The 117,608-nt window shown below is 49.1% G+C and overlaps 1 protein-coding gene across 5 annotated transcripts; it reads right to left on the bottom strand.

Moving 5' to 3' along the window:
* Positions 1 to 3,201: 3,201 nt before the first annotated feature.
* Positions 3,202 to 95,582, bottom strand: WHRN (whirlin). 5 transcript variants are annotated; one of them, XM_082470414.1, is made up of 13 exons: positions 91,208 to 95,582; positions 67,026 to 67,244; positions 57,241 to 57,366; positions 25,726 to 25,928; positions 24,589 to 24,625; positions 23,203 to 23,415; positions 22,173 to 22,382; positions 19,255 to 19,287; positions 8,844 to 8,915; positions 7,074 to 7,611; positions 5,012 to 5,193; positions 4,374 to 4,496; positions 3,202 to 4,085 (listed from the first exon to the last, which is right to left on the bottom strand). In XM_082470414.1, exons 1-13 carry the CDS (start codon positions 91,826 to 91,828, stop codon positions 3,903 to 3,905), a joined length of 2,760 nt encoding a protein of 919 aa, XP_082326540.1. In that variant the 5' UTR covers positions 91,829 to 95,582; the 3' UTR covers positions 3,202 to 3,902. The 5 variants fall into 5 exon arrangements, with proteins under 5 accessions (XP_082326540.1, XP_082326541.1, XP_082326542.1 ...); XM_082470415.1 differs by having other exon boundaries at positions 5,012 to 5,190; XM_082470416.1 differs by lacking the exon at positions 19,255 to 19,287.
* Between the last annotated feature and the right edge of the window lie 22,026 nt (positions 95,583 to 117,608).

Here is a 117,608-nt window from a genome sequence, read left to right as displayed (position 1 = left end):
CATTGTACAGCAGAAACTAACACAACATTGTAAAACAATTTTACTCCAATTAAAAAAAAATCATAGAAATGAACTTATTTACAAAACAGAAATAGATTCATAGACATTGAAAACAAACTTATGGTTACCAAAGAGGAAAGGGGGGGAGGGATAAATTAGGAGTTTGGGAGTAACAGATACACACCACTATCTATAAAATGAACAACAAGGACCTACTGTATAGCACAGGGAACTATATTCAATCTTGTAATAAGAAAGAATCTGAAAAAGAGTATGTGTATATATATATATATATATGTTTACATAACTGAACCACTTTGCTGTACACCTGAAACTAACACAACATTGTAAATCAACTATACTTCAATTAAAAAAAAATAAAAATAGATAAATAAATACGGTGATGAAAAAAAAAAAGATGAGAAATCTGAGGCTCAGAGAAGTTAAGTGACTTGCCCGAGATCACACAGCCAGGAAGTGGTGGATGTAGAATTTGAGTCCAAATGTCAGACTCTGAGGTGTGGACTCTTTGAGGTGTGCCTTGTTCTCTGTCCTTGCGATCCTCACAGTGGTCTACTCCATCCCTCACCCTGCTTTCTTCCAAGCAGAGAGGGTGCCAAGTGATTTGAAGGCCAACTCAGCACTTGCTTGGGCAGGCCCTATTGCAAACCAAAAACTTGCCCTCTTCCGCCTTCTCCTTCATCTAGCAGCAGATCCTGAAACTGTCTAGTCGTACCTTCCGCCTGCCCCCAGCTCCGGCATTATGTGTAAAGATGTTGTGGCCAGGTGGACCTCTGGCCCCTCCCTCTCCCAATATCCAAGCTGCCTTAGCCCATTGTTTTAGATCCCTTCAAAGGCAACAGGACAGGACACATGCTTATCTTGGGGCTTCACGTTGTGAACCTCAGGTAGCCGTGGGTCCAAATTTGTCCACTACCACTCATAAGGTATGCAACTTGGGACAAGTAACTTGGCCTTTCTAAGCCCACTTGCAAAGGAATTTTTTTAAGCTTAAAGTTCTACTGGGAGGGGAACCCTCATACCCAATGGCCTACAGCCCCGGAGTCAGACCCAGGAATTTCAGAACCAACAGTTCTAGAAACTCATTCTTGTCCTTTTTTCAGAGGACAAACTTGGAACGGTGGGCAGCAGCTGCCGGGAGCTCCCTGACCCCTGGGGTTGGATGGAGTGGAGAGATGGCTGGTACAAGACACGGAAGTCACGACCTGTCCCGGAGTTCATAGGGCAGGCCAGTAACTGGCCTGAAATTCACACAGCAGGTCAGTAATAGATGAAAACCTCTTGATTCAGAACAGATGCACAAGGACTTGGGCCTGGAAAAGATGTGGTGTTTATAAGGTCAGACGGCTCCTTTGTTCACCAGCATCCCAACTGCAATCGTCTCCCTGGGGCTGACTCCGAGCCTGGAGTCTGAGCCCACACACAGCATCCCAGCCTCCATCAGAAGCAAGTAGCAGTGTCCCCATTGTATTTATTTCCTGTGGCTACTGTAACGAATTACCACCAGTTCATGGTTTAAAACAACACTAATTTGTTCTTACAAAGAGAGGTCCGAAGCCCAAAATCAGTTCCACCTTGCTAAAGTCCAGGTGTTGGCAGGGCAGGTTCCATCTGCAGGCTCTCAGGGAGAATCCACTTCCTTGCCTTGTTCAGCTTCTAAATGGCCACCTGTATTCCTGGGCTCATGGTCCCTTCCTCCATCTTTGAACTGCATCCCTCCAACCTCTGCTTCCATCATCACAACACCTTTTCCTCTGCTGTGCCAAATCTCCCTCTGCCTTCCTCTTAGAAGGACCCTTGTGATTACATCGGGCCCACCCAGATAATCCAGGATAACCTCCCCATCTAAATGCCTTAATCACATCTCCCTTTGCCATATAGGTAACACTCACACGCAAGAGGAATCTGGATATCTTTGGGAGCCATTACTCAGCCAACCACACCCATTTTCTACATTGGGAACTAGGGTTCAGAAAGGTGAGATCACCTGCCCGTGACCGCACAGGAGTTGGAGTCTGATGCCAGGAGATCTGGGGCCTGACAAAGCCCTCTTGTAGCCAGATGAGGGTTATTCCCTGCAGGGGTACTAGGGCTGGAGAGGAGCATACAGAGTCCCATTGGAGGGGCTGGGCCTTTGGGGGATACTGGCTGCTTTACAGGTCAAGTGGAATCCAGAGCTCTGGCCTCAGGTGGTCTCCCTAAGCTGAGGAGGGGACAGGAGCAGCTAAGAGCCAGATCTGGTACAAGTCTGGGGAATCAGCTGCCCCCAACCCACTTCTGGCAGACCCTTGGACACAGGGCTGGACAAAGCAGGACTTCTCAAAGTGTTCTTGCACCAGAGAAAGACTGGGGATGAAGGAAATGGGCACTAGGGCTGGCAGCAGGGCTGTGTAGCAGACCATTTTTTGGCCCCCTCCCCTCCCCGCTCCCTCCATGGGTTTTTGCTTCTAACAAACACCCACTGCCCTTGGTTCCTGGACCAGCTTGGTGTGCACAGATAGAGGGTGGGAAGTGATTGGGAATTCACTGCCTCTCCCCTCTACCCCAGACCTTGTCCAAAGACTGACAGCTTGAAAGCCCTGTCCCCTTTCCCTGAGTGGGGACAACTCTAGGCCAAGCTTACACTCCAGTGTCCCCCGTGGGGTCAGGCTGCCACTGTCCTCCCAGGACTTTGCCTGTAATCACATCCTGCTTGGCTTCCTCACCTTCCCTTCTGATTCCCCCATTGCTATACTGGACCCTCCGCCACACTTCCTTAATGAATCACCTGAACACACATCCTCATCTCAGAGTCAGTTTCTGGGACCCGCCCTGAGATAGGCCACCTCTCTGTGTTTTAAAACATTCATGCACATTGTGCATTCTGCCTCATAACATAAATGTGCACTTAAAATATCACTATGTAAGTTTCAGGGGTACAGCGTTATAGTTTAACAACTATATATGCCTGTGCATTTTGATCTAAAAATATCTGTAAATCACCTTCAAGGAAAGTGTTCCAAAGATGTGGCTGTGGCTCCAGTGCCCCTGCGTACCTGCTGTGTGACCCAGATTGAGCCAAGGGGGGGCAGGGAAAATGTGATATTCTGGGTGCCTCCATCTGTCCTACCATCCCCTCTCCACGTCAAGCAATCAAAACGCCAGCCACACAGGCAGGCCACATAGCACGCTGGGTCCTAATCTTGGTCAGATCTCTTTATTGAAAAATTAAAGTCATAAGCTCTGTATATAAATACACTGACGACGCTGGTCACCTGCAAGGCCTCTGGGATAGGCTAGGGGTGTGGTGGGAAGCTGGGGTCCTGGGGTCCCCAGGGGTGTGGGATGGAAATAAATAATAAATACCATGGAGGATGAGGAGCTAGGAGGAACGGGGGTGTGAATGGGGGGGTGCTCGATGCTTATTTGTGGCACTGAAGGTCCTGCAAGATGCCGCCCTGGCTGGGGGCTGTGTCTACGGATTCTCATGTCACTTCACTCCAGACAAAAGCTCGGGCATCTGGGGATGGGCCAGGTCCTAGCTGGCCGGAGTGCAGCAGGGCCTCCACCCAACCCAGAGTTCCAGGCCCTGGGAGGCCTCAGGTGAAGACGTAAGCACTCTGCCTTTCCCCTTAGTTTCTTCCCTTCCTGAGGTTTCATGCTTATACTGAGTGCTTACTGTGTACTGGGCATTGCACCAGACCCCGACCTGACCTTCTGTTTGCCTTGCCCAGCTCTTTCTTCCCGGTTCCGGTCCAGTGGGCCAGGAAGGAGTGGAGGGATGTCTTCCTGCTACCCTGGCCATGCAGCCCCGGCCCCTGAAGGAGCTCAATAGTGCCAGGAGGGAGGAAGGACCAGGGCCAGGGGCTGGGCAGCGGTGGGAGGCCCCCGGGCGTTGGCCTCTAGAGCATCACATTGAACTCGGTGACCAGAAAGTCGATGTAGTCACGCTCCTTGCTCTTGAAGGCCTCCGCGATGATGCGCGCGGCCTCCCGGTGCTCCTTGCCCCGCAGCGTCACCCCGTTCACTTCCAGGATCACGTGGCCCACCTTGAGCTGCCCACAGTTGTGGGCTGAGCCGCCTCGCTGCAGGAGTGAGACACAGGGCACGAGCACATGGGGTGCCTGAGGGCTAGGCCAGCCTGGCCCTGACCACCCACCAGGGTAGGCCTGCCACTGCCAGCCACGCAGCCACAATCTGGTGTCCACTGCCCTGATTAGGAAAACTGAGGCTCAGCGAGAGCAAAGGTGGTATGAGCCTGGGTCTGCCCTTGGGTGCTGGGTCATCCCTGGGCATGGCAAACCCCTGGGGATGCTGAGAGGGGGACCTTCAGGGGTAGGGAGACGCGGTCAGGCAGGTCCCTGGGGACGTACCTGAATCGTGACGATCCTAGGCAGGGGCTGGCGGGTGTTGGCGCCGCCCTCGATGGCGATGCCCAGGGTGGCTGCACTTTTCTTCACGCGGACCAGGGTGGAGGTGGGCTCCAGGAGTCCGGGCTGCAGGTGTGAGAAAGGAAACCAGTGACAGGCCTCCTGGGTGGACAGGCCGGGCCTGGGGGCTGGACCAGCCACGACAGGCCTCTGGGTCAGCAGGGCGCAGACTCCAGCCCCGGGTCGGGAGCCTGCAGTGTGCTAGCACTAAGCGCAGCACTTGGTGTTCTCGGCTCTCTAATTCTGAGGCTCGGGAGGTTAAGGGGCTGGCCCAAGGCTGCCCGGGGGGTGACACCAGGACTTGAACGCAGCCTGACTGCCTCGCCACCACGTCATGTCAGAACTGAGCTTAAAGATCCTTGAGGCCCACCTTGAGCACCTGGCTTGTCTGTGTCAGTGGCCAAGGGAGGGCCTTCAGACTGAAGACAGCGGTCTTTCCAGACACCCACACCCCTCCAGTGACGGGGGGCTCACTACCTCCCCTGTGGTGACTTGTCGAGTTGACCCCTGCTCAGGACCTCCTGTTCTTCACCTGGGGCCGGCCTCCCCCTCCCCCTTGGCACCCCCCGCTCCTCGCTCACCGGTTTGGCGGCCCCCTCGGTCGTCCTCTCGTTCCGAGGCGTCTCCTTGCTACTCCTGCCCTTGGCGGACACCACCTGTCTGCCTCGGCCTGGGGCGCTGGCTTCTGCCTCGCCGGCGTCCACGCCACTGTCCTCGCTCAGGGTCTGCCCGCTGTCCGAGAGCTGGGAGAGTGTGGAGGCTGCTGGGAGTGGGGACAGGAGGAGAGGCATGGTTTACAGCTGGGGCTGGTGAGGGCTTCCTGGAGGAGCTGAGCGGCAGGCTGGAAGGCTGGGGATTCTCTGGGCAGAGACTCCCTGCCACCCTCCCACCTCCTGAGACCTGCCCTTCCAACCGGGCCTGGCCCCAAGGCCACCACTTCCAGGACGTCTGCTTTGACTGCCCCTGGCGTAATGATTAAAACAGAGCTTAGGAGGCAAACCCAGCCCACAGATATGGACTTTGTTTTGCTTTATTTATTTATTTTTTTTAAACTCTCACAGTGTTGTCAAGTTTTAACGAAGGACCAACACATTCGAATTAGGAGATTTCACACAAAAATCAAATTCCAAGCTTCTCGGGGAAAAAAAAGGAAGGTCTGCCATACTTGGTCTGTGCCCCTGCTGACCTCACCTGGCCTGAGCTGAGTGATGGGCACATGCCCTCTGGTTTAACAGTCAAACCCAAACCCCTTCACTATGTGTGTAACGGCTTGGCCCCTGAGTTTGAGACACTCTGGAGTCTGGCAGGTGGGGTCTGAATCCTCTCCGACCAGCTGCGCAATCCTGGGCGAGTTACACAGCCTCTCTGAGCCTCCATGTTCTTGTTCTAACCCAGGAGCAATGATGCCTATCCCATGGGGTTATCATAAAGACTAACAGACACGATGTGTTGGGTGAAGCAGCCAAGAGAACAGGCTTATGCTAGATTGCCTGGCTCCACAATTACATTCCATGTCTCAGTCTCTTCATCTGTAAAATGGGGATAATAACAGTCCAGCCTCACAGAGCTGTTGGGAGGATTAGATGAGTTACTAATATCGGCAAGGTCCCTAGAACAGTGTTCCTGGCACACAGAGAGTGCTGTACACCTGTTAGCTTTATTATCATGTGTGTCCGGCTCCGTGCCAGGTCTAGAGTGATCCACCTATGATAGCTCAGGTTTCTCTCACCACATCCTGCCTGCTCTTCCCTTAGCTACCTTCCCTCAGTGAGCTACTGAATGCAGGGACCCCGCATTCTGCATCCTAGTCTGCCCGCTGCTTGCATACAGCAGGTGCTCAGTAAATGTCCCCTGACCTGGCTGGCCACCTTCCCTGGCCAAGGCTGCCCCACGCATCACCTTAGCCACAAGATGGCAGCAGAATCCAACAAAACGTACCCAACTCACTAATAGGAGGCAGGGGGTCCTGGGCCTGCGGAGGGCTCAGACTTACGGAGTGGAAAGCCAGCTCTGCCATTCCTGCCACCTCCCCAGCTGGACAACCTCTGGAAGCTCAGGGGATGCAGCCTCGGGCTGGCCTCCCAGGTGTCTGGAAGGTCGAGCCCGCACTCTGACCCTGCAGCCCCAGGTCAGGAGACCTCCAGGGGTCCAGAGACTGCAATTTCAATGCCCACCTGTCCCCCAGCACCTGCTCTGTGCCTGGCACTGGGGGACAGAGATCACAGAAGCCACCCCTGCCCTGAACAGGCTCAGTCTTCTTGGGGAGACTTGCAGGTGAGTGCAGGATGACCAGGTCTGGGGCCCCTGGAGAAGGAGCCCGACCCTCACAGCCACCTGGCAGGACTGTCACTGTTATCTCCAGTCCCCGATGGGAGAGCATGGCAGCCTGTCCACAGTCACACAGCCAGTAATGGCAGAGCGGGGACTCACATTCCCGCCTCTGCCTCCAAAGCCCCTCAGTGCGGGCTTGGGCTTGGGACCCTGTTCCCTGGCCCCCCTGACCCTGAGGGGGCCCCTCACTGGGTGAGCATCTGGTCCCACCTTGGCTGTGTTGATGGGCAGGTCAACGTAGGGGGGACAGGGAGCCCCTAAGATAACACAGCAGCACCCTGAGCCCAGCCCGCCAGGGTCTGCGGTACTCACTGCGCGTCTGGGGCAGCGCCCTCACTTCGTTCACGTCGGGCTCGCTGTCTGGGCGGTGCACCTCCACCATGACAAAGTGCTGGTTCGTGCCTGTCTGGTCTGGGTGGCCGGAGGGGGAGGGTGGTGGAAGGCTGCCCCCCGCCAGCGGGGCCTCTGCAGGGGGGCTTTTCAGGTGCGGGGGTGACTGGACCCGCGGGAAGGGGCCAATGGGGTGCTGGTTGACCAGGGCCAGATGGGCGTCCAGCGGCCTCCTGGAGCCCGGGTTGGCCGCGGAGATGGAGGCGTAGATGGGGGAGGAGGGCGAGTCCTGTGCTGAGGAGGCCTCTGGGGCGGGGGAGGTGCCCGCCGGCGGGCTGCGGTTCTGCGGAGCAGAGAAGACGATGCCCGCGTGGGAAGACGCGGAGGAAGGCAGCTGGAGGTCCTCTCTGCCCGGCTTCGTCGTCTGGGTGATCAGGTGGTCGTGGCCTTGGGCCAAAGGTGATGGGGGAGGCAGTGGCTTGTAGCTAGGCAGTCCCTTGGAGGTGGACTTGACATCATCCTGCCAAAAGACCCAACAGGAATAGGAGTCAGAGCCCATTGTGCCTGTTAGAGGGGAGACCTGAGCGCCCCAGTGCACCAGGCCCCGGCTGGAATTCCGTCCCCGCTCTAGCAGCTCTTGGCCACGCTGCTCTGAATAATGCAACACCCGAGTGGAAAACTTCTCCCTGCATCTCAGCAGCTGATAAGCATCGGGATCTTGGCAGGAATCTCTGGGGATGGCATCATTACCTTTGGGAACTGAAGTTCTTGGCATTAGCCAGGGCTTGTCACAGGGCACGGGACTTAATTAGACGCAGGATGCAGAGATGGAAAACAAAAAAGGCCTTTCTTTGGCTTTTCTTTTTAAGGGATTATCATAGCTTCTGGAGACAGGAGCTGTGACAGGACTGATGGGAGAGAGTGGGTAGAAGGTGGACAGACATGGGCTGGGGTGCTGTGTGGCCCTGGGCAAGGCACAGCACCCCTCTGAGTGCACCTCTGGGCAACGGGGAAAACTGCACCTACCCAGCAGAGTCGCGGGGAGGTGAGGAGCAGTGCGTGTAATGCATTAGCAAGGGGCCTGTGAGCCGGCAGGTGCTTGGTGAGTGGCAGATCCTGTCATCACTATGCCCCCCTCCCTATGCCAGCATCCAACACTGGCACAGCTCTGATGGCCTTGCGGGCACTGTTCCAAAGTCTTTACTTAGTTTAATTAATTTACTCCTTGCCACAAACTTATGGGGTAGTACACTATTATTACCCCCATTTTTACAGATGGGAAAACTGAGGTACAGAGAAGTTAAGAAACTTGCCCAAAGTCACACAGTCAGTGTCAGAGGGTAGGATTTGAACCCAGGCAGTCTGGCTCCAAAGCCCAGGCCATTCAAGAGTTATGTGGGTCAGATCACAAGGCAACGCTTCCCAGACTGCTGATGCGCGCGTGTGGGCATGAGGTCACGTTTAACTCCCTTTTCCAGTGCAATCACAGGGCCTCCTTGAGGAGCTCTCGCCACACACTTCATGCTTCAGTACTTGCTATGACAACATTCAGATAACATATCAAAAGTAACACCAACTCGGCAAATAGTCAAACAGCGAGACAGCCCTGCCTAAAATCCCCAGAACTAGCTGAGAGCTCACAGCTGAGGGCCTCTGTCTCCTCCCTGTGGCTCTCACCAGGGAGCCAGCCCCCAGGGTCTCAGGCAGACCTGGGAGGGCAAAACGCAATGAAAGGGCCAGAGAGGGTCTTACCAGGGAAACGTCTGAGAGGGTGTTCATATTGCCCTGGACGGCCTCCCCAGTCTCCTCCAGGTCCAGAGTGTTCTAGAACAGAGAAGAAAGCCATGTGAGCAAATACAAACTGAGAGGGAAAAACCACTTTGCTCTCTAGGACACCAAATCTACGTGCCCTGAGACACCTTTGTGCTGTGGTTTAAGTTTCTCCTGACCTGCCCCACTCCGTGGGAATTTACTTTACACATTAAAATTAATGTCGATTTTCATTTGGAAATCAATTTCAAGGATGTCAATTTCTTGGAGACTTTCCAGGCCTCTCCTGAACTACATGCCGATGCTGTGGGGTGGCTCTGGCCTTGACTGGGATTTCCTGTAGCTCAGCCCGTGCTCAACACTCTCAACGCCTCCAAAACCCAAGGGTTCCCTCTCCACTGCTCCTGCCAGGATCCCAGGGAGGTGTGAAAGTGGCAAGATGCAGACGAGAGGATGGGGAAAGTCTCTCTCTTTTAATTTTAATGGTTTTGTGCTGTGGGGGAAGGGGGAGAGGGTTACGGTTTCAATGGAGCTTATTTTGCAAAGATGCTCATTTCTTCCTTCCTTTCCTACCTCACCGGAAGCCTAACGCTCCCTCAGGTGACACTGAGCTGCCATCTCCAGCCACTCCGGGATGCCCAGCAGTGCTCCTCTCTAAGCTGGGCTCCTGAGGGCTCAGCAGAGCTACTTCTCTCCACCTCACCAGGCCCAGGATGGCAAGGAGCCTCCACGACCATCACCGGGCTCAACGCTCAACTCTCAAGTTCAGCGACTGATACTGAGCAGTCTCAGTGCTCCAGACTGAGGGCCTGGGGACACAGAGGAGGTGAGACACCACCACTGCCTTCAATAGCTTAGAGTGGGGTGGACACAAATAAGCAAGGAGGAGATTGCAGAGTGAGGAGACACAGGCATATAATGCAGCTGGAGGGGTCATCCGGGAAGGCTTCCTGAAGGAGCGAGCACGGCTTAAAGCTGGGCAAAGGAAGGAATGATGGATGTTTCAGAGGGAGGGGTGTGCATTAAGCAGGAAGGATAGAGGATGCTTGAGAATCTTCGGGTGGTTCCCCATGAGTCAAGAGTTTCTTAGACCTAAGCCTGAGGGCAGTGGGTCACCATGGAGATGTGGTCAGGTTTGCCTCCTAAGAAGATCCCCTTTGCTCACTTCCTCTCCAGCCACGCTAGAGCCATGCAGGCATGTCAGGGCCTTTACATTTTACACTGGCTGTTCCTTCTGTCTGGAACATGCTTCCCCGGGACTATCCACAAGGCGTGATCTGTTTGCTCACCTCCTTCAAGACCTTACTCAAATATCACCTCCTCAAAAAGGTCCACGCTGACAACCCCACCTAAAATCACAACCCCCACCCCTGCCCTGCTTTATTTTCCTCCTTTGCACTGATCACTATTCTTCACCCAGCAGCCAGGATGTAATCTTGAAAGGTAAATCAGACAGTGTCTCTCTCCAGCTCATAATCCCTCCAGGGTCTTTCCATTTTACGCAGAGGAAATTCCAAACTCTGCCTTCGCTGTTCCTGGTGACTGGGCCCTTTCTTGCTACTCTTCCAACAGGATGGGATGGTTCCTGCCTCAGGGCCTTTGCACTCACTGCTCTGCCTGCACTACACTCCTGGCTCACTCCCTCATTTAATTGAGTTCTGACCTTAGTGAGGCCTTCTCTGACCAGCCCTGTTTTCAAACAGCGTCCCTCTCCAACCCCCCCGTACCACCTCTGTCTACCCCTTGACCCTGCTTCGTTTTTCTGTATAAGATTTATCACCACCTGATCGGATACTATTGATTTGCTTATTGTCTCCCCACTAGGATAACTCCTCAAAGGCAGGACTTGTGACTACCTGGTCCCTACTCTATCCTCAGTGTTCAGGATAGTGGCTGCTTGGTAAATATTTACTAAGCAAATTAATTAATCTGCGAATGAATCGATGGGTGAGTGAATTAACCGGTGACTCTGGCTGTCACAGGGAGGAGGCCCGAGCAGGCAAAGAATTGAGCAAGGTGGCTACGGTAGGTCACGGAGAGCAGTAATGGTGGCTTGAATGAGGGTGAAGGCAGCAGGTGGATGGGAGGAGCCCCGTGACTCCATACCCCTAGGGCAGAGGCTGCCAAGTCACTCCACACTGACCCCCATCTCAAATGAGCCTCCTGAAGCCTTAAACATTCTGGGTGGGCACAGGGCACGTGGTCAGCCATGGGAATCCACCAACCTACAAGATGCCCCGCCCTCCCGGCCCTGAGCCTTTCTCACCAGGGCTCCTCATCTGGTCCTGTGATGCCTCTGGGGCAATGCCAGGCCAGGACAACTGCCTTGTTTCATCAACAAAGCTGAGACTTACATGCAAACCTCAGCCTCCTGACCTCTCCCGCTCTCTCCAACACTGTCTCCTGCACACCACCTCACGGGAAGACGCCCTGACAGCTTCCGTGATGCAAGGATGGGGGGGATCCTTGAGGAGGGGAGGGCTGCTCTTTCACACACTGATTAGTGGTTCTGGCTTTTCTGAGATCGCACCCAGCTCTGCCACTCACAGGTGAGTGACACTGGGCAAACCACTGAACTGCTCTGTGCCTCAGTTTCCCCATTTTTAACATGGGTAAACAGCAGTCCCTTCCTCATGGAGTTGATGCATTAACACCTGAAAAATGCTCAGAACAGAGCCTGGCACAATATAAGAGGGGAGGTTATCAGAAGCCTGGGACCTTGCAAATCTGCCCTAGGAACCAAATGGCTACACAACGTGCCCTGGCCCATGTGAGCACTTCAATGGAAAGAAACAGTAATCCTTTTATACACCCCCTCCTCCAAAACCGTAATGAGTCCAGTGTTCCTAGGAAACAGTCCAGCTGGGCAACACAGACCATCTAGGATGAAGGTGAATGGTGAGGCAGGTTACGGGCAGTGACTTCCCAAGACTCGGCAGTTACTGCCTTGGCCTCAGCAGGAGGCCCCAAGGGGGTCATAGACCTGGGAGGTGCCTACACCAAAGACAAGAGGGGCCTCCGTCACCTCCAATGTAGCTAGCCACTGCCACCTGCCCCCAAAATTCACCTTGTAGGCACCCTGGGGTCTTAGATGACAGTCCACGGTTGGATAGAAGACATGGGATTCTGTCCTGTTCTGGCACATCAGGAGCTTTGAATATTCATTTAGTTGATCAACAAGCATTTATCAGGCAGCCTTGACTTATGAGGAAAGCTCATGGGGGTAAAAGGTGAGCAGGCCACTGTGTCCCCAGCACCCAGCAGAGGGCCAGGCATGAAGGAGCTGCCCACAAACTCTCGTTCGGGATCACTGATGGGGCTGGCGTTGTACTAGGGCCCACGGGAGGGGGCAAGGAAGGATCCTGATCCTGACGACACAAGCATGTTTTGCCGAGCGCTACAGGGAGGGCGTGACTTTCTCTTAGAGAGAAGGACATCAGAGAAGTCCAAACTGTGGAGGGCCTACTGCATGCCAGACCCCTGCTGGATGTTTTCCTTACATGATCTCATTGATTCTCCCAACGACCCTGTAAGGCAGGCACTCTGTCCCCACTCACATCTTTTACACTTAAGCTCAGAGAAGGCAGTGACTTGTCCAAGGCCACAGGGCCATTCTACAGCAGATCAGGTTTCTAACCCATGTCAGGGTGACCCCAAAGCCCATGCAACCTTACCCTGACCCCAGAATTGAATAGGGTCCTGATACTATAGGAACCAAAGGGCCCCAGGAGGACCCTCTCTGAAACAAGAGAGAACGCAGCCATCGCTGGCCCCTGGCCTCAGTCATTCCCTGCTGTTAGTGGCATCCTGGAGCCAAGATGGAAGGCAGGGATGGAGAGGTGGGAGGGTGAGGGTGGATCAGGGACAGACATCCGGCCCTGGGAGGAAGGCCTGAAGTGGAGCAAGCGGCAGACGGGTTGGAGCCCAGCCCTGCCAGACTCCATCTGCTGAATCCAGACGCTCAGGAGCCCCGAGTCCCCGAGCCATGTTCCTTGTGCATCTGAAATAGCTGCAGACAGCAGGCTAAGAACCCGGGGGATGCGTCAGCAGAAACGCTTCTGGAACAGGCTTCGAGAGGAGGATCAAGGTCAGAGCTCACGAAGGAGCCCGTGCGTCCTGGCCTCCTCCCCACCCCCCTCAGCCCCAGCTGCTTGGGCTGCCCTCCTCCCGCACCCACTGAGGCCAGAGACTAGCTAAGGGTTTAAACCTGGCGGCTCAATTAATCCTGCCAGGTGGGACCCTTCATCAATTCTACAGCCGAGGTGACTGAGGCTCAGAGAGGGGAGGCCACCTGCCCAAGGTCACACAGCAAGGACGGAGCAGGAAGCTGAACCCTATTCAAGGTCTGAGTCTGTTATCCAGACTACTTCCCATGAGAGCCAGGATGCCCTCAAGACCTGCTGCGGTTGCTCCCCCATCTCCTTCCTCCTCAAATCTGCGGCGGTTCAGAAAATCCCCTTCCTTTCAGGGAGAACTCCTTTTCATCTGAGTTTGCCCAGTCAGGGCTCAGATACCCCAGGGTCTGGTTTGACGGAACTGTGGGGAGAAAATGAAATCATAAGGGGCAATCACCTGTGCTTGCCTCTGCCAGATGGACTTGTGATCCTGGAAAGGGAGGCCCGTAAGGCTGTGCGTGGCCCGGGTGCCACCTCAGCAAAATGAAGCCCTCCCCTCCCCTGCCCTCTCTCCCCTCCCCTCTCTCCAGCCCAGTTCCGGGGCTCCTCTGCCTCCACCCTCTCTTTACAATGGGAGGGCTCTTACATAAAGGTGCCATTTTCAGCTCTTTGTTCTTCTTGCTTCTTTACTCTGAGGTCTGGACTACAGGCTCCCCCCACCTCCACCCCAAAATGCACCAGAGGCCTGAGGCTGGGAGTGCCCTCCCCTTTCTGTCAATGGGCAAACTGAGGCACAGAGTCACAAAGGCTTCTGGAAGGTCGGCAGTAGCGGCTGCCGAGAGGAAGAGGACAGCGGGAGAGAGAGAGAGACTAGAGAGGGAGGAGTGAGAATAAGAGGGAAAAAGAGAAGGGAGAAGACTGGGGAGAAAAGACCAAGAAGAGGAGAGCAAGGGGAGAAGGAGGAAGGGAACTTGAGAGAACAGCAAGAGGTGGTGACCTCGCCAGAGCTGGGGAAGGGGAGCTTGTCGCAGCCGGTAGAGCCAGAAAGTCCTGGTGTTCCTGGGGGGCAGGGGGCTGCCCAGAGTGAAGGGGACGGGTCTGGGGGTCCAAAAGGATCACGTGGCCAGACCCTGGGGTGATGGCCGTGCTGGTGGAGACAGATCATGCTGTCCCAGCCTCTCTGAGCCAGGGCTTGGATGGAAGTCTGGAAGCTGGAGGGGAGGACAGAGAGGATAGGGGGAGAAACAGTCCTCAACACAGAGGGCCGGAACCTGCACTCGCTGGCGAGGCTGAGGCCATGGGAACCGGCACTGGGCCTTTTAGCAGCTTGTCCACTCCTGCTACCATGTTTGGCCACCAAACCACAGAAGCAGAAAAGCCCCCAGGAAGATGGTGCACAACGCCCTCCCGAGAGGCGGGTGTTACTGCCTCGTCCCAGCACAGCCCGTGCTTCCTTCTGTCTCCATGCATCTCCCTCCCAATGGTCTTAGGAAAAGGACGTCATTCAGTGGACAGAGAGGGTGACCCAGAATCTCCAGGTCAGGGACGGAAGAGCCCTTAGGACAGGCATTGGAAAGCAGGGCTCTGGGAAGGAGTCAGAAGCCGGTGAACCTGGCTGGGGGAAAACCCTGCATCTTTCGTTTTCATTAACCTCTAACCGAAATGTAGCATCTCCTTCCTTTATGAACGGAGGCAACACAGCCCAGCAGAATCAGCAGCGCCTGTGACACTGTCACAGATCTTTCGTATCACATTGCAGAGGCTGCAAAGTCCCATTTATGCTCATATGGCCTGACAATTACAGCTGTTACCGACCTGCTGTCAGACCTTGTTACTGGGCGTGATGATAAAGAAGCACATGTTTTACCATTTGTTTCCGTATTTGAAAAAAGCATTTCATCATCTGATTTGTTTCCTTTGTAATCCTGTGTGTTTTAAACATTTAAAACTGTTATCCTAAGAACGGGTCCCAGGGCTTTGCCAGCTTGCCAGAAGGATCCATGGCACAGAAAAGGTGAAGCCCCCCCCTCCACCCCTATGTCAGTGTTTAGTCCAGCTCTCCTAGGTTATAGCCGGGCAAACCCGGGCTCTGAGGGGAGCAGGGGCTGGTCACGTTCCAGCAGGCTCTGACCTCCACGGACGTGGTTCTTTTTGGTGGAAGCAGCTTCCAGCACTTGCAGTGCCCACACAGGGAGAATGCTCCTCAGAGCACTGGGAGGAATGGTCCTTATTTCAGACGCCGGCTGAGGCGAAGCTGCGGCCACCCTGAGGGTCACTAATGCCTCCGGTGAACCTATGGCTCTATGCTCTCGCACCACCCTCCGACCCACTTATCAAAGTGTGAATTATGGAGATGATTTGATTCGAGGCTGCCGTCCTCACTGCCCTTGCTAAGCTTCGTGAGGGTGGGCGCTGTTGTCTCTTGTTCCCGGCTACCAGAGCCCCGCTCAGAGCCTGCATGCAGGAGGTGCTCAACGAATGCTTGCCACATAAATAAGGAGCGGCAGAATGACTGAGTAAATAGATGGGCTCCTTCCTGCTCCCCCGCTAGGGAAGAACTTGCCCAGAAGAAGACTCCTAAACTCACCCAGGTTGGACCAGAGGCAGATGCAGCAGGTGGGATGTGTACCTCTCATCATTTGCTCCCTGTTTCTGGAAAGAGCTGCCTTGACAGTCAGGGGTCTCTGCAGCTGGAGGCGTCTGAGACAGGCCTGAGCGCCTCCGCCCTCCTTTGGCCCCGGATGAGGAGGAAGGCAAGGAGGCCATGGGGAGGAGGCTGACACTGCCAGGTGCTGACAGCCACGCCCTGCACCCCCTTCTCACGTTACTGCAGGCGAGATGGGCAATGGCCTTTACAGGCAGGGGCCCCACCTCTAGCACCCTCTAGCAAGCCTGGGGAGCCCCTTTCCAGGTACATGAGAGGCCTAGAGTGCAACACCTCTCAAATCCAGGAGGAAGAGGGCTGTGGGTAAGGCCAGGGCAAGTTCCACTGCCACCCCGACCTCAATAGCATCTGCTCCATGGGTACAAGGCTGGCTTTGGCCTTTCAGCCCCTTTTCCTCTGCAGTGCCCTTTGCCAGCCTTTAGAGTATCAATAGAATCGGCTCCTATATAGTCCACACCTGTAAGTCCACCCCTACTCTCCATCTCCATGACAACCTGTAGGTGGCCGGCCTTATCAGCCCACTGTACAGATGCAGAAACTGAGGTTCCAAAAGCTTAAGTTGCCTGCCCAAGGTGAAACGGCTACCAGTTGGGAGAGCCAACCCTGGTGTGTGGGATTCCAGAGCTTGTGCACTTAAGCCCCTCTGCCACAGGCCTGCTCACACTAGATGAGGAATTCAAGAAATGTCGGGCAGGCCTTTCTTCTTTCACACAGCTCTCCTGGCCGACATCTTTATGGGAGGGGAATGATACCGTTTGGAGGCAGCCAAAATTCCCAGGGCTGACTCTCTATTAGGCAAATGGAAAATAAACACAATTTGTTGAAGGGGGAAGGCTGCATCTGATTTCCTTTGATCGACTGTGTCTGTCTGAGGGAAAATGGCTGCAGAATGAGCCACGTTTAACCTGGGATTGATAACCGTGCAGCACGATCCAGGGAATCTGGGTTAAATGGAAACCGGCTCCAACTGGGGCATCCGTCTGCGGCATGTGGGTCACGAGAGCCAGCCGCCTGCCCCCTTGCCCGTCTGAACGCCAGAGCAGAGGACATTTTCCTACGATGTGGGAGGTAACTGTCCAGGAGGCTGGAACGTTAGAAGATGATCCTGGGTGGCCAGGGAATGAGGTTTCATTTCGGTTTCTGCTTCACATTTCCTTGATCTCCGCTCTGTGCCAAGCCCTGGGCTGGCAGTGGGGACACAGACAGGAGAAAGATGAGGTCCCTGCCTGACCCCACCAGCTTTCCCTGTGTACTGGGGAAGACACTCAGGCAGAGGTTAAAGCAACATGGCGGGCATTTTAACGGAGATGTGAAAAGCACGCGTGCTCCACGAGGGAAGGGATTTTGGCCATGAGCAAGAAATGTTTTTGGCTGTTGTCCATCCAGATTGTGGGGCACGTTTGTTACTCAGCATCCCTATAGCAAAAGCTCACTAATACATGGTGGTGTTGCAGACCAGTGCCTGGCACTTAGCGGCAAGTGAATTAATATTATTTTAAGCTCTCTCTCAGGAGGAATGATGCAGCCCTTGTTCAAATACACAGATAAGTGGTGGGAACACAGGGCTGCCTTCCTTGCCGTGCCTCCCCTGGAATATTTTCCAGAATCTCCTGACAAGAGGACTCTCAGAGTTGGAGGAGACTTGGGGGTCTGCCTGCATCGTACAGATGGGAAGACTGAGGCTGACGGTGAGTGAGGGGCTTTCCTGAGGGTGCACTGCGTGGTGGGGGCAGAGAGGAGGAAGGGTGTGGGCTCCTGACTCCCCGGATGGGCCTGGTGCCCTGCATTCCTGCATAGAGGGGCTTCCAGGAGGAGGTTTCTGTCCTTGGCTCCGCATGCAGGCAGCATGGGGTGTCCAGTCTGAGACCTGCTGTGGGTGTGGAGGGAGGGTGTTCCCAGGAGACACTGAGGCCAGGGCTGACCAGGCAGCAGGAAGAGCTGGCGCCTGCAGAGCCCGTCATCACGTCTCTTAGCAGCTCAGGCTGCACGACCTCCCCAGGCCCTTCCTGGGAATGAACCTGTTCTTGGTTCAAACCCATCCCTGTCTGTTCTCAACAATCAGCGGCATCCTGGTGAACTAAGTCAGATCATGTCAGCCCCTGCTCTAACCTGCCAATGGCTCCCATCTCACTCAGACGCGAAGTCAACATCCTTAGCACATAATCCGCCACACTGCCCTTCCCCTTGCTTACTGCTCCAGCCTCATGGCTTCCGGACTTTGCTCAGACACTCCAGGCATGCTCCCACCTTAGGGCCTTTACATTCGCTGTTCCCTCTGCTGGAAACACTCTTCCCCAGCTGTGGGCAGGGCCTTCTTCCTCACCTCTTTCAGATCTTATGCAGGTGTCACTTCCTGACCATGCCACCCCCTCCCCAAATCCCCTTTCCTGTTTCATTTTCTCCTTAGCGCTTTTTACCACTTAACATACTGTGCATTTCAGTTATTTATGTGGTTTAGTCTGTCATTCCTGCTCTACCCTAAATTCCGTAATGGAAAGAATTTCTTTGTTGTTCACCACTGTATTCCCAGCACCTAGAACTGGATATAGCACATAGCAATCACTCAATTGATATTTGGTAACAGAACAGAAGGAAGAGAAAGAGAGAGAGAGGATAGATAGATAGATAGATGATAGATAGATAATGCCTAGCAAGCATCTGGTGAGCTGCTTCAGGGAAGAATCACAACCAGACTGCAGTGTTAACAGCACCAGCTCAGAGGTAAGCAGGCCTGGGTTTGAATCCACATTCCACTGTTCACTAGCTGAGCAATCCTGAGCAAGTCACTTCTCTCTAAGCCTCAGTTTTCTTCTCTGTAAAATGGGGATCATAGCAGTACTTGCCACACCTAGTTACTGGGAGGGTCAAAGAAGATGCAGTTGGAAAGCATTATCATAGTCTCATGGAGATGCTTGACAAATGCCAGCTACTATTATTATTAATAAAGGCCCAAATTATTAATATGGACCAGGCTCTATGCTGAGCACTAGGGATTCGATGGTAACTCCAGACACAGTTGTTGCCCTCAAGCAGCCCACAGTCAAGGCGGGTAACCAGCCAGTCTTGTACAAATTATTGGAATATAATGACACAAGAGCTATAACAGCAAGAAGCCCAAGGGGCTGAAGGAGCCAGAGGCTCAAAGTCACCCCCCTTGAGAGGATCAGGGAAGTCTGCTTGGAAGAGGTGGCATGTGAGCTAAGGGCTGAAGCACACACAGGAGCTAGCCAGGCCATGTGAAGTGGGAAGGAGAACACTCCAGACAGACAGATTGTGTGGCGTATGCGAAGGCCGAGAGGTCTCTCAACAGCTCCACAGCACAGAAATTATCATCCTCATTTTATAAAACTGAGTTCAGAGAGGTGAAACTACTTCTTGAGGTCACACAGCAAGGAAGTGGCAGAGCTGGGATTTGAACAGAGGGCATTCTCACTCCAGAGCCTGAAAAACCTGATGAACTGGCAAACAGGAGAGACAGTGAGCACCAGGAAGAACCCCAGCTCCCCACCAGGGCCGGGTGCGGGTGTAAGGAGGTGGGGGGAAGGACCACAGCCCCCTGCCTCTGCCCCAGCTAAGGCACTCCCACAGCCCCACTCGGCAGGAAGGACGGTACCTCCATCAGGTCTATAAGCCACAGCAGCCGCTCCTGGGGAGGAAGGGTGGGCAAAAGGCAAGAAGAAAAATACATCAAATAAATATTAGGGATGGAATGGGCACAGCAAACCCCCTTCCCAAACACGCACACACACACACAACGGCAAAATAAACAAAGGGATTCTCCAAGTCCCTTTTTTCTTTACTTGGGATGCTGTGGGCAAGAATAAAGAAGGGGTGAGGAAACCCCACTGCTACAATCAGCATGGCCTCGTTCTAACTGCCTCCTTGAAGGAAACCAGGGGTTCCTCACTGCTCTGCAGAAATGACACGTGTCCTTAAAAAGGGCCTTCAGGAGATGGTCATGCCCCCGGGGGCAATCCTGGGACTCTCTAGCAGTTGAGGCTAGGGTCATTATTCCCACTTGGCAGATGGGAAAACTGAGGCTAAGCGAAGGGAAGTGACTTGTCCAAGGTCACACCTGCAACTGAAAGGCAGAGCCCGAAGGAGGACCCTGTTCAGAAGCCTCGATCAGAGAAGACCCAGATTTCAGGGAGGCCCAGGCCCCGTGGCGGCAGAGAAGCTCAGCGTCTGCAAACTGGAGCCCTGGGCTGTGCATGTGGAGAGCACCCAGCGGGGATGAAGTTTGGAGGGGGAGTGGCAGACCCTCAGCCCAGTGCTTTCCAGAAGCCACCAAGTGCCTGCAAGGCCCCGGATACAGGGTGGTTTTTCCGGCCAGGCTGGCACAGTTCAGGAAGAACAGAGGCTTCCTCTGCCCTCGGGCTGTGGGCAGCATGTCTGGGATGTTACTCATCCTTTACTCCTCCCAACAAGCTGGGGAAAGCAGCACGGCTGCCCCAATGCGAGGAGGGAAACGGAGGCACTGAGGATCGAGGCAGCCTTTCCACATCGCCTCTCTTGCCTGTACGATGTTCTCTCAGCACCCACCCCTGAGGGCTCGCCCTGGTCTTGGTTAGTCCTGATCTGACATGCCCGTGCTATCCACTGGGTCTCAGATTCATTGTTATTCCCATTTCAGAAGCTGGGAGACCCCTTCCATCTGTCCCACAAACTCCCTGCTCAAAATCATCCCGTGGCCTTTCTGAAGTCTGCCTTTCCCAGGGTGCTGCAATCCATAGAGAGGGTCTCTCCGGCAGGGCAGGGTCAACTGCCACAGCTGGAGCTCAGATGGCCAGGGTCAGCGCTCCCCAGGTGCAGGAGAGACCCCCGGGCTGGGACAGGGTCATTGGAGGCCAGTGCTGAGCTGGGGCTGAGACCCCTGCCCAGAGCCCTTCCTGGGTATAATAGTTACCCTGACTCCTCTAAGTCCTACAGCCCGGCCTGCCATCAGGGCCTCGGGCTGCCGTGGCCAGAGCCACCAAGGACCTCAGGTGATTTTACCCACAGGGAAATCAAGGCCCAGAGAGGGTGGGCTTAAACCTAAACCTCTTGCCTCCCAGGTTAGAACACACCCCATCCCACCCACTGTATTTCTCATCCCTGATTCTAAAGGGACCATCCCAGAATTATAGTCGGCAATCCTCCAAGTTTTAGAGCAGTGACTGATGGCTCCTGAAGCCCCACATGGACATTATCAAGCCCATTTCTGTGGAGTTGGACCCAAAGAGAAATAAACCCTCGGGCCAGGGCCCCCCGCAGCCTGAAAGCAGCTCACACCCGTGTGCCGCATCAGAGCCAAACACGCAGCCCCGGGCAGGAGGCAGCCTTCTCCCCGCCCCAGAGGAGATCTGCTCAAGCCGAAGCGTGACATCGCCTCCACTGCAGCTGCGTCCAGAGCCAAGAGGAACATGTGGCAGCTTCCTGGTCACCCCAGGAAGGACGAGGACTCTTGGGGGATGAAGGTGACTTGGGATGGTAGGGATAGGAGGTAGAGGAGTAGAAGTTTCCCCAGAAACTCAGATCCCCAGAGCTAAAAAAAAAAAAAAAAAAAAAGCTATATTGGGAGCTGGAGTCCCCAGGGGAAAGGCACACGTGCTCCAGGGCTGTCTCCTGGTGGCTGCAAGCTCATCTGTGCCCACTTACTACCTGTGTCTGCAGGTGGACATCACCGCACTCTCAGACCTCCTGCTCCCCCAACAGGACAACGAACACAGTCTAACAGAGATTCCACCCGTAAGAGCTCCCAGTTCAGTGTCTGGGAGTAACGGCGTTTAAGGAACTCGACTTTCCCACTCGCTTTCCACAGCAGAGAGGTGCCGAATGACCGACAGACAGGAAAGGAGAGGATGGAGCCAAGCCGGCTCTCCTGACCTCCAGCTCCGGCTCTTCCCACTGCACGGACCTTAGTAACTGGCTGTTTCCCATGACGGATAATAAGGCATTTCCTCTGCACCTTCCTTGCAAAGGCCTCCCGGGGTTAATCTGCCTCTGAGCATGCTGGGGGCAGAGTCACACCATGAGATGGACCAGATGCTTCTCTAGGGGCTGGTGCGTCTGGGAGAAAGTCAGGCTGGGCTTTGGGGCTCCAGAGAATCAGGAGGGTGTGTCTCAGGGAAGATTCCAATCACCACGACCACGACCACGACCACAAATGCCCTGTGTGGTCTCTCGTGGGATCCTCGCATGGATTGGCATTATTTTTTCTATTTGTCTCATGACCTGTGTTTTTCACCTTTCTCCCCCAGCCTGCACCCTATCCCCCAGACTGTGAGCGCCTGAGGCAGGGCCACAGCTGCCTTGTTCACCGGTTGTGTCCTAGAGCCCATGCCTGGCATGCAGCAGGCACCCAACAATTAGGAGGTTTTCACAGGTGAAAAAACCGAGGCTCAGAAAGGCAAGGCACAGAGCTGGCAAGGGGTCGAATGCCAGCACAGGCTCCCAGTGCTGGGATTCGAACCTGGATGGGTCTCACTCCAAAGCCGTTATCTTAACTCCCCTGCTGGCCATCAAGCCAGGGACGGGGAAGGGGCAGCTCACCCTGGCTGAGCTGACAGTGGTGGAGGTGCCGTGGCTGCCCGTGGACGAGCCTGTGTCGCTGCAGGAGACCATGGAGCAGGTGTCCCCGGCCACAGGGCCGTGGGGCTGCCGTGCCTTCATCGACTCGATCTCCCGCCTCAGCACCAGGTGGTCGAAGCGGTCCAGGTCTTGCGGGGAGATGGTGCCTCTCACCTCAGAGAGGAGCAGGAACTGGGGGCAGGGAAAAGCCGGGCACTCAGCAGGGAGCTCCACCAGCAGGTGGGACGGCCCCCTGCCACCCCAAATGACCTGCATGCAAACTTGGCCACCGGCCTCCCCTCCTTCACCCTCGTGGCTCCCCACTGTCCTAGGAGAAAAGTCCAAGCACCTTCGCCTGGAGGCCGGGCCCAGCATCATCTGACCCCTGCTTCCATCATCTCACCTCTTCCTCCCCGGCATCTCAGCCTGCACATAAGGCTGCAAGTCCCTGAACAGGAAGCCCCTGGCTGTCCCTTCCCCCTCCTCTCCAAATTGCGTTTCCTCTGTTAAGTCTTCCCAAATGTAACCACTCCCAGTGGATTTAATCACTTCTTCCTCGGTGCAGCTTTTGAACCTCAAACAGACTTCCACTAGAGCGGGGTTCTCAAAGGGGGCAGCATGGCACAGTCACTTGGGGGGCTCGTAAAAATTACTGGTGGCCGGCTCCCATCCACAGATGCGTGCGGTCAGCCAGCCTGGGGTGGGGCTTGAGCATCGCTTTTTAAGAGCAATCCAGACGATTCGAAATGTACACTCAGCATGGAAAGCCGCTGCGTTAGGGCCCCAATCACAGGGGACCTTAACTGACAGTTTCCCCAGGAGTCTGCGGGCTCCCCCGGGGCAGGGTCTGTCTCGGTCCCCAGCCTCCGCCTGGGGTTCAGTTTGGGCCTGACTCTTTGTGGGTTCTCAGGAAAGGAGTGGGGGACAGAGGGCGGCAGGGAAGGATGCGGAGACCCTGAGAGCTGAAGCCAGGCGCCCCCAGCCCCGCCTCGCCCGAGGAGGCGCGGGTCACCTTGGCGTGGGTGTTGAGCAGCTCACACAGGGCCATGACGAGGGCCTCCACGGACACGCTGCCGCCGCGGTACTCCTGCAGGTAGTAGGCCATGGTGGCGCGCTCCCGTTCGTTCAGCAGATGCCGCGCCTGCTCCTCCAGCAGCACCTGCGTCTGGTTCCCCAGGCTGCTCAGGGTCACCTGGGAGCCGGCCGGCCCCTTGTAAAACCCCAGCTGAAAGACAGCAAGACAGAGGCCTGGGAATTCGGAGCTGCTCTGGAGGTAAATGGCCAGGCCCAGCCAGCGACCCCCCTGCCGAGGGAGGGGGTGGGTCCCTCTGAGGTCTCGGCCCACATGGTAAAGCTGCAGATGTTACCGGTATGTTCCCAGAGCACGCGGCCTCCTGCAGTTGCAAAGCGCTTTCACGGCTCATGCAGCACTTTTACGTATGTTATCTCATCAGAGCCTCGTGACCATGCAGAGTCAAGCAGTATGATGATTATGGTTCCCATTTTACTCTCTAGGTTGAAATATCTTTCTTGGTATGGGGATAATAGTAATTTTATTTCCAAAACATAGCTCAGATCTGCACCCACACACTCCACCCTTCAGAGGCACTGCCTCTGCCACCATCAGCTGTGTCTAAGACGCCATCCGGTCTCCCTCCTTGTCTTTTCTGCCTCTCTCTGTCACCTACACGGAGCTGCTGAGAGGACCTCGTGAAAACACAGATCTCCTCACCTTGCTCCCCTGTTTAAGCCCTTCAACGGCAACCTATCATTTTAGGTTAGCAGGCAAACCTCTTACACGGCCCACTAAGTCCTGGGTGATCTGGCTCTTCCACCAACAGGCCAAGTGTGGCACCTGCCTCAGGGCTCTGGCACATGCTGTGCCCTCTGCCTACATCATCCCCCTCCTGCTCCTGCCCAGACTTTGATCTCACTAACCTCCACTTCACGTTCAGTTTATGGCCCAGACACCGTGTCACTACCTCAGAGAGCCTTTGCCCTCTCCCTCTGGCCTCTCCCCCAATCTAAACTAGGTGTCTCTGTCATTCTCTCTCATCAGACGCAGCACCTTTCCTGGATGGCACTGAAAGTCTTTTGTGATTAGATACATGTGCAGTTTTGTTTTGTTTTTATGTGTGTCTCCTTCACTGGGGATAACCTCCACCAGGGTGGGGACCTGATCTGTTCCGTTCGTGCCGTTAACCCAGGTGTCCAGGGCGGTACCCAGAACCTGGTGGCACTCACACACGTGTGTAGGATGGAGGATGGACAGTCAGCGGGCTGCCCAGATGAAATGAGATCGTGTCCGTGAGTCTCCCAGCCCACCCTGCCAGGCCCAGAGCTCCCCGCATGGGGAGCTGTGAAGAAGCTGAAGACACCCAGACAGAGAGCAGCCTACCTTGTTGGTCCCCTCTGCTGTGAGATCCCCAGGAAAGCTATGAAGAAAGACAAGCATGTTCAGCCTCATGTCTGAGCAGTTCAAACAGGCACAGGGAAGGGAACGGCTGCTTTGCTGCGGGATGAGCAAAGCTTTGGGAGAACTATGGCCTGCATTCGCCAGGGCTGCTCAAGGGAATATCAACCCCTGGACAGACGGGCAGCTTCTGTCCTCCTGACCAACCATGTGGATGGCATTTCTAAAACCATGCAAGGTGGTCTCCTGAGTTGTTTCCAACCCTACAGGGGCCAGGGAGGTAACAAGGAGAGGAGAGACTGAATGGCAACTGCCTCGTGGCCTCGGGGTCAGGCCAACATTAGGGAGGGTAGGGATGGGGTCAGCTGGAGATGCTGAAGTGCAATGCGCAGGTGCAGCTTGGCTCTGGTCTATTTTCACAAAAAAACGTGGGCTCAAGCTGCCAGGATCCCTGATTTTCAAGAAGCAGCCAGAAATCCAGTTTTTTTTCATGGGAAACCAGATGACCTTTTAAATGTTGGTAACTAAGTTTTTAAAATTATAATACTGTGCAGGTGAAAGGAAGAGAGGAAGGAGGGAATGAAGAAAGGGAGAAAGAGATGCTCTGGGCGTGTTTGGCTTGGGGGCCACCAGGCAGTCTGAGACTTCTGATGGAAATCCAAAGGTGACACTTTACATTATTAGCAGCTACGCAGCCCACCTGGCAACTGTATCTCACTTGGTGACTCCCAAGACCCTTTCACCCAAGTAACGCATGGGATCCTCATTCACACATCTGGGATGGGGGCTGGGGTTATGACTCCCCCTCCTCAGACAAAGCAACTGAGGGCCAAAAAGTAAGTTATGTGATTTGCTGGGGGGCAAATAAAGAACGGGAGAGCCGGATCCTGTGGCTCAGCTTTCCAAGGGAAACCAAGGCCAGGAGGGGAGAAGGGATGTGCCCGAGGTCCTGCCCGGCAAACGGAAGGGACGCCGGGGCTGGGACCACAGGCTCTGAAAATCAGTGCAGTCTTCACAGGTCAGGGCATGGTGCGTGGCGAAGAGGTGGGAAGGGCTGTTACTGGCTTTCAGAAATGGCCCTGGGGTCCTGGGGCTCAGAGCGAGACAGCAGGGCAGCCACACCCTGTTGAGTTCGTGGCGGTGTCCCCGATCCGGGAACTGGCAATCCACTTGGTCTCGTCCACGGTGGTTCGGGCATGGGGCAGCCTCCCGACGTCCTTCACTGTCAGGATGAGGTGCTGGGATGACTTGAGCAACCTGACCGCTTCGTCGTGCAGGATGCTGAGAAAGCTCTGCCCATTCACCTCCAGAATCTGGTCCCCAACCTGCCAAGACCACAACACAACACAGTCACCTGGGCTGTTTGCAGGACACCGACACATCAGGGCTTCAGAGCCCTGATCCCAATTCTCCTCCTGGGTAGCCTACCAAGGAGGTCACCGAGCCTCAGAGAGTCTATGCGTGTGCTTGAGGTCATACAGCAGGAGGCTCAGAGAGGTTATGTGAATTCCTGAGGGTCACACAGCAAATCAATGGTAGAACCAACTGTCCAATCCTGATCCTCAACTCATGTTCCTGTCACTAGAAAGGGCCACCTCCCCTCAACTTAGCAATGGCTTTGAGGGATGTGTCTGTGAGATTCCCAAGGGTCCCCTTATCTAGAAAACAAAAGCCATTTCAGAGGCCTGGAGGTGGGTGGAATTGGGGGTAGGATGAGGTGTGAAGGCAGAGTTCCACTATTTTCCTTTTACACTTCTACATTGTTAAAATTTTTACAAGCATGCATTCTTATATTACCTTAAAGTGTAAACATCATTTTAAGTTACTCAAGAAAAAAAGCAATAAATGAGAAAACTAGCCTTCCGTTAAAGGAATAATATATTGCTTGGATTCTTATGACAAGAAGGCGGTTTGGGGCTTCCCTGGTGGCGCGGTGGTTAAGAATCCACCTGCCAATGCAGGGGACACGGGTTCAAGCCCCTGGTCTGGGAAGATCCCACGTGCCGCGGAGCAACTAAGCCCGTGCGCCACGACTACGGAAGCCCTCGCGGCTAGAGCCCGTGCTCCGCAACAAGAGAAGCCACCGCAATGAGCAGCCCGCGCGCAGCAACGAAGACCCAACGCAGGCAAAAATAAATAAAATAAAATAAATAAATTTTAAAAAAGAAGGCAGTTTTATTTTGTAACATAAGAACATATTTTATAATGAAAGGAGTAAAAAATAGAAAAAACAAGCCTTCCAATAAATATAAGTATGTGACAAAACCAGAAGAGGTTGGTTGGGAAGCTGCTGCAGTGTGACCCGGGGCATGTCAGAAGGACGTGCAGCATGTTTAAACTCGGAGGTTCGGTGCTTTTCCTCTGTTCACCGATGGGTGACCAGAGGCGGCTGCCCAGGGTCACAGCCCACCGTGGCCTTGAAGGGCAGCCCCATAATGCCAATTATTTTTTATTTTTTAATATTTGTTTATTTATTTATTTATTTGGCTGTGCCGGGTCTTAGTTGCGGCACACGGGATCTTCATTGCCGTGTGCGGGATCTTTTAGTTGTGGCAGGCAGGCTCCTTAGTTGTGGCTCACAGGCTCCTTAGTTGCGGCTCACCAGCTCCTTAGTTGCAGCATGCATGTGGGATCTAGTTCCCTGACCAGGGATCAAACCCGGGCCCCCTGCATTGGGAGCGTGGAGTCTTAACCACTGGACCACCAGGGAAGTCCCCATAATGCCAATTATTCCTGGCCGCTTTTCCTTCTCCCCCCGTCCCAGCCTGCTGATGGCACATGGTCACCCCCAGGGGCGTTTTCCAGCATTTTTCAAAGCAGAATTTGGAAAAGGTGAGCCAACTGGGAATTTGGAAGAAAAAGAGAATAAGATGTGGTGATGAGGCTGAGAACTGAAACCCTGGTCCCCAGTTTCTCATCTTTTCTTTAACCCCTCACCTGCTGTTGGGGAGTTTCCAGAACAGAAAGTGGTTACAAATTCAGACTTTCCCACCCTCCTCTGCACCAGCGTTGATGTGCTCAGAGAAGGCCCACTGCATCTTTGCCTCCACAACCCCCATTCAACATTTCCTGCACACCTACTACGTGCCAGGCTCTGAGCTGGGACACCATGCACAGCCAGACAGACCACACCCTGCTCTCAGGCTGCTCAGTGGACTCCGTCTTGTGCTGTAATTGGGTTTTCCCACCAGCCTCTCCACACTATGTCTCCAGGGCCCAGCACACAGTAGGAATGCAATAAAAATTCATCACATGAATGAAGAGTCAGACACCAGTCCCTCCATTCCTAGCTCCAGGACCATCTCTGCTGCAGCTCAGTGGGGACCAACACATGACACCAGCCTGGGGCCCCAAATTTCAAACCACTTTTAACCAGATGCTGACTGTATGTCAAGAACCTCGTCTGTCCCTTTACATAGTTTTCCTTATTTAATATCTTTAATATCCTGCCAAGTAGGTATCATTGCTCTGCATCTCACCAGAGAGAAGACAGAGGCTCAGAGAGGTTAAGTAAATAGTTTGTGGTCACAGAGCTAGTGAAGAGGACAGCTAGGGTGTAAACCCAGGTCGGGTCCCAAGGCCCTAGTGCTTTCTACCGCTGGGCTGCTGTCGGGCTTCAGATCCAGCACATCCAAAGCCTGCCATTCCTCCCTAGCTCTGCCCGCAGCATCCAGCTCTGAAAACCCACCCCCATCATAAACTCTGCCTTTATTCCCTGCGTAGACTCTCCAGGAAGTCTCACCTTCCTCCTCTCCCATCGGTCCCCTAACCTGGGTCCCCACCTGCTCATACCTGAGCTCCTGAGCTGGCATCCTCCTCCGTGCATTAACTTCTAAACTGGCCTCAGACCTAGCACCCGATAATGTTTCTTCAACTTTTTGCTTTCATGATATCCTTCCCGGCTTAAAAAACCTCAACAACCCCTACAGTCCAGGAAGCAGCATAACGCTATGGTTAAGGGTTTCAAAGACCATCAGATTCAGGTCCAAATCCTGGCTCTGCTACTTCCATGCCACATGAGCTCAAGCAAATCCCCCAATGAGCTTTTGTCCCTTAGTTTCCTCTGGTGTAAAATGGGGAATCCTAGCCCAGGATTGCCCTCCAAATAGATCTCTATAGTCATCAGCATGTGTTTCCCAATGCCACCAGCAATACCAACAATTTTTTTCTCTCTTTCTGCATCTTGGACCTCCCTTAGTTGAGAAACTGGGGTCCCTGAGAACTTAGGCAACCCCAGCTGGTTTCCTTGTAAAGAGCTAGAGGTGAGACCCAACACCTGATTCGGGGCTTGGCACACAGCAAGTGCTCAATAAGTGCTTATGTGCGGAGGTATGGATTTCGCCACTTCCCACTGTGCCTCTCTCCCAGCTGGTGTTCCCCCATGCTGAGAAGCAGAGCTGTGTCAAAGGAGAGCTTCGCAGGCAGGCATTCGGGCCTTACTGAGAGCCAAGGGATGCTCTCAAGGCAAGGTCGGCCCCCTCGGCCCACGTCATCACAGTCTCCCCGAGTAGCGGCTCTACCTCTCCCCTCTGCCCCTGGTTGTCCCCCCACAGATCCGAGCTGGTGCCAGGCTGTACTTCTCATCTGCTGAAGTGCTCTGTTTCCTTAAGTATCCCTCTCAATAGCTTTGGCTTTTGTTAAGCTAAGGAAGTCAATTTTAGTCTTTCCCACACACTTTATTTCATCCCAGCAGTTTAATTAAAGGAAGTCACATCTGAGAGACCAGATAAGTGAGGGCATCCTTTTGTGAGCAAGCCTCTCCCTACAGGTCCAGGCCCGGGGGAAGCAACTCAATTCTACAAGCACTTACCTGGCCCTTCACAGCGAGGCTGGAGAAGCAGGGAATGCCCCAAATATTGCATGGGACGTATTTACACTAAAAAAAGTATTCGCTCTTTAGCTGGAACTCAGATTTAAATGGTGGCCTGTATTTTTATTCACTAAATCTGGCAACACTGAGGTCGGGGTGTCAGTAGCCTCTGGGGGCAATGGTTCTTGGGGGTGTGTGTACCGATTTAGTGCTATGGTTTCCAAACTTCAGTTACTCTCCCTTCCCTGAGCTGGGCACCTGTTATTTATGCAGTGCTGTGAATCACCTGCACACATTTACTGCAGCCTCCTCGTAAACATTAACATCCAAGAAATCAGTCTGCTGTGCTAATCACATTTCCCCCTAATGCCTGCTGAATGAATCCCTACCCGATCTGTGAGTCAGTGTGGGGTTCATGTGCAATCCACCTGGGAAACAGGTGTGAAGTAGGAGTCATACTCTGGAAGCCCCAACTTAATGGGGGGGGGTACGTGAGCCCGTCTTCCCCATCTCTTTCCATCCTCTCCTATCTTTCTTCTTCTTCAGAGCCTGTTTTAAAACTGAAGCTCTAGACGGGGTTGTCTCCACGCAGCCCTCTGCAGCATCTGAGTTGGTCTGAGTGACTCCCATTTCTGTGTCCAGCTCTCTCTCTCATTCCCTCTACTTGTTGCAAAGCTTCCCGAGGTCCGGGAGCCCTGTCGGAACAGGCGTCTGCATGTTCACCCTCATTCAGAATTCACAAGCCACGTTCAAATAAACCCAGCGTCTCACCTGCTGCTCACAGCAGCCCCAGGCCAGCAGGCTGTGGAGTCCCGTCCCTACGGTCCAACAGAAAGATGCCCGTGGTTCTGAAGCCAGGCAGCCATGACACAGTGGCCGTGTGGTCCTGCACAGCTCAAGTACCCTCCTCGTCTGTAAAAGGCACATGATACTGCCTGCTTTTTCCAGGTCTCTGAGAAGCAAGTGGAACCACTCAGCACAGAGCCTGACACTCGAGAGGCTTTCGAGAGATTTTCATTCACTTCCCTTCCAAATGGCGGGGACAGGTTGACATGTCAGCTTGCTCAAGGTCATGGTCACACGTGGACAGCGAGGCAGCATTTGAGCCCAGCCTCTCCCCTAATCTCCCCCAACCCTGCACCACCTTTATCCCACATAGTGTCTGGCACGCAGGAGGCATTTAGTAAACGGGAAGGGATTGCAGAGACCCCTCCTCTCTACTCTCCCAGGCTCACTTCCACTCACTTCCCCTTTTCCTTTGGTTTGTGCAATGTGAAGTCCAGGTGGAGTGTTTAAAGGTCTTCATCTGGCTTTTCCCCTAAAGCACTCCCTCCCCACCAAAAAAAAAAAATACCTAAGAGCTCTCTGTGTTTATTCATTGAAATGTTACTCTCTCCTTCCCACGGTAGCCAGCTCCGGAGTTAGATAACCCGGGAGGGGGAGGGGGAGGGCGGATTTAAGGCAAAAAGGAAAAAGGAAAACGTGGCCACTGTCAGGCCTCCCACGGTCCCCTACATATGGGGAGACAGGCAGCACAGGGACGTGTCAGGGACCACAGAGCGAGGCAACAGCAAAGCCCAGACCCTGAGGCTGATCAACCAAGGAAATACCCACCAGCCCAGAGCTGTCAGGACACGACCCCCTGGAGAAGGGAGAGACAGGAGCAGAGCGTGATCGAGTGTCTAACATTGCTCAGCTTTCAGAGAGGCGCCGATGGAGAGGACGTAGAGGGATGCATAAATAAAGGAGGCTTTATTTTATTTCTCACCACGGGCGTCCTATTCATCACCAGTGATGAAGGAGCAGAGGATGGAGCGCGGGAGTGCCCTTCATTTTAAGGCAGAGGAAAGACTCCGCCATCATCCACAGCCACCGAGAGACAGGCTCGGGGTCGGCATGCTCCGAGGAGAGCGGACAGGGACTTTAACAAGGACAGGACACTGATTTCCCCCTGAACTTGGCCAGCCAACCACCAGGAAGCAGGAGTTCACTTCCGCTGGGTCTGAGGCCCCTGGAGCAGTGGAAAGAGCTCAGCAGGCTTAGGAGTGAGCTGGCCTTGGTAATGATTCCCTCTTACTCCTTAAGAGACTTGGGGAAAATAATGTTACTGCTCTAGGCCTTTCTTTCCTCAAAACGGGAATAAGACCAGCATCCCTGAAGAGTGTTACACCAACTAAATGAGAAGCCATTCGCTGTGTGGTTACTGAGCACAGACCCAGGAGTCTTGCCCTCGGGATCTAATTCCAGGCTCTGCCACTTCCCAGCTGTGTGACCTCGGGTAATTTCCCTGCCCTCTCTGTGGCTCAGTTACCTTCTCTGGAAAATGGGGAAAGCATCAGTGCCTACCTCATAGGTCTGAGGATTAAATGAGTTAATACACTCTCCACTGTATCCCCAGCACCTAAAACAGCACCTGGCACATGGTAGGTGCTCAATGAATATTTATTGAATGAACACATACAAAGCAGGTAAAACAGTATCCAGCATACAGTAAGTCCTCAATAAATGTTAGCTGCGTTTTTTGAAAACCATATTTACCCTTAAAGTGACCCTTGGTCACTCACCAACCAAATATTGCAATTCTGCCTCCTCTGAGTCTCTCAAAGCCATACCCTCCGCCTTTCTACCTTCCGTGTCAACACTCACACATGATGGCCACACCACAAGGCACATACTGTTATCCCCATCTTACAGATGAGGAGGCTGAGGCCAGAAAGTGAAGTGACAAGAGCTGGGATTTGGCCTTCGTTCTGCCAGCCTGCCAAACCTCTGCTCGAACCAGTATCGGCTCCTCCTCGAGGAAAAACCAGCTTATCCTTCCACCTCTGACATGACCTCTCAGCCCAGGGCATTCTGCCATGCACACAGTAGGTGCTCTGTTCTTGCCTGGTGAAAGGAACAAACGAGCCCAAAGAACCCATGGAAGGATGGCAGCAGGGCTGAGCTCCCACATCAGAGGGAGGCAGGGGAGAAACCTGCCAACCACTCGACCCCTGTGCTGAGCTGGCAGGCAGGAATCCGTCCTCTCCAGATGCGCACACCAGTGGGAGCCTCGCTGGGCCAGGGCCCTGAGGAGGCTGACTTCAGGCCCTTCTTCACCACCTTCCCAAGTCTTTATTGAAATGGATTTTGCGGCTTCAAATAAGGACTCCGCTGACTGTAGCATTACCACAACGAAAATTCAAATTCTATTGAAGACTTTTATTGCAATTATGAATCTTTAATAGTCTTCCATGTCAGGTTTAAAACTTTAATGGGCTTGTTTTCTTTCTCGCTTTTTTTTTTTTTTTTGGTACAAGTGAGCAATGCAGTTTTAATGAGACAACATTAGTTTTTTCCAACAGTTCAGAAGTCAGTAAACCTTGTCTGTATATTTTTAAAAAAAGATCAAGGTAAATGCTCAGAAGGTTCCTAGAACAAGCAAGCTGTGGGTGAGGGCTGGGTGTGGGGGAGCTCATCACACAACCCTCTCTGGTAAACCTTGCTCTCACAAGGCAGAACCCACTCAGACATGCCACGGATGGAACTGGCTGACCTGGTGCATTCTGACTTCCTTCTGGTTCCTTCTTCTCACACTAACACGTCCATTGTCAGTCCTTGCTTACTCTATTCAGGACATGGGCAGCCCTCAAAGAAGGCCTGCTCTAACCCCCAGGTCATCAGTGGAAAAACTGAGGCCCAGAGAGGGGAAAGGACTTGCCCAAGGTCATACTCTGAGTCAATGTTGGAACGAGGGCAGAGAAGCCACTCCTGAGCTCTTCTCACAGGAGAGTTTGGCTTTCAAGTAAACACATCAGAGCAATTACAAAGGTCAAACCCAGGAGGAATAACAGCTATCGAACCCCTTGAGCACCTCACTCAGGCCAGTGACCTCATACAATTTGGCTCTATATTTAATAAGCACCACCTGAGGCATGGAATGGTATAGCCTGTTCTATAGATGCGGGCAGGGAGGCTCAAGAGAGGTGAAGTCACTTGCCCAAGGACACCCACCAATCAAATAGCAGAGCAAGATATGAACCCAGCCCAACTGCTATTCTGAGCCCCAGACTTGTATTCGCCTACTCAACATTTCAACTCAGATGACGCAAAGGCACTCTAAACCAGCACTGTCCGAAAGAACTTTCTGCAGTACCAGCCCCAAAGCCCTCATCATAGTTTGAGACCATGATGGGCGGTAAGCACTGAGTTCAGGGCCAGAGTACTGCACACCCCCCCCTTGCATGGCACACGGGAGGCACCCCACCAATGCCTGACAGAATCAGTAACTTGTGAATAAACAATTAGATGAATGGATGAACAAATATATGAACAAGCAAGCTAGTCCCCTTGCCCTTTCTGGTTTCTGTAGACAGGCAAGAGACATTTTCCATTTATGTAAAGGTCTAGTTTGACAAGGCCAGGGCATGTAGGGAGGCTGGGTACTTGCAGCCTGGCTCTGTGCACTGCAGCAGGGAAAGAATATCCAATTTGTCAATCACAAGTAAGGCAAAGAGGTAAAAACACAAACCACAATTTAGTTTTGGCTGGAATTTCACTCTGGGAAATGGTGCATTTATCCAGCCCTTCATTTTGGAAGAGGGAAAACTGGGGTGAGGGGTAGAGAAAATATGTCATGGGTCTGAGGCCTCCTGGTAAGTTGGGGTAAAGCTGGCCTGGAACTAGCCCTCTCACCTGCTTTGTGCTGCTCCACAGACCTGTAAAAATCAGTGAGTTCTCAAATTCAAGCCTTCATATACACAGAGTGACCAATCAGAAGAGGTAGAGTATATACTCTGTGCTCTATACTCTACATTTATAATGGTGACAGAAGAGAGAAAACAGGAATAAACTTAACAGGAAACGTGTAACACACATGCGAAGAAAACTTATAACACTCAAAATGGACTCAACAAATAGGAAAAAAAAAAAAAAGATGGCCTGTTGTTAAAGGATTCAGCATCATTAAGACGTCAATTCTCTCTCATTTGAAAATTTAACATTATCCCCCAAAACACAAGCTTTTGTTAGATAAGCTGACATAAAAAGGTCATGTGAAAAAATAAAACTGCACATGGAGGAACCCTAAATGCGTATGGCTAAGTGGAGGAAGCCAATCTGAAAAGGTTACATAGTGTATGATTCCAACCACGTGACATTCTGGAAAAGGCAAAACTATGGAGACAGTAAAAAGATCAGTGGTTTGCCAGGGGTTTGGGGAAGGAGTGGGGGGATGAACAGGCAGAACACAGGATTTTTAGGGCAGTGAAACTATTCCTATGATACTGTAATGGTGGATACATTTCAGTATACATTTGTTGAAACCCATAGAATGTACAATACCAAGAGTGAACCCTAATGTAAACTGTGGATTTTAGTTAATAATAACGTATCACAATGTGGCTCATCACTGTAATAAACGTACCACACTAATGAAAGATGTTAATAATAAGGGAAATTGTGTGTGAAAAGGGTGGATGGAGAAGGGGTATATGAGGACTCTATACTCTCTGCTTAATTTTTTTTATCAACCTAAAATTACTGTAAAAATGAATCTGTTAATTTTTAATAATAATTTTTAATTAAAAAATCAAAATACGAGAATAGCTATGAAAACCCTGATACAGAATTGCTACCTTCGGAGGAGGTACCAGATACTAAATCCTGCTCTAAAGCCTCTGCAATTAAACGGTGGGGGACTGACCCATGAGCAGATGGACAGACAGGGGAACAGGCTAGAAATAGGCCCGAGGACACACAGAAATGTAGTACATGATAAAGGTGGCATCACAAATCATTGTGGCGAAGATGGGCTTTTAATACATAGCTCTAGGATAACTATGTAGCCATTTGGAAACAGATAAAATTGGATCCATATCTTACACTGCACACAAGAATAAATCAGATCTGCATGGAGTTCAGGGCCAGTGTGCTAATCAGAGCTTTAAAAAGAAAAATGTATTTACAAGTGTTAAAAGAAAAAAATGAATAAAATGCTCTATATCTAAGAAAGGTTTTCTAAAGAGACCTCAAATTCAACAGAAGAAAGAATTGGTAACTAAACTAAATGATAATTTAAAAAACTTGCACATTGGGGAAAAAAAAAAACTCTATAAGCAAAGTTGAAAGAAAATGACAACCAAGGAGAAAACATTTGTAATACATGTCACAGATAAAGGGCTAGTAAGCCTTAATATATAAAGAATTCTTAAATTTTAGGGGAAAAAGTCCAAAATCTTGACAACAGAAGGATAATAAAAGACACAACCAAGTTACAAGAAGACATAAAAATGGTCCATACACATAGTAAAAGATGTTCAATTTCACTCATAAGAAAATTACAAATTAAGCTACATCAAGATACCCTTTCTCACCTATCAGATAGGAAACAATTAAAAACTTGACAGCACCTGTCGGGCATGCTCAGACATGGCTGGTGGGAATTCAGGATGGAACAACTCTTATGGAGTGGGACGTCGCAACATTGACCAACTATATATGTATTTACCCTTTGACACAGAAATCCCAACTCTAGAAATTTACCCTGAAGATACACTTCCCAAAGTGACAAAATACATATACATGGAGTTACCCATTGCATCATTGTTTGTAACTGTAAAATATTGAAAACAATCTAAGTGCCCAGACAGAGGACAGCAGTTGAATAAAGTACAGCAAAGCCACACAGTGGAGTACTATGCAGCTATAAAAAAGAATGACAAAGATTTCTGTGCAATGACATGCAGTGATTTCCAGGATGCTAAATTTTTAAAAATTAACTGAGAAAGAATATCTATCACATACTACCTTTTATATAAGAAAGGCAAAAGAACATATACATGTATCTGCTTATTCTTGCAAAAAGAAACAGAAATAAGCCAGAAATTAGCTTATTTAGTTGTCTTGCGAGGAGTGGTGGGGGTGGATAGAAAGGATGTGGGGGAGAAGTAATACTCTGAGTACGTTTTTTTGTACAGTTTTGATGTTTTTGTTATTCAAAAAGTAAAATTAAATCAATAAAGATGTGGGGAAACCCTACTGAATTCCAGCAGAAACAAATGAACCTATTTCAAATCAAGAACAGAACTAAGGTGAAGGGGAAAAAAGAAATAACCCAAGTAACACAGTACTTTGACTATAAACACTCAGTTTACAGACAAAATGTACTGCAAACAAATCAGGAACACAACTTAGTGGGTTCGTTTTCCAGTGGTATGTGTGTGGCAACTGCAAAACTACTTTTGTGTCTTGTAAGACTGGGCAAATGATAAATATAATGACCCATCTAGACAAGAACCAAGAACCTCCCTCAGGGCCAGCACTATGCTAGGTGTTGGGGATACAGTATGTACTGTACTGTATTAGTTCCCTATAGCTGTTGTGACAAATTATCACAACCTTAGTGGCTTAAAAGGACATAAATTTATTATCTTACAGCTCTCAAGGTCAGAAATCCAGCATGGGTCTCACTGGACTAAGATGTCAGCAGGGCTGAGTTCCTTTCTGGAGGCTCTAAGACACAATCCATTGCCTTGCCTTTTCCAAGCTTCTAGAGGCCACCCACATTCCTTGGCTGTGGCCCCATTCCTCCATCCTCAAAGCCAGCATCTTCAGGTTAAATCCTTCTCATACAGCCATCTTTTTTTTTTTAATTAACTAATTTATTTATTTATTTTTGGCTGTGTTGGGTCTTCGTTTCTGTGCGAGGGCTTTCTCCAGTTGTGGCGAGCGGGGGCCACTCATCATCGCGGTGCGCGGGCCTCTCACTGTCGCGGCCTCTCTTGTTGCGGAGCACAGGCTCCAGACGCGCAGGCTCAGTAGTTGTGGCTCACGGGCCTAGTTGCTCCAGGGCATGTGGGATCTTCCCAGACTAGGGCTCGAACCCGTGTCCCCTGCATTGGCAGGCAGATTCTCAACCACTGCGCCACCAGGGAAGCCCCAGCCATCTTTCTTGTTCTCTCTTATTATTCTCTCCTCCACTTTTAAGGCCTCTTGTGATTACACTGGGCCCACCTGGATAATCCAGAATCATCTCCTATGTCAAAGTTAGCTGATCAGCAACCTTAATTTCATCTGTAATCGTAACTCCCCTTTGTCATATAACCTAACATATTCACAGGTTCTGGGGATTAGGATGTAGACATCTTTGGGGCTCATTATCCTGCTTACCACATGGGTGGTACTCAAAACACGGTGGCACTCATGGTTAGCCAAAAAGAACCAAACACTAAAAGGCTTTCACCACCCCATCTGGGTGAGAAAGTTTAACAGGGCATCTAGCACTTTGCCAGCTGGAGCACACTTTGGTTCAAACTTGCTAAGAAATATTTGACAAAGTGGTACACAACTTTTGCAACTCTACTTCTAGGAATTAACCCCAAGAAAATCATCATGATTATGCAAAACAAAAAGTTTCAAAAATAATTTGGACCCCTCTCTTAAATGTCTATGAATCGATCACTCAAATACCCTATGGTATATCCATACAGTGATGCTATAAAGTCATAAACAATAATGTTGCAGAATATTTAATGACATATAATTATTTTTTCCAATTAAACTTAAAATTGCATCTAATAGAAATAGGCAAACAGTAAAAAATGGGTATAAACACAAATTGTAAAAATCTTGCCTCCCCAAAGCTCCCTTCCCTTAAAAACACATCTCAGGCCCCCAGACTACTGAAGTCACAGGCCTCAGGACTGAGACTAAGAAGTAACCACCATTATACATATATAATGGAGTACTACTCAGCCATAAAAAAGAATGAAATTTTGCCATTTGTAGCAACATGGATGCACTTGGAGGAATTTATGCTAAGGGAAATCAGTTGGACAGAGAAAGACAAATCTATGATATCACTTATATGTGGAACCTAAAAGATACAACAAACTAGTAAATATAACAAAAAAGAAGCAGACCCACAGACATAGAGAACAAACTAGTGGTTACCAGTGGGGAGAGGGGAGAGGGGCAATATAGGAGTGGAGGAGTGGAAGGTACAATCTATTAGGTATAAGATAGGCTCAAGGGTGTATTGTACAACATGGGGAACATAGCCAATATTTTGTAATAACTGTAAATGGAGTGTAACCTCTAAAAATTGTATAACTGTATAATTTTTTTTAAAAAAAGTAACCACCATTAACAGTTTCTTGGGCATCCTCCCAGGAACTCTCTTCACATATGTAAGTATGTACAAATATACTTCTCTTCTTAAAAAAAAATGGAATCACATAACACCACTCTGTACCTTAATATTTTGCAAAGGTCTTTCTGAAATAGAAAGATGTTATGGAGGATGGGGGAAAGCAAATAGTCTGACCCCAACTTTGCTGAACTATTTTTGTCCATATCCTATGCCCTGTGAGCATAACATTCTGGAAGGACAGACACGTAGACTGTTGCATGAGGTTTTCCCTTAGTGTAGGATTTTCTACATCTTCTACAGTGGTCATGCTTTACTTGTGAATTCAGGCTTTTTTAATGTTATCTTAAAATTGCCCATCTAATGCGGTCTTCAAATGTGTTAAAGAGATTGGGAAGGAGTATGCCAAAATGTTCACAGGAGTTGCCTCTGGGAGGTGAATTCCAGGCAATTTTAATTTCAAGCTCTTTATTCATTTTCTCTGCTTTCCAGACTGCATATGAAGACTATATTGTTGAGGGTAAAGAAAATAAATTCAAAAAAGAAATGTAAAAATTTGCCAGGGGGCATGATATAAAGCTAACATCTCCCTTGACATTTGGGGGTCTGGGGAAGAGCGGGCCTGGGCCCTTGGCAGATCTGCTATGCCACCCTGGAGAAGAATCTTTTTTACACCATCCAGTCCAATCCTTGTCTCTTAGTAATTTGGGATAAGTCATTCTCGTCCCTCTCTGGGCTCAGCAGCTTGCTGGGACAGGTAGGCTGGGAGGCGATTTAAGCTCTTCTGGAAAGATCCCCTGAGGCTTCTCTCATTTGTTGCTCCTTTTAAAATCTTACTTCAGTTGGAAACAACTAAACGCCTGACTTCAAGGGAATGGTTAGGTAAATTAAAACTCAGCCAGAAGATGGAGTATTATCATGCAGCTATTACAAATTGCACTTATGAGAAGTTTTTAATTACATGGGAAAACGCAAGTGAAAATGTGGGATGAAAAATAGTATATACTGTATAATATCATTGTGTAAAAGTGTACAGACAAAGGAATAAAAGAAGCTACATCAAGGTGCTAACAGATGGAAACAACCCAAATGTCCATCGACTCACAAATGGACAAACAAAATATGTTATAGCTACACAACAGAATATTATTTCACTATAAAAAGGAATTTACTAATATATGCTACAACACTATGTTAAGTGAAAGAAGTCAGACACCAAGGCCACATATTCTATGATTCACTGATATGAAATGCCCCAAATAGGCAAATCTTCATAGACAGAAATGGGGGTGACTGCTAAAAGGGTACAGGAATTTTTCGCAGGGGGTGGGGGAGATGATGAAAATGTTTTAAAATTAGATGGTGGTGATGGTTGTGCAATCTTATGAATGTACTTCACTGATCTGCATACTTTGAAAGGGTGATTTTTATGGTATGCGAATTATATGTAAAAAAATAAAAGATGTTAACAAAGGTTGTCTTTGGAAGGTAGGACATCTGGGTCCTTCTACTGTCGCATGTTTTTGTGTGTGTATTACATATTGAATCTATTACTTTAATAGCTGGAAAAAATAAACAAAAAAGAAACAAAGTCCCCCAAAGGGTGTGAGTTAATAGTTCTAGTACACGGCCACACCCAGGTCTCTGGACTCCCCAACCTCTGAAAGCTTTGGCCTCCTTCTGTCTGCCTTACAGCAAACAGCTCCTTGATTCTGGAGTTAATGCAATCAGTCCAAGTGCTATGTGTCTCTCCAGCTTTGTCCAGCCATCGGTGAGGTCTGGGAAAGGCCGGGGTCTCCTTCCCCACCGCATGCCGCCTCGCCCTGCCTCTCCTGCCGGTCAGCCCCCAGGTTCCCCTCAGCACACCTGCGAGCCCCAGCCCACGTCTCTGTGCCTTTGCTCCTGCTAGCCCCTCCCTGAAGATCCGTCCCTTCACTTCTCTACCTGGTATAATTGTCCACAGTCAACACCCCAACCAGATTACACAAGGGCAGAAAGCACATGTCTTTTGGCTCCTGCTTTTGTGTCAGGCACACACACACATGTTTAGCAAATCTCAGGTGCCTGAGTGAATATCCTGTAAGGCCCAGCTAGGGAGCTACTTCCTCTCTGCAGCCACACTGGCTCTCCTCCCCTGGGCTGATGGCTCCCTCCCGAGGTCCCAACCCAGGCAGGGGAGTGCAGTAGTTAACTGCAAGGATTTTGAACCAGCTCTGCTTGGGTTCAAGTCCTGGCTCCACCACTTCCTGGCTGTGTGACCTTGGTTAAGTCATTTAACCTCTCTGAGCCTCACATCCGTGAACAGGGACAAAAACCTTTTTAAAAGGTGGCTGTGAAGGTTTAAAGGAGCTAATGTACGTCAAGTGACTGTACATAGTAGATGCTGTGTGTTATTCAAATATTATGTAGTATTGGTATTAATATGGTACCTAGTTTGCTATTTACTCCTCCCTCCTCCTCAATAGACTGCGATTTGAGAACAGTAGCCTGTATCTTTGTCCAGCAGTATCAACAACCTAGGAGCTTATGAGGAATGCAGAACCGCAGTCCCCATTCCAAATTTTCCAAGTCTTATAGGCTCTCCTAGAACCTTGCCACTCTCCATCAGGAGCTGTAGTGGCTTGAAATGTGTCTCTCCCCCCAAAAGAGTGATGTCCAAGTCCTAACCCCCAGTACCTGTTGAATGTGACCTTATTTGGAGATAAGATCTTTGCAGATGTAATTAAGTTAAGGATCTTGAGAGGAAATCATCTTGGATTTAGAGTGGGCCCTAAATCCAATGATTGGCATCCATAGAAGAGAAAGGAGAGAGAGATGTGAGACCCAGAGACATGCAGGGAAGACCAACTGACGAGGAGGCAGACACTGCAGGAATGCTGCCACAAGCCGAGGAATGGCAGGGACACCAGAAGCTGGAGAAGGCAAGGAAGGATCTTCCCCTAGAGCCTTCAGAAGGAGTATGACCCTGTCGACACCTTGATTTGTGGGAGAATAAATTTATGTTGTTTTAAGCCACTAAGGTTGTGACGATCATTTGTTACAATAGCCCTAGGAAACTGATACAGGAAGTAAGAGTTATTTCCTTCCCCTTGAACCTGCCTTCTGAGGCTGGGTCATAAAAAGAATACAGCTCTACTTGTCTCTCTCCCAGGACCCATGCCCTCAGAACCTCTCTCTAAGCCACCATGCTTAGAAGAAGCCCAAACTAGCTCTGTGAGAAGACGGCATGGGGAGGCCCGTGCAGGGAAGAGCTGGGGGCCCCGGGCCAGCAGCCAATGCCAACCTCCAGACATGAAACAAAACAAGCCTCCCAATGGCTCCGGCGCCCAGACTGAGTCTTCCAGCTGTAGCCTGAAGATCACGCAGCCGAGACAAGCCGCCCTGCTGTGGCCTGTCCACTTCCTGACCCGGGGCAAGGCTGAGCAGAATCTGTGGCTATTGCACACCTCTTGGTTTTGGGAGAGTTATGAGGCCATAATAACTGCAGCTCTTGCTGAATCATAATCTGCACTTGACAAGGTCCCTGATAATTTGTATGCATGGTCAAGTGCCTGAAGCACTGCCCAGCATGGTTACTGACCTCTCTCAAAGCCCGTCACGTGTGCCCTATCCCACAGCAGGGGCTAAGGAAATGCTCGCTGATCATTGTTTCCCTTATGAAATGGTGCAACAGGCTGACCTCAGATCCAGCAAACCATGCACGTCCTTGATATACAGGCACCGAACTTGGCATGGCCACGTGTGGAGCCAGAGGGCAACTGACGACCCTCCCGTGCTGGTCAGTCGCCGCCCAGCTCCTCGGGCCCTTCCCTTGGCCACGTGGGACAGGGATGAGAAGGAGAGCCAGCCCCTGGAAGCCCCGTCTTCCTCCTGTGGACAGCACGGTTCATGGGGGCCGTTGGCATCTGAACGAACCACTCTCCCCTTTTCCTGTGACCAGGGCAAGCCACAGCTGGGCTCCTGCTTCACATGGCCTCCCTGCAGAAACTAAGTGTTACTCTTTTCTGCAATAGCCTGCCTGGGAGCAATTACTACCCTAGCAGGGGCCCCTTTAAAAGTCAGGAGGTAGGATTAAGCAACTGGAACGTTTGCAATTTACTAAACACGCATTCGGAGGCTAGTTCACAAACCCGGCTAGGAGAGCATGCTATGGAAGGACTGAGAATGTGGCACAGCCGGTGGGAGTGGGGTGGGGGGGGAAGAGGCTAAAACTGTCGCCCAGCACGTGCCAGGATTCTCAGGAAAGAAACCACCTTCTGGCTCCTCGGAAAGGTGTTCATCATCTGGGCAGATCCATCAGCTACCCGAGTTTCAGACGCCATCAAGGACCAGTCTCACCCACCAGCACACTCACTCTTGTGGATACTGAAGGTCACTCACACAATCAGAGCTACCATTTGAGGGGAGCTTATCCTGTGCCAGGCACTGGGCTTCACCTGCATTCGCTCATTGAGTCTTGACAATATGGTACTTAGGACACAGGTGGCGGGGGTGACGGTATCATTATTTTTACTATTTTTAGAGAACCTGGAACCTATGGGAAGCACAACTCCTCCCCCACAGTCCTTGGAAGGGAAGCAAGATGCCAGCTGGAGGTTCACAGCTCATGGATTCCCACCCAGGAGAAAGAGGTGGCCACCGCACCCCAAGGAAAGGCAGCCCCAGGGAAAGGCCTGGCAGAGAAGGCCCTGCTCCGGCAAGGGGCTTGGGAAGGGAGGCAAAGCCAGTCTTCTAAGGTGGAGCTTGGCAATGATGTGAAAGCTGTTATCCCACCTCTTGCTGAAAGAGCCAGGGGATTTTCAAGGCTCCAAGCACTCAGGGGCTGCTCTGCCACGATTCCTCGCAAGCAGGCTCCGTGCAGGGCCCGGGCTGGCATGCCGGCGAGGAACTGAAGGAACAGCCTGGGTTTATTCCATCCCGGCGGGGGGCAACGCCAGACTGACCCTTCACCGGGGAGGCAGGACCCACAGCGGAAACCACATGGATGGGCATTAGAGCTGAGAGCCAGGCCTGTGACCTTGGCCAGCCCCTTCCTGGCATGTGACCTTGGGCAAATCACTCCCACTTTCGGAGCCTCATTTTTCTCATCCACAAACAGAACCAATTCTATTTACTTACAGGCTTATACTGAAAACCAGAACTAATTTCTTTAAAGCCAGCATTTTTTTTTCTTTTTTTTTAATATCTTTATTGGAGTATAATTGCTTTTTTTTGTTTTCAGCCTTTTTTTTTTTAAATTGGGGTATAGTTGTTTTACAGTGTTGTGTCAGATTCCGTCTTAAGGTAGAGACATAACTATGCAACGTGAGAGTAATATTTTGATAATCACTTATTGTGTTGTTGGTTCTATTTACCTATAGCATTCCTATATACATTGCAGGTTAGCAAAGCAAATGTTTCACTGGCCCCAGTCTTCTGCAAAATGTCCTATCATTAATATTGGAGTACAACTGCTTTACAATGTTGTGTTAGTTTCTGCTGTATAACAAAGTGAATCAGCTATATGTATACATATATCCCCATATCCCCTCCCTCTTGCGTCTCCCTCCCACCCTCCCTATCCTACCCCTCCAAGTGGTCACAAAGCACTGAGCTGATCTCCCTGTGCTATGCAAAGCCAGCATATTTTGAATACTTTTATCTGTGTTAAGTGCTTTTATAGAGATTCTCTGGCTACATCCCCACAAGTTCCTAAAGGTATTATTTTCCCAGCTTTACAGATGGGGAAACTGAGTCCAGGGAGATAAAGTGATACAGCTGGTAATTTTGACTCCAAAGTGTGTGCATTTAACCACCATGTGACACTGCCTGGTAATGACTCACAGTGCCTGGCACAGTGGGTATGAGAAGTGGTTGCCATTGTTATTAGTTTTCCCCAAATAATACTTTCTTGCTGAAGTACAGCTTTAATCATAAATTCTTACTTAGATAATCTTAAAAGCTGAGCTAGGCCTGTGCTCTCCCATGGAGATGGCACACATCCAGTCATCCAGGCCCCAGGTTCCCCTTCTGTCCACAGTAGACACTACTGTGAGAGCCTTAGCTTAGCTAAGTATTCTTTCTGGCAGAACCCAGTTGCAAACACACAAGTACAAACACTTCTGCAGTCACACTAATTACATGGCGTTGGCACACAAGATAGAGATTATTTGCTGTCCCTGCGAATGGAAAGAGCACTGGGTTTGGAGGCACAGAAACACGGACAAAGCCTTTCTCAATGTAAAATTTAAAAAACCACGTTACCAGTCAGAGACATTCTGACTTCTGTGTTCAGCCATCCAGTTGGCAACGGAGGTGAGCATGTGGCCTCAGAGAGCTCTGCATTTGAATGGCCAATTCTCTGCCAGCTAAGAACACGCTTTGGGGTGAGCTGCTTAATCTCACTGAGCCTCAGTCTCTTCATCCATAAAATGGGGATGACAACAATCAGTACCTCTGCGAGGGGCTGCGATGAGGACAGACGAGATGATCCCTCCTGGGCGGGACTGGGCTGGGAGTGGTCGGTGAAAATTAGTGCTTTTGTGCTGTTGTTATTCTGTAGATTTCAGGAACATCACTGGGTGTGTGGAGGCAGGAGCACACACACCACATACACAGAGAAACAACCCGAAGTCAAGGATTATTCACTCCTCCCTCACCTCCCGGGGGCAGTAAGCTCAAGCTGCCCAGTTTGCGTGAGAACCATTTTACAAAGGGACGACCCTCTAAGTCCTGTAAGAGCCACTGCAGTTGGCCAGAGGAGGGGGTATGAGGGAAGGAAGAGGTGGGAACTGGATTTCTGTGACTAAGCTCCAGACCTGCCTGAGTTTCAATCCCAGCTCCTCCACCTACCAGCTGTGTGACCTTGGGCATATTACTTAACCTCTCTGGGCCTTGGTTGCCCATCTCTAAAATGAGGATGATTCTACTGCCTCCTCACAGGGTTGCTGGGAGAATTAAATGACTCAGCGCAGGGACAGCACTCACTAAGCACCCTGGTTGGCACAGAGGGAGCTCTCCCCAGTTGCTCGTGATTCCTATGATTATTACTGTCAACTAGAAATATGGGAAGACTCCTCTGCCCTAACTTCCTTCCTTCTATTATTATTGCTCCTTATTATTATTATTATTATTACTACCCTCACACTGCCGTACCTTCTGCCATTTCCACCATACTTTTACTTAAACATATTCTGAATGGCCAGGAGAATCCTCCAGGTTCCAAATCCAAAAGCAGAAGTGCTGATGTCACTGTGCTTGATGTCAGAGACCTGAGCAGAAGCAGGGAGGGCTGAGGGCCTGGCTGCCAAGGGCCGTCAGTCTGTTTTTTTCCATCACGCAAGTTCAGGGTTATAGGGTCTCGTGGCTAACAGGGGAGGTCCTGGAGCCAATCCCTATTCCAGTTTCACCACTTCCTTGCCGTATGATCTTGAGCAAGTGACCTCTCTGAGCTTCAGTTTGATCATCTTTGATGAAGTAGATGTACAGTGTCTACGTCAAGAATTGTTTAGGGATTCATTAAGGTGGAACATTAAAAAAGCGCTTAGCAGGGTGCCGGGCTGGGAAAATCACTCAGTGGATGTTCACTGTCTCCATTCCTCTCACTGACGCTCAGCCAGCACATCACCTGGGGCGCCAGGAGTCTTCGCTGCCTTCTGTCTCCCACTCCCACCCTCCCCATTCAACACGATTTCCATGCAGAGCACGCAGGAGACACAAATCCAGGTGCTGCGTCGCTCACGCCTCACTCTGGTCCCCAGATCACCAGCACCTGATGCCCACCTGAATGCCCACAGCCCTCCAACCACAAGAAAGACCATGGGCTTGGGGTGCCCGGGGAGGGACATGGCTGTTCACCCTCCCTGCCACCTAGCCAGCAAGACTCTCTCCAAATCCTGCTCAAGGTGAGAAAACGGACACGCTCAGGAGACACTTTTTCGTTTCTCCTTCTTGTGTTTTCTCTCTAGCGGACCACAGAGAACATCATAGATACTAAATCGCAGTAGTAAAAAATGATAACAAGATGGCTAAGATACACTTGTTCTACATTTTTGTGCTTCGACTTTTCAGGAGGGCCTTCTCATCGCTCTGAAGTGGCAACAACTTAGTCAAAATCTTAGAAATCAGAGACGTCAGCTTTTGAACTGAGAAAGGAAGCACTTTTCTAAGAAGCTGATGGTTGGGGCACAAAAGGAACAGAATGAACAAGGGTCCCCAAATCACTGTGTGCACAACAGGCCAGGGAGAAAAAGGTCTGGAAGGACACGCCAACGGCTGACAGTTGTCACGTCCCGGGCTGGACAGGGGCAGGGGAGGAAGGACTGTCACCGCAAACGCACGTCAGCGCGTGATCTGACTTTTCTACAACCAGCAAGTGTCATGTTTACAACTAGAAAAAAGTTAAGATTTTTTTCTTAATATGTATTACACTTAGCTAACTTGGTACCTGCCAGTATTCTCCACTGTGAACTTATTCTTTTTCCCTGCATAATTACAAAATATATTGGTAGAGATACTTTGAAACTATGCAGAACATCCTGTTTCTGCTTAAACTTCTGCCCACAATTTAGCTTCCATTGGTGCATCTTGCCTACAGCAATTAATACTGTAATGTAATGTTCTAATGGTGATTTTCTCTTCCCTGATTCCTTCTACATTTTTTCATGGGAAATTTTTCCTTAAGGAAGAGTGGTCGCTTCTCCCCCATTGATGTATTTATTCCGTTCTTTATGTAATGACATTAGTATGGATCCATGGGTATTTACTTCTTCTCCTTTGGCCATGAGGTGCTCTTTCAGGTTGGCTCTGTACACATCTGATAGGCTGATTGGTTGGTTGATTGATTTGGTAGCACATCTTTGTTTTCTGGTCCCAAAAGATACCCCAGGCTTCTCTGCCCTAGACCTGGAATCAATGACTCCTACAAAGAGCCCTGGTTCCTTTCATTTAGAGAATAGTATTTACAAACTAAAATCTGAGTGCTAGTTGTACCTATTTTAATTGGGTACAACCCCTCTCAATGGATAGAGTGAGGAATTATATGTGTACGTACTAACTCACGCATATATACACATCTATATTGATTTCTGTATCTATCTGTGGATAAATGTATACATTTTGTTCTTTTTTTGTAAGTGAGTCCATATTGATACCTCTGACGAGAGTCCAACACCACAGGGTTTATTCTATTTTCCCTTTCCTTCCTTGTAACTTTCTCTGAGAGTGAGAAACCTGGCTCTCACTATCTAAAATGTACTTATTTTTTCAAATGAACCCTGTACAAATGAAGTTGTTTCAGAATTCTTAATCCATATCCCCTTGAGAAAAAGAAATCTGCCAACTGGAGTACAGTGTCTGAGTACAGTTCGTCTTGTCTTTGCCTTACAGTATTGGTAGAAACAATGTTTTTCAAAATCGCTTAGGTCAGCTTCTTCCTTCTCCATCCCCTTTCAGTGTGGTCACGGGAATCATCTGTAATAGTTAGATTCCTTTGTCTTCATTTGTCTCAGTCTGCTCTCCATCTATCCCTGCAACAACCGGGTTGATTTTTTAAAATTTATATATAACAAAATTACTCTGTGTACAGTTCTATGGGTTTTGACAAGTGCACAGACTCATGTGTCTATCACTACATGCAACCAGTTTTCCATACAAAACCATTTCCCAGGTCTTTTGCCCATTTTGAGAGTTCTTTATACATTCTCAATAAAAGTCCTTTGTTGGAAGTGGGATTAGAAAATATTGACTGCTCCAAGTCTGTGGTGTGTCTTTTCAAGTCTCTTAAAAGTGTGTCTTTTGCAGAGGGAAGTTTTTAATTTTCATAATGTCCATTTTGTCAATTTTTTCTTTTATGGGCCATGCTTTTGGTGTCACATCTAAAAAGTCTTTGCCTAATGCAAGATCACACAGATTTTTCTCCTATGTATTCCTTTAAAAAAAAATTATTTATTTTGGTTGCACCGGGTCTTAGTTGTGGCACGCAGGATCTTTAGCTGCGGCATCTGGACTTCTTAGTTGCGGCACATGGACTCCCAGTTGTGGCATGCATGCCGGATCTAGTTTCCCAACCAGGGATCGAACCTGGGCCCCCTGCATCGGGAGTGTGGAGTCTTACCCACTGGACCACCAAGGAATTCCTTCTCCTATGTATTCCTGTAGAAGTAGTGCAGTGTTATATTTTACTTTTAGGTCTACGATTTATTTTTGAGTTAATTTTCATAGAAGGTGTGAGGTTGAGGTTGAGGTTCATTTGTTGGCATGCAGACGTCAGTTGTTCCAGCACCATCTGTTGAAAGGACTACCATTTCTCCATTGAATTACCTTTGCACTTTGCCAACAGTCAGTTAAGTATGCTTTTGTGGGTTTATTTCTGAACTCTCTACTCTGTTCCACTGATCTATGTGTCTATCCTTTCACTAATACCGCATCATCTTGTTTACTATAGTTTTATAGTAAGTCTTGAAATCAGGTACTAAGTCCTCTAACCGTGCTCTTTGGTTTCAGAATTGTTTTAGCTCCTCTAGTTTCTTTGCCTTTGCATTACGAAATTTACAATCAGCTTGTAAATATCTACAAAAAATCCTGCTGGGATTGGAATTGGGATTGTGTTGAATCTAGATCGAATTAGGGAGACCTGACATCTTAATATTCAGTCTTCCTATCCAGGAACACAGTATATATCTCCATTTATTTATGTCTTTCTTGGAGTTTTCAGCATACAAATACAGCACATATTTTGTTATTTATACCTGCTGTAAACTGTATTGTTTTTATTAATATTGAATTCCAGTTGTGCATTGCTAGCATATAGAAATGCAATTGACTTTTGTATCCCTCCACCTTGCTAAACTCATTTATTAGTTCTAGGAGTTTTTTTGTAGATTCTTTGGAATTTTCTATGCAGATGATCAGTCTCTGTAAATAGAGTTTTATTTCTTCTTTTTAGATCTGTATGCCTTTTCTTTCTTTCTATGGACTTATTGCACTGACTACAACTTCTAGTATGATACTGAATAGGAGTGGTGAGGGATGACATTTTTGCCTTATTTCAATCTTAGAGGAAACCTTTTCGTTTTTCACCATTAAATATGTTATCTATAGGTTTGTGAAGATGCCCTTCATCAGGTTATGGAATTTCCCTTTGATTCCTAATTTGATTAGAGTTTTTATCATAAATGGACATAGAATATTGTTAAATGCTTTTTCTGATTACATGGTTTTCTCAGTAACATTGATTTTCAAAAGTCAAACCAGCCTTGCATTCCTTGGATAAAACCCACTTGGTCACGGTATATTATCCTTTTTATAGATTGCTGGATTTGTTTTGCTAAAATTTTGTTGAGGATTTTCACATCTATGTCCATGAAGGATAGTGATGTGTAGTTTTCTTGAAATGTGTTTGTTTGTTCTTGGTATTACATAAGGCTGGTTTCATAAAACGAATTGGGAAGCATTCCCTCATCTTTTATTTTCAGGGAGAGACTGCATAATTTTCTTCCTTAACTATTTGGAAGAGTTCATTAGTGGAAGCATCTGGCCTTGAGTTTTCTTTTTTGGATGGTTTTTAATTATAAATTCAGTTTCTTTGACACACATATAGAACTTTCAGGTTATCTATTTTTCTTTCTTGAGTATTAGTGGTTTGTGTCTTTCAAGAAATTGGTTCATTCATCTAAGTTAGAGAATTCATAGGCAGAGAGTTGCTTGTAACACACCCTTATTATCTAAGGTTTTTTTTTTTTTTTTTACTGTTAGGAATTATATAAATATTAAGAGGTAATTTTTGTTATCTTCATTAGGACTGATGTAAAATCAGCCATAATCACAGATAAAAATACTTTTAGAGGATCCTTACTAAACAAGTATTCTGTAATAGCCACACCCTTTTCCCACCAAGAATACACAGACAGCAGCCTTGGAGAGTATTCCTGGCTCATTCTCTCCCAGCAGAACTATTTCAGGGACACATAGAGTCAGCAGGCAAAGTCGAACTGCCAGATGATGGAGCGGCTCCGTCCAGAGGTGTCTGGACCCACCTCTCCATGATCCTCAGCCAGTCCTTCCCCTCCTTCTGGTCCTCAGTCTCCCCATGTGTAAAATGGGAGCGTTGGAGGCTGGGATCTATGCATATAGATGGATTCCTGCCACTTATCCTTCATCAGGGAAGAGCCGAAGGTGGCACCAAATGCCCATGGGCACCTTTGATGAGCAAACCTCACTGCGGGCCATGGCTGCTACTCAGCTTCTTCAACATGAAGGCAGGAGTCTCTAATGGAAAGGGTCTGACTGCTCAGGCCCATCCCAGGTAGTTGTAAAAACCACTAACACCTCTTAGCAGGATTCATCCCTTAACAAAACTGCCAGCTCTGTGCCGTGTTCAGGCCAGGATGCCAATGAAGCAGTGCTCAAGATTGGAGCTTTGGAGTCAAAAAGACCTGGCTTGGGGCCTGCCTCAGCTGCAGCCACTGACTCCTTCATTCAAGACACCCACTGTGTGCCAGGCACTGTCTGGGCAGGGAGGTAACAGTGTGTAAAGAACACCAGTCTCTGCCCCATGCTGCTGGGATCTCAGAGAAGAGACAGTCATTAATAAATAATCCCAAATTATGATGGGATTACAAGTTCCTACCTCACAGAGCTGTGGTGAGGGTAAGAGCTGACACGTGGAGATCACCTGCTACTGGGTGAGTGTTCTGCAAAGGATGCCATCCCAGGCTTAGTCTAGAGAGAACACTGGCAAAAGCCAGTCTGCAGAGGGGGTCAGCCCAGCCCAGCCGGCTTCTCCAATTTAGCTGACACACAGCACACAAGACAGATCTGCAAAGTAGCAGTTCATCCCCATAGCCACTGAGACACCGAATGTGAAGCAGATGCTCCACGGCCGGCCCCAAGACCACAACTAGCACAGTGGTGACCCCAAGGGTGGGGCATTCATGAGACCAGACATCCTGCCCCAGTGAACCCCAGCCAGGATGGAAGCGTGGCTCCCACTGGCAAAAACAAAATGGGCCTCCCACCCTGGAATGACCTCAAGGGTGAAGGCCGTGGAGCTGGGCAGGGTCAGGGACAACCACTCTGGGCTTCAGAAGCTTGGTGATTTCTAAGAAGACTAAGTGGCCTTTGTTGCTTTTCTCCGCATTCTTTTGATATTTAGCCAGTTTAGGGTACTAGGGAGGTGGTAGAGCAAAGCCCATGGCGTTTAGAGGGCTTGAAAGGCTAGGGCCGGACCCCTGTGTGACCCTGAGCGGGTACTACACCTCTCTGAGCCTCAGTTGCTCTATTAAATGGCATTATTACTGCCCACCCCAGGGTTATTGGAGGATTAAATAAGAGTGTACCTAAAGCATTTAGCACAGTGCCCAATTCATAATAACTGGTTAATAAATAGCAACTGCTACCATTATTATTAGTTTTAAATGCCAGTCAATTCTGGCTGTCCTTAAAGGAACAAACAAAGTTTTATGGTCCATTCTTTGGTAGGGTTTGCTGGGGGCAGGTGCAAAGGAGTAAGAGAGGCCTAAAGATAAATGCCGAAGGGGCAGTCAGCCCCTGCCGGGAGGGTGGGACAGTTCCAAGTTCCATGCGGCCGCCCCCCAGCGTCCCCACCCCCCACCCCCGGGTGAATGCTGGGAAGTGCCTGACCTCCTCCGAGAAACTTCTCCTCCCAGCAGTGTTGGCTGGACTCTCAGCGCCCCTCAGGAGCTAAGGGAGTGGCTGGAAGCCAGGCACAAGGGGAACTGTTGCCCCAGGAAAGCTCTGCAGGGCGGCAAGGAGCCCTATTTACAAATAAAGCCTGTTCTTGGCTCTACCGCCCACACGGCCAAGCCCCTTTATTCCATTTCAATATGCCTAATTCCATGGAAAGTGCGTTGGCAACAAACAGAATCAGTCAGTCCTGGACGCCTGAGTGAGTGTAGTCAGGTGTTAGCATATGCGAGGGACCTTGGAAAAGAAAGTAAAACAGTGGCAGGGAGTATAAAATGCTTTACTGCGGTGGGGACTGAAGATGGAAGGGACTTTACTGAAGGTGGGCATTTTATGAACAAATAAAGCCTCTGCCTGCAACTGAGAAGCAAACTAAAGTAACTGAAGAACTTCTATGGAATATTTTTCCTCTGCCTTGTTTCAAAATGGAAACCGCTTTATTGTTGCTGTTTCCATGACTATAAAACTAGTATTTGCTCCATTCAGACACTGTATAAGGATGTAAAGAATAAAATGAAAATCGTCCATAATCTTCCCACCTCGGGATAACCACGTGTAGACGTTTCTCTGGGCATATTTTTGTATATATATACAATATGCATGCGATCCTGATAGATATGTGGTTTGGCAGTCTGTTTCCCACCTCATAACATGCCGTGGACATCCTTCCATGTTAATAACTGCAGATCTCAAGCATCATCTTTTCATGGCCGCAGTCTTGGGTGCATTAGACACCCTGTGTGATCTGGCTGTTCGCCTCCTCATCATCATTTGGCACCTTCTCCCTGCCTGGCTTTCTGCGTTCAGCCAACTCTGGTCTTCCTTTGCATCCTGGAACACTTCTTTCCACTTCAGGGACTCAGCATTTTCTGTCCTTTCTGCCTGAAATTCTCCTTTCCTCTTTCACATAATTAATTTTCTCCTTTTAAATTTCAACTGAAATGTTTCTTTCTCCAGGAAGCCTTCCTGGATATCTACCACCAGACACTCAGAGTTCCATGTACTTTGCCGTCTTAGTATTTATCACAATTGTAATTAAACAAACAGTTGTGGAACTTATTCCGCCCTTGTCTTCCCACTAGAAAGTAAGCTCCAGGAGGTCAGGGACTGTCTGTCTGGCTCAGTTCAGAAGCCACAGGGCAAGTACAGTGTCTGGCACGCAGGAATCCTTAGTATGTACCTGCTGATTAAATGCAAGGAAGGAAAGGAGGCGCAGCCAGGGAGACCCGTAGCCTGCATGTAATGCCCACTTCCTTCCTTCCTTCCACACAAAAGAGGGATCTGCCAGCAGGTTACCTACTTTGGCATCTCTCAGTGGGTATGGGAACCTGCAGGTGAAGGAGAACGGATCACATTCCTGTGCCTGGGCACCCACTGGTGCTCTCAGGCCGGGAAAATGTGCAGATCTAGGAGAAAGCCTCAGAGATCCGCCTGCCCAACCGTTCAACTGCTGACGGTCTGAGCTGGGAGACTGAGGCCCAGAGGGCAGGGGACAAGTCCACCTTCACACAGCTGGTCAGGGCAAGGTCCTAGGCCTCCCATTCCCCCCAAACAGGGCAACCCTAGGCTCTGTGAGGCCTGGGTTCAAATCCCAGTTCTGACATGAGAAAGAATTTGGCCTTTATCTCCATGAGCCTTGGTTTCTTCAACAGTAAACTGGAGATGGTAACACACACGTTATCACTGGGAGGCAGTGGAACATGGTGGTTAAGAGTATGGACTTGGAGTGAGCAGGTGTGAGTTCAAATCTAGCACTTCCTAGCTGGGCGACCTTGGGCAAGCTGCTTACTATTGCTCCTGAATCTGCCACCTGTCAAAGAGGGAGAAAGACATTCCTTTTTCATATACTGTTGCAAAAATTAGTAAGATAATGTGAAGCATTTAGCGCAGTCCTAACATAGTAACTGCTCGGTAAGTGGCTAACATGATAGCAAAGCTACCACCTGTCATTAATCAGAGGAAGAGAGAGAGAGAGAGAGAGAGAGAGAGATGCTCAGTCCTCTCTGGCCAGAACCTAGCATGTCATCTCTCTTGCACGCTGCCGCTCCCCGCTCCCGCTTTCTCTTAACATGAATTCACTAAGAGTGTATTCACCACCAACAAAGTATGGAATCTGCTCATGCGTTTGCTGTCACTGAAGACACTGCTTACGTCATCACACAACATCCTCTCTAAGAAGGACCAGAGGAAAACTGCCCTCAGGCCTCAGGAAGAGGAATAACCAGGCTTCTCCAGCACAGTTGGTCTGTTTTCATCTTACAAACGTCCCTGACCTGCTTCCCTCTTTGTGTTGGCTGCCGGGAAGCTCGGAGTCAAATCTGTGTGCTGCCTGTAGCGGTTTGCAGCCCCACATGGCGAGTGTTCTCGGAAGGACTCTCACCTCGGCTTTCTCTCTTTCTCTCTGCCTCCAGTTTCCTTCCTCCCAATTTCCTCACTTAATCGTTTAAAAAAATCTTTACTCTGTGTTTAGAAACTGACTTCAATCTTTTTTGAAATTTTGGGGAAAATAAATGGAATTAAAAATGCATACAGGCTAAACACAACGTGCTATGCTGAACTGGACTGTATCCTAGAATAGAAAAGGGGCATTAGTGGGAAAACTGGTGAACTCTGAATAAAGTCTGTAGTTTGTTTAACAGTATTGTACTAATGTTAGTTTCTTAGTCTTGACAAATGCATCATGGTTATATAAGATGTTAACAATAGAGGAGGCCGGATAAAGAACAAATGGGTAATCTCTTTGCAACTTTTCAGTAAATCTAAAATTAATACAAAATAACAAATTTATTAAATACAATCTGCATATAGAATACCATGAGATTGTCTCCTTTTGGAGTCCCAACAAGGAATCAACTTTACTCGCTGAGAGTACAGCAAGCCAGAGACCCAGGGCATTTCAGAATCACCTAGAACCTACCAACATTTGTGGGGCATCTACTCCTCTCCCCACCCCCGCCGAGGTTGGCCTGGTAACCAGCACAGTTCTAGAACCAGAATTCTGATTCCTGGGTGGGAATCCCGGCTTTGCCTCCTACAGCTGTGCAGCTCTCTGAGTCCCAGATACTGCGCCTATAAAATGGGCTAACGGAAGAACTGCTTTCACAGGAGTGTTGGGAGGTTTAGGTGATTTTATGACATAAAGTGCTTGGGAAAGAGCAGACTGTCTCAGTCAGTCTAGGCTGTATAACAAAGTACCACGGACTGGATAGCTTATAGACAACAGACATTTATTTCTTGGCGTTCTGGAGGCTGAATGTCTGAGATCAGGGAGCCAGTGTGGTCAGGTTTTGGTGAGGACCCTCTTCTGAGTTGCAGACTGCCAACTTCTTTCCCACTGTATCCTCCCAAGGCGGAAAGACAGCCAGGGATCTCACTGGGGTCCCTTTTCTAAGGGCACTAATTCCATTCATGACGCTCTACCTTCATGACCTACTCACCTCCCAAAGGCCACGCCTCCTAGTATCATCACTTTGGGGGTTAGGGTTTCAAGGTATAAATTTGGGAGGAACACAAACATTCAGTCCATAACACAGACCCTCAATAATTTTAACCTTTATTTTTAATGTCACTGTGAGTTTGTTCCTCATTTTTTTCTGAGAAAGAGATGCTATATATTGTTATTATCTGGGAAAGGGAAGGGAAACTCAGAGAGGTAGAGGGATTCTCCAAGGTCACACAGCTACTAAAGCAAAAGCAGCAAAGCTGGGATCTGGACTCCAGACCCAGAGCTCTTCCCATTATGCCTTGTTTCCTAAGAGAACCCCCCGAGCCACGTCATGGAGGATGGGGCTGGAGTCTCACTCCTGTCTCTCTGCCACTCCAGCCTCATCCTTTGTGGCTTGGCGGGGGGAGAGGTCTCCTGACCACCACTCTGATCCGCCATGACCCTTCTTCTCGTCCGCATAGAGAATCCGCTTCTCTCCGTCAGTGGGGCATTCAAGGCCCTTTGTTAGGAAGGCACGACCTCATCTCGTGCCTTCTTTCCCAGCCTCACATGTGGCTACTTGCCCATCCAGTCACACACGGTCAAACCACATGGCTCCTTCAACCAGACAGCTCCACAGCCCAGCCCCTTTACCCAACAGCCTCTCTCGTCCCACAAGACGTGGCTCAAACGCCACCTGTACCTAGGGTCACTGCTGCTGTGGCATCCCTGCCATCAGGATTTAGCCCAAAAGCATGCTGCCATTTATCTAGGTGACCTGTGTCCTGAGTCCAGTGCCCTTGTGGACAGTCCCTGCCTCACTCACTGTCACCTCCCCCCCAAAGCTCTGAGCCAGTTCCTGGCCCTCCCCAGCGGGGGATACAGTGTAGCAGTTAAGACCATGGGCTTTGGAATTAAGACTACTGGGCTCAAACCCTGCTCTGCAACTGATCAGCTGCATGACCTTGGACAAGTCTGTCTAACCTCTACATGCCTCAGTTTCCCCAACCGGGAAATTCGGGTAATAACATACTACCGCACGGGATAAGGTTCAATGAGATGATATGTGTAATGTCAATTACGAATGCTGGGCACACAGATAGCCCTCTTTAAAATGAGAGCTAATTGCTGGTTGCTCTGGGTCAAACGCCAGCCCCGAGGCTGCCCGGTGCAAACCCACCCCAGCCTGCAGCGTCCTCTCCTCTTCCCTCTCCGAGTACCACAATCAACCCCGAAGTCGGGGCCATCACAGGCCATCAGCAGTGTTTCCAAAACAGCAGCCACGAAGAGCTCAAGGTGGCCTGCTGCCCAGCAGCTCGTGGGAGGCTGCCCTGCTCTGCGGATCGCTAGGAGAACTCGGGGTTCGGGAGGGGTGGCGGCTCCTGCTGCCCGCTCTGAGCTCTGAACTAGAGCCGCGCAGCCAGGGGAGGGCCCTCCGCTGGGACAGGCCCTTCGCGTGGGGGGCCCACTGCTCCGCCGGACGTCCCGTTGAAATCAGCTGCACAGGGCTCCACACACAGGTCTTTCCCCCCCTCGCCCCAGCACGTGCAGCCTGGCGCCCCATCCCCTCCCTGGGAGTCAGGGGTCTCTCACCTTGAGCCCGCTGCTTTCCGCTTCAGAGCCCGGGTCCACGCCAGTGATGTAAATGCCCAGGCCGTACTCGGCTCCTCCACGAATGGTGAGGCCCAGGGACCGGCCGTCCCCCAGCACCAGGTTCACCTGCAGGAGGGAGGGAAGAGAGTATTCGAGGGCCTGGGGGGCACCAGGAACTTTGGGGGGCGGCAGGCTAAAGACCCCCCCTCCCATACTCTGAAGGGCACACCTATTCAGGCCTGCAAGATCTCCTGGAACATTCTGATTTCTGCCCCAGCTCTGCCCCTGGTTTGCTGAGTGACTTGGGGAAGCCCCTCTACCCTCCGTGGGTCACAGGTACAAGTGCGGTAAAAGGAAGGCGCTGAGGAGAGGACCTCCAGGGACCCCTCTGGTGCTAACACTCTAGACACTCCAGGTTTTCATGTGTTCCTCACACCGTGGTGGCCACAGACTCTCTAGGCCTCCACTGGCTGCCCTTGACTATACGCCCTTCAGTCAGGGAGTACCCGTCAGGCTGCGGACCCTCCACCCAGCTCCCTCACCTCCCATCCTCCCACCTTAGGATCAAGGCTCAGTCCAGGTGCAGGGCCCCCACCACCTGCCACCCCAGGGGTCTCCCGCCTCCCCAGGGGTCTCCTGCTCTGCCATCCATCCTGAGAGGCCACGACAGTGTCGCTTCAGCAGCGCTTCATCCCACAAACACAGGGAGCGCCCACTAAGGGCAGACCCAGTGCCAGGCCAGGGGATGTGGAGATGACCCAGACACGGGCCTGCTCCCAAGGGCTCAGAGTCCTGAGGGGCAGAGAGACCAGTAAACAAACCTTCACGGTACCGCGTGATCAGAGCCGGGTGGGGTGACTTGCGGGCTGTGTGGGTGCAGAGGAGGAGCAATGGTCCCGCCTGGAGGTGGGGGGATGGGTGGGGTGGGGCTTCCTGGAGAAAGTGACATCTCTGATGAGATTGGAGGGTGGGCAGGAGTCAACCAGGCAGGGCAAGAGGGGCATTCAGGGTCATGGGACAGCAGCAGGAGAGCACACTTCCCACGGGACCAGAGAAGTGAGGCACTGTGGCCAGAGCAGGGAGCGCCGGGGGTGGGATGGGGGCCGGGGAGGTGGGTGACCGGGCAGGAGAGGCTGGGGCAGATTCAGGAAGCCTCACAATCTATGCAGGAACCTGCAGGAACATGCAGGTTAAGTGTGCCTTGCGTCTGAAAGGGGAACTTACAAAAACAAGTGGCCAGAACAGCTGGAAGCTACCCCAAAAGGACAGAAAACATCCCGCAACAAGTTAAGACCCAGTGACATGTAAGGGACCTAAAGAGAGCACAGTGTGACCACCCACAGGAGAGGAAGGGGTGGAGGTCCCGGCGGGCATCAGGGGAGGGCAAATGTCATGGTGTTAGGGAAGCCATCCAACTAGCTTTCTAGTCATTCATCTAAGAGTTATCTGCACCAGCCACCAGGAGAAGCTTTTTACATTTATTATCTTCCTTCTTCTATCCCCCCACCGCCGGAGGTCAGCGGGGAGGTGCTGAAGAGGACAGACTCAAGTCCAAACTGACCAGTGGGGGCCCGGCTGTGTGACCTTGGGCAAGTTACTTCACTTCTCTGTGCCTCAGCCTCCTCACCTAGAAAATGAGGATGAAAATAGTGTCTGCCTTATAAGTTTACTAGGGAGAGGATCAAATTGAGAGACAAATGTAGGCTAGTCTCTGGCCCACAGTAAACGCTCGATAGACGTTAGCCACTGTTGGTGCTACTTTGCACAGGACAAAACCAGACAAGGCCACACAGCCGCAGCTGACACCTACTGGCTGGCAGGCCACTGTCAGGAGAGATCCCTACACACAGAACGAATCTAAATGGTTTGGTTCTAAGACTGTAGACTCCGCAGCACGTCAGGGAGGCCCATCCCTGTGGGAGAGTGCCAGGCCGTGCTGCCCAGTGGAGTGGCCCCAGCCCCATTAGTCCTGTGCCCCCATTTCCTCATCAGACACCATGACCACATTATAAGGAGAGCATCCCTGAGGCCCACAGAACCCTCAGGGGGACCTGTGAGCAGTCACCCAGAAATGTCAGAGTTCTGGGAACAGCAGGCTCTGGTGACGCTTGAAGTCGGACTTGGGAACAACTTCCTAGCCCCCTCCCTTCCCCAATGCAGCTCCAGGGCTGGGATAGGTTTGAGGTGACCTAGGTCCACCCTGGTTCACCCTGGTCCCTCATCACATCCAGGTCTGTGTGTTTGAGAGGTGACAGTGTGGTAGCTGCCTGTGTAGACTCTGAAGCCAGACTGTGGACGTTTAATTCCGGCAATGACACTCGCTAGGTGTGTAACACTGGGCAAGTTACTTCACCTCCCTGTGCCTCAGTTTTCTCATCTATAAAATGGGGAAAACAATCACAGCAACTTTATTGGGTTGTTGTGAGTGATGAATGGGTTTACCTACTTGGAGCACTTAGAATCATGACACAGCAGAGGCACTCACACAGCATCAGCTATTGTTATTATCTTCAAAATGTCCCTCTTGGGCAAGCCATGGTGCTGAGCTTGGGCAGGTATGATCTGGAAAGAATGAGGAAGCCTTCTTCATGCGAGCGAATGAACATGGGCTGCTTGTTAGACAGGGACAGGCCGTGCACATGTGAGCCGTTGCTAGTATTCCATCCAATGCAAACCAAACCCCAACTCCGCACTGGGCACAGATTCAGGGGAGAATCTAACTGGGTCCCTGTCCTCAGAGGAACCCCTGAGCTGGAGTATTGGCTGTTGATGGCTCACAGCTGAGTGCCTGCCAGGACCTGCCTCACCTAAGGTCACAGCCTCCCTGGAGCAGCTCCCATCCAATGACTAGTTGACGCAGACGAGCGAAAGTCTGACCCCTGCCTCAATTCAGGACGACCTTGCAAGTCACCCCCAGCTCCAGAGCTCCCGTGGGACCAGCCAAGGCCTCTGCAGAGATGGTATCACAGCCCACTCCTCCCTCTGCCCAGTCCTGTATTCCTCACGCCTTTCTGGTGGTGATCCCAGGGCATTGCATTGCTGCTGTAATAAATGACCATGGATTTAGGGGCTTAAAACAACGCAGATTTATTATCTCAAAGCTCTGGAGGTCAAAAGTCTACAGTGGGTCAACAGGACTGCATTCCTTCTAGAGGTTCTTGGGGAGAACCCATTTTCTTGCCTTTTCTAGCTTCTAGAGGCCACCTGCATTCTTGGGCTCATGGCCCCATCCTTCATCTTCAAAGCCATCAGTGTAGCATCTTCTGATCTCTCTCTCTCTCTGCTCCTGTCATCACACCACCTTTTTCTGACTCTGACACTCCTGCCTTCTTCTAAGGACACTTGTGATCACATTGGGTCCACCCACATAATCCAGGATAATGTCTCTATCTCAAGATCCTCATCTTAGTCACACCTGGAAAGTCCCTTTGCCACGTAAAGTGACCTGTTCACAGGCTCCAGAGATTAGGAGGTAGACGTCTTTGGGGCATCGTTATTCTGTCTACCACAGGCACGTTCCTATAAGCCTCTTTCAGGGAAATCTTGGTCTCAGAGTCCATTCCTGGGAGCCCCACCACAGGCACAGAATCCCAGAAATATGACCTCCAAGCCCTGAAGGCCGAGGGGGTCAACCAGGGCAAGGGGAGGGCAAGAACGTGTGCAAAAGCTCAGAAACAGGACAGAGCAAGGCCCCCTGGGATCACTGCAGGGTTCTGTTTGGTGCGAGAGTGGCAGGGAAGGAAGGGATAGCACTAGCCTGTGTGGAGCAGTGAGCGAGGACAAGCCTGGGCTTCAAGCAGGAGAGAAAAGGCTCAGATTCGGATTTTAGGAAGACTACTGGGGAGGGCTAGCAGCAGAGGAGGCCAACTTCTGGAGCTCCTTTAAGACAAGGTGTGTGCCTTACGACGCTGGTGGGGTGAGGGAAGGCGAGCTTCACCCCTGGGGGAGGTCAGTGAGGCTGGCTGAGGACAGAGTGGCAGCTCCCGCCTCAAACCCGGATGGACCCTTCCTGCAGGCTGTGCTGCTGGGGCACGGAACAAGCCAGGCCTGGCCTGGGGGCCTCACACCAAGGCTCCAGCCCAGTTCACTTGGTGGCGTGGGTCAGTCCCTCCCCCATTCCCACCGCCACCTGGTCTCTCCAGCTCTGGGACATGAAGATTCTAGGGGGAGAGAGCAGACAGGAACCCAGGAGCACACAGACAGCTGTGGTCCCCGCCTTTGAATACTAAGGATGAAAACAAACCCCACTGCCTGCCAGTCACTTCCCCATAAATCCTTCACGTGGGAATAAAACGGAGTCTTCATCCCAGGACTGTAATAACAGACCTATCAACAGCAGGGTATCTGCTTCCATCACCTGCTGGAAACTCCACCAGCACTTGGCAGGAAACAAAACTCACCTATGGGAAAGGGCGCTAAGCTGTGAGAGGCAGCCTGGCACAGTGAAAAGAATACCATTCCCACCAATAATAAGAATATAATGATAACTCACTAAATCAATTGGTTACTGAACGTATTGAGTCTTTCCTAGATCCCAGGCACTGTGCTCAGCACTTTACATCCCTTACTTCGTTGAGTCCTCTTTCCTCCTCTGTGGTTTCTCTTATTATCCCCATTTCCCAGGTGAGGAAAGTGAGGCCAGAGAGGTGAAATGACATGGCCAAGGTCAAACAGCTGGTAGAGCCCAGGCATTGAACCAGCTCACTGCACTGCCTCCCACAGGCCTGAGTTCACATCCTGGTTCTGCCCTTTACTCCTGGGCAACCCTGGGGCAGGGCCTGTTGCTTTTCTGATCTTCAGTTTCCCCATCAGTGAAATGAGAATTGCACAGCTTACCCGGGGCAGGCACTGCCATCCCCCTTCCCACCTTCCTCTAGAACCCCAACCCTGTCCAGGAAGCAGCATGAGCAGCCTCAGGAGATGACATCAATAAACATTTGGGGACAAAAAAGATATGAAAGGTACCTAGCACCTAGGAAGCACTGGATAAATGATGGGTGTTACTGCAATGAATTACTATGCCCCAGGCACTATCCTCTGTGCACATGATTTATTGATTCTTGAAACAGCCCCATATGGCTGCTATGACCATCCCCAAACCATGGCTAGGGAAGCTTAAGTGACTCACCCAAGGTTAAGTGACTCACCCAAGGTCACACAGTCAGGGAGTTCCGATACCAGGTGCAATACTGTGATTTATACTAAGAAATATATATTTTGTCTTTGTCTTCGTCCCTGGCACTGAGCTCCTGAAACCTTTGTAAATTCCTAAGTGATAAGACCACTAGGAGCATCTTTTATTCTAATGAGGCGACTCTGATTGGCCTCCTGGAGGGTGGCTGGTCACCAGAAAGACCAAGCCATGATTAGAAGCTTGGAATTTTCAGCCCCACCCCAATTTCTCCAGAGAGGGGAGAGGGGCTGGAAGTGGAGTTAATAATTGATTGTGCACGGGACTTCCTTGGCGGTCCGATGGTAAAGAATCCACCTTGCAATGTAGGGGACGCAGGTTCGATCCCGGGTCAGGGATCCCACAGGCCGCAGGTAGCAACTAAGATCCCACATGCTGCGGGTAGCAACTAAGCCTGCGTGCCACAACTACTGAGCTCGCGCGCCTCAACTAGAGAGAGAAAACCCGCACACCACAACTAGAGAGAAGCCCACGTGCCACAATGAAGAGTCCGCGCACCACATCGAAGATCCCGCATGCCACAACTAAGACCCGACGCGGCCAAAAAAATAAATAAAATTAAAAAAAAAATTGATCATGCCTACACGATGAAGGCTCCATAAAAATCCCAATAGTATGGGGTTCAGAGAGCTTCTGGGTCAGTGAACAGGTGGAGGCGTGGGGAGAGTGGTGCACCTGGAGGGGGCGTGGAAGCTCCGCGCCCCTTCCCACATAACCTGCCCTACACAGCCCTTCCATCTGGATGTTCATCTGTATCCTTTACCGTATCCTTTTCTAATAAACTGGTGCCCAGTAAGTAAACTGTTTTCCTGAGATCTGTGAGTGGCTTTAGCAAATTAATCAAAGCTGAGACGGGGTCAGGGGAACCTCTGAGTTACAGCCGATCAGTCGGAAGCACAGGTGATAACCTGGACTTGGAACTGGTATCTGAAGTGGGGACAGGTAGGGGGCTGTTTCATGGGACTGAGTCCTTAAGCTGTGGGACTGGACACTCTCTCCAGGTAGACAGTGTCAGAATTGAGTTAAATTGTAAGACATCCAGCCGGTGTCGCAGAGAATTGCTTGGTGGGAAACCACCCCCGACCCCGCCACATCTGGTGTCAGAAGCACTGTGAGTGTGATGGTAAAGGAGAAACACAGGAGGAGAACTGTAGGTTTTTCTTCAGAGCCGGTCCCGAAGTCTCCTCGCCTTCCATTCCCAGCTGGGCCCCAGCCTGAGCTAAGGGGCAGGCCCCACCTCATCTCTGCGGCTGCTGAAGGCACGAGCTTGGGGGAGCAGCCGCTGCTGCAGAGGGTCTGCCTGCTCAGCCCGGAGCGGGGCCGTGGGACCGGGAAACCACTGAGACTTGCTCCCTTGCTCATGGGCCAGTGACCCTGGCAGGGGGCAGTAGGGGACTTTGAGCCCTGCATTTTAATTCAGTCATTCATGTAATAAATACTTACTGAGCACCTCCACTGTGCCAGGCACTGATCCAGGCACTTTGGGCATACCAGGGCACAGAACCAAGAGCCTTACACAGTGGTGGGGAGAGGAGGCCCTACCACTGTCTCCATGTTATAGAAGAGGAGATTCAGGCTCAGAGAGGTTATGTAACTTATCCAAGGTCACACAGCTGGCAAGTGGTAGAGCCAGGACTTGAACCCAGGCAGCCTGGTTCCAGTGTCTTACTCTCCCTGCCACGCTGACACCATCCTATCTAACTCCCACAACAGATCTGTTCCAGTTTTTTCATACAGAGGCTACATCTGTACTATAGAGGCTGGGGGTTAGCCCAGAATGGGAAGCTGGAACACTGAACAACTCTGCACTCTCTTCACCTCTGACGATGTGATGGTGACTTGAGAGCAGACAGGCCCGATTCCCAGAGGCGCTACCTGTGTCCTTCCCTTCTGTTCCTTCCTTCAGCCTCATGGGATGGTTCTCACACTTCAGTATGGAGAAGGGCATTACTAGCAAGGGCTGCAAAACCAGAACCAGCTTCAGTGGACAGCTTAGGCAGTTTTCAAGGGTAATTTTGCTACGTGTGATTTTTACATCACTATTGCCCTGAGAACTCATTTCCCTAGAAGGTGTGTTCCCACTGGGGTTGAGGTTAGGATTTTTGAAGTTTGGCACGGCAAGTCTGGGAGTCTGGTCATGGCTATCTGGAATATTAGCTGAGACCAGGCTGCTGGAGAGAAGAGAATCAGGCCAGGGGGCCAGAAGTGAGGGCTCCAGAGACATTTCCCCCATGCCCTTCCTCAACAGGAAAACAGGGGCTCCATGTCGTATCAGCAAAAGGAGGAACGGGGTGGGGGTGTGTAGAAGCTTCAGCCTGGAGCTATAAAATCTGTGAAGGCTTCTCTGGTGTGGTTCAGGGTATTTCCTGCCTCCTGAGGTATCCAGGTCCTCCCTGGAGCATGATTCCCTCAGCCTTTGCCTTCTACATTCCTATATACGTTACTCTAAGACTCCCAGAGGGCACCTTACGTCCTCCCAATCCTCCCACCCACTCAATTCCAGTGGCAGGGTCCTTCTCTCTAAGACTTGAAGATGCCATGCTCATTCCCACCTCAGGGCCTTTGCACATGCTGTCCTTGCTGCCTGGCATTTTCAGTGCTCAGAATGGTACGTGGTAGTTCCATTTTCCTCTCTCAGTCTCAGCTCAGAAGTCATCTCCTCAGAGAGGTTTTCCCTGCCCACCTCATCTGAAGCAGAGCCTCCCTCCCCATCACTCTCTAACCCCCTTCCTGATTTTATTTCCTTCCATCAATCTTCACCACCTTAATTATCTTGCTCATTTATGCTCATTTCTGGATTTTTGTCTCACGCCTCCTACGACTTCCAAACTCACTGGAAGCTTCCCCAGAGCAAGGCCTCATGTCTCTTGTCCATTTCTCCATTCCCACCACCCATAACAGCGTCAGGCATAGGTGCTCACTAAGTGTGGGCTGACCTGCTCAATGGGTCCTAGTTGCCGCAGTGTCCCCTGAATGTCGGATTTTGCATCTGTAAAATGTGCATAAGGACACCTACCCCATGGGGAAGCCACGAGGATTCAGTGAGACGCTGTAAGCACAGAGCCAGCACACGGTGAGCTCTTACTATTCTAAGTTCATGCCCTATACAGGGAAGAGCTTGAGAAAAAGATAAAGCAAGTTCTCTACCCACCCTGGAAGGCTGGCCTTGAAAATGACTCAATGCCACAGGCTGTGCTGCTTTCTCAAGATGGCCAGAGAGCAACATCGCCTGGCGGGGAGGGGGACATGAGCCCACCTCTGCAACCCTGGCCACCTTGAAGAAGCCCAGGCAGGCTCTGACGGTGCATATGAACTGGCTACCCCACTGCCTCTTGCCTGGCACAGAAGCCCCCGCCATCTCTGCCGCTTCCTGCACATCGACATTTGAGCAAAGAACACAAAACCCATTAAATAAATGTTATGGTCTTATGGACAGGAAAAGAGAGCTGAGGAAAGAGTCTCCAGAGGGAAGGCGGTTGGCTCAGAGCCCCAAGCTTGTCAAGGTCTTAAAACACCAGAGACCAAAGTTATGGTCATGCGTTGACCATGGTCATGGTCACACCAAAGTCATGCTTACATGAATGACTTTCTTGGTCCCAGGAGCAACCATAGGGCGCAATGCAAACAGCATCCGGAGTGAACCTTAAATATCAGGGGGACCATCTCTCAAGTCCTTTCTAAAGAAACAGTCATGGTCTCGGGAGGAAGGCTCTGTAGGGGGCATCTATTGATGCCCCTGGCCGTCTTCTTCAGGTTACAACACCCCATGGTACTTTGGGCTACAACCCCTCCTCCACCGGCCACAGTCTTGGTGTTTCTGTCAATCAAAGGGCACCTCCCCGCCAGCCAATCAGGTGCTCCCTCCCTGGAACATGAATCTTGAGGGGAAGGAAGCAGAGAACAGAAACCATGGGGATCCCTTTCTTCCTGGAGACTGCACCCCGAGTCCCTCAGCTTCAATTCTGGGGCTGCCCACACCCTTCCAGTAAATTCTGACTTTGTGGAAGGTGACCAGGACCGGTTTCTGGTTTCTGTTCCTTACAACCTGAGACCCACACGGCAAAAGGTGCCCTGTGGAGCTTGGAGTCCTGGCAGCTGCCTGCGGCCATGCGCCTGGGTCTGGACCACTGAGAAGTTAACTTATCTCTAGTGTAAATCATCCGAGCTTTCTCTCTTCCTCTTTCCACTCTAGGGGCTACGGGGAACTAGACTTCAACCATAAGGGGGCGGTATCCCAGAGGATGGCAGACAGAGAGCAGAGCTGCCCCATCAGCCTAGACAGTCCCCTTTACTCTGCTATGGGAGGGGCAGATAATCTAGCTTATTTAAATCACGGTATTTGGGCTCTTGTTGCAGCAGCTTAGTGTGAATTATGGTATGTGGCGCATAGGTTAAAACAAAAAGAAAACCCTTCAGTTGGGACTTGAGGGAGAGATGAAGGCCAGAGCCCCTACAGGCCAACCCCCTTCTTCCAGCCTCTAAGAAACTTCCCTATTCTGGGTTTGGCAAGGAGAATGTGGTCTTGATGGCCAGCCCCCCATTCCCAGCCCTCCACCTCCAGGAGGTCCGGCAAGCCCAAGGCCCAGAGGCTCACCTTCTTCTCATCCCCGCCTTGCAGGAGGTGTAGGGCGCTCCTCCGGTCACCCTCGTGCTGCCGCAGGGTGCTGCCATGGGGTTGGGGCAGGCCCGAGGGCGGAGAGATGCTGCGGCCTTGGGGGTCTACCCAGGTGTAGATATGGTTGGTGACGTAGCCGCCAGGGATGCGCCCCGCTGAGTACACCGACAGCACCAGCTTCTTGGAGCCCTTGAGAGCCTAGAGAGAGAGAGAGAGACACGAGTTAGCAGGAAAGGGGACAGTGCGGGATTATCCAGAACTTGCTTCCTCTCAGGACACCGCACACGGAGTAGGAGACCAGCTCCTAAGTGTCTTCCCTTTACTAGCCCTCAATTTTGTCCTATGGAAATGAGGACGTCTGTCTCACCCCACTCCGGCCCCCATCTTGAAGTAGTCCAAACACACGGAACAGGACCTCTCAGCATACCTGTGCAGAACAGAGTTAACAGAGCAGGCCTACAACTGCAGCCTTACGAGGGCCTGCTGGGCGGGCCTCTGGGAACTTGGATTCTGAGTGTTCCCACCATTCCCTAACTAATAAGGGGAGCTCGCCGTGCCTGGATTATTTGTGCAAACCATGTGGGGGTCTGGGATGTGGGTACAGACAGAGGTGCCCACCTCTGGTGCTGAGTCTCTAATAAGCATCCCCGGTAGACAACATTTCACACGTGTTGTTACAACTCCGTGCTGGAGGAATCAAGCCCATCCCGTGTGACTGCACAGACAGGACTCAGACGCTTCTGCCTGGTTTCCTGCAGACTTTGCCTCATGTGCTGCTCCTGTGCTCACTGTGCTGTGTAGCCTTTTGCTGTAACAAATCTTAGCCACAAGCACAATCATCTGCCGAACCCGTGAGCCCTTATGGAAACTGGGGGTGGCCTCGGTGACCCCGATAAATTACTAGACAAGAGAGTCAAGAGATAAAAATACTGACACTAATGGTAGCTTAACAATGATAAAGGGCCTGTATATATGAAACACTCGGCTCTGTACCTGATGTGCTTTATCTCCTGAAATCCTCATGGAATCCAATTTAGTGGGAGAGGGATTCCATGATTTAGTGGAAGAAAACGAGGGAAATGACCTGCCCGCACGGCTAGTACGGGGTTCCTTTCGTACAGCAACTAGTTTTGAGTGTGGATACCACCTTGACTCTACACTTTCTAGTCTGGGGATGGAACAGCCACAGGGAGAGGTGAACCCAAACTCTGAGCCCTGGGAGCGGCCATGCTGCTTTCCCATGATGCACCTGTACTGACATGAAGCCCTTTATTCAGGGAGACGGTCACTGAGCACTGGGATTAACAGCAAACATACCCCTAAACCTGGGACTTCTGAGCCAATGACAGATAGTACCTGCACGTGGGAAAATTCACGCTGCCGTTAAAATCGCATTTTACAATCATTACAGAGTATTTGTAATGCCATGGATGTGTGATACATTTTAATGTTAAGTGCAGTCAAAAGGATATAAATCCTGTCTTACAGTGTGATCTCAGTTATGTTAAGAGAAAAATTACACAGGAAATAAAAAATGAAACTGAGCAGTAACATGCCAAGATGCCAGCAGTGCTTCTCTCGGGGTGGCAGAATTATGGGTGATGATTATTTTGTCCTTCCTGTTTCTCAATATTTTCCAAATGTTCCAGAATGAAGGTATATTGCGTTCAATGACAGAAAACAGCAATGTACATAACAGGGTAGGGAGGCACTTAGCTTTCTGAATCTGTGGAGCGCTGGGTTCTACTGACCCCCCAGTTCTCTTGGCAGACAAAAGGGGTCAAGGGTGGGGCTTTCAAAGACAGTGTGGAGCCCTGGCTGGGCGGGGCTGCCAGACAAGGACACTGGGCCACAGGACTGGACACTCTGACATCTGAACCTCTTCCAGAGGAGGACGGGCAAGCTGGAGTGACCCTCAATTCCACAGCTTAACGCCAGTCCCGGGTGGAGGGATAACGAGAGGATGGCAGCTCTCCAAAATGCTGCTTGTGAAAAAGATTTCTGAGAAGATGAGCAGAGAAAGATTGTACAGTGTTCTTTTCACATTCCCTGGGACTTCCCTGACAGGACAGTTGGGAAAATAAAACCTCTGTGAAGCTAGAGATGCAGGATGGAGGAAGCCGTAGACCAAGTGGGCTTCTGCCAGAACTCAGGGCATGGGCACCATCCGCAGAAGCCACTGCAGCCGCTGAGCGGTCTTCCCGACCCTTCTGCCCTGCCCCCTGCTCCCTCCTCCGTGAAGGCACTGCTGCGGCTCTGAGGCTGCTCCAACTGGCCTGCCTCTTCTTTGCTCCCTTCCCTGGACAGACGGTGAGTCTGAGCCCCATCACTCATCAACAAGGGCTGACCGAGCCTACTGTGTGCCGGGCCTGGAGACAGCAAAGTGGGCATATCCTCGTGGCACCTGCAGCCTGGAGAGAGACAAGGCTCCGTCAGGCACACAGTAGGTCCTCAGAAAAACCTGGTTGCCCTGACTGGATGAGAAAGCACATATATGGCCTCCAAAGGAACCACAGCATGCACAGGCATCACCCTGCAGCCACCTTCCTCATCTGATCTGGAAGGCTGCGCTGGAATTAGGAACGGGGAAGGCAAGTGGAAAGAATGGACGTTGTGGATTTGGGCAGAACTGGATTTAAGTCGCTTCTGTCACTTGTAGGTCAGGAGCCCTGGGGCCGGCTGCTTCCTCTCTGAAAGCAGCACACGTGGCATGCAGACACTGCCCACCTCTCAGGACTGCGTGGGTTAAACGAAACAGTGTGCTTGAGGGCCGGGCCTCTGCACACAGTGGGGGGTCAGCAGGTAGCAGAGCCCGCTCGCCTCTCCTCCCAGGAGTGTCCACATTGAGAAGGGAAACCAGGCGTAGATAAGCATTGTCCAAGGAGTTAAAAAAAAAAAAAAAAAAAGAGGTGTCTGAGAGAATGAAAACCAACGCACAGTGCTTGATTTGTATTCTGTATCGCTGGCAATAGTGGCATTCTCTTGGTCAGTTCTATAAATAGGCAAGCAGCAACCTTGAGAACGGAGAGGATGTTACTGACCTTGATGAGAACACCACGGACAGCTGGCGCCGGAGAGGGCCTGGGAGGTCACTGAGTCTCCCAAGTGCTGCCCGTCCCCAGTGTGGTACAGAAGGGGACACTGGCAACCCGAGACGGGAAGGGACTGAGAGGGTACAGCCCAGGAACAGGAGGCCAGCCCTGGACAAGCCTCTTCGCCTCTGCACCTCAGTTTCCCCATCACAAGCCTGTGGGACCAGAAAAATCTGACGGCCACTCAAGCCTAGACCATTCTGGAACCTCTGATACTGGCTCTTTGGGGGGTAAATATGGGCTTTCATTGGGTCTTGGAGAGCACGAATATCATCAACCACTGCGTCATCATGCATCTTTATTTTCCTGGCAAAACTGAAGAAAAAACGAGATTCCTGAGACAGCACTTTCCACATCCAAGCAGGCTCTGGGAATATGGTCTTGGTGCCGTGGCCATTAGAACCCCGAGGGAAGGCCTCCATCCATTGTGCTTTGACTAAACCTTGTGTGTCACGCAGGGAAGGCGAGGAGGAGGGGATGGTCTAGGAATTCAGTTTCTACTTTCTCATTGCCTTCTTGTCTCCTTTTTTTTACAAACAATGGCTTGCTTATTTTAAAAGGTGTCACTGAACGGAGGGGTTAATTCCTACAAAGAGCTGGCTGGTGCTTTCTTGCCCTGATAACCCTTCCACCTGCATCCCATACTTACTCACCATTGCTACCTTAATCCCCGAGGCTCAGGCCATCTGGACGATAGTGTGGTTAGGTGCCCAGGCCATTCATTTCACAGAACTGGTGGCTTCTCTCACTGGCGAGCCTCAGTAGCAAGCAGCCCTATGCAGTAGGGCAAAGTAGAAAGAACTCTGGCTGTGAAACCGAGACCCAGGCATGTCCCTCTTGTGCCACTGTCCTGCTGGGTGGTCGGGGGCTACGTCCTCCTCTTGCTGGGCCTCGGTTTTGCCAACTGGCAATGAATGGGTTGGAATCCCTGATTGCCAAGGTCCTGCCCCAAGTTAAACTTCAATGTCCTCTGTATTTAGAAGAAAAGAAGTTGCTATCAGGTCCCTGAACCAGATCTTGAGCCTGGAGGCTCTGAGGTTCCATATCAACTGGGAGGGACCAAAAAGGTTTAAGAAAACACCAGGGCTTCCCTGGTGGCGCAGTGGTTAAGAATCCGCCTGCCAATGCAGGGGACATGGGTTCGAGCCCTGGTCCTGCAAGATCCCACATGCCACGGAGCAGCTGGGCCCGTGAGCCACAATTACTGAGCCTGCGCGTCTGGAGCATGTGCTCCGCAACAAGAGAGGCCGCGATAGTGAGAGGCCCGCGCACCGCGATGAAGAGTGGCCCCCACTTGCCACAACTGGAGAAAGCCCTCGCACAGAAACGAAGACCGAACACAGCCATAAATAAATATAAATAAATAAATAAAATTTAAAAAAAAAAAAAAAAAGAAAACACCAGAAGGGCAGATGGAGCATCTCAGGTGTTGCAGGATGCACACCCCAACTCGGCACTATCATGGGCAGCAGAGGGACCTTCAAAGGGACCTGAGGGCTGGGGGGACACACTCCAATGGGACTACCGCTGTGTTTCCCTGCTCTTTGTAGGCAGCTGCTTATGTGCGGTAAATCACATCCAAAAGCTACCCTAAAGCAGCCTGCGTGCTCTGCCTGTGACTGTTGGTGACTGTCAACCACACCCCTGTCCTGCTGCAGCAACCTGCAGCATCAGCCAGTCTCCTGAATCAATTGCTTATAAGCTGTGCCACCTCACACAAGTTACCAAACCTCTCTGTTCATCTGTTTCCCTCCTGTAAAATGAAGATCTCTTTTCTGCTCTCTCTTTAGGTAGAGGAACCCTATTAGCACAGTGCCTGATACTTTTAAGAATTCAATGAGCTAAGGCTAAAAAAAAATCCCATGAGATCTAGGGAAAGTCCACTGCAAGCAAGAGCCGTCACCAGAGTCCTCTGCTCCCCTGCGTGTTATGACATTTACTGATGAAGCTCGACCGAGGGGCTTACCAGCATTCCACCAGGTCAGATCACGGAAATCTCGATCTGACCTGGCAGGTGGCATGGCTAAGATACGACCTATCACCAGATGACTACTCAGACTGCGTGCTATGATTGTAGAAATGTAAATTATATGTGTATGTCTTCAAACTTAATAACTTGCTACTTGGATTAATGCTCTCAGGAGGCAGCTCTTCAGAGCTGACTCTGACACCCCAAAATCACAGGCCAGGCGATAGAATTCTCTGCTCAGCAGAGGACTGAGAAATAGACTGGAGACGGCTACAATGTGAAGGGACTGGGGGGCAGGGTGTTAGCACGGCAGATGCACACACGCTCCCGTGTTCAAAAACATGCACCAAAGTGCAAGCACAACGTCACAAGACCATTAGACTATTGTCTGGAGGGGCAGGTACAAAAGAAGTTTCAGAAAAGTCTCGAGTAAGGACATATAATGCTGAGTCATCCAGCTTATTTCAGGGCAAGGTTTTCTCTTCTGGGGAACAGATCACTCAAACTCAGGAAGGGGAGCTGGTCTAAGACCCAGGTTAGTGATGGGGAAGAGAGGGAAGGATGGTGCTACCCTGCTCTTCCTGACCCCACCTTGCCTAGTTGGGCTTTGGGTTCAGACTCACTGGGCACCAATCCTGGCTCTGAGGTTGACCTGCTGTGTGGCACAGAGCAAATAACCTAACCTCTCTGTGCCCGTTTCTGCATTTAAAATGCAACTGTTGTAAGGATTATTAAGATGATGTAAGCTACCTATACAGTGCATAGCACAGAGGAGGTAGTAAATGCACATCAATTCCCTTCCTAAGTCTGCCAGCTTCTTCTCCCAAACAAAAGCCCTAGAAATTTTCTAAACCTCCCATCTACATGGATACAAATACATGAGCAACTCTAGCCCCTGCCTCCCAACTTTCCTCCTCTTCAGAAACGTCCTTCTTTCCTTTAATCCACACTTCCTCATATCAGCCCCGCCTTTTGACACCCAGCCCCTTTCCCACCACCTCCAGGAAGCCTTCCTAGATAGTGAGTGGCTCCGCTTCTCGGGGAGCACCCGGCACACTTGTATGTTTTTGTCGCCGCCTATACCATAGCCCCTGCGCCACCTTCATGCGTTCTGTCTCTAAGACTACAAGACAAGTTCCTGAAGGCACACTGCATGCGCTGTTTCCTTTATACCCTCCCCCTGCTCCTCCTCCTTCACTTACTTACCCATTCATTCATTTCATTCATTTGCTCACTCATTCAAGATGTTCACTGGGCTTTCGAGATGCCAGGCAGCCCCCAGGAACTTGTTCAAATGAGGCCACGGAAAGAGCAGTGCACTAGCCTGGGGCTCAGGCAGCCCTGGGTCACCATTCCATGCTTCTGCACACTCACGTGAGCATACACACCTCAGACACACGTGGAATTCGGAGAGAGAAGCAGAAGAGGGAATGGTTAAGAGCCGCAGCTCTGAAGCAGGGCTGCAAGGATTCCCATCCCGGCTCTGCTACCTGCCGATGGCAACCTCAGGCAAGTTACTTAGCCAGTCTGTACCCCAGGTTCCCAGGCATAAGACGGGATAATAGTAGTATTATCTCACAGGGCAGTGGTGAGGATTAAATTAGTTAATATACATAAAGTGTTTAGTGCCTGGAAGATAGGCAAGAGGTACAGAAGGGTTAGGTGTTATTATTATAGAGAACCCAGAGTAGAAGTCTCAATTCACCATCCATGGTAACCACACACAGCTACACTCTGGTGTCTATCCTTCCCGACTTCCTGTGTGCATTTTACAAACACGTGGATGTTCACACACAAAACTATTGTTGTCTGAGGTTTACACAGGTTGACTCATACTTAAGATTTCATTGATATCTTTTTTTTTCAGCTAAAAAATGTATTTTTTTTTTTTTTTTTTTTTTTATTTATTTTTGGCTGTGTTGGGTCTTCGTTTCTGTGCAAGGGCTTTCTCTAGTTGTGGCAAGCGGGGGCCACTCTTCATCGCGGTGCGCGGGCCTCTCACTGTCGCGGCCTCTCTTGTTGCGGAGCACAGGCTTCAGACGCACAGGCTCAGTAGCTGTGGCTCACGGGCTTAGCTGCTCCGTGGCATGTGGGATCTTCCCAGACCAGGGCTCGAACCCGTGTCCCCTGCATTGGCAGGCAGACTCTCAACCACTGCGCCACCAGGGAAGCCCTAAAAAATGTATTTTGAAGCTCCTTCCTCAAAAGATCACCTCTTCCAACACTACATGGCATTCCCTGGCAGAGATGCACAACCACTGAATTCCCACTCCCCTATTGCTGGACATTTATGTTGCTTCTCATTTTTGCCAGCACGAGCAATCTGCAATAACATACTTTTACGTGCATCTTGGAGCACACGTGCATCTAATTCTCTACACCAGAGAAAAGTGGAATCCCAGAGGCAGTGGGCTGTCTGTTTTTCATATGCAACCCTGTCCCTCTCTGTGTAGTTCCTATAATTACCTGCAGGAGGCAGCACTGTGAAACCTGGACCTATAGGAGGCCTGAATGCCCCCCATCTATGGGCGCTGTGGATGGGACTGGGTGAGGGCTGTGCAGCGATCTTTTCCCGAAGCAGAGCTCACTGTGGCGCAGGGATCCATCCTCTTTCATGCCTTCTTCCACAGGCTCCAGAAATCTCCCCGTTTAGGCAAATCTTGGCTCTATCTTCCAATCCCTTCTGGGGACCAGAGTATTATAAAGCATCAAAATAAAAAGGTGGCTGAGGGGGAGGACCTCTCAAGAGTTTTTCAGTAAAAGGTATACTCACTAGAAAACCATTCCCAGACATAGTTCCACGTCTTCCTAGCTATGAGAGTTCAGGCAAGTTCCTTAAGCCCTCCAAGCCTCAGTTTTCTCACCTGTTAAATGGGGCTACTAATGCCTACCCTTATGGAGTTGTGTGGACAAAATGAGGACAGACAAGATAATGTACACAAAGCATCCTGCACTGGGCATGGCATATAGCAGGTGCCCAGCAAATGGTGGTTAATATTATTGATAACAGCAAAATTACTGCAATGATCACGCGTTTTATTCTTCCCACTGCACATATGAAGAAAGAACATCTGGGTGCTGAAGTGTCTTATGTAAGGTCACACAGAGGATAAGAGGCTGGGCTTGGACTTGAATCTTGGATTCTCCAAACTCATACATCTCTTACCAGTAGTTCAAGAAGGTTCAAATAACACGAGGCCTATCCTACGTCTTGGCCTCACAAGATGGACAAGGAGAGGATCTGAAAAGGGAGCGTGGACTTACAGGCTGTAAATAAATGAGAGGCCTTGTACTCTTGAACCCTGAACTGGTCCCAGGTGCAGCCATAGGCACTGGGAAGACCCTCCCCATTAGCCCCACTTTGAGGGAGGACAGAAACTGGTGTGTGGACTCTCTGCCCCTGTGGCATATGTTAATGTCATGAGAAAGTAAAGCCCTAATTAACACTCTGTCTTCAGAGCTCCTTCCTCTGCACCACATTTTTGTCTGTGTTAATTATTACCTCTTACAGGGACCACTAACTGCAACAGCTTTCCAGCCTCCTCTCTCAGCCTTCAAAATTAGTCTCTGCAGGGTGTCCGGACATCCTTTTAAAATGCAAGTGGACCACTCCCTGCCCTGACCCGCCCCAAACTCTCCCAGTGCCTCTCAGGCCTGCACAGCTGGCCCTGCTGCCCGGCCAGCCTCATCTCCTGCCTTGCCACCTAGCCTTCCTTATAGTGTCAAGTGCTCCAAGCTATTTGCACGTACTGCTCCCCGTCCCTGAAAGTACATATCTCAGCGTACTCACTTATATAAGTGATTATTTTATCCACATCTTTCTCAATAGACGGAGAAGACAGGAAATTCTTCTGGTTTGGTCACAGATGTATCAATAAATATGAAAGACAGGAGATGGTGGGTGATTCCACATAAAACGAGAGACAATGAAAAATGCAATTGAAATTGCCTTCCTCCTGAAATTGACCTCCTTCCTCTTGAAATTGACTGCCAATGAGGAATTTTACCTCTCCTGAAGTACCAATGAGTTCTCTATAGAATCTAAAGAAAATGTATTAATTTCTCTTTTTGCCTTGGTTGCTAGGAAGCTCAGAATTCCATTTGAATATGAAATATCATTCCTATAAAGGCACCACCTCACACATGCCTGGGTGCGTGAACACATGTGCGCGTGCGTGCACGCACACACACACACACACACACACACACACACACACAATACACTTTTCAATATGGTTTCTGATCCCTCTTTCACGATATGCTTTTTAGGTTAAGTCACTCAGTTATTTTTGAAGTAGGAAGTAATATTAATTACAAATATATTAACACATAAGTACATGGGATATGTAGAGTTTAAAGAGGGTGTTAAATCACACCAGTCACATAGAAGGTGTTCAGTAAAACAACTGCCAAGTGTATGAATGAATGCTGAAGGACATCTCAAGGATTAGACATCTTCTATATGCAGCTGGAAGCAGAGATATTTTTCACAGACACTTGGGCAGTAACTCTGCTTTCTCATCTTACCTCTCTTCTTCCACTTCCCAGAAATACTTTGCTGCTGCTGACTTTGGTCTAAGAATGCATGTCATTTACAAACAAAAGTCCAAACATTATCAGTCTATCTTCTTGTGGAATGTTGACATCAGCGGGCAGTAGTGTGGTAAGAATTAACGGTATCTCCAAGAAGGGCAGCTTAATTGCAGTGTACCTGACGTCTGTATGCCCATCAGGGGGCCAGGATCTGGGCAAAGCTGTGTCATGACATGGCCCATCAGTTCTGGCTCTTTGAGGCCACTTCACCTCCTTGAGCTGGTGCACCCCAGGGAAAATCAAGTGGACTGCAGAGCAGCTGTGTGAGCCCATCCAAGACCCCCTCCCAGAAATGCAGCTCCACATAAGGGTCAGGAAGCACCCTGACAACATATGTATGAAGCAAAAATGAAAGGAGGAAGGTAATTAAACCACTGAGGAAATGTGAATATACATAGAGATAAAGGCCAGGGGAGATGGCAGAGAAGTGATGACTAGTTAAGGAGGGTGGGAATATCTGCATCTTCTTTTCTCCTTTTCAGTTTTCTTAATGATGTTTAAACTTGCCTTTAATTGGGAACTTACTTAGTAGATTTTCAAAAATCAACTGTGCATTCCCCTCATTCTCTTTTCTTTATGAGTTTGACATTCTCCAAAGGCTCAGTGTGAAGATGCAGAAGGAAACCTTTGCTCCAGTGCTGGGAATGCCAGGATCCCAGAGACTGGAACGGGGACCTGAAATTTCAAAACCCCTGCTCTCCAGTATCTTTGCCCCTAAATGTCTTAGCGAGCTAAGGCTGGGCGAAAAGGAAAAACATGAAGGATCAAAGAGAGGGAAAAAAATGTTGTCCTTGGCGATAATGCCATGAGAAATTTACAAGATAGTGACAGAGTGACCCTCCCTTTGCAAAACAATTCACAAGATGAGGACAGAGCGATTCCAGAAAGATACTGATTCCTTTTTAATGCAATTCTTCAATTATCCACTAAGCCTGGCTTTTAGTCTCTTATAATTTAAGTAAATTGCTTTACAATGTTCTTTTAAATTTTGTCTCTATATTCTTTTCTTTTTTCCTTTAAGGAGGAACTAACAAGATTCTAGGAGTCATAAATATAGTCACCAGATGTGCCTCGATGGGTTTGCAATGGACTGCTTTGCTGTCTAGAATCAATGTCCATAGCGCATCCATCCATCAGGAAAATCAGTTTATTTCAATATCATTTTCTCAGTGCACGAGTAGATACGTGGATGGGGAGTATTCTCCTTGCTGACTCTCCACATTCCCGCCCGTCATCACTTTCTGTGCATTCTCAGTTAACACGGGGATGGGCTTCCAATTTAATTCACCCTTAGACTGAAGAATCTGAATTCAAGGTGGATGAATCAACCACCTCCTAACAATCTACCCAGGAGATATGATAAAGAAAAAGGCTGATAGATTTGATGACATGGAGATGTCAAATTCTTGTGATTCAATGGGCAAAGACCATCAAAAAGTTATACACCAAATAAATGTTTTATATATGTATTATATATCTATATATGTATATATATATATAATATATGATATAATATATGATATATTCTATACACTCTATATATTCCATATATATTCTATACATTCTATATATATATGTATATACAGCTATACAAACAATAAACATGCAAAGCAGTTCAACTTCACTATTTAAATTACGCAAATCAGAGTAGGATACATTTTGTCGATCAGATTGTCAAAAATGGAAAAGAAATACAATATCCAGTGTTGGCAAGGCTGGGGAAAAATGAGGCGTCTCATACACTGCTAATGTTGGGAGGAGGGACTGTAATAAAAACAAACTCTTTCCCAAGAGCACTTTGGCAACATCTACCCAAGCCTTAAAAATCTGCCTATCCAGGCTTCCCTGGTGGCACAATGGTTAAGAATCCGCCTGCCAGTGCAGGGGACACAGGTTCATGCCCTGGTCCGGGAAGATCCCATGTGCCGTGGAGCAACTAAGCCCGTGTGCCACAACTACTGAGCCTGCGCTCTAGGGCCCATGAGCCACAACTACTGAAGCCCACGTACCTAGAGCCCGTGCTCTGCAACAAGAGAAGCCACCACAATGAGAAGCCCACGCACCCCAACGAAGAGTAGCCCCCGCTCGCCGCAACTACAGAAAAGCCCAAGTGCAGCAACGAAGACCCAACGCAGCCAAAAATAAATAAATAAATAAAATAATTAAAAAAAAAAAATCTGCCTATCCCCTGAGCCAATGCCACCTCTAGAGAGACAGTCCAAAGAATTATTAGAGATGTGCTTAAAGATTAATGTGCAAGGATGTTTAAAGCAGAAATATGGATAATGTTTTTTTTTAAAAACAGTCCAACAAGGAGAACTTAGTTAAATAAACCATGTACCCCTTTGCTATGATATATTATGCAGTCATTAAAAATCATTTTCGAGAAACATTTATCAAGGTGGGAAAATAGTCCTGATACACTGTCTGGTGAAAGAGGCAGGATCCATGACTACTACGTTCAGAGTGGCCGTTTTATAGAGGGTTCCCAGTGCAAATTTACACACATAGGCACACAGGGGACTGAACAGACAGGAATCAAATTGTCCACAGTGACTGTTTCTGGGTGGAGGGGATTATCAAGATCTGGGGTTTTTTTTCCTTTGTGTTTTTCTGGGGTTTCTAAGTTTTCTAAATTGAACCCATATCTCTTAGGTCATTCACACACACACACACACACACACACACACACACACACACACACATTTTATTTTTAAAAGCCCAAACAGACTCCTGTATTCCTCACGTTTCCTATGGACCGAACAAAATGGTCTTTGATGGTCCCAGTCTGCAATGGCCACCAGTCTTTTACACAAGGCTGAGGAGACTCTGTCCTCATCCTGCCCAGATGGCAGACAGCAAGACAGATTCAAGCCTCCACCATCCAGTGAGATGATTTCGTAAGTTACAGGTTTATCCTAATGGGGGTTGAGTTGAGGTCACAGTTATCTAGTTAGGGAATTTCCACAGACTGCACAAAATAAATCCTGACAAAGATCAGGGCACAGTGAGAGAGGTAAGAGAGGGGGACAAGGAAAGGAGGCAAGGAGTGCCCACTGTCACCTCTGTACCTAAGGTTTAGTCAATGACATGCATAGAGCTTTCCCAGGAAGGGGCAGGGCGGCTGTGGCCTGGGTGGTCTGGTTCCTCATGGCTTTTCCTGCCAAATGGAAAAAATTGGGGAAGAAGCATACATTTACTGAACCCCAGGTCTGGCCAGCACCGTGGCTTACACCCCGCTTCTCAGAAGCTGTCGAGAGCAGCGGCCAAGAGCAATGCTTTGGAGGCAGGAAGACCTGGGTTCAAATCAGGTCCTGCGACCTCCCATCTGTGTGCAGGTGACTGGTCACTTCCCCTCCCAGATGCTCGGTTTCCTCTCCCCGGGGGCTGTGTGAAGAGTCGGTGTGTGAAGCCCGAGCAGAGTTCCTGGTGGCACACAGAGGACCCTCCATGTGGCCATATTTATGAGCGTGCTCAGTATTGTAGGCTTGTAAGCATCTTGTGTGTTACGTATTTTATATGAAGTAGAACATCACCTGGTAGGAAAGCAGACCCAACACAGTGGAGTGAACATAGTGGGTAATCATTCAATGTTCAAATTAATAGATGTGCCCAGTGCTTCAATACATTACCTGCAGTGCCATCAATATCCCTATTTTAGAGATGAGGAAATGGAACAGAGAAGTGAAGTAACTTGCTTGCCGTTTGACTATTATTCCCATCACAATTTTACTGAAGCGGAGTCTAAGAATCAGAGAGGTTAAGAAGCTTGTTCAAGGCCCTACAGTACAAAGTGGCAGAGCTGGGCTTCAAACCCAGAGCGTCTGGCTCTAGAGCCCAGGTTCAAGCACAGAAGGATGTTGCCTCTTTCTGGTGCTGGGGTGATGGATACATTCCCTCAAGTCAACAAAATCTGGGTTTAAATCCTGACTCTGCCACTTTCCATCTTTGTGACAACAGGCAAGTGACAAATTCTTTGTAGTTTTGCAAAATGAAGCAAATACAAGGGGTACCTACCTGACAGGGCTGTCGTGATGTTTAAGTGAATTTATATATACAAAGGTTATTATTGTCCGCAGAGCAACACAAGAAAACACTGGGAAGTATATACCCTGTGTCACAACAGAGTGAAGGAGGCCACTACCCGGAGGAAGGGGAGGGGAGAAGGGAAGGTTTCTCGCGGATGGGGCAGCTGCATGTGGGCGGCAGGGCTGCTGGGAGGATGCACTGGGGCCGTGGATGTCAACGGGTGGAGAGAAACAAGGCCTTGTTTCAGAGGAGGGCGTGCTGCTTGTCTGGCTAACTGTGAACTGCACTTGGGAACAGCCGGAGAAAAGGACTGTCTGTGGGTACAAAGGGATCGGGTCATGGGCAGCCCGAACATCAGGGTGAGGGGCTCGGCCTCTGCCCCATGGGCTCCCGGCTCCGGTGCGAGGCACTAGGCAGGGCATGGCTGGATCAGACCCAAGTTTAGAAAGTTCACCCTGCTTCCAGGGTGCAGAATGGACTGGGCGGCAGGTGAGCAAGATGGGAGACAGACAGACAGCAAGGAGGCCTCTGAGGCCTGGCAGTGGCGATGGTGGGGGAGGGGTGGTTTGAGACCCGCTGGGGAGAGGTCAGCCCCAGAGAGTCTAACCCCGCCAGCGCTGGTGCGATCCCCAACAGGGACCATGGAGAAGAGGAGCAGGTCAAGTTACTAACTTGGGAAATGTCCACGATTTGCAGGTGAGTGGAGAGGTGCCATCAGAGGGTCAGAGATGAGCCAGGGCTTCCAGGGCAAATAAAGTTGTTGTTAATACTAGAGAAGAGCTGAAACTATAAATAAAAATAAATAAATAAACTAAAGGGAGGACAGATCCTGTTCAGAGACCACACTGCTAGGAGATGGGTGAAGAGACAGACATTTGGGGGAGAGGGGAAGGAATTTGTGGGCGACCTGAACATCCTGACCTGCCCAGCAGACTTAAAAATCTCAGGATTTGGAAGGACTCTTGGAAGGGGGAGAGGGTTCAGGAGAGTTGGGGAAAATCTGGGAGAGGTTTGGGGAACCCAAGAAGAAAGAAGAGGGAGGCAGAAGAGAGATGAAGAAAAGCATAAAGGTCATGCTGGGTCCAGACACACCAAAGGACACCGCACCCTCCATCTGGGGCCAGGAGGATGGAAATGGCAGAAGGAAAACCCCTCCCCAAGGACTTCTGAGCAAAGCTTCCCCGCCTACATGGGAGGTTAAGTTCTGATAGCTGGACCACTTTTCTATTCTTTTCTTTTCTTAATCAGAAACCTCTTAATGAAGCCTAGAACACCATTGCAGAAGTGGTTCAAATAAATTACAGGGTTTTTTTTTAAAGTGCGGATGCCCATGTTGTCAAATCACCACTTTCACCTGCATTAATTGCTTAAATGGGTTCTGGAAACAGCTAACTCCTCTGCCTCCTCGTCAGGGCCCCTGGGGCGCCCAACAGGGAAGGACGCTGGGGAACAAGGTTGGGCATGCAGCTGATCGGGGGACAAGGCTGTCACACGCTGGCCTCTGGGCCATGTATCTATCTTGCCTCCCGACATTTTTAAGGGAGGTCGGGGCATACAATTCCATTCAATCCCTGGGCTTGATTACTGCTGTAAAATGAAAATGCAGATGCCAACATCCAGATAGGAGCAATTACATTTTTAAAGAAACTCTGTGGGAATATTGATTACATTTAGTAAATGACTGTGCAATTCAAATATCTACAATGGATCACGAAAGCCCCAAGTTCCAGAGTTTTCTTCCAAATACATTTTTTCTTTGTTTTTCAACAGGCACAATGGAAAACTTTCAAAGCCAGGCAAATTCAGTCGATAGCATTTTTCATCTCAATCCTTTCAGTGGGACCTCTACATCCTTATTTCTCAAACTTTTGATGTGCAACGGCATCAGTGACCTGTTTGTAAGGACAGGGAACCAGGCTCACCAGTGCGGGAGTCTGAGTCACAGACAGGCAAAGGGAGTTGCTCAAGGTCACAGCCAAGTACACTGTCAGATGAACCCAGGTCCATCTCCAAAAGTTACCTCTTGGGTACAGACCTCCCTTCCCTTGATTTTCCAATATATCAGCTGACCTTGCACATCTGGAATTGTGCTCCGAAACAGCTAAGGATGGGGACAGGCTCGATCCACCTTTCTGATCAAGTCTTTATGTGGCTATAAATGGGGGGAAGGGGTGGAATCCAAAAGAAAGATGTGCTTCCCAAACCTCAGAGTGGTTAAGACTTGTCTGGGGGGGGCGGGCTTGTTAATTTGTGAATCACCACTTTTAAGGCCCCAACACCTGGGTGTCTGGAAACACACTTTTGATGTCACTTTACTATGTTCTTCCCTGTAGCCTGCAGCTTAAAAGTACCGTAAAGAGGACAGCTTGGGACCTGTTTATGGGAGGCTGATCTATTTGCTTTGCATTCAAAGTTGAGAGGATGCTGATATTATGAAAACTCAGGTAGAAAGGAAAAATAACTATGAAACTGGCTGCCAGCTGAAGCAGTACCACAGCCAATTTAGCAGAAGGAACTCAAATTCTCAAAGGGGGAAGGAGGCAAAGGGGCTAGGACTGGAAAAGAAGAAAAAAACCCATTTATGCATTCTCAGGTAAAGCAGCTTTGAAACATACATGTGATTAGTAGGAACTTGCCTTTCACCTGAAATGTTGAGGTTTCTTGAAACCTGAAGTGTTTCTTTTTTTTTTTTTAATAATAAAAAGCCAGAAGATATAGAAGATATATCTCACCCGAAATTGGTTCATTGATTGCTTCAGAATGCATAAATGATTCTATTTTGGAATCTCAGACACAGTCAGGCTGTGGAAATAACCCACTTCTGGGAATGTGATTTTTAAATTGAAAGCAAAGTGACAAATGAAATAACTGAAGGGGTCTCTTAGGGTCGATTTGGGCTGCAGACGTTGGAAAAAGCTATTGCCCAGGGCTTCCCTGGTGGCGCAGTGGTTAGGAATCCGCCTGCCAATGCAGGGGACACGGGTTCGAGCCCTGGTCTGGGAAGATCCCACATGCCGCAGAGCAACTAAGCCCGTGCGCCACAAGTACTGAGCCTGTGCTCCAGAGCCTGCGAGCCACAACTACTGAGCCCACGTGCCACAACTACTGAAGCCCGTGCGCCTAGAGCCTGTGCTCCACAACAGAAGCCTGTGTACCACAACGAAGAGCAGCCCCTGCTCACCACAACTAGAGAAAGCCCACGTGCAGCAACGAAGACCCAACACAGACAAAAATAAAAAGTAAATAAAATAAATTTATTTAAAAAAAAAAAAAGAAAAAAAAAAAGCTATTGCCCACCATCACAGACCACACTTTTTTTTTAAGATCTTTCACTTAAATGGTATTAGAGGGTTTCCTATTCAGTAGGTTTTCATACCTGTTAACTCATTTGATCCCTACAGCCATCCTGGGAAGGAGGCAAGTGGGAGGTAGCTCTGCCCATTTCACAGTTCCGAAGCTGAGGTTCAGAGATGTCACGTGATCTGCCCACAGCCACACAGCCAGCTTCCTGGTACAGCACACAGTAGAGCCTATGGTTTTCCTTGATTTTTCTATCCAGCACCCAGTACACTGCAACCCACAGACTTTCTTAAGCAATCACACTCAAGAACCAAGGAATCCTGAAGTCACCAGCACTGTATTGGGAGTAAGATCATTCCATTCATTCAGCAAATATTTATTTATTAAAACACCTACTGTGTGCCAGGCACCGTGGAAGTGCTGGGGGTGTGTCAGTGAGTAATACAGGTCAAATTTCAGTTCTCATGGAGCTTACTCGAAGTGGGGAAGGCAGATGATAAACAGTAAAATGTCCTTCTGGTAGTGACAAGTGTGCTGAAGGAAATTAAAGCAGGGTACGAGGATGGAGGAGTTGGGGAGGTTGGGGCGATGCTGCTTTGGAGAGGGTGGCAGGGATGCAGAGGCATGCAGATGTCACGGCACTTAAAACACTCGGTGGGACTTCCCTGGTGGCGCAGTGGTTGGGAATCCGCCTGCCAACGCAGGGGACGCGGGTTCAATCCCTGGTCCAGGAAGATCCCATATGCCGCGGAGCAACTAAGCCCGCGAGCCACAACTACTGAGCCCATGCACCACAACTACTGAAGCTCACGCGCCTAGAGCCCGTGCTCCGCAACAAGAGAAGCCACCGCAATGAGAAGCCCGCACAACGCAACGAAGAGTAGCCCCCGCTCGCTGCAACTAGAGAAAGCTCACGCGCAGCAGCGAAGACCCAATGCAGCCATAAATAAATAAATAAATTTTAAAAAACAAAAAACAACAGCACTTGGTGACCTGTGGCCATGGATGGATCCAAGTCCCCCTCATGACTCCCTGAGGGCACGGGCTGTATACTGGTCATCTCTGATTTCCAAGTACAAGCCACAGGCCTGGGTGTGGTAAGCGCTGCTTAGAGCACCAGCGGACAAACGGCTCTGCCTGATGACAGGCTGGACTAAAACATGCCACTTTCTCTCGACATGTAAGCATCAGACTCCCCACTGAGTAAAATGAAGCCTTTGGATAGTTTTTAAAAGGCCCCCTGAATTTCAGGCACAAAATGTGCCGTCTGCCTGCCTTCCAGCAGGGGGCTGGCATCCCCTTCCAGAAGGACAGGTACATAACCCTAGGGCTGGGTTTCAGGCGGGGAGGTAAGGCAAAAGGGCTACTTAACTCCTAATCCCAGTGGTGACCCTGGGCTAGTCAATTTCACCTCCTTGGGCACGACCCTCCTGACCTCTCTGCCTTCCCTGGGGGAGGGGGGAGAAAGCACCCAGCATACAGTAGACACACACTAAGTCAGCCTCCTCTCTTCCCAGTAGTGTTCCGGAAAGCAAGGTTAAGACCCGAGTGCACCGACCCCCATGGTGCTGCCTCCTGCAGCTGAGGCCCGAGTGCACGGGAAGCAAATGGAGAGGCTGATTCTTGCTCTTTGCGCCCTTTCCACCTGCCCTGCTGTAAAATGGAAATGTCTGCAGCACAGGAATCTTGAAAAGGCGGCCCCCGCCCTGGGGCGCAATTAGAACTCTGTGTGAGCTCAACATTAACATCAGATTCTTGCTTGGGGGTTTTTAAAGAAAGAGAAAAAAGGAAGAAATAGAATCGGTTTTGAAAGACTTGTATTGCAGCCTGCAGCTACCTCTAGCCATGAAATGTCATTCCTTCTAATCAGATTCTCTGGTCCTTGCTGGGCACTAGTCCGGGGTCCCTAAGCCGTGGAGACCAAACACTGCCCTTCCAGGTCATCCAAGAACCTTGCTGGAAAGCCAGTTGGAGCCTAATCCCCAGGAATGCCTGCTTTAGTGCAAAGCCCTTTGAAGGGTGGCGGGGGGATTATGACTCGGAGATGCACATGTGCGGCAAGCACAAGCCGACAGGCAGGCAAGGGGCTGCGTGCACTTGACAGGTGCGTACAGACTGGGTGTCTTGTGGCTGAAGGCAGGCGGAGGTGGGAAGCAGCACCGCGCACAAAATCCAGTTGGTCGGGGGTTAAAGGATCATATTTATCTTTGTAGCTCCATCTAAATGATGAATCTACGGCAGGTAATAAACAACTGGGTTTGTCGGGAGGGGGAGGGGGAAAAACAAGAAGCTAGCGCTGGAGTGATTCTACATCTCTTTCCCGTCCAGCTTAAAGTCAGGAGGCAGGAATCTTCTACTATAAAAATATCAATCCTGAAAAAAACAAATAAAGGCATTCTCTTCCACCCTAGAAAATGCTTCTTTGATTTGAACCGCAAATAACCAGTTGAAAGGCACCATCATTTTCTAAAACCTTGAGCCAAATAAATACACAAGACTAAATTAAAGAAATGCACCCTCTCAAGGTACTGCCTCACGCTCTGGGCCCAGCAACCAAACATCTATTCAATAATGGTTTTATTAATAGTGAGCTTTCAACATGTCATTGCTGGCAGGGCTCAGAGGACCCAAGCGTGAGTGCAGAGCCAGAGGAAAGCCTGTGTGTCCCCACGAACACATTACCCATGGTTTCCAAATTGGAAGACAGGAATGAGACAGGGGAGGAGGAGCTCCATTTCAGACACAAAGTTGGAAGTGGTGATAATTTGTAATGGCTTCAGCCAACCATGTACAATGGGAAGATGACAAATGTGTCATTTAGAATGTGCCAGACCAAATACAATAACTTATATTAATACAGACAGATTCTTCCCGGGTTATTATGCAAAGGAAGGGAGGGTGTGATAACTCTAACTAAATGAAAGGGCCAGCCACTGTTTTAAACTTCTGGAACGTTTCAAATTCTAATATGCTCCTTGGATGCACCTGGGGGGATTCAGAGACTGTAATGAAGCCGTTTAATTTTTATCGAGATGAAACACACGCTCCCATACACACACATCCCGGCGGCACGTGGATACCCCGCATTCTGCTACCAGAAGAATCAGGGACTCAGAAAGCAAGTGCGTGAGTGAATTTGATTTTGAATGCTCCCAGGGTGGTGCTGGGCATGCCACAGTCCTGTTGTCATTTTCTCATTTACTCTGGAATGGCACAAGGGTTAGTGTTCTTGGGTTGAGGGACAACAGTCAAGTTCTCGTCAGCACAGTGTGTAAGCCATCAATTTCTTGATTTGGTAGGAGGCTACCCAAGAGTGCCAAGATTCTTGTCTCCCAATCGTTAGCCAACTTTCTTTACTCTGCGATAAACGAAATCAATTCCAAAAGAACAAGAAAACACCGGATTAGACATTCTAAACGCCTCTGTGTAGTACATACTGAGCAAATCACAGACTTCCTGGCTCATCCACCCTAGGACCCGTAGAGAGTCAGTGACTGGCCCAAGGTCACATAACAAATGTGCAGCACAGTCCAATGCAACATCCCTGGCCTGTGGACTTCTTGGCCAATTTATCAAGCATTTTTGGCTGAAAATCTTTGAAAGATCTACTTTTTTATTATTATTAGCTTGGCTCCTGTTCGTTCAAGATACACTTTTCAAAAATCAAACGTTTCAACATAATTGCAAATAGTAAATGGCTTGCCTTATCCGCACCTGTCCCTGCTGATTTAGCAAATAGGCTTCAAGAGAGGGATGGGAGCCCCACCAGACAGAGGATAAAATCCTCACTGAACTTGCCCTAACAATGGATACTTGATTTGTCAGAAGAGAAGTGGAAGAACCCTTGTATACTCAATCTCCTCTGTTCACTGAGGGGAGGTGACCCTCTCTGATTCATCAACTCTTAAGGAATTTGATTCCTAAAATTTAATTTTCTTTATACACACACACACACAATTAATCTCTCCTTTGAAAAGCTCAGAGGATCTTTCCCCACTTCCTACCTGCAGAGGAAAAATAAAGATTTCAAGATTGAAAACATATCTCCTCAATACCCAAAACATGGAAACAACCTAAGTGTCTACTGACAGATGAAGGGAGAAAGTAAAGGTGGCATATATTTATATACAATGGAATATTATTCAGCCATTTAAAAAAGGAAATCTTGACATTTGTGACAACACAGATGAACCTGGAGGACGTTATACTAAGTAAAATAAGCCAGACACAGAAGGACAAATACTGTATGATCTCACTTATAAGTGGAATCTAAAAACATTGACCTCATGAAAGTAGAGAGTAGCATAGTGGTTGCCAGGGTTTGGGGGTGGGGGAAAGGGGAGATATGGGTAAAAATTCCAGTTATAAGATGAGTAGGTGCTAAGGATCTAATGCACAGCACGGTGACTACAGTTAATAATTCTGAACTGTATTTTTAAAATTTGCTAAGTGAGTACATCTTAAGTGTTCTTACCATGAAAATAAAGTAACTGTGAAGTGATGGATATGTGAATTAGCTTCATTGTGGTAATCATTTTGCGATATAAAGGTGTATCAAATATCCCATTGTATACCTTAAATACATACACTTTTTACTTGCCAGCTATACTTCAATAAAACTGTGGGAGGAAAGCAAAAAATAAACAAATGAATAAAATAAAATTGAAGAAGAAGAAAAAAGAAAACACGTCTCCTACTAAATGCAACGTGATATCCTGGAACAGAAGGACAGAAGCAGAAACACTGGTGCCATTTGAATAAAATCTGAAGTTAAAATCCCTGCACCGTAGCTTATAAAGAGGGGCTCGAAGGGCAGAAATCCCGGTTAAGGGCAGTTTGTACCTCGTAGAGAAGCCGGGGCCTCTTTGGACTTTCAGTTAAGGGACTTAACACCTTTAATTTTGTGGAAATGTGTCAACAGCTGCAAGTGTTCTAAACTGTCCCTGAAACTCCCGCCTATCCTGCAAGCCCAGGCCCTCCTGAGGCCTCAGCGATGAGGTGCCGCCTCCTCCGTTTTAAATTCCATCCATGGAAAGTCCGTCCCCCTTTCTCCCTGGAGTTAAGGTGACACAAAGCAGCACTCGTTTGCCTGTTGCTTCTGAAGGGTCCAAAGGGGTGTGCTCCAGGCTGGTTATGTGTCTGGCACTGGCCGGAAGAGGGTCACCCGAGAGGCAAGTGTTCCCTCAGCCTGTTCAGGAAAAGTGACGGGGATAAGGAGCTGCCCGGATCGCACTGGCTCTCACCCATCCAAGGGCAGTTCTGCTCCTATCAACACCACCCCGCCCCCCGCCCCCCCAGCAAGGGCAGTTCGGAAGCTTCAAAAACTATTCCAAGAGAGTTCAGGTCTGACTCTGGAAGCGACAAGAGTAAACACAGGAGCTAAGGCCTGGGGCTGCTCTGAGTCACCGGGTAGCAGCACCTTGGCGTAGTCGAGGGACGTTCAGGGAGAAGATGCAGAGCGCCATCAACGAGATGGGGGAGGGCCTATCGGAAACTCACAACTGAGCAGCTCCAGCCTTAGAGGTGCCGCAGAGTCTGGGGTGGGAACTGAAGGGAGATTCAGTGTTTTGAAAGTCCATGTTACCAGAGGCCTTTCTCAAGTCTATCACCTTGTGATGATTAAGCTACCTGAGTCCTTTTAAACTGCCGCTAAAATTGAATCCACGTTTATAAATGACCATTTGGGTCAAGTATCTTCCAAGTATAAATGGATCATCTGGGAACTCCAGACCTTTTAGGGTCAAAGGCTAATGGATTATTTCTTTATAAATAGGTGGAATGTCAGATAACAGGAAGAGATTGGCTGGGGGGAGGAGACAGAGAGGAGGATGTCCTGAAACCCACAAGGAGCTTTGTCCGCTGCACCCTTGAACAATATAAACTCATCCGTCTTTTTTCAGAAGCAGTGAAGAAGTTTCTAAAATCCTCAGGGGCCTCCCTGAGGGGCAGACAGATCAGGAAGCAAATGAGGGAAGCCAAGGTCAGAGGATGGTCAGGCCCCAGGTGAACAGTCAAGAAGTGGGTTCAAGATGCACCTGGCCACAGGTCATTAACAGACACAGGAAGTAGCCCGGGGAACTCTGCTGCCTAAGCGTTCCCCAGCAGCCTGCAGGCCCTCCGCTGGAGTCCAAAACACCTGCATAGAGGGGACCCGAGGCAGGGGTGAGTGGTGGGGTGGTGAGAAGCTGGGTCACAGGCCGCCCCGATCCCCTGGGAAGCATTTTCCCTGCAGAAGCAGATTGTGTCACTGTTCCTTTTCCCCAGAACTCTTCACTTCTTGCACACAAAGGTGGTGGTGGTGGTGGTGGGGTGTGCGTGTGTGTGTGTGTGTGTGTGTGTGTGTATACCCCTGCAAGGGATCCCTGAATCCACACATAAACCAAACGCTCTCCACCTCATACTCCAGTTGATCTGCAATAGCCCTGGGCACGAGATCAGCAAACATGTACATTCCTTTAAACAGCATGATTAAATCCCTAAGAGCTAGTTGTCAGGAGGTTATTTTTCTCAATTAACAGACACAAAAAGTACAACTACTCTCAAGGGGGTGGGGAATTTATTTTTGACATACAGGCAGACGCCTCCTTCCCAACAACGTTAGAGACACTTACAGTCCAAGTGAGAACCAGAGGTTATGAGGGGGCAAGTGACGTGTCCCAAGATACATGTCCTGGTTCTGGCAGGGTCAGGCCAGAACTCTGTGGGTCACCAGACCAGACTCCTTGGACCACTCTGACACTAACAAAACTTTCTTTCAGGGGCAAAAGCCTAGAGAATAATGAGAATAACAACAGCAGAAGGGGAGGTCACCCACTGATAACTAACTATATGCCAAGCAGAGACCTTCTCTCTTTTAATGCTCATAAGAACCCATAGCCCCTTTCGCACTTTGTAATCACACATTTGCCTAAGTATTTGATAATGCCTGTCTCCCACGCACTAGCCTTTATGCCCCACGAAGGCAGGGTCCATGTCCGTTTTGCCCATCACTATATCCCAAGTGCCTGGCATCTATTTGCTCAAAAAACTAGATGTTCCTGTTTTAAAGAAATACTTTTAAGAAAAACGGGACCCAGAAAGGTCAAGCGATTTGCCTAAGGACACACAGCATGGAGTTACTGCCAATATGAGGAGCTTCGCCACTCTGCCCCGTACTCATCCCCAAACCAAAGCCCTACCTTGACGGCCTCAGCGTGGGTCACCCGGGCCAGGGATCTGTCGTTGACACGCAGAATCTGGTCCCCGACTCGCAGCCCTTCCTTCTCGGCCAGAGAGCCTGGCTCCACCAGCGACACATAGATGCCCACGCCATGCTCCGAGCCCCCGCGGATGCTGAAGCCCAAGCCCTCGTGGGCCTTGGCGCGCCGCAGGCTCACTAGGCGCACCTCCCCGGGCCCCGCGCCGTCGGGGCCGCCCCAGCTGGGTTGCCTGTAGGAGGCGGTGGCGGGCAGGTAGAGACCCTCGGCAGTGTATTGGTCGAAGAGCAGCTGGTCGGAGCGCGGGATGACCAGCCGCAGCATGGGCAGCAGACGCCGCTTGACCGGGCTGTCCAGCAGCACGCGCAGGGTGCGCACCAGGTCGAAGACGTTGCGGCGCGCGTGGTAGGCGTTCAGACAGTGCGTGAACTGCTCCCGCTCCGCCTCGCTCAGCAGCGCCGTCAGCGCCTGGTGCAGCTGGCGCACGTTGGCAGACAGCAGTCGCAGCCCCGCGCCCCCGCCGCCGCCGCCCGCCCCGGCCGCGGAGCCCAAAGAGCCGGTGGAGGACGAGCTCACCGACAGGCCGTCCAGCTGCGCGTTCATGTCCCCGCCGAGGGCCGGGCGGACTCGGGGCGCGCGGTGGGGCAGCCGCTGCACTCGCTGGCACTGGCGCGACAGCTGGTTCCCCGGGAGCGCGGAGATCGCAGCCGAAGTCCGGGTTTGGGAGCTGGGGGGACGCCGAGACAGGGGCTGGATCCGGCGAGACGCAGAGACGGTGGCCGGAGTCTGGGCTTGGGCGGGGGCGGGGGGTGGGCACGGAAACAGTGCCTGAATCCTGGGGGTATCGCGGAGACCAGTGCTAGAGTCCCGGGCGCGCGAAGACGGAGGGGGTCGCGAAACTGGAGTCCTCGGGGCGCAGAGACGGAGGCTAGAGTCCAGAGGACGCGGAGACAGAGGCTGGAGTCCGGGCAAGGCGGAGACGGCGGCGGGGTCCCAAGGGACAAGGAGTTGGCGGCTGGAGCCCGGAGGTCGCGGCTATTGCGGCTGGAGCCCGGGGGGACGCGGAGAGAGCAGCTACATTCTGGAGGGCACAGAGACGACGGGTGGCTGCAGTGGGGTGGGGGGTGCCCAGCAAAGCTGACCGCCCCGTCACACCATGCCTGGGGCTCCCCCAGCCGGGCCGCCCGTTCCTCTCGGGCTGGGGGGCCCCAAAGTCATAAGTTGGGGTGGGGGGCGCTCTAGTCCCAGAGCCCCCCGAATCGCAGCTGATGGAGCCGCACGGGCGTCCGGCAGGGGGTGCGGGGCATGTCCGGGGCAGCCCTGGGAGGCAGCAGCCCGCGTACCCCTGCGCCCGCCGAACCACCGGCGCGCAGACGGAACCGCGCGCCCGCGAGCCGGGACTTTGAGAACTGTTGAGCAGCCCGGGGCCGATCTTCCAGCGAGTTCCGACGCCGTCGCTCTCGCCAGCCCAGTCTTGGCCCCGCCCCCTTGCCCCTCCCCCTCTCCCGCCCCCTCCCCCCCGCGGGCTCTTCAGGAAATGACGTCCGGCTTCGCGCCTGGCGGTTGCCTGGAGACGGGGTGAAACAGTCCAACCCCAGGGAAGAAAGGGGCGAAAGTGGGGGTAGGGGTGGGAGAATAATGCGAGTCCCCCCACTTCTCCAGCCGCGGGCCGGGGGGCTGGACCTCAAAAACTGTGCTTTTCCGCGATGGAAGCCTGTTCGTCAGGATCGCTTTGGTGCAACTAGCCAGCTAGCTAATTCACAATGGCGGGGGGCGGGGAATAACCAACTTTTTGACCCTAAAATACTAAATGCTTCAGGCTCAGTTTTCACCTTGAAAGCTCGCGGTCCCTTTTTGCACACACTAACGTTCAAGTTCATGTGTTTATGTGCACGATTGTTGGGCACCTACTGTGTGCAAGAAATCTATCTCTTCAAGCATATACTGGTGTCTGCAGGAGCCAACTCCAGTGCAGGGATAGATCAGACTGGACCCCTGCCCGATCTCCAGTAGGTGGGAAAAACGTTTTCACAAATATAAAGTGGACACAACACACACACATGCAGATAAAATAGAAAACTGGAGATATCGGAATAAGGTGTGTGGATTGTATCAATGTCAGGATCAGGGTTGTGATCTTGTCAACACTGGGGGAAACCGGGTGAAGGGTATATGGGATGTCTGTATTATTCCTTACAACTGCATGTGAATCTACAATTATCTCAAAATAAACATTTTTTAAAAATGTGTATGAAGTGGGTTGGGAAAAAAGTATTCTATGCCTTCCCATACCAAGACAAATGGGAAGATACTCCAAGGCTGGTTTAGAGACTCTCATCCCCATCACCCCCCAATACAATCTAAGGGAAGCCTGTACTTTTATTCAGAGGTGACTTTCTAAGGAGCCCAGTAGTGACCCCAACACACACACACACACATACACACACACCTACCTCGCACACATCCCCTCCAACCTGAATTGTCTCTCCTAATCTATCTTCTATAGAAAGACATATTTTCCCTACAAATATTCTGGAATTGCCATTCTAGAACCACCTGACTTCTATCTGGGAGAGGGAGAGATGGGGTGTCACCTGAAGGAGTAGGTTTGAGCTGGACCCAGAAGGATGGAGCATTCATTCATTCATTTACTTATTTGATCACTCTGCATTCACCATTTTCCAATCACCTATTCTGTCCTGGATCTTGTGCTGAGTGTTGGAGACCCCAATTAAAAAAATGAAATCTCTTACCTCAAGGAAGTTAGTCTAGCAGGGGAGAAAGACCACATAAATTAAGGTAAAAACTAGTATGATAAGTGTTGTAACGGCTGAGAGAGCCCAGGTTTATGGGAGGAGAAAATGGTAAGGACTTTATCAATCAAAGAGGTGACACAAGAATGAAGGGAATGGATTTTCTTTTTTGGACAATGGGGAAACATGGAGGGATTTTATACCCTGTTAGCTTAGTGCATTCCCAGAACTGAGGCTAGGAATTGAAGTTATATTATTCTCCCCAGATTGTCAATTCTCTTCTTCATTTCCCTAAAACAGAGTTTGATTAAATTAATGCCCAGTGAACATATTTGAGAGGGTGTCTTAAACAGCCAGTGTCTTGGACATCCATCTGACAGCTTTGTTACAGCAGTTAATGACGTGTATCTTTCCTTCTCCTTCTTAACTGCCATTGAAGCCTTGATGTAACTAGCCAAAGGTATTTAAGAAAAAAATCAATCTCCCTCACCCCCAAAATATATTAATGGCAAACCTCAAAATGCCACCAGGCAGGGCTTCATTGTATGCAGTTCAGGTTTTCTGCAAATGTATTTCATGCTAAGCTTTCACTTACTTTGTGTTCTAATTATAGTTATTGTGATTGGCTTGATAAATGCATCCCAAGAGCTAAGATCCCCATTCCTAACATTTTATTTCTGTGCAGAGGATATTTGCAAGACGGTATTTTGCTTTAGGCAGCAGAAACTACTGCTGAACACAGGTCTTAGTAGAAAAAGAAACACTTTCTTCTGCAAACATCAGAGACCATCTGGGATGCTGTGCTATTGTTTAATGTCATAGAGGCCAATTTGGGGGGCAGACAAGTGCAAAAACATGGAAAAAGAACTCATTGAGGTTTCTTCCAGCCATCTTGCATGACCTCCTTCGTATCAGTTTGCACTATGTACCATTGGAGGCGAGGCAGTGTGTAACTGTGCTCAAACCTCAAGAATCCTATTTCATGTCTGAAGATGTGTTTGTCGTTCAGAAATAAGCTCTTGGAAACCCAAGATGCCTGCGCTTCTGAGGGCTGCACTGCCTCCAGCCTTCAAGACCTGGAAGGAAACCCTGAGTACGTGAGCAGACCTGGCCTTGGTTGCATACTGCCCTCTTCAGAAGGAAAATAGAATTCTCCCGTGTCCGCTGCAGGCTTCCCGTGGCTGTCTTCATCAAAGCCACTTTTAATACAGTCCATTATTGTTACCCAACTCTGGCAAATCAATGCCCTTCTCCTGTGGATATTCCTGGAAACTTGGACTGGAGCAGTTGAAAAGACAGAGGGAAGAAGAGTGAATTGTATTCAACTCAGAAGTGCTTTGTGTTGAACTGGATTTTTGGTTGTTTATTTCTCATGTGCTTGTTTTAACCAAGAGACAACGTATCGAATTGCACTCTGGATATTGGGCAGAAAACCATTATTCCGACCTCAGAACGTCCCTTTACTAGCTGAGAGACCCATGGCAAATGGCTTCCCTTCTCATCTGTAAAATGAAGCTTCTAAACCTTCCCTGTCTCTCCAGAGCACAGCTGTAAATACCACACCCTGTGCAGTAAGTGAAAGCACGACACAGCGCATAGGTTCGCCTAACAGCGCATAGGTTCGCCTAACGTTGTTAGTTTCTCCTCTTTTCTACAGAAATTTTTGAAATCCTTTTACTATTTCATAGTCATTTGGAGCTTCTCCCCTTCCCTCTTATCTACGGGAACGTATCCTTAGAAGACAATAGAGATTAATTTCATTTGAGATGCATTTCCCATGGGACATATAAAAAAATATAGCTAATGTTTATTGAGTGCCAGACACTGTTTTAAACATTTGTAAAAATTTTAACTCACTCAGTCTCCCAATTATTCTGTAAAGAGAGATACTACCACCACCACTACCACCACCATCATCATCATTCTGGTAAAACAGACAGAAAACCGAGATGTAGGGACATTACTATCCCCAAGGTTACAGCGGTAGCTGATGAAAGAGTTGGGATTTGAACCCAGGCCATCTGGCTCCAGAGTTCTTACTCCGTCACTGTGCTGTGCAGCCTCTCAAGTGTTTGGTTTGAAGACGCTAAAAGGTAGCCTATGCGAGCGGCATAAAGACCACATTTCTTGCAAGTTGGGCTGGGCATGTCAGAGGTTAAAAACAAGTCACACACTAATGGCTCCTGGTTGGTAAGCTGACATTCTATGGTGGAGAGGATGAGCAGGGGGTTAATAAAAAGATGTCATTGAGAGAGATGGAGATGAAGAGGATTGGGGGACCCCCAGGGCTCTCAGTCTGGACAAAGGAGGAGGACACTCAAAGCCATCTGGTGTAGGGTGTCCTAGGGAGCCCCTCCCAGCTCTGGGATCCCTAAAGAAAGAAGGTTAGCCACTGGAGTTATCACTTCTGCTCCAGTACCACAGCCTATCTCTTCCCTGCAATATCAGTGGGGATGGTATCAGCAGAGAAAAGGAACGCATTCGCCTCTATGACTAGTAGATAATGCAGACAGTATTGGTGGAAGTGCAGGGAGATAAGAGAGAGGCGAGAAAAAGAGAAAGCACAAAAACATCAGGAGAAGAAGAGAGATACAGGTATTTATCTTAGCCTGGGTATAATCTCCAAAGAGTCTGTGTCATGGTAATGGAGAATCATGTGGTGTTTGTGCTAGAAAGGCGTTAGAGCACAGAGTTGATCTCCAGGTTCAAATCCCATCTCTGATATTTGTTACCTGTGTGACCTTGGGCAAGTCATGGAGGGCTTTTGCACCTGAGTGCCCTTACCTGTAAAATGGGGACAGTGGCACTGCCATTAGTGTTATAATATTGATTGAACTCAGGTATGCAAAGTGCTTATCACCCTGCCTGGCATGTACCAAGCACTTCCACAAGGCTTGGCATCTGTCTCGGTCAAAGCTCTTACTGCATGGGAGGCTCTCAAGAACAGGACCATAGCTCCTTTACCTCTGTGTCGGGTGCTCGGCTCCAGGACAAGCACATAGTAAGTGCTCAGTAATTACTGTTGAATGCATCCTTAGTTCTCTTCCTCTCCCACCCTTGGTTACGGATAGGACCGTCAAGGCTGGAGAAGGTCATTGTCTGGTCCACAGTCCCAGTGGCAGCTAGAGGTGTCTGTCCCAGGCTTTCTGATTTGTAGCTAAAAGGAAAATTTACTGAATGCTTCCAAAGAGCTAAGCCCTTTACAGGTGTTATTTCTTTTTAATCCTCACAACGGATCCTGTAAAACGGATATTATTATCCCCACTTAACAGATGAGGAAACTGTGTGTCTAGGCTATAAAGTGGTTTCCCCAAAGTCTGTGCTGTTAACCACCCACCATGCTTGCCCACCACATGTTCTCACTGTACCTTGTATTAAGACAGATGAGATTGCGGCTGACTTCTCTCACACAGCTTTGGGGAAACAGCAAACTCTGATGGCAATAATAAATGGCAGGGAGCTGATCTGTGGGCTGGAAAGAGGCAGAGCAGTGGAAGTGACTTTATCAGGAGTGCTTGTGTTATCCGATTGCTACGAAGTCTGGAAAGGCTTCTTTAATCAGAGGATTATATATTAGTTACACAGGGACACTCACTCCACACATCAGTTTGGTTCAGATTAGAGAAGCCCCCAGCAAATACATCCTTACCATGCACACATCCACGTGGTTAACTGGGGCATCCATTCATGCCTTCACTCTGTCCATTCACTCATCATTCAAATTTTCCTTAGCTCCTCCTCTGTTCTGCCAGGCAGCTGTTCTGGGGATCCAGTAAGGACAAGACCACCATGGTTCCTGCCCTCCTGGAGCTGTCATGTTGAGTGCATCAAACGTACTAATGGGTGGCTGGAGGGGAGCGTGATGAGCCCTGGTGTGAGGGTCCCAGACAAGGCTCCCCAGCTGGCATCCCCTTCTCTGAGCCTTCTTTCAGCATCACAGCAAAGGATCAGTACTGCAGACAGACTTGCTTAAATAATTCCAGCTTATATAACCCTAGACGAATCACGTCACCTCTCCGAGCCTCAGTTTCTTCATTTATTAAAAAAAAAAAGAGCTATAGAAAGGGCTATAAAAAAAAAGAAATAGTTGGAAGGCTAGTGAAGATAATGCATGTAAAGCAGGTAGCGCAGTGCCTGGGACCAGGGGAGGTCCGGTCTGCTCTAAGAATTGCTTTGAGAAAATAACTCCTTAGCTTGCCTTGCCTGTATTGATCCTGTAAAACTTTGGTTTTTAATAGTCAGGTGCTTTAAATTTCTGGTTAATTGCCTCATTTCCTCACTGCTCCTCGAGCAGACTTTTTGTTTTGTGTGTTTCTATTTTTAACTTCAGTCTGCCGGGATTCTGAAAAAGAACGCTGTCCTTGGGATCCTCTGTATATTCTTGGACAAATCCTTTCTCTCCATGCCTCAGTCTTGCCATCTGTACAATGAGGGGCTTGGGAGGCAGGGATCGGCAGGCTTTTCTAGCTCTAAGAATTAAGTGTTTGTTTCTAGGGCAGAAGAGGAGAAGGGGAGGAGAAGACAAGGACGAGGGGGAGGCATGAAGAGTTTTCTGGGGGTTCTGAGCAGATTTAGGTTTAGAATTCTGTCTCTGGCTCCACAGCTGAATGATGACTCTTCCTCTGACTGGTTTGAGGCTCCTAATGTCTCTTTGCCTCCGGGTTTCAAATAGCAGCTAATGGTCCTAGCTGCCTTTCAGCAGGTTTTGTGATTTTTGCCTTTGACTTTGACCATCCTCAAAGATACTTGGCAGACACTGTTATAACATTTACACGGCCCAGTGTGCCCAACTGCTTGGCAAATTTTGTCAAAGAATCTATAACTGTTACAGAAGAATGCTCGCTCTCTGCATTCTTCTTTATTCCTTGGAAATTTGATATTCTTATCGACCTTCTATGAAGGTAACAGTACGTGGAGTTCTAATATCCTAGAATTATAGTGATTTTTTTTTTTAAATCAAGTGGAGCCTTAAATCATACTCATTCATTCATTCAACAAACATGTATCAGGTGCCTACTATGTGCCAGGCACCATGTGGGGCTGAAAGAGCTGAACTCTAGTCCTTGTTTTCATGGCTCCCATCTACTTGGGAATAATATATAAAGAATAATACTGGCTATGTGTTGTAATAGAATGTATTAGTTATCTATTGCTGTGTAACAAATTATAACAAAGTTGGGAGCTTAAACAATGCACATTTATTATCTCATAGTTTCCATGGGTCAGGAGTCTGGGGATCGTCTATCTGGTTCCTCAGCTCAGTATCTCAAAAGACTGCAATCAAGGTGTTGGCAGGGCTGTGTTCTCATTCGAAGGCTTGATTAGGGAAGGATCTGCTTTCAAACTCATTCAATGATGGCAGAGTTTATCTTTTATGACAGTGTCATGGAAGGCCCCACCGTTTTGCTGACTGTTGGCTAGGGGCTGCTCTCTGACTCTAGATGCCACTCACAGTTTTTCGCCATATGGCCCACACATGGCAGCTGACATCTTCAAAGCTAGCAAGGGAGTCTCTCTCTCTCCAGCCTACTAAGATGGAGTCTTCTGTAATGTAAGGTAATCTTAGGAGTGCCATCCCATCATCTTTGTCATAAAAGGTAACCTAATCACCCTATCACTTTTCATATACTATTGGTTAGAAGCAAGTCACTGGTTCTGCCCACACTGACGGGGAGGGGATTATAAAAGGGTGTAACTCATTGTGGGGGTCACCTTAGGGTGTGGCCGTCACATAGAAAATGGACAAAGTGTAACAAGTGCCCAGAGGAGGAAGCCCTGATTCTTCCAGGTGAAGTCAAGAAGGCCTCCTGAAAGAGGGGACATTTGAAGGGTAACCCTGGGAGGGTGAGTAAGGGGTCACCAGGTAGACAAGCGGGGAAGGACACTCGAGGAGGAAGCAACAGCATGAACAAAGACACCGAGGCAGGAAAGAGTGCAAATTGTTCAGGGAACTGCAAGGAAGTTCTGCATAGTTGGATTCAGCAAGCATGCGGCCAGAGATTTGGCTGGAGAAGGGGGCGGGCAGAGGCAAATCATGATGGACATGGAATGCTGAGCTCGGCGAGTTCGACAGTATCCTCAAAGCAACAGAGAGACATCAATTTGCCAGTGTGGATTCCGATTCTTCCTAGAGGAGCATCTGGCACCTTCTCTAACATCTCTCGAAGATTTATACACTTTTTCATAAAGAATCCTCAGTGAGGGTGGCACTCTTTCAAGGGTATGGTAGACACTAGAGCTTGCTAAAAATATGTCTGCACCTCCACGGCGTACCAAACCATAGACTGTTTATATTGGAAGGGACTTTCAAAATTCGTGCAGGCCAGTGACTGCCTTTTCTCCTCATGTCAATCTGATGCAGCAATGTGTGGCAGGCAGCAGAGTCAGACTGAGCGAGGTTCAGATCCTGGTTCTGCCACTCACCTGCTGGTGAGACCTTGAGCAAGTGAGTAACCTCTCTGGTCTGTTTCCTCCTCCATGAAATGCAGATAGTAAAGAGTGCAATGAGGATCCAATGTAATTGTACATGCCAGGCACTCATCTGGCAGACAGTATGTGTATTAGTTTGTTAGGGCTACCATAACAGAGTGCCATAGACTGAGCGGCTTAAACAACAGAACTTTATTTTCTCACAGTTCTAGAGGCTGAAAGTCTGAGATCAAGGTGTCGGCAGAGTTGTTTCTTTTGTGGCCTCTCTGCTTGGCTTGTAGATGGTTGTCTGCTCTGTGTGTCTTCACATGGCCTTCCCTCTGTGTGGGCATGTCTGTGTCCAAATTTCCTCTTCTTATGAGGACACAAATCATACTGGATGAAGGCTTACCCTAAAGATCTCATTTTAACGCATTTACTTCTTCAACGACCTTGTCTCCAAATATAGTTATGTTCTGAGGTACTGGGGTTAGGACTTCAACATATGAATTTGGGGGGGAACACAATTCAGTTCACAATAGTATACTCTCAACTAATGTTAGATGCTTCTTCCTCTGCGTCTGATTGGTGAAAATCCTTATGTTCCAATTTCAGCTACGATTTCTCAGCCTCTCTTAACTATTCCATGAGAACTAGTTTGTCTCATCAATAACCTTCCAGAAGGACGTGTGTTGACACCTCGCTCTGTAAATAACAATAACAGCAAGATAGTCCGTGATACTAACCCAACACCACTGAGATACGCCTGACGAATCAATTGAACAACCTTTCCTTAATTTAATCCGATGGCAGTAATTTTCTGGAACACACCATTACGAGGGAGCAGTATGATCTCCAGGGCTTTTTGATGCCTAATTAAAAGGCAGTGTAGAAAAAAGGAGGCTGCAGTTACATCTCAGAATCACACTGTCCTGATTTGGGAGTTGGAGGAAAGGAGTTTTTTACTGAACTGTGAGGAGGTTGGGCAGGGTGGCCCAGGGAGACTGTGGGAGCCTCTGCTGGTCACATGGAGAAGGCTCTGTGCCTATGTTTTTGCTTGTCAGAATAAGCCAAGGTCATTGCTCTTTCCTTACAGGTGAAGGGCCTGAAGGCCTGCCCATGGGCTGAGATGGTCATTGGCTGGGGAACTTCAGGGAAGTCTGATCCATTTTTAACATTAACTCATTCAGCAGCACCTTCTTATTGAAGATTTATGAGGTGCTACTGACGGCGGACATAATAATAAAAATAACTGATAATTTATAAATACCTCTAAATTATGGGTTCTTAACTTGGGGCTTGTGCTTCAGCGCATCTGTGAAGTCCCTGGAATTGTGCACATATTTCTTCTGTGTGTGTGTATTGATGTTTCGTTTCTCTAAATTCTCTGGTCTATGAGCCCAAAAGGTTAAGACCTCCCTATTCCAAATAATATTTACTTCTATTTACTGAGCGCTTACTCTGTTTCAGGTACATTATGTTGCTTTCTTCATTTAACACTCATGTCAACTCTCCCATCTTTCTGTATCATCCCTGGTTAATAGACAAGAAAACTGAGGCTGGGAGTCTAAGCCTTCAAGAGGCAGGGCCTGGATTTGGTCCACCCATGCAACAAACACTTACTGAATACACACTAAGCGCCATGCATTATTCTAAGAAGCAGGGATGCAGTGGAAAATAAAACAGAAAAAGTCTTTGTTCTCATGGAATTTACATGCTAGGGAGATCTGAACAATCTACTGAGATTACAACTACTAGATTGAAACATGCTGTTGTACTATTTTACTTATATTTATACGATAGCATGTAACAGTTATCAATTGCCGCAATAACGCTGCGTAATAAACAACCACAAAATTTCAGTGGCATACAATAATAAATACTCACTTGGGGTTAGGCAGAGGGGTTCTGCTGATCTGAGTCTGCTTGGCTGCTTTTGGCTAGGGTCACATATGCGTCTGTCAGTCGGCGGGCAGATCATCTGGAGTCTGGCTGGCTGTGCTGACCTCAGCTGGGATGCCTCATCTCTGCTCCATGTGGTAACTCATCCTCCAGTTGGCTGACTTGACCTGGCTCTCTCTCAGCAACGCAAGAGAGAGAGAGAGAGTGCAGAACCACATTGCCACCACGTTCTGTTGGCAAAGCAAGTCACAAGGCCTGTCCAGATTCAAGGTGCGGGGTGAGGGGGTGGGGGGAAGGGGTTTAGACTCTGCCTCCCAATGAGAAGAACTGCAAAGTCACATTGCAAGGGGCATGGATACAGGGAAGGGAACAACTGGGACTATTCTTGCAATTAATCTACACAAAACAGGCTGTAGTGGGTGGGATAGTGTCCCTCTCACCCCACCAAATTCATGCGCATCCAGAACTTCAGAATGTGACCTTATTTGGAACAAAGGTCTTTGCAGATGTAATTAAGTTAAAGATCCTGAGATGGGATCATCCTGAAGGTGAGCTCTAAGTCCAATAACTAGTGTCCTTATAAGAGAGAAAAGAGGGAGACTTGGCACCCAGAGACGTGAAAGAAGGCCAGGAGAAGACTAAAGCAGAGGTTGGAGTTAAGCTGACAGCAGCCACCGGAATCTAGGAGAAAGGCATGGACTGGATCCTCCCTGAGAGCATCTAGAAGGAACCCACCCGGCCAATGCCTTGATTTTGGGTTTCTGGCCTCCAAACCGGGAGAGAATAAACTTCTGTCCTTTTAAGCCGCTCACTTTGTGGTCATCTGTCACAGCAGGCATAGGAAACTAATACACGTGGTTAATAACAATTATTTAAAGTTGCTGTGCTTCAAGTGTTATAGTATTTGACTCTCCCCATTTTAGAGGTGGGAAACTGAAGTTGAAAGGGTATGATGACTCGCTCAGGGTACTTCCCTAAGACAGATGATGGAGGGACTCAAATTCAAGCAGGCTGGTGTGGGCAGGACTTCTCACGCTTCGACACGCACAGGAATCTCCCGGGCACCTGTTACAGTGCGGATCTCAGCTGATGAGATGAGATGAGATGGGATGAGATGAGATGAGATGAGATGGGACCCGGGGTTCTGTGCTTCTCACGGGCTCCCGGGTGATTCCAATGCCGTGGTGCCTGGACCCTCACCTGAGCAGCAAAGGTGTAGTGGGGGATGGGCACTGGGCACTGAAGATCCAGATTCAGGATTTCATCCTGAGTCCTGGCTCCACTATCGCCTCACCATGGACCAGGAGCAAGTGGCGGGATTGCTTCACTTTTCACAGTGGGAGTAAACTGAGGATGTTCATTCCCACCCACTTCAGATTAAACGAGGTGAGGGGAGGATGAGGGGTGAGCAGTGGAATTTCATGGAAGGTTTTCAGGGACAATTTCCCTTTCTCTGGGTCTAGGTCTCAGATTCATAGATGCAGTGTGGCTCCACGATTAGGAGCAAAACACAGGCCACAGAGACAGACTGACCTTGGATTAAGCCCTGACTCACCTGCTTCTGAAAGCTTCAGTTTCTGTGTCTATAAAATGGACATACACATCTTACCTGTCTTCCTTGTGTGGTCTTCTTGAGGATTCAGTCAGATAATGCATGTAACGTGATAAGCACAGTGACTTTCACATGGTTAGTCCTCAGTAAATGCCACATAAACATAATAATAATTAATTCAGTTAACATGTTATTATTGCTAAATCAAAATGAGATGATGAACTTGGAAGCCCTCTATAAACCTTCAAGACAGCAAACAAAGGTGAAGATAAATGGTCTCAAGGTACGTGAATTCAAATTTGCCCTTTGGACCCCTCTGCTCAGAAAGCTGTTTAGGATGGAGGCCAGCCAGGGCCCAGCACTGAGCGGAGAGGGCAGGTCCCAGAAAGGGAGGCTTGGCAGTGGTTCCCTGTTCCCCGACCTCTGCTCAAGGAGGGGCTTAGACAACTACACTACAATGAGGTAGGTGCTCAGGGAGAAGGAGGTGACCGTGGCGCAGAACGGGCAGCTAGCCCAACATGGGCGCTGGGAGTCAGGAAAGACTTGCTGGAGGAGACAGTGGCTGAGCTGAACCTTAACGGAGAAGGCAGGTGAAGAGAGTTGGTTGGAGAGGGTGCTCTGGAATCGAAGCCAGGCTTCCTCATGCAGCTTAAGGAATGAGCTTAAGCTCATTGTGAGCTTCACTGCCGTATTGTGAAGGTGGAGAAATGCAAACCTGACCGAGGGTGTCATCTCTTTTGCAGAAACCCCGTTCAACCAACAAACGTCAGAAAAGAGGTTCCACCTCGTTTGAGAGCAGGGAATTGCAGATTAAAACAACAACTAGACATTATTTCACACCATCAGATTGGCAAAAATCAAAATATCTGACATTACCAAGTATTGGCAAGAGTATGGTGCAAGAGGTACCGCCTACAGGGCTGGTGGGAGTGTAAATTGGCACGACTACTGTGGAAAACTACTTGGCAATCTCTAGTAGACTTGAAGACATGCCCAGTCTATAACCCAGCAGCTCTACAGCTTGATACAGCATGTTCCCCGGAGGAACTCTCGAACTTTTGTACCCAAAGTGTGTCAGTTAGTTTCTGCTGCAGAACAAACCACCCTTAGACAATAATCATTTATTCAGCTCATACTTCTGTGGGTCAGCTGGGCAGTTCTTCTGGTCTGGCCCAGCTTGACTGCTCTCTGCTGGGCTCTATCATGTAGGATTGGTAGCTGGAAGAACTAGGATGGCTTCAATCACATAGCTGTGGGTTCACTGGCTGTTGGCTGGGGTGAAAGGTGTGGCTGGGCCACATGTCTCTCGTCCTCTGGCTCCACGCATGATTAACACCCTTGCCTGGTACAGGGGTGTCCTTAATAAATGGGAGATGTCATCATACTTGCCTGCTGGATGAACTGATAACCTGGTTTAGGGAAAGGTAGGCTTAGAGGTTTTATTCTTTTTCTTTCTTTCTTTTTTTTAATAACAGCTTTATTGGAATATTATTCATGTACCATACAATTCACCCACTTAAAGTTAACAATTCAGTCATTTTAAATGTATTCACAGAATTGTGACAGCATCACCACAATCAATTTTAGAACATATGCCATCACCCCAAAAAGAAACTCCATACCCTTTGGCCACCAGACCCCCAATCCACTATCCCCTTGAGCCCTAGGCAACCCCCCAATCTACTTTCTGTCCCTAGAGATTTGCTTATTCTAGATATTTCATATAAATAGAATCAAACAATATGTGGCTTTTGTGACTGGCTTCTTTCACTTAGCGTAATGTTTTCAAGGTTCCTCCACGTGATAGCCTATATTAGTACTTCATTCTTTTTGTAGCAGACTAATATTCCGCTGTATGGACAGACTACATTTTCTTTATCCATGCATCAGTTGAGGTACATTTGGGTTATTTCTACCTTTTGGCTATTACGAATGCTGCTGTTTAGAACATTCATATACAGGTTTTTGTGTGAATATATATTTTCATTTCTCTTAGGAGTAGAACTTCTGGGTCATATGGAAACTCCATGTCTAACAGAACTACTAGATTGTTTTCCAGAGAGGCTGCACGAAGGCTTAGAGAGTTTTATAGCTCTCAAGTCAGCCTTTTGGGTTCTTCAAGGCTAACATCTGTTCGTGTAACTTTTAGTTCCTGCTTTGCTATTCTTGTTCGTTTTGTTTCTTTGCTGGCTTTTTACAAACCAGGATTCAGGTGTGATATGGCTTCAGATCCACTTAAGTTGACAGTATTTGGGCAGCTCTGACTATGCCTCCTGCTGGCCTCTGAGGCCCCAACAGGATTTACAGCTAGTGGCTCCCTCCCCTACATGCTTTCATAGGGCTCCTGGGGAATCTTTCTGTTCCCAGTTCTATTTCATTCCTGTTCCCTCTTCTATAGAGCCTTCCACACCGCCACTCCTCCGCCAGGCCACCAGAGAAAGGCATGGAAGTCATCGAACCAACTCCCACTTCTTGCTGGGGACTGAGGCAGGATGAGGGGGAGGGGGAGGTTGTGATAAAAAAATAAGTTGATAGCAGAATTGAAACAGAAACCCAAGGGTTTTTTTCTTTCTTTTTTTTCTTAGTATAGATGTAACGCATGTTTATTGTATAAAAATTAGAAAATAGATATAATTCAAAAACAATAAAAAACATTTTTTAAAAAGATCACCCATAGTTTTACCACCTACAGAAAACTAATGTTAACGTTTTAGTTTATAACTTTTATTCATTTCATTATTCATTACTTTACTCAGTAAATGTTTATTGCGCATCTACTAATAGCCAAGTACTTTACTAAACCCTGAAGACATTTTTCTTTGCATATGTATATGTGTAAATATATACATCTTTCCCTACAAAAAACAGGATCACTCTATATATGTACTTTATCATTTGAATTTCTCTATCATTCCTACAATATGTGATAAATCCTTTTCTGTGGCAATACATTATTATTCTTAATGAACACATAGAATATGCTATGATTTATTTAAGCAATCCCCTATTTTGTACAAGTAGATTATTTTTAACTTCCCCTATTATCAACGTAGCTATAATCATCTTTTTATTTCCTTAGTTCTCCAGATAAATTTGTAGAAATATAACTACTGGGTCAAGAGGTATATTCTTTTTTTTTTCTAATAAATTTATTTATTTATTTATTTGTTTTTGGCTGTGTTGGGTCTTCGTTTCTGTGCGAGGGCTTTCTCTAGTTGTGGCAAACAGGGGCTACTCTTCATCGCGGTGCGCGGGCCTCTCACTGTTGCGGCCTCTCGTTGCAGAGCACAGGCTCCAGAAGCGCAGGCTCGGTAATTGTGGCTCACGGACCCAGTTGCTCCGCGGCATGTGGGACCCTCCCAGACCAGGGCTCGAACCCGTGTCCCCTGCATTAGCAGGCGGATTCTCAACCACTGCGCCACCAGGGAAGCCCCAAAAGGTATATTCTTTTTTTAAGGTTGTTATTGGTACACTTTGCCAATTTATTCATCAAAAAACAAAAAAACAAAAAAAACTGTACAAGCACAATCTCCCATCATCAGCGTATAATTGTGCCTATTACCCACCCCTCAGGAACATTCTGCTAAATGCTGGGGAATTTATTCTCTTTATTCTTTTCCAGTGTGAAAAGTAAAAACGGTTTTATTAGTTTCCTAGGGCTATTCTTGCTACAAACCATGTGACTGAAAATAACAGAAACTTATTGTCTCACTGTTCTGGAAGCTAATGTCTAAAATCAAGGTGTTGGCAGGACCCTACTCCCTCTGAAAACTGTCGGGGAATGCTTCCTCCTTTTCCTAGCTTCTGGTGGTTTGCTGGCAATCTTCCGTGTTCCTTGGCTTGCACGGCCTAACTCCAGTCTCTGCCCTCATCATCATGTGGCTTTCTCCCTGTGTCTCTGTCTTCACAAGGCCATCTTATTATAAGGACACTAGTCATATTGGATTAAGGACCCATCCTACTCCAGTGTGACCTCATCCTAACTGACTGCATCTGCAATGACCTTATTTCCAAGTAAGATCACATTCTGAAGTACTGGGGATTAGGATTTTTTGGTTTTTCATTTGACATGATTTCTTTTTAAATTGAAGAATAGTTAATTTACAATGTTGCATTAGTTTCAAGTATACAGCAAAGTGATTCAATTATACACACACACACACACACACACACACACACACACACACACACATTCTTTCAGATTCTTTTCCATTATTTGGTTATTATAAGATATTGAGTATAGTTCCCTGTGCTATACAGTAGATCCTTGTTGTTTACCTACTTTATATATAGTTGTGTATATATGTTAATCTCAAACTCCTAATTTATCTCTCCCTCCTCACATACTTTTTTGTTGTTGTTATTTTTTGATTACTGGGAAAACTGAGCATTTTTTTTCATATGTACCTTAGGCCATTTTTCTACAGGGGTGTTTGTCTTTTCCTTATTTATAAAACTGTTTATATAGTAAAAATATTCATACCTAAACCACAGATTTTTCTTTTTTACTCAGTTTCAAACACAGCAAGATCTGTCCAGATTCTGGGGTATTTGTAAATTTGCCAGAGTGTGTAGCTTGCTCTGGGTGCAGCTCCCTGCCCACCAGCATGGCAAGACAATCCTCCTGGTATAATTCCAACCGGAGGGCATTGTGACTTCAGGGCTTCTGTGTTAGTCAAGATAAGTTAGATTGTGCCCCATCAAAAAAAATGACCTCAGGAATCTTGGCGGGTCACAGCACAAAGGTGTGTGTGTATTTCTTGCTCAGACCACGTGTCCACTGCAGGTTGACTCTGCCCACAGCACTACTCCAAGATCCAGGCTGCTGCAGGAGCTCCCATCTGGGACATCAGGGTCAGAAAACAAAAACCACTCTAATTTTAACAGGGAGAATTTAATACAGGGATTGTTTCATTGAGTACTAGTGGTATGGAAAGTCAAAGGGAACAGTGAGGTAATACAGAGAGTAACTGCAAGGGAGCAAAGACCACCTCTGGGTCTGGGGGAGCAAAGGGGAGGGATTGGGGATGGTACAGCCTAGTGGCTTGAAGGTGGGGCGGGGAGTGGGTGCTGCTGCTTGCACCTCACGGGGGGTGTTATGAGGCTGGTTCTGGGAGGGCTGGAACACCTGGAAACTGGAACCAGCTCTTAGTTCAGGAACAAGGGCTGTTGCTATGGCAGCACTGACAGGATCGGTAGACAAACAGGAGTGAGCAAGACCCCGCTCCCCTCCTCCAGCCTTGCATCCTCCCTTGAATGCCCACTAATAGTTTCTTAGTTTGAGCAACTATAACAGAATACCACGGACTGGGTGGCTTAAACCACAGAAACTCACTTCTCACAATTCTGGAGGCTGTGCGTTCAAATCCAAAAGGCTCATCTCTACAGCACAGCATGCCTGGTGGTCTCTTTTACCTGGACCAGAGGAGTGTATACCTTGCATTAAGCCTGGATAGGTTTTTTTCCCAGTCCCTCTGCATCATCAGCCTTGAATTCATGTCAGTTCCTCGCAATGGCCTTAATTTGAGAGTCCACCTTAGTTTTCCACATTGCTGGGACCTTTCTTTTTTTTTCTAGTCGTAAGCATTTAGTGAAAAGTTGGAGGGACCCTATTGGGGGTTGCTAGTCAGTTGCCACTTTTCAGCAATTTCTTGACTCCTAGCCCATGGCTCTAAATTGCCTGGACCCTGGTTTGTAACTTCATTAAGACGTCCTTTCTGTAACTCTCCTAAGAGGCTTGGGGTTGTATGTGTTTCCCAGGGCAACCATCACAAACCACCATGAGCTTGTTGATGTAACACAACAGAAATGTATTCTCTTACAGTTCTGGAGGCTGGAAATCCAAAATCAAGGTGTCGGCCGGGCCATGCTCCCTTTGAAGGCTCTTGGGAAGAATCCTCCCTTGCCTCTTCCTAACTTCTGGCGGCTACCTATAATCCTTGGCGTTCCTTGGCTGGGAACTGCAGCCTTCTACCTCTGCCTCCATACTCACATGACCTTCTTCCTCTGGTCTGAGTGTGCCCTCCCCTCTTCTCATATTAACTTTTTTTTTTTTTTTTTGGCCACACCGCACAGCATACGGGATCTTAGTTCCCAGACCAAGGATCAAACCAGTGCCCCCTGCAGTGGAAGCATGGAGTCTTAACCACTGGACCGTCAGGGAAGTCCCCATATTAACCCCTCTCCTCTTCTTATAAGGACAGCAGTGATTTGATTTAGGGCACACCCTAAATCCAGGATGTTTCCTATCTAGATTTTTAACTAATTACATCTGTGCAAAGAACCTATTTCCATGTAAAGTCGCCTTCTGAGGTTCCAAGTAGACTTGGATTTGCGGGATACTATTCAACCCATGTGTGTGTTGCCGGGGTGGGTCTCTGGACTTACTCCAAGTGTGAAATCCCTTTGTTGGCTCCATGGTTTCTTTTTGGGATGCTTTAGAGCACCCTGGCCTCATACCCTAACTCGGAGGCTCCGTGGTGACAAGAGACAAATGTCTCTCCTGCAGCTGGGATTGTACTAAACCTCAAATCCAAACACTGTAGGATAAGTTAATTAAGAACAAATCTCTTTGCCTTTACAGCATGCAAATCCGTGGATGTCTGCAGCAGTTGACTGTACAAAGCCAATTATTTTACAAAGTGCTCTTAGTTTTCCATATGCTGTGGATTTTCCTCAAAGCAGCAGCCTTGGGCAGCTTTGCGTAGCAAGTCAGTTGAGGCCGGTCAACTGAGCGCTTGGGTAAGTTGCTCTGTTCCCCAGGCTGCACCCGGAGGGAGCATGGTTATCTGCAGACAGAGGGCCCAGAACCACATGGTCCCACCAGACTGTGAGCTCTCAGAGGGCAGAGAACATGTCTTATTCTTTTCTGTATACACAGGACAGTTTTCAGCAGACAGCACTTACTCAGTTGACTTCAGTCAGATTTCCCATACACGGACCTTGAGATGAAGATTTGCGGGCGCGTAGATAGTTCTGGAAGTACTCCCAGGGGAACCCAGTAAAGGAGCAGGGGAAACAGATAGGGAAGAGGAGGAGGGCCAGCAAGCAGGGTGCAGGGCTGCGGGAACCAAGTGCCCAGGGTGCAAAATGTGTGGAGGTTTGTGCACAAACCTGAGAATAAGGGTCCCCATAAATTCTGCACCCCATTGCCTCGCCCTAGCCCCAGCCCTCTGGGCAAGGATGGAATTTCAGACAAAATCCCTCAGAGGGCAGCTTCAGCCTGATCCTTTGGAGGATGCTGGAGTGTAAATGACACCTCAGTTTTCCTGATTAGAGGCCAGGGGTCTGGGGCTTTCTGATTCCTGCCCTCCGCTGTCATTGGTAAAGTCACCCTGGGGGTTTCAAGGATGTAAATTCCCCAAAAGACCTACAGATGCTGGCTGTCAGAAGAGAAGGCACACCTAAGGAGAGGGTATGGGGCACAGAAAGAGTAAGAAGGGATCTGGGCAGGCCACTAATAATGTGGCTCACCGATGTTTGTTGAGTGAATGAATGAAGGAAAGAGAACATTTATGAGTAAATTAACAATTGAACAAATGAATGAATGCACTAAAAGTTGAGAATGCTCATAAAAATCCTGTCCTTCGACTACCTCTGAGCTCCCACCCCACTCAGCCTGTGGGCTGCGTGGAGCTAATGTTTATTTAAAGCTGGGTGGCAAGCATGGGGGTGGACGTTCTTATAGCAAAGACCAGGACATTTCCCATCACTGATGGGTACGCAGAATACCCAGTGATGTGATCCAAAAGCTGATGGACATAACAGCCCAAAAGAGAGTAGGGCAGGGTGTCCTTCCCTTCCCTGGGAACATCCCCAAGGGAGAGGAAGGGAACAAGGAACGTAGTCGCTGGCTGATTAGTGCCCTGGACGCTGGGCTCTTGTCCTCCCAGTTTCTTGTCCTGCCCATTATTAGGCCTCCCCAAAGCAGCCCGGCATATTGTATCACCGTTTAAATCCCATCACTTCTCCCTGCTGACTCTCATTCCTAAATATTTACTCATCTGATCGCTCAGAAAAATTGCTTGAGTCCCCAGCCTCTGAGACTGGCAGTGCAGAGCGGCAGATAATTCCCATCCTTGCCTGGCTCTCCTGCTGCCAGCGGAGCAGTGGTGGCACCGACAACTCTGGGGGCAACATGAGACATGCAACCACTCTGCCCAGCACAGCCCCCTTCACCCGGGAACCACTTTTCCTGTCCACACTCTCACTTTCTGTCAGGGGCATCCTCATTGTTCTGATGACCCAAGCTTAAGACTGAGGGTCATCTATTAATTCATTCAAACACTTACTGAGCACTTACTTTAGACCAAGCCCTGATCCTGCCCTTTAGCTATATGGTAGGTGATCTGTACATGAGTGCCCATATAGTGCCAAGCATAGAAGAAGCTTTAAATAAATGCTTATTAGATAGAGAAAAATGGATGGACAGATCCATGGATGGATGGATGGATGAATGGAAGGGTAGATAGATGGATGGATGCATGGATGGGTTGAATGGTAGAATCTGTTTGCTATGTCTCTTCAGTATCCTGTACACATCCCTTGCGATTAAATGGCACTGAACTTGACCACTCACACTCTCCACCATGGCCATGTGTCCCAGGCCTAGCTAATCCGACTATTCCAAACTTCCAGCTACAGAAATTGGTTTCAGGCAAGGACATGTAACATGAGCTAGATCCGAGTTCTCCCTGGGATTTTTCCGTTGGGGCGAGCAGTAGACAATCTCTCTTCCCTGGGTTGCTGAGCTGCTAGGATACTTACTTAGGGCTGCTGGAGGCTCTTTTACTTGCCACAAGGAGAGAGTCTGACTGAAGGATGGAAGATGAGAGGTGGGAGAAGGGAAAAAGAAAAGGAGAGAAAGAGGAAGAGGAAGACAGATAATTGGGGACATAGTTTAAGCCCCCTGTGTGGGAAGCCAGTTGAACCCTTGGACTTTCCAGTTACATGAACCAATGAATTCCCTTTTTCTGACTCAAGACAGCGTGAGTTGTGATTCTTCAACTTGTAACCAAGAGAATCTTGTCAGTGCAGAGTGAGGGAGTGAATAAATGAGTGAATGCATGATTGAATGAATGAATGAGCTCCATAAATATCAAACTAGACAGTGTTTTTTCCTCTCTTGAGAGGTGGACCTGCAAATATAAGGATTTAATTAGGTGTTCCTGGCTTCCACTGGGGCCTGTCTGATTGCTTCTGTTATGCCCGGTGTTGACTCTAACTCTTGAAATGTAAATGAAAAGTGAAAAGGAGAAAACAGCCCACTAAAATTAATGAATTTCGGGGGCAGGCTTTCAGCTCTGGCTACAGATTCCAGACTCTAGAAATTATTATAAAAGGAGGACTGAAACTAAAACCAATAAAATTAAAAATTCCCCCAAAGTCTTCTTCTCCATCCTCCCACCTCCGTTCAGACCAAAGAAGTGGGAACAGGTGGGCAGGCAAGTCTGTCCCTACATACATTTTGTCTCTCCTTCCCTCCCGCATCTTCCGAACTCTATCTCCATCCAGAACTTTTCAAGGGCTCCTCAACGATTGACAACAAGCACAGCCTAAGGGAGCATGGAAGGCTTCCCAGGTGAGGGGATGCTTGAGCTGCATCTTGGGGACTGCATCCAGGCCCAGAAAGGTGGGAAGGGCTTCATAGACATGGAAACAGCACAAGTCAAGTCACTGAATGGGAAGTACACGTAATGGGAGTGGCTAGAGATGACTGGAGAAGTTGCAGAGGCCAGCTGACAAAATCCCTCATAAATCCAGAATTTGTGTGTTTCCTTAATAGCCTAATTGTAACTTTCAGAATTTGGTGTTTCTCTAATTGTCCTACATGGAACATCTGTAATGGGAGCTCCCAGGGTGCTTTTAAACAATACTGGTCCCAGGGCCCCACTGCAGATCCATTTAGGAGAGAGTCCGTTGGGGTGAAGTCCCCACGCTGAATTTGTGTCAAGCGCCCCAGTGATTTGGACGCTCACTAAAGTTTACAAACTGCTCCTATAGTTGATGGGAGAGTGTATCAGTTAAGACTGAATCTGACTTCAGTAACAGAAACTGAGATGCAGTTACTTAATCAAATAGAGATTTATTTTCCTTGTGTAGGAAAGGAAGTCTGGAGCTTGATGGTCCTAGGTTACTGCGGCTGCTCCATGAAGTCGTCAAGAAAACAGGCTTTTTCTACCTTCCTGCTCTACCAACCTTAATGTATGACCTTCATCTCCCTGATGTCAAGATGATTCCTCCTTCTCCACTCATCAATCTGTGAGTCAGACAAAAAGAGGGAAGAGAAAAAGTGCCTGGTACCGCTTAAAGCCGTCTCTTTTTATCAGGAAAACCATGGCTCCCCTAGAAACCTCAATCTATAGACTTCTGCATACATCTCTTGGACCAGAACCTGCTCATAAGGCTTTGAGAGAGTCTGGAAAGTAAGGGTTTTGTTTGTTTGTTTGTTTTAACTGAGCACATTGCTACCCCAAGCAAAATTGGGATCTGTTAGGAGAGAAGGCAATGATTGGATGTTAGGTTAATAGAAAGAAGATTGTATAGGGATCCATGGAGGGCTTTTCAGCGGGGTAGACCCATGGGTGGATGTCAGAGTAGAGAATGGGTTGACACGGACAAGGGAGAAGCAGGAGGACTGGGGAGATGGGGGTTCTGCAGCCCATCAGGTGAGAGACGACAGTGATCTACACGGGGTCATGGCTGTGGATGAATTCAGGAAATACTTAGCAGATGAAACGGACAAGACTTGATTGCATGGGATCAGAACGGGGGAATGGGCAGGGTGGCAGATGATACAGGGTAAAGGAAAGGAGAAAGGAAACATCAAGGATGTCAGTAAGGATTTTGGCTTCAATGCCTGGGAGGATGATGCCATTTACCAATGAGTTTGCAGCCACAGGGAGGGGAATATTTAATTTGGGACAAAGTGCATTGTCTGGAAATACAAAATCTTAGCATCTCAGGTGGGAGTTCAAACTCCCAGGGTTTGTGTGATTGTCAAGGAACATAAGGTAAGAAAAGCAGTGGACACAGAGCTTATGTACCCCGTGCCGAGGCTGCTTAGGCCTCCAGACAGAAGTAGCACCATTTTGAATTTTTTTTTTGAAACATTGGGACGACAGAGAGCAGAAGCAGAATGCTGTAGCTTCCACCCTCTCTGGGGTCCAGGGAGCCCCCAAGTGGCTGCCACCGCCTCTGAGGAACCATCTAAGATCCTGTCCTCTGGACTGAAAAAAACAATGAATAATAATAGCTAACACTTGGGCTTCCCTGGTGGCGCAGTGGTTAAGAATCTGCCTGACAATGCAAGGGACACAGGTTTGAGCCCTGGCCTGGGAAGGTCCCACATGCTGCAGAGCAACTAAGCCCATGAGCCACAACTACTGAGCCTGAGCTCTAGAGCCCGCGAGCCACAACTACTGAGCCCACGTGCCACAACTACTGAAGCCTGCGCGCCTAGAGCCCGTGCTCCACAACAAGAGAAGCCACGACAATGAGAAGCCTGCGCACCACAACAAAGAGTAGCCCCCGCTCACTGCAACTAGAGAAAGCCCGCGCACAGCAAGGAAGACCCAACGCAGCCAAAAATAAATTAAAAAATAAATAAATTTATTTAAAAAAAAATAGCTAACACTGAGTGCTGACTTGGAGCAATGTGCTAAGTACGTTACGTATCTCATCTTGTTTCATTCACACAACTGCTCTCTCTCTCCATTTTACAAAAGAGGAAACCAATGAGGAATGAAATGGCTCAGGAAATCAAATGACTTGCCCAAGAACACACAGTCAAAGTCAAAACCAGTAGGTGAACCCAGGTCTGACTCCAAAGTTCTAAATCTTAAACGCTATGCAATACAATTTCTTAAGCGTCTTCTACAATGAGTTCCAATAATTTATGTCCTTGTCTTATATCCCTATTGAACTGCAGCCATCTGAGAATAGGAGGTTATCTTAGACCTTTCTTTCATAACTGTTGAACAAAGGAATCAGTGCAGGTTCCCAATGATGGGCTAGGTTTAAGCGCAGACACGCTCCCTGAACGTCATGGCTTTTTTCGTACCCCATCAGCCCTAAAACAGCCTTCAGGACCAAACTTAGTCCTTTTTAGTGTACAGATATTTGTGAAAATTCTGTCTGTGATTGTTTTGATTTCAGAGATGAAAAGGGGCAAATGACTGTTTGTTAATGAACTGCAGGTACCATTATGCAAAACCAGTGTACCAGTGGTCACCGCTGATTTGAGCATGAGAATTTTAGTTCTTAATGACTATAAAACCACTTTTCTTAAACAAGATAAAGCAGTACCAGTGGGCTCCTGCTTCTTAAGAACATGTGTGGGGCATTAATAAGCCCCTGAGACATAAGTCTCTGCAACACTAGGGCAAGATGTGACAGGGGGAGCAGACCCTATTTCTGATGATTGAAGCAGGTGGGAAGGGAGCGATCTTATAAGAACACTGAAATGTAGACATTGTCTGAGGCTGCCATAGAATATGTCCTACTCCTTTAGGTGACACATTGTGACCTGCCTCAAACTGCTGGCTTTCCTCAGGCCTCCAGGAGGAGCCAAGAGGATGTCTGGTCCATAAAAAGTTATAAACACCACATTGGCTAACACCCACGTCATCACGCAGGGAAGATGCCTGAAGGCTAGGAGTTGGAAATTAAGGGGATGGAGAGGCTAGGCCACTATTTCCTTCATTTCAACTGCATGTCCCAGATAGGTTTCTCTCCTTTTTTTTTTTAATTAATGAATGTATGCATTATTCACTTTTGGTTGCATTGGGTCTTCGTTGCTGTACGTGGGCCTTCTCTAGTTGCGACGAGTGGGGGCCACTCTTCGCTGCGGTGCGCGGGCTTCTCACTGCAGTGGCCTCTCCCGTTGTGGAACATTGGCTCTAGGTGCGTGGGCCTCAGTAGCTGTGGCACGTGGGCCCAGCAGCCGTGGCTCGCAGACTGTAGAGCGCAGGCTCAGCAGCTGTGGCGCACAGGCCTAGTTGCTCCGTGGCATGTGGGATCTTCCCCGGCCAGGGCTCGAACACTTGTCCCCTGCACTGGCAGGCGGGTTCCCAACCACTGCGCCACCAGGGAAGCCCAGTTTCTCTCCTTTTTTAAAGAGCTGAGTTCTCTTATTTGCCCATATGGTTAGCCTGGGAAGGATTGGAATCAGCTCTTTCTTTCTTGCCCTGAATTCCTCTTGCTAACTCAGAGACTGACCTCCAGACTCATATGAATTAAACTCTGGTTTGCTCTTCCGAATACCCCTGTTACATTAATTTAGGGGACATAATAAATCCGGAGCGAAGTATGTTTATTGCAAATGCTAATTTGCTCAATGAGAATATCGATTAGATCTTTGAGGTATAGAAATGACGGCTGTTAAAGATCTCAAAGGTCATTCTAAACCTACTCCAAAGTACGAGGCTGAGTAGCTATCTGCTGGAGAGGTCTGGGATACAGTAGTAAAGTTACAAATATTTAATACCACTGAAGTGTCAGGTACTGTGCTTGGGACTGAAAATTCAGGAGTTTTACAGATCCCAGAAACCCATCCATACATAATAATAACAACAACAACAACTTTAAAAAGAAATACATTTATTTATTTATTTTTGGCTGCCTTGGGTCTTCGTTGCTGCGCGTGGGCTTTTTCTAGTTGTGGCGAGCGGGGGCTACTTTTCATTGCGGTGCGTGGGCTTCTCACTGTGGTGGCTTCTCTTGTTGCAGAGCACGGGCTCTAGGCATGTGGGCTTCACTAGCTGTGGCA

This window comes from Balaenoptera physalus, assembly GCF_965194825.1.
Source record: "Balaenoptera physalus genome assembly, chromosome: 7".
NCBI classification, from domain to species: domain Eukaryota; kingdom Metazoa; phylum Chordata; class Mammalia; order Artiodactyla; family Balaenopteridae; genus Balaenoptera; species Balaenoptera physalus.
The sequence above is the reverse complement of the archived record's forward strand: the minus strand, read 5'-3'. Positions and strand labels throughout refer to the sequence as shown.

Bases quoted from the DNA above. Each gene is read 5' to 3' on its own strand.
- WHRN (XM_082470414.1), bottom strand. From the start codon at position 91,828: ATGAACGCGCAGCTGGACGGCCTGTCGGTGAGCTCGTCCTCCACCGGC. The intron at 67,245-91,207 runs GTAGGGCTTTGG...CTCTCTCTCTAG, and splicing joins CCCACGCTGAGGCCGTCAAG to GCTCTCAAGGGCTCCAAGAA. The intron at 24,626-25,725 runs GTGTGGCTGCCC...CTTTCTTCATAG, and splicing joins ACCGCCACGAACTCAACAGG to CTTTCCTGGGGATCTCACAG.